The sequence below is a fragment of the Rhizophagus irregularis genome, chromosome 30 (genome assembly GCF_026210795.1).
Source record: "Rhizophagus irregularis chromosome 30, complete sequence".
Classification (NCBI taxonomy): Eukaryota; Fungi; Glomeromycota; class Glomeromycetes; order Glomerales; family Glomeraceae; genus Rhizophagus; species Rhizophagus irregularis.
The window spans coordinates 595,885-726,905 of NC_089458.1; the positions used below are offsets into that span (position 1 = coordinate 595,885).

Consider the following 131,021-nt stretch of genomic DNA (forward strand, 5'->3'; position numbering starts at 1 on the left):
AACCTTACTCATTAAGGACTGATGCTGCAGGGATAAATAAATACTTTCTTGCAATTTGAGTCAAAATTGGTAAAGTAATTTTATTAACTGACTACCACTTCAATGGATTATTCTTCAATCTGATTTGTTTTTATTTCAAATAAAACATCACTTTATTATTATCTTTCACATTTCTTTCTTTATCTTTTAACGCTTTGAAAATATTGTCATCATCATCTGAAGAGCTAATAATACTATTAATACTATTTCTAGACAGGATATCTTTTTTTGTATCATTATATAATTCTTGAACTAAATTTTTAGCTTCATCTTTACCATTACCATTACACCAATCAAAGTTTTTAAAACGAGAGTTCAAAAATGTTGCAATAAGCATAATGTTAAATGGTATTAGCCAGAGCTCATCTAAAGATAAGAAAATAGCTGCACGAATTTTTTGTAATAAATCTTCTATATTCACAGATTGCAGGTATTTTATAGTATTTACAGTATATTATCCAAATTTGGTTCAACAGGACGAGATACAGATATTCCAACCCTTCTACAACCTTAACCCCAACCCTGAATCCTATTTCGTGTATTTTTACGTTTTTGATATTGAAATTGATGATGGGAATACTGCCAATATTGTCTTGTTCTACCTGATGGAATATATTCATCATCACTAGCAATATCAGAATTCTCTTCATCATTAGAGCTATAAATTAAACTAAGATAGGTGTCCAAAGTTTTAGGTGCAAAATGATTTTTGAGTATATACATACACTACCCTCCAAAAAGTATCCGGTCAAGCTCTTTTTGATTTTCTCAAAATTGAATATATAAATTATCATTTTTTTAAAAAAAAACCAATGTTCCTAATTCTGAAGATTAAAATGGATGTATTTTATTGTGTTATGATATATGTACCAGATTTGGCGATTAAAACAAATAATAATGCCTCAATTTTGCCAATGACAATCTTTGCTTTTTTTGTTCACTACGCCACTTGGCTATTTTAAAATGGGAAAAACTCATGGGTTGAGTGAGTTTGAACATGGACAAATTATTGGCTTCTGGAAAGGAGGAAGAACTCATGAAACTATCAGTCATGTCCTAAAAATTCCAAAAAGTACTATTACAGACACAATTTTCTGATACAAAAATTTAATACTGGATTAACAACTAAAAGAACTGGAAGACCATGTTCCATGAATAATAATGATCATCGTAAACTTTTGAAAATTATTAAAAAGAATAATAAACTTTCTTTGGGTGAAATTCAGCAGAAATTTCATAGTTCACAGGAAAAACAGATTTCAGCTAACACTATTCGTAAAAACTTTCATCAAATGCAAATTTATTCCCAGGTTACTGCACTGAAATCACTTCTTACAAAATCTTAACATGAAAAACGGTTGTCATGGTGCATAGAACGGTAAAGTTGGTCTGTACAATAATGGAAAACTATCATCTGGAGTGACAAATCCAGATTTACATTTTTTCAAAATGATGGTCCTAGTCGTGTTTGGCGAAAAAATAGAACCTGATACGATATTGAAAATTTGACTCCTACAGTTAAATACAGTGGTGGTGGTGTTATGATGTGGGATGCTTTTCAGGAAAAGGACTGGAACCATTGATAAAAGTAGATGGTAAAATAAATAGGTTAGATTATGTTGATATTTTAGAAAAAAATTTACTGCCATTCATTCGATCAAAACATTACAGACAACGTTACACAGTTCAGGATGACAATGCTCCAGTTCATACCACAAGAGATGTTAAAAATTGGATTGTACAGAAAAAGACTAAGATTCTTTCAGATTGGCCTTCCTAATTCCCAGATCTTAATCCTATTAAACATTTGTGACATGAACTTGAATGAAGACTTCGAAAATGATCTGCATATCCAAAAAATTTTTGTAAACTTGAAGAAGCATTGCAAGATGAGTGGGAATGAGAGCATGCCACATTGAATTGAAGCATGCATTAAAAACAATGGATGGCCAACTAAATACTAATTATTATTAATAAAATATAATCTTTATTATTTGACCGGATACTTTTGGGAGGGTAGTGTATATGGAAAAATAAGACTTAATGTTGAATATTTTGCACCACTAAATTTGTGTGTTATAGTCTCAAATGGTTCTAAAGTAACAATCATTTGCTGAAGAAATCTATTAGTAAAACATAGAAGTTAATAAAAAATAAAATTTTTATAAAAAAAAAAATAAATAAAATTTACATTTTTTCATCTAGGCTTAAGCATAATCGCTCTAATTTTTCTCCTTTTCTTTGTGATACTTGATCAGATTTTGAGAGTAAATCTGTAGATACATTCCTCATATAATTATGCAACTTAAGAACTCTTTTTCAGGCTATAAATATCAAATTCCATTTAGTTTTGACATCAGTCAAAACTTCTAGTGGATTCACATATTCATTTTCAGATGAATTTGTTTGGAAATTCTGTTGTGCTGCATAAAGTCTTTCAGCCTGTTTAGGTAAGTGAAAAAAGGTCTGTAAACTTTTTACATAACGATAAAATGCTTTACATTGCTTTAAACCTTTCATTACTGAAAGTTGCAAAGTATGAGCAACACAAGATTGGTGTTGAACTTGGTCAAAATAGTTTTCTTGTAATAAACGAACTGCTTTTACCATATTCATGCCATTATCAGTCGTTACTGTAAAAGCTGTTGAAGTTAAGTTCCAGTCTTTTAATATTTGAAACAATTCATCACAAATAACCTCGCCAGTGTGAGGATAAGAAAGGTGGTTGTATGATAATAAAACTTCTTGAAATTCAAAATCTAAAGTTAATCATATTGCAGTTATACCAAGATAGCCATATCTAGATTTGAAGGTTCAAAGGTTAGTTGTCAAATGTATTGTTTCTGTTGTGCTTCTTAACAAGGACTGAAGTTGCTCTTTACCCATATGTATGCTGAATAAAGTACACTTTTAATTGACTTTTTACAAGGAATTTTATAACCTGGTTCACATGTTAGTAAAAGATCTTGAAATACTAGGTTTTGTAAAATAAATAAAGGTTGAACATTTTTGATAATAAAAGAAGTCACTTTTCTGGTAATTAATTCTTGTTATTTGGGGAAATATGATGAAGAATTTGGATTTGTGAGTTCAACATGTGACTATTAAATAATTAATATAATCCATGAGATTTTTTGTACGATATGGTTACATGATTTAATAATATAAAAATACCTCTTCATATTCATTTAAATATTCTGAATAATTATTCTTAGTGATATTTTGTTTATCTCTTAGGTATATTAAAAGATTGGATGTATTCCCACCTAACCATAAGCTTTTTTATTTGTATTTGTAAAATTTAATTCACAAATTTTACAATAGGCCAAATCTCCTTCTACATGAAAAAAATATGACATATGACTGTGGTTTTTTTGAGCTGAAACAGTTTGGTGTATAATTGTATTATCCTCACTTATTGTAGAATTAGTGTCATCAATTGTTTCAGAATCAGAAAATGTAGATGGTAAGCTTGTCATTTTAACTATTAATAGCAAAAAAGAAAATGCTTAATTTTTTAGTTTAAAAAAAACACTGTGAGAATTATTTTTAATGAATTATTTTCACGAATTATTTTATGAATTCATATAAGGACTATTTTGATTATGATGTAGTTTGTTGTGAAATAATTAACCCAAATCTAGATGTTCAGATGTAGATCATAGTAGAATTCATTAGTAATTAAATATAATTAGAAAGCCAGAAGTATGACCTTATTTGCGACTGACTTTATATTTATTTATTATGTAAATTGATTATCAATAAATATAAACTGGGTGCACAATTTGGTTTTAACCAGTTTTGTAAAAATCAGTTTGAAATGAGTCAAACTGGTTGCATCTGTTTTAAATTCAGTTTTCAAAAATGCAACCGGTTCCAAATTCTATTCATATGAATGCATTTATATAATATTATAAATAATTTTAGCAAAGTTTTTTGTATAAAGAAATAGGTTATAGTTGATCTAGTGCACTGGCATGGTGCACTTCTCCTATAATTATCTATGATAGAAATAAAGAATACAGATCAGCCAATAGATGCTTTATGAATTATACTGTATGGGCCTATTACACTGACTTTAGTTTAGGGCTCCGATCGGTTTTGGTAATTACCGAACTGAACTGATCGGTTTTGGTATCGGAACAGTTTTGGTATTCTGATTTACTGAACTGAACCTTTCAGTAAATTTACCGATCAGTTTCAGTAACTTCAGTTTCAGTATCAGTTTTGCAATTTACTAAACTGATTTACCGAACTGATATTTTTGATATCAGTTTCGGTAAATTTTACTGATCATTTCGGTAAATTTACTGAACTGATTTGCCGAACATTTCGTGATGTTGATAAAAAATGTCGCAAAACGTTTTTTTTGATAATTTAATAAAAATATTGCAAAACGTTTTTATTAGTTAATTTATTTTAAAAAAAACGGTTTGCAACGTTTTTTTTCATAACTCAATAGAAAATGTTGCGAAACGTTTTTTATTAGTTAATTAATTAAAAAAATGTTTCGCAACATTTTTTTTTGATAATTTAATAAAAACGTTGTGAAACGTTTTTATTTGTTAATTTATTTTAAAAAAAACGTTTTGCAACATTTTTTTTTGATAATTTAATAAAAATGTTGCGAAACGTTTTTATTTGTTAATTTATTTAAAAAAAAACATTTTGCAACATTTTTTTCAATAACTTAATAGAAAATGTTACGAAACATTTTTTATTAGTTAATTAATTAAAAAAAACGTTTCGCACCATTTTTTTTAATAACTTAATAGAAAACATTGCGAAACGTTTTTTATTAGTTAATTAATTTAAAAAAAACGTTTCGCAACATTTTTTTTGATAATTTAATAAAAACGTTGCGAAATATTTTTATTTGTTAATTTGATTAAAAAATGTTTTGCAACGTTTTTTTTGATGATTTAATAAAAACGTTGCAAAACGTTTTTATTTGTTAATTTATTTTAAAAAAAACGTTTCACAACATTTTTTTTCAATAACTTAATAGAAAATATTGTGAAAGCGTTTTTTATTAGTTAATTAATTAAAAAAAAAGCGCAGTAAGCGTTTTTTTTGATAATTTAATAAAAAGCGTTGCAAAACATTTTTATTTGTTAATTTGATTAAAAAAAATGTTTTGCAATATTTTTTTTCAATAACTTAATAGAAAACGTTGCAAAACGTTTTTTATTAGTTAATTTAATTAAAAAAAACATTTCGCAACGTTTTTTTTCAATAATTTAATAAAAACGTTGCAAAACGTTTTTATTAGTTAATTTAATTAAAAAAAACGTTTTTGCACGTTTTTTTAATAAAAAATGTTGCAAAAATGTTAAAAACTGAACTGATAATGAATCGGTAAATTGGTTCAATTTTCGGTATTTACCGGTCAGTTTCAGTATTGATGATTACCAAAACCGATCAGTTTTGGTAATTAATAATACCGATACCGATCAATTTGGTTCGGTTTCGGTTTTGGCAAAAACCGTACTGAACCGAACCGATCAGAGCCCTACTTTAGTTACAACTGTATTATCAACCAATAGTAGACTATCATCAAAGGCAATTTTATTCTGAGCTACCAATATATTATTATAGATTAGTTTTCTAGTGCATTTTATTTTTTTATTTCTTTACCCTTTACTTTAATGTATAGTGAGCAGGACATGCTTAGGTTCATTTCTTCACAGGTTTGTTTTTTGATACCAGGATGGTACTGTCATAATGATAGTTTAGCTTATGATTTAGTTTAGAATTAACAAATAGTTTATCCTTATAATTTGTATTGTGATTTTGTTTATATGAAATCTAAAAATAAAAATAAATTTTTATATAAAGAAATTCAAATTTGAAAGAATGATATACAGATTTTAGCTAAGATTTTAGATTAGTATTTCAAACTTTCAGTTTCAGCCATACCTTTAAAAGGTTTCAGTTACAAGTATAAGAAAAATTAAAAAGTTTTGGCAAATTGACAAAATGCTAAAATAGTAAAACTTTGCAAAAGTTGGCAAAACTTTAAAGAAAAGTAAATCTAATAAAATTTATTATAAATACTAAAACTGTTAAAACAAATTTTAAAAAAAACTAATTATAGGATTTTAAAATTTATAGCTAAAATAAACTAAGATAATTTTTAATAAACCAATAGTTATTATTAAATAAATATTTGTAATTAATAAGACTAAATTTTGACAACTTTTTATAAATTGTTTTAAAAATTAATTTATTAATAATAATAAATAATTAATTAATATAAAATTTAATATAATATATGGCTAAATTATAATAAAATGTAAATAATAGATAAATCCTTTATTTTATATAAATACTTATTTTTTATTAAATTATAAAAAATATCATTAGTAAAATTGCTTAATAATATTCCAATTTAAGTTTTTTTTTTAAAATTTTAAAGTTTATTAATTTTGATATTTGGAACCATACAATATAAATGTTATACATCATGAAAATACAGAAAATAAGTCAACCATTCCCAAATATTCCAATTTAAGTAAAAATTAATATACTATAATTTTAAAGTAAAATTAAACTATTATTAAAATTTTAGTATAAATTAATATGTAAATTTGCAAAAAATTACTGTTAACAGTATTTTTCTATTTGCCCTATTATACTATATAATAATAAAATATATTTATAAATCATATATTTATAATTAACTGTAATGCCCTATTATATATCTTATTTGTAACATCTTGAAATGGTGCATATTTATTGGTCAATTTGTGTCACGTGATATTAAGGAAATTTTGCTCCCTGTTATACAAGGCTACACGGTTTTACAAAAAAGGAAATTTTTTTGCCAATCACTTGATAAAAAAATGGTTTTTGTCAAATAAATAAAATATGACATTCAAAACCACCTTTGCTATCTTAAATTTGCAGGGAAGACAAAAATTACGTTATTTTTTAATATTATATGTATTATTGTCATTTGTTTTAAAGGGTGTTACAAATAAGACATGTAACAGGATGTTACATATACATTTATTCTTATAATTAAAACTATTAAAAAAGAGAATTTAAATTAATTCTGGAATAGAAATGACGACTTAAAGGTGACACTGATGTCTGATGGCGAAGAAACATATTGGTAAATTGTAATAAAATTATTTATTTATAATAATAAATACATAAAAAAAAATAATAAATGACGTAATCTAGTTCGACTTCCACAAAAGTTGATTTCAATAAAATCATCAACTATTAATAGATAACATACAAATATTTTTACTTCTAATGTAGTAATGAAACCAAAACTAAACTACCACACGCTATAAAAATGGGAATTAGGAAGCTAAAAAAATATAATTCAGACAAATTGATACGTGAAACAAATACGTAATTATGGGTCTGAAGATTTATAAAGATACAAGCAAATGAATCGAATAAATCATTCGTAAACTATCATCCCTTATTTCCCTTTTTTTGATTGTTTGGTTTACCACACCAAGAAATAATAAAAAACTTTTTTCATGACATGCCCTTATTTTAAGAGAACTAAGGCAAAGAGTGCGAATAATCTTGGTTGGATAGAAGTTTCAAAGCATAATGTTCCATTTTGAAACGATGTATACCGCATGTGGGATGAACCGATAAATTGATTCTTGGGGTAGCGCCTCCTTTTTTTGTGTTATGAAATGGTAATCAACTATGGAATAAAATTCCCATTAGTTATTTTTCAGCAAAATATTAAGAATTTCACCGTCGTCTAAAGCGATAAAGAACGAAACGTCAAAAAGACAATTATATGAAGCGACTTAAAATGAAATGAGATAGAATATTATAAATACCTATCGTTGGAGTAGGCCATACCTCCACCTCCACCGTGATGGTGAAGCATTTTACGACCTTTCTGACCACGACGATTACTTTGATATGTTACTTTCATTCCACTACTAATTAAAGACTGTTCAAGAGCAATTCGTTGATTTTGCTCTTCTCTTTCCTCATAATTTAATACCAACTTCTTGAGCTGTTGTTGCTCTTCACGTTCAGCTTCCTGTTTAGAGCGCGTATTAACTGCTAAAGCACTGTCTGATGGAACTTCCATCGTTTTCCTTCCTTTCTTTGTTAATAAAGTAAACGCAACATTACCATCTAAAAAGTCTGAAACTTTATCAGAACCCTTTAGATACATAGGAATTGCCACATCTAACATGGCGGGTTTACGTTCATATTTACGAGACTCCATACTCTCAGTCATCATTCTGCTGAACTCTCTTTCAAATTCTTCGTCTTCTTCAGTAGGAACTTTCTCCTGTCTATTTGTATGAACAATAAGTTCATCATCTCCTTCGTCGTCGTTGACTTCATCAGTTTCGGGCTATAATAAAAACCATCATATTACCCAATATACAATAAATGAGTTATTGTCTTAGTAAAAACTTACTTCTTCTTCAGCTCCTTCTGCGTCATCACGTTCTCTATCTATTTCTTCATCTTGACCTTCATCATCGTCGTCATCATCTGAAGATGACATTTCGCTTTCTTCCACGCCATCCTCCTGACTTTTTGATGTCCCCTGGGCATCTTGTAAAGCCATATGATTTTCCATAAGCATCTTGTCTACTTCTCCTGCAGCTTCTTCGTATGTTTTATATATGGTTATTCCTGGTCTTAGCATCTAGTAAACACATACGAATTAAGCAACTGGAGAAATCATGCTTATTTAATATAAATTACTTCTTTTTATACCTCAAACAAATCAGCAACCATAAATTCGATGTCCATAGGAAGTCTTTGTTTTGTAAGGATATACATCTGCAAAAAAAAAAAAAAAAAAATGGTTGAAAAAATGTACATAAAAACCACTATTCATATAGTTGGCTCAAGAAGATAAAGTATACCTGAAAGAAAACTAGAAAATCATCCAAACGCTTCATAGAACTACCTCGATCGAAGCACATACCGCATGTGTCGAGCAAGGTACAACACAAACGGATGCGAAAGAAATCAACTGGAGCGTCTAAGTGATTAATACGGTTTGGGGCGGGACGACCAAACTCTAAAAAAAAAAATAAACATTAAATATAGAAAAACCAAAAACTCAAACCCAGAAAGCGTATTACAATAAAAAAAAGAATGGTATATTAAATGTACCGTGACCCAAAGTAGTAATGGAATAAAGAGTTTCAAAAATAACGGCCGATTCTACCATTCGGTAATTATAAAGTTCACCAAGATATTTAACAGTTGCAATACGGCGTTGATTGTGCTTAAAAATGTTTTGCTAGTAAAATGTCAATTTATCATAATTTAGTTTTGCGCACATTATATGTATATAATTCACATACTTACCTCTAAACCGATCCTGATATCCTCAATAACTCTATCAACTAAGGCTACACCAAAATCAGAATGATAACGATGCAAGCCTGAAGCAAGAATAGCCATTAAATGTATGTTACTATATTTAATTTTCCACACCTTGGAGAAACATTTTTCTAAAACCCTGTACACCTATTGTTAAATTTTGTAAATTTTGTAAACAGAATTTACCAAATTATCCAAATTATTTATTTTCATTACAATATCCAAGTAGTAAATTCCTTACTTCTTTATCTTCCCAGTTTAATTTACGAAGCAATTTGAGAATTTTCTCAACAGTTTTCTTGTTAAGGTCAGAATAAACTAGCTTACGAATGTATTGTTCCATAACCGATCGCTCCTTCTTAGCGATCGCGGTTCGGTCAGGTGGATTACACTAGATTTAATGAAAAATAAATATGTAATAAGTTTTAACAAATTATAGGAAAATTCTTGTCTATTTAAAAGTCTTATACCTGGTAATATGCGTTTTCAACCATCAAGAGCTGTCGACTATCAAGATGTTGGACGCTTTTCTTTCTCATCATTATTTCCAACTAAAAAGTGTTGATAAAAGAAAATTAATAATAAAGCATTTACTATGTGCATCAATCTTGTTCAAAAAACTACTTGCCATATTACTCATTCTGGTACTTGTCTCAGGACTTTTAAATAGAAACCTTCCACATGTTTCCAGCAAATTGCAAGCAACATCAATGTTTTGATTCGAAAAATCATCGAGTAATACTTTAAGGCAATGGAAAATTATATGTTGTGGTGTAATTCTGAATTTTGTTAATTCAGAGATATATCGAATATTCTTGAAAATTGTTTTAAAAAAAAACTTTAATAAGTATTCTTACCAAAAAACGCTCTTAATGAGATAAATGAATACAACCTTAATTTTTATTTCGAGAAAATCATTCGTTTTCCTTTTTTGCATGGATTTGAATTCACTTTCCAGCTAATAACATAAATTTTAATAAATGTATTTGCATACATTACTAAACAAAAATGACTTATAGAATTAAAAATGTAACTCACATAATGCAAAACTGCTTCAGTGATGTCTGGATAATGCGGATTAAGCGTTGCAATTAAGCGCGAGTAATAAGGAAGAAGGTCAAGTCTTGTTCGAGGTACTCCTGTTGTTAAAGTCTATATATTTATTATTATAAATTTGAATTATATTCAAAAGTGATAAACAAATAAAGATTATTTATAATAAATTATTACTTTTATCAATTTATTTCTAGATGCCTTGGAATTTAAATAACAAAAATCAACTGCTGCTTGATCAATAAGGTCACGGTTAATCATATTAGGAAGACGTGACAACAAAGAATCAAGTTGGGCCAATGTGCCACTTTTGTTAGTCAATTCGTTATCCGTTTTTGTAGATGGTGAAGCCTGAACATCTTGATCTTTTTCTTTAGCCTCTTCCTCTAAATTTTTCCCATCAACCTCTTGATCCTCATTCGCAATTTTCATATCACCCTTATCATCTTCGCCATTTCTTCTTTTTTCGTCATCAGACTGATTATTTTCAACTTTTTCCTCGTCTTCCTTGTCTTCCTTTTCGAGTATATTAATGGATTCATCTTTCTCAATATCCGCATCATCTTTCTTGCTACTGGACTTGACCTCAAGAAGGACGCCAGGTACCAATGTTTTAAGGTCTATGAGATTCTCGTAAAAACTACGTGCATCTTCATCTTCCCAGATACTGCTGGTAACAATATCCTTAATTAAATAATGAAAATAATTATCAATATTAAGCCGCGTAATTTCCATTGTTAAAACATATAAAATAAAAACCTCTTTCTCGTTGGTAAAAGATCCATCACGTATAATTGTACCACTTATTTTTGTTGTACCCTCATCTTCAGGCAAATCGGGCATCTCAAGATCCAAAGAATCCGCCAAACTATAAAATAAATTTCATATAATACATATTTCAATAACTAAGCAAATGATTTAATTTAAAATGAATAACATATAATTAATTACACTTGAACATTTTGCAAAAACTTATCAAAAGCTTTCACGACTTTTTCGTAATTCTGCTTTGTTTCTTCTGGAATTTCTCCTCGAGTAATATAATATTCGTGGTTGCTACGATCTAATGCCTTGATTTTCTGTTATTCCGTATGAAACCAAATATTAATGCATGCAATACTTTAAAAAAAATACGTTTAAAAATAAATGGTACCTGATGGTCTTCAGTTAAATGTTTTTCCACGCCATTGAAATAACTGACCAATAAAGATTTGAAAAGAGCTCGTTGAGATTCATTCACAATTTGGTTTTCGCTGGCGTTTATGATATCTTTTTCACCATTAACCGATGAGTTGTGACCGTTCACGACTGGGAGTATATCTTCACCGTTTTCATTGGATGCGATAGATGTTTCATCGCGATGACTTTTACGACCGACCGTACCGAGCATTTCCGTGCCAAAGTATTTGATGAAGGATACTGCCAACGGTAAGTTGACATGTTTGTAGTCATGAGAAAGCTGTTCATATTCAAGAAACAGACACTTGTTCAACAATGCCTGGCTCAAATTGGTTATCGACAGTGGAAATCATTTATACAAAGGGAGTATACGACAAACCAAATCTTTCAACACAGTATACATGAAACCTTCCCCGGAAGTCTTTGTCTCTTTGGTCTCTTTCTCTTTGATCGGACCGCTGACGAACCCGGCAACATTTTCTTTGACACCATTCACGCTTCCGGCTCCTACTGCCGCGCTTCCACTATTTGGCGCTGCAATTCCGTCCTCAACATTTCTAAGGACGCCTATCAACCATAATTCACCTGCGATTCTTAACAAAATCCGTTGTTTCGCAATTCGTGCAGACTCCTCTTTTTCACGTTGTTCATGACTAAGAGCTGCAAGCTGTTGTTTACTTTGAGGAGCAAGAGAACGAGCTAACATATGCGTCAAAAATGGGGTAAATGTATCCGGAAATCGCTGATGCAAAGCGGAAATCACCTAAAGGTAGTTGGTTTCAAAAAATTTACATTTCAGATTACATTTCACTAAAATAATTTTAAATAAATCGAAACTTACTTCAACAGTAGCCCAAACATCTGCTGCTGACTTACATTTTTGTAATCCTTCAACCACAGCAACAACCACTTCGGAAATATATTTTTCAAGGGTCAATGTTTTAATATCTTTTAATAGTTGTTGTTGGTGTTCTGCTGATAATTGAGATTTACACTTTTTAATGAACGTGTTGTTCTTTTTTATATTTGAGTCGAGATTTTTGAATGCAGAAGAATCTAATAGCAATTAAAATAATATATACATATGCACATATGACATAATGTAAATAAGGTATAAATCACTTAATAAACCAAGATAACGATTTTTATACACACCAGGTTTCCCTTGTCTCCAGGCTAATAGATTTACATTTCTTAATTCTTGACGTCTTTCGTTTTTTGCTACTGCTTCTGCCTCGGTTTCCATTCCTGTTAGAATTTTTTGTTCCTAAATATTTAACTATGAATAAAATTTGTAAGCAGCTTGGTACGAGTTATTTATTACCGTTTAAGCCTCTATAAAATCAAGAGTGCCTTTTATAATTCTTACCTCTATTGTATTTTGATCCTTTTGAACTTGTTGTTTTGTTTGTTGTTTATCGAAAGTACTTCGGACATTTCAGCGAAAAAGAGAATAAAACTAGGAAATGCGCCGCTAGTACTTAAATACCGAATAAAACGCAGTTTTTTTAAATCGTATATAAAAAGTTATTAAGGCGCAGTTTCACTCCTTGAAAAGTCACATGTAAACTCGTATATTTTTTATAGCTCTGGACAAAAATCATAATCAGATACTGTATTTCTAGACATTAAAAATAAGAAGAATGTCGTATTTTCTTCCTCATTTGACTAATGGTATGTGGTATATTATGTTTAACTCAACTTTATCGGTTATTTAAACATTTGTTTTAATTCTTTCAGGTTGGCAAGTAGATCAAGCTATTCTATCTGAGGAAGATCGTGTAGTTGTTATTAGATTTGGACACGATTGGGTATCCGTTATATTCAGAAATTATGTTGAGACATTAATTTTTATTTCTAATGCCCTTAATATTTAATAATTAGGATCCTACTTGTATGAAAATGGATGAGACTTTATACGGCATTGCAGAAAAAGTAAAAAACTTCGCTGTTATTTACTTGGTAATTATTTTACTTGGATGTTTGTACTATTATTACTTGAGAGAGAAAGATTATTTATATTCTAATTCTTTTAGGTTGATATTACAGAAGTCCCCGATTTCAATAAGGTTTATTTACTTATTTATTTATTTATTTTAATTTCTTGTTCTAACCCATTTTTTCTTTTTTAGATGTATGAACTTTATGATCCTTGCACTGTTATGTTCTTTTTTCGCAATAAACACATCATGATTGATTTGGGAACTGGTAATAATAATAAAATCAATTGGGTTAGTTCTTTTCTATAAATTTGTTTTTTTCCTACAAGGAAAAATGACATGAAATTACGCATATAATATTCTATATTTATCTTCATTTATAATTAGGCTTTGGAAGATAAGCAAGAACTTATAGATATAATAGAGACCGTATACCGTGGTGCAAGAAAAGGAAGAGGGTTGGTTGTTTCACCTAAAGATTATTCAACGAAATATAAATATTAATTAAATTGATAAATATATATTGAGTATATAAGTATATAATTAAATGGATATGTTATTCTAGTACTGAGTATTTAATACAAATAATGGACTTTGGAATTTTCAATTAATTAATTAGATAATCCAATATATATTAAAGAAAAAAATATTGGTATAATGATTGTAATTTTGCCAGGATCATTCAGCATTATAATTATATAAAAACATAAGGAATTGCTGTATTTAGCATCTTAAAGACTAAACCTTTCAATTTTAAATTAAATTATTTAATCTACATATAAATACATTTTGATGATTATTAACTAAATTTTTTATTGCTTATAATTGTGAATTAAATAATTATTAATTAAAATTGTAATAAAATCTTTCATTTATCAAAACCTATCTAATACTAATAAAAGATCTTTTATTCAAGAAATGTGGAATTAATTATATTAAGCTTAATTAAAAGCTGTAAAATAAAATATATAATATACAAATTTTATATATAAAGTCTGTACAAAAATTTTGGTTATATGTGAAATTTTTTTTTTTTTTTTTTGCAAGGTAGTGCAATTCATGAGTTTATTAGTTATATGGAATTACAGATTTTTCTGCTATAAGCATAACTAATCTATTAAAACTTTGAACCAGTTTCCCATCCTATAGATTGCTCCCGTACCCTACCATCACAATATGAAATTCACCTATATCTCTATAGTAGCTATCAGATTATATAGGATCATTATTATCCTATGACTTCAGTATGTGCTTTCACTACCCTCTAAATAAAAAGGAGAATTATATATATATTTATACATCTTGATATTATTATATACCTTCCAAATTATCCTGTATAAACTGATTTATATACTGTCTTATTTTTTCAAGAGAAATTGACCATTGTTCATTATGTTTGAGAATTTTCCTTCCTTTAAAATTATACGTATCACCTTCTATTTGCTGAGTTAAAGTTCGTTCATATGCAATATGTTGATGTGCTGGTATTTTCTTCTTTGGGTCTTTTTTCTTGATTCCTCTTGTGCATTCCCATTCTGTTACTTGGTTGCAACATGGTTGCCAAATGATTCTATAAAATTCATTAATAAAAATTTCTAAAAACAGAGTAGTAATTGTTAGTGTAGCTTTACAATGGATTTGAGTTTTCTATATTTTTCTTTTGGAAAGAAGTTCCTTAATATCAAATGTATAAAAGGAATAGGTAATTCCTGATTTGAACCTATAATATAAACAAAAAAATTCCTGTTCCATGACATTGATTGTTGTATATCCTCTTGATTTAATTGAAGATAATTCTCTTGTGAAAGCAAATCTTTGAGTATTTGTTTACATTCGTATCTAGTGTTGTTAGCCACCGTCAGCCACTTGTCTTTGAGTTGTTGACAATAGATTATATGATCATCATCTTCATTTTTTTCAAGATACATCCTGCACTTTACATCTCCATATAAATCATATTTCCTTTCTTTCATAATCTTTAAAGTTGGTAGTAAATTGTTTATGAGTTTCAAGTGTTTGATGAATCTGTTGTTATTATATGTGAAATTTTAAATACATTGAATTTCTAATTCTAAATATAATTATATAAATTAATTATTATATATCTTTTAAAATAAATTAAAAAATGTAAAATTATAAAGATTTTAATAATAAAAATAAAACTTTAAAATATTATTATAAATTAATATTACTGTATAATGTAAGTCATAATACTTTTTATATATAGTATTCCCTTTTTTTTTGAAAAAATATCTATTTTCTTTTAATTTTATTATTTAAGAGTAGGATATATATTAATTATTTTAATTAGTAATTTGCTATTTAAAAGGTAACATAATTTTTAAACCAATTTCAAATATACAGTATTATAAAAAATTTTTTGCATTCTTTTTTAAAGATTTTTAGTTTTATTTATTACAAGATATTTTTATGTTATTTAATTATTTTATGTTTAAAATCATAGAAATAAAACTCTATAATTTTCAAATGAACTGAGTTTTTTTAAATGAAAAAAATAATATTTATAAAAAATGGGAAGAAATATATAATTTGTATAAAAATACTTTAATTTGTTAACAAATCTACAAATAAATATTATTCAATGCATATTTTATTATATTTTATGCTTTTAATTATCAAATATAATGCCTTTTAATATTTCTTGATATATTAATAAATTATTTTTATAATGTTTTATATGATAATAAAAAAGAAATAGCAATGAATAATTGGATACAAATAATAGTTGCAATATTTGCATTTAAAATGAAAATAAACTTAAATAATATATAAATGGTAATTCATATGAAATATCAATAAATATAAGTATATATATAATTATATATATATTTGATAAACTAATATTTTTTTACTTTTTAATAATATTTTAATATTATTTACACTTTTATAGCTGATCTTATTTAAGAAGTAAAATGTGTGAAATATAATAAATAAAAATACAGTAATTTATTTTATTTTTTATAGTAAAAAGAATATTTGTATAAATTACTCTATAATAACAAAGTATTGAGGTAAATATTTTTTATATATACCGTATTTTATGATAAGTAAACATCCTTTAAAAATAAATACTCATAGCCAGAATTATGGTGATTTTAGCCAGAATTATAAGGATATTGACTGGCATCAAGTGCAAAAAAAGGGTGCTTATATATCGCAAAATATGATATTTATTAATAATAAAATAAATATATATTAAAAAATAACTAATTTATTTAATTGAAATACTGTATAAATAGTACATCTATTATTGCAAATATTGAGTAAAAATTAATTAATAAACTTAAATATGCTACTAGAAAAATTTTTGAAGTTTTCTATTATTATAACTTATAGTATAAATAATTAAATATCATTAACAACTAATTTAGCAATATTAAGTATAGCTAAATGAATAAAAGCTACTTACATATAATAATTGTATTAATCAAATTGCTAATAAGCTAAAATTATTTAATAGTAAAAAAGAAATAATAAATAATAAAATATCTTATATAAATAGATAAACAAATTAGTTCAAATGATAATACAGTATGTTAAATATATTTAGAGATAATAAAACTGCAAAAATAAAACAAAAAAACTGGAATACTTTACCTGTATATTTAACTAAAAAAAAAAGGTATTGAAATTTAAAGATTTAATTGCCGATCTGCATGTGATCGATAGAATTTCCATAGTAAAATGTGGCACAATTTTCATATATAACGATGTCGATCATCAATTTGTATTACAATAAAACAATGATTATATGTTATACAATTGCGTAATTTACAACAATTATTGTGCGACAGGGATCTTAAAAATTCAAATTCGCTAAAAAAAAAAGTTATTATATCACAGCTCATGAAGTTTTATATAGGAAAAAAGAAGATTTCATAATAGTTTATTGGTATAGCCTGCTAATTTCTGTTTTGACAAAATACCTAATAAAGGGTTTTTAACCTTTTTTTTGCGTTTATTAGGCCATATTTGAATAGTACTGCCTTGACAGCTGTTACGCTTTGGCTATTTTCCATGTTTTCTACCAGCGCTTTTTCTGACGCTTCTTCTTAAAATTAGCACTATACCTTCCTATCCACCCCTTGATAGTTTTCACTGTTGGTATTTCTTCCAAGGTTAATTCTCCTTCTTCAGCCAATTCTTTTAAGCAGGTATGCATATTTTCAGGTGAATAATGATCTGCTGCTTTTAGATTTCTGGCTAAAAAAAATCCTTGTAAATACTGAACAACTTTTTTTGATATACGTTTTCCTCCACCCTTATTACCAAGTTTTAGGTTTTCTTTTAAGGCCCATCCTTTGCTGAGAGGAAATTCTTGATCAAGACTATGAATTTTGTTATTTAGTATTTTAGCGTTCCTAGAATAAAAACAAATATATTCGTAATGATATTTACCCTACAGTTTCGCATAATATATATAGTATTAGTATAATTGGTATGTTGTAACTATTTTTTTTAGTATATTTACTACCTGATTTATTGTTTTCTGCTGTGATTTCCTTTGTTATTTCATTATCTTCATTAATTTCATTTATCCTCCTATCTGAATAGATAATTATTTGTTTATCATGATTTTAAGATTGTTAGCAATGAAATATGAGTTTATATAACCTGTTTTTTTGGGAATTGGCATTATCCAAGGGGTGCTTGATTTAGTTGGATCTGAGGCGGTTGGAGATAGTCAGACTGTACTATAGAGATTATCAATTTGCGCAGGAGAGAAATCATTCCATTTGCCAATATGGGGAAGAGAGCGCGCACGAATATATCCAGCAAATTGACCTGTTATTGGCCAGTTCCACTCGAACCATTTTGAGATGCCAGGTATAGTTTTAGGTTTTTTTCATTAGTGTTTTTTGATTTTTGGTTATTCCTATTATGGTCAAGAATATGTATATTGAAATTTTTTTTTTATGATTTTTTCAGGACTTATTAACGTCCTATATTTTTCATTTTACATTTTTTCAACTATATCAGATACTTTTTAGATAGTTTTGACTAAGTAGTTCGTCCTATTATTTTTTTTAACTTTTGTGTAATATTTTTTATTTATGATTACCGATAACCTCATTGTTTTTTTTACTAAACATTGTTATATTTTTTTATTTATGATTACCGATAACCTTATTTTTTTCTTCATGTTGTTATATTTTTTTATTGATGATTACTGATAAACATTTTTTTTTACAAAAAAATTTCAAAATAAAATTTACAGCATTGATCGCAAGCATGATTACAAACACAAGCGTGTAACTAATTATAAATATATATTGTTCTATAATCTATTGTTCTATAATCAATTATTATACTATAAATCTATTGTTCTATAATCAATTATTATTCTATAAATCTATTGTTCTATAACTCTATAAATTTTATTGTTTTAATGAAAATACACTTACCCCGAATTTTCTTGATCTACTAATATCTCTATATTTCAGTTTGGTTCTATATGTGATACCGATGTTCCACTTAGATCTTGAAGTGCAGTCTCAATATTTTCCCTTTCGGTAAGATCACATCCAACTCTAATATACCTTTTTATAGCATGTTCTATCTGTAATAATTTGACTTAAAATCAGAAAAAATATAAAAAAACAATAATCAAATATATACTTACTGTTGCATGATGGGAGTCAACAGTTGTCTTCGCCTCCCCTGGTTCAAGAAAAATCTATCCACGGACTTCTATATTATACCAGTCATACCAGTGACTAATAATTGTCATTAATTCAGAGTTGTGATAATGTTCTCCATTATCTGAAATAATCTTAATCCAAAGTGGTTTAGGATCCATTGTTGTGAATACTGATTCAAAACAAGACGCTGTAAACCAAGCATCTTGCTTGGTATCGGCACTCCAATGATCATAAGCTTGGACATCTAATTCTTCATAATTATTTTTGTTTTTTTGAAACACCAGAGTGGTATGGAGTGTCCACCCACGCTTCCCAAAGAATTCACTTTTAGTTTCTCGAGATGTTGCAGGCAAAATCCGCATTTTGTAATCAACTACTATAATAGCACCATAATTATCTAATTCACGTAAGGTAGAATTAAATTGAGCATTTAGATATGCTTTACGGGTTTGATGTGCTAAATAACACACTAGTTGTTCTTGATATTCTAAGAGTTTAGGATGGTGGATGGGATCAAGACGATTAGTAAGATCCTTAAATAAAGTGAAAATCTCGTCACATTCTTGGCATCGTGAAACATGTTGATGCATGCATTCTCTGAATGCAAATAATAAACAATGATTAATACAATCTACATGATCTGCTGTACCATCTTCATTTACAAATAACTCCCTTTCATAATTTCTCTTTAAATGATGATGTAAACATTCTAATTTATGAATTAACTGATCCTACAATGAAATTATATGTAAGTATGATTAGATTAACAAAAATATTAAAATTAAACTAATACTAACCCTTTGAATTTTATTAGAAAAATTTATGGTTACCAATTCAATCAAATTTTCAAAAGGTTGATAGCCATAATCATTACATGTAATACATAACCCTCCTAAATCTTCTCTATATTTGAAACGGCTGTTTTGTAAGCAAGACATAAAAGAAATACGTTTTATTCCATTAGGATAAATGGCAGAAAATTTTTCCCAAAGAGCACTTTTTTGGTCTTTCAGGTAAAGTACCGGCATTTGTGTTTTTGCATCCATTTTATAGGAACTCATATTTACGTTTGCTTTATCTGCAAAAAACAGTTGGAATTCTTTTTCTTTAACTTCAGACATTTTTGAACGAACAATAATTGGTTTTTCTAACGCGGGGCATCCAGCAGGTCCATTAATTCTGGAATGTTTTCGTGCCATGCTAACTGAATTAGGTGAAACCTATAATAATAGTGAGAGGTAAGTTATTATACGCATATTTTTTATACTTCATCAGAATTTTGCATTTTACATTACTTCTAATTGCTCAATTATTTCTTTATATGTAAAATTTTCAGCAATTATTAATAATATACGTATTTTTCCATCTATTCCTTTAGAATTTGCATTATAGCTATTACGAAAACAGTTCCATAATGTATTAGCCTGTGAATTTACATTCAAAAGACCTTCTTCATATAGTTTAGCAATTGTTTTACGATCTTTTTCAGGATTAGGCGCATTTGTCCAAAACTCATTCTATAAATATGCATAATATTAATTATACAATTTTTTAATATCAATATAATTACATCAAATATGTATTTATACTTACACAAGAAACATCTTTATTATACAGAGTGATATTTATACATCCTATATAAGGTTGCTTGCCGAAACCTAGGGGTTTAGTCAAGATGGCGTTTTACCGAAAAGCAAAATTCTGCCAAAACTATATTAAAGTTATATTAAAAAACTGGCAAAACTTTGGAGAAAGGCGAAACTGCCGAAACTTATTATAAATGCCGAAACTGCTGAAACTCTGCCGAAACTATAATAAATCTATAGTAAAATTTTGATGAAACTAATCGTAGGATTTTGAAGAGGTTTAGACAAGCAACCTTAAATTCCTGTAGTACGAAGCATCATACGCCATGCATGTAATTCTCTTTCTTGAAATTTATAATCCAAATCATATATTTCACAAAAATGAGTATATAATTTAATAATATGACTCTTTTGTTGCATCCAATTTTGAAACACTTGACGCCATTCAACTGATCTTCTAATATTTCTTTTTAAATACAACTCATATAAATGTTTCATTATTATCTCATTATTCCAATCTGTAAGCATACATTGATTAGGTAATTGGCATGAACCAAGTTCTTGACGTGCTTGGTTTATTTTATCTAAAGTTATAGAATGATTTATAACGAATAAAGTATCACCTAAAATAGACGTTAAAACCCCAGTTTTATTTCAAACAGCATTAGGTGAAATGTCTTTGTATTCAGCAACAATTTGACTGTTTTGGTAAATTGTAATTACAAAAAAATTTTTATCAATATGCTGATAAAAAACTGATTGTATCTTTCTTATATTTATTTTGGAATAATGATGCGCATAGGGTGTCAGGATGGGTTAATCGCAATTTTATCATGATTTTGGCAATTTTTTTGCGATTTTATCACGGTCACGATTTTTAACAAAAATTTGCGATTTTCACGACTTTTTAATTTGATTGGATAATCTTTATTGATTTCAATTGGACGATCAATAAAATCTTTTTTTTTAGCCGAAAAAATTTCTAATCCTAACCATTTTTGTTCTAATTTTTTTTCTATAAAAATGGTTGCTCCACATGTACGTTTGTCACAAAGTGCAAAGTATCGAGAGAATTATATTGTACAAGGCAATGTGCTGTGGTGTCGATTTTGCAATACAGGAGTTGAACATAAAAGAAAAGATACTGTAGATAAACATCTTCATACAGTAAAACACCTTAAGAATAAAACTACCGATATTAATTCACCAATTCAAAGAACTATACTATCATTTGAAAATACAATAAGTGAAAGAGAAAGAGTTAATACTGATGTAGTGGCTGCTTTCACATCTGCAGATATTCCTTTAGAGAAGATTGAAAAATTAAAACCATTTTTACTAAAATATTGTAAAAACGGTATGAATTTTATATTTTAAATTAAACTAACTTTACTTTATTACAATAATTTACTTATATAATTATTTCCATTTGCATTTTTATTTTTATAGGAGGCTTAATTACTGGAGCAAATCAGCTTCGTGAAAAATATCTTCCATTATCGTATGAAATAGAATTTCAAAAATTGAAGACAGTTATAGTTAACAAAAGTATTTGCTTAACAATTGATGAGACTACTGACCATTGTGGTCGTCACGCTGTTAATATTTTATTTAGTTTTGATAACCAAACTAAATTAGCTAGAACAAATTTTATACCTAATGTTAATGCCTCAATGATTTCTCAATTTGTTATAGATATAATTCATCTATATAATATTCCCTATCAAAACGTTATTTTTTTTATATCTGACAATGCTTCATATATGAAATTGGCATATTCCCATTTATCTCCTTTTTTACCAAAAATGAAACACAATTGTTGCCTGACACACATCCTTAATCTAATTTGTGAAACTTGGATTGATTTTCAAAAATTTGAATTAGTTGACAGATTGGTTTCTAATTTCAAAGCAATTTTTGTTTATAATTCACAAAGAAAAATTCGTTGGAAGGAGCATTTACTGCGAAATAATGTTGAATCTCCTACTTTAGCTCCATTACCTGTGAAAACGCGGTGGAACTCCTGGTTTTCATTTTTATATTGGATCAAACCTATATATCCTCATGTAATTACATTTATTAATACAGAATATTCTATCAATCATGATTCAAAAGCTATCCGGTATCCTCAGACTTTTTGTGAACATCATGATCATGTTTCATATGTTGAAATTTTTATATTTTTTATTACATACAATTGTGGCAGGTAAGAAAATAAATTATTAGCTATAACTTCATTAATTTTATTATACTTATCATTTATTAAATTTTATTCAGATTGTTTAATGATTTGGAATTCTTTAAAATACGAAACAAAGCTATAGCTCTTTTTGTTTATTCACGAATAATAAATCTTCAAGCTTTTCTTTCATCAGGAAGAAGGAATCCTCCAGTTTCAAATGAAATAGAACAAATTTTTAATGAAAGAAATTATGATAGAGAACCATTTATCTCATTATTTTCTTTTAAGGCTTTGTGTTGGCTTTATGAAAAGTGTGAAAAACATATATCTAATCATCCAGCTTTACCATTATTTAGAGCGATACAATGCTTTGATCCAAGATTTATTCAGTCCAATACGGCACATCATAATATGGGAGACTATAGAATTATTGAAGAATTTCAATTTCCTATGGATATTTTAATACAAGAATGGGGTATTTACTGTGGATTAAATGAATCTGTTGAAGAATTTGAAAATTTAGATGTATATTGGCGAGGTAAATCACATTTATTACCAGAACTTAGTTCATTAGCTTTGAGATATATATGGTTACCAGTATCTGGTGTGGATATTGAACGTAGTTTTTCTAGTTACAAAAGTATATTATCGGATAGAAGAGTGGCACTTAAAGAAGAAAGCATTAAAATGCTTAATTTTCTTTATTTTAATCTGAATGGTAATATTGATATTAATTTGCTAGTTAGGGAATAGTTTATAGATGAAATTTTTGTAAAGACGAAAAATTGTAAATAAAATAATAAAAATAAAAATTGTAAGTTTTTTAATGTTAATTCTGGTCGAAATTATGTTAATTTCGGCCAAAATTATAATCGCGATTTTCGCGATAAAATCGTGAAAATCACACGCGATTTTTAGACTATCACGACAACCCATCCTGGACACCCTAATGCCGCATAATTATGTCCAACTTTATTTGTATTTGATATTGTAATTTTACCAAGACAACTAACAAAAACTGTTATATTTTCTAATTCAATAATAAAAGGACGAAATGTAATTCCTTTTAATAATTTTTGAGCTGTTTCAGGTTGGTCTAAACCTAAATAAGAAAGTCCTGCATATTTCATTTTACTGCCAAAGATAGATTGATAAACAGAAGTAATAGCTGCGAAGACTTCGTACTTAATACCACTACTTTGTCCTCTTCCTTCACATATATAACCAGGCTGTAAAAAACTATGGACATTATGAAGTTCTGGCACAATACTGCCAGTTGCAACAAGTTTTCCTGGAGTAATATGAGATTTTGACATTTATTTATTATGGGAAAAAAGAGATTTCTAGACGAGTTTTTTTTTATTATTAAACATAACGCCAAAATTTACTATATTTATTCTATCGATCACATGCAGATCGGCAATTAATTCATTTTGTTTTAACTAATTTAGTTATTCATGGTTTAATTAAAAAGATATTATATTTGCAAAAACTAATTAAAAGTAGTAAAGTTTTATATAGCAATATTATTATAAAGGGTATAATATTAGATATACAAGTCAATGTTAACATGTAAACTTAATTTTATTTTATTAAATAAAATAAAATTATATATAATATAGTATTCTGTACTAGAGTTTGGAACTGAATGCACCATCCAGTTTTTAAACCGATTTCATCTATTTTTTTATGATTCAGTTCAATTCAGATTCATTCTAAAAAAACTGGTTTGCGTTTAAAGTAAGTGCAACCGGGTGCTCAACCTGGTGTGATATCAAAACTTTATAGTGCTAGCCCAAATTACGAAATTATAAATCATGTGATACCAGGTAAATAGTTTAGCCATTGGGATTTTTATCAGTTATAGAAAATTATGCTACACAAATTCTGGAATTGTGTTACATAAGTTTTGTAATTCTGGCCAAAATTATAAACTCGACCAATTATATGCTGATCACATTTAATTCTGGTCAAAATTATAGTGTACCATTAAGGTTACTGGAGAAACTAGGGGTTTTGGCAAGTTGGCGAAATGCCAAAATAGCGAAACTTTGCCAAAACTATATGAAAGTCTTATTAAAAAGTTGGCAAAACTCTAGAGAAAAGCGAAACCTGACGAAACTTATAATAAATACTGAAACTGCCAAAATCTTGCCGAAACTATAATAAAACTATAGTAAAATCTTGGAGAAACTAATCGTAAAATTTTGGAGAGGTTTAGGCAGGTAACCTTATGTACTGTACACTTGATAAATTCATGCGGGTTGTCGGCAAATAGAATTTTGTAATTTGTCACGTATTCCATACATTTTGAAATTAGTGTAAGCTGGATGCAAAAATGGAAACTCTAATCCAAGATGTAAATCATAGTAGAATTCCATAAGTTAGTTCAACAAATATCTGTTCAATCCGTTCAATCCGTTTAATTCTTTTTTCTTAAAAACATAATTTAAATTTATTGTTTATAGTTTATTATTTAGTAATGTAAAATTTATTTATTTATTTATTTATTTTTTAATGATTTATATATACTTTATTGATATGTAGTTTATATACCATACAAACAAATTATCATAAGCTATATCCACCCAGTAGAATGTAATCATCAAAATATGGATAAGAATAAATATAAAATAAAAATAATTAGTATTATGTCTATTAATTATAGAATAAAAATAATTAATATTATATCTATTGAATATACTATTATAGAAATTGTTATTATTATTATATTATTTTAAAATTTATTTATTAATTTGAACCAAATAAAATTATTATATTACTTAAAATAAACCCAACCCTAAGGTTGCTTGCCGAAACCTAGGGGTTTATTAGGCAAGATGGCGTTTTGCCGAAAAGCGAAATTTTGCCGAAACTATATTAAAATTATATTAAAAAACTGGTGAAACTTTGGAGAAAGGCGAAACTACCGAAACTTATTATAAATGCTGAAACTGCCGAAACTCTGCCGAAACTATAATAAATCTATAGTAAAATTTTGATGAAACTAATCGTAGGATTTTGAAGAGGTTTAGACAAATAACCTTACCCAACCCACATACTTACCAGGACCCCGAACAATACTGATATAACTCACAAATGGATTTGCGTAGAGTTTATATGAGATTAATTTTTAAACCAATAAATTGAGTTTGCGTAAATCAGTCTAATTTTGGATTAACTCATAAATTATATTTGCGTAGAATTAACTAAAATAAAAACTAAGAGTTTAGAGATGCGTAGTATCGATCATTTTTTAATAATATTTAAATCAGTCATAATTTTTTATTTTTATTTTTTATTTATTCCTAAACTATTACAATTGTTCCTGATAGTTTCTAAAAGTAATATACAATATGTATTTACTATTTAGATAAAATCATATTTGTTCTGATTATATTGAAATTACATTGAATTCGTTATTCCCACCCCCTTTTAAATACGTCAATACATGATTGTGGGTTTTTATTGTTTACATTAAAGGTAAATTTTCATATTATATGATATTATGAGAGAATTCATGCATGTCAATTACTTAATTCCTGTAGTTTCCCATGCATCTTACATTTCTCATATAAGTCGTTTGCATGTGATAATTTAATAATGTTTGATTTCCCATTACAAGTGAATCATATCAGTCTATACAGATACATTTTTTTATCTAAAACACAGTTAAACACTATTAAAATCGTATTTTAATTATAACAGGCTGGAAATATTCAAAAGAACGTTTGAAGAAGCATCCATTTGTTGCTAAAGTTTTACGTGCTAAAAAAGTTATTTGTATATGTGATGCGGCGATTAAACTTTCAAGAAAATGGAATGAAGATTATATTAATTGTCATACTAGAAGTAAAGGTTGTAAACGAGTTGAAGGTCAAAAAATAATATATGATTATTTTAACGTTACTAATAAAAAATATGATGATGATGATTCTGATGAAGAGTAGGAAGATTAGGATAGTGAAGTTGAGGACCAAGGACGCAATAGATGATGATGATATTATTGGCGTTGATAAGCATAGTAAAGATGACAATTCAAATTTTAATATTGATCTTGATTTTAACGAAAATATTATTGATTTGGCTTCAAATAAAAGAAGAACTTGTAGTGGACTTTATTCTGCTAAAATTTCAGCATATATTGATCGTACTCCTGCAAATTTTGGTGGTTCTCGTTGTGTAGAAGTAATTGCAAAGGAAATGTGGGCAAATAGATTTAAAAAAGGATTTTCTAGAAAGAAACTTAATTATAAAGAAAAAAGAATTCTCAATCGTCAGATTTATGCTGAAAGTCAATGGTTTATTGATCGGCAAAGTAATTATAAATAAAATTTTAATGTTTTTAACTTTTTGTATCATTTACTTACATTTATAACTTATTTATTTTATATTATTATATCATATTTTAGGCGATTCTGTACGTGCTAAAGAATGTAACAGATATGTTGATAAAAATTGTCATGATAAAATCTGTTATACGGCATATTTATTATTATGTTCGAATACTCTATTAGCAAATCGGATTATTGTACCAACACCAAAACTTTAAAATATAAAACACACTCCTTTATTTTGGTTTGAGAGTGATCTGATGAAAAAATATTTGCAAAATGCTAATTTGCTTCAGGTTTGGCATATTATCAAAGAAAATAGTTTACCTAATGATTCGAATATATGGCTTACTCTAGCTGATAAAGCAATGAGAGGTGTTTTTAATGATAAACCTGTATTCACTGGACTACACACGTCAAATGACCAAAAACAGGCAAAAAAAATGGCTAGAATTGCATAAACTATTCGCAAATTTATATAAACTATTTACAAATAGTATAGGTTAATTCGCAAATAGCCAAAAACAGCCAAAAATAGCCAAAAATAACCAAAAATAGTCACTGCTTTTCGCGCCATTTTTTTGCCGATTTTTAGCATTTCGACCTGTGCTATGTCATGTAATAGTTCAAGTATGTTTACGAAAAGAAAATAGCTTGGGTATGCAAAACCTAAAATATTCAGAAGAGTTTACAAATTTTCTCGTAATCTTAACTAGTTTTAGCAACTGGGCTTTAGAACTTTTTCAGCAAAATTTGGAGGAACGAACTATTTAAAACATTAGGTATTTTGTAAATTCTTTTAATTTTGATTAACAAATTTATAATAAATTTTTATTAATATACTTTATTTAATAAAGATAATTAAGAAAGAATGAAATTGATTATCTTACCGACCCAGATCTTTGTTATAAAAATATTGACAGATTTAAGCGATTAATTGATACTTTGCATTATGAAGGTCTTATCTCTGCAATGACCGATAATACGAAGTTAAAACCTGGTCTTCATTATTCATTACAATTTGGCTGTATTATTGGATTGATATTAGATAATAGCGAAACAAAAATTACTGATTATGATCAAATTCCTTAAATAGTTAATAAAACAAAAAATGAAAATGCTATTGCTAATAATGGTTGAACATATATTTTACAAGTAAGTTATATTATTAATTTTCTATTTATATATTAATATTACTAAGAATTAATTTGATATGTTGAATTTAGGTTCCACTGCCTAAATTTCTGCCAGTAGTTATTGCATTGATTCTGAATAATGGTTCTGATAGAGCAGTTGCAATTGCTGATCTTCACCGAAAACTTTTAATGGATATTGCACCTCAATTAAACTTACATATTTTAAGTATCAGTTCTGATGGTGCATTAGTTGAATTTCAAGTACAAATAATGATTCAAAGTATGGCAACAAATGAGAGGTTACAACTGATTGATACAAGATTTGATATAATTTTTAGTTGTCTGATTTTACCATCAGTTGGACCTGTTGTAAGAATTCAAGATCCGAAGCACAGTAAAAAAACTTGTCAAAATGTAATAATGTCAGGTGCACGAGTTCTATCACTTGGAAGATCAATGGCATATTTTGAACATTTTTTAATGAATGTCTGGACTCTATAATGTATAAACAAGATGTTGTGAAACTTGGATGGTGCCGCGTATAGGGCTTTTTGTTCATCAAATTTAAGAATTATATATTCGCAACATTTAGAAAATCCCAATGATGAAGAAATGTGTGGATTTTTCATTTTATTATTTGTTTTTGGTAAGTTTATCTTATCATTAATTTTTAATCATAAATACTCTAACTAAAATTTTATATATTATTAAGATGAATTGATTGATTGTTATCTTAATAGACAAATTAATCCATTAGAGCATATTAAAATGGCGATGACATCCTTTTTTTTCCTTCGTTTTTGGCGTAAACATATATTAAATTTATCAGAAATTTATCCTGATTTCATTAGTTTGAAAAAGAATTTTTTAGCTGATCAAAGTTATTCTATTCTTATATCACTAGCGGAATCGATAGTTCTTTTAGTTAAAGCTCATCGCGAATTTTATTCATCAGTTCCCTTACTTTCATGGATGCATGGTTCTGAAGCTGTTGAGCACTTTTTCGGTGTAGCTCGTCAGATAAATTCTGATTTTACCTATGCCGACCTAATTTATCTTATTCCAAAAATTGCTCAACATTCTAAAGCGTTAAGAAATAATATTATTATATATGAAAAAGAGAAATCAGTTCGTGAAGGTATAATATATCATATTATAAAATTACTTTTACCTTCAATTTAAAATCATTATTAATATAAAAACTTTAATTATCTAGGGTATCACTTTGATTATAATAATATGGATTTAAATATTGAACAGCTTAATATTTTACGTAATTGGCCAACAGATTCTGCTATACGTAGTTGTTTTAAAGATTCTTTTAGTATTGCAGAAGAATTATGTGAACCATTAGGCATAAACGTTCTATCAAAAAATAATTTGGATTTACCTTATGTAGAACCAGTAATTTTAATTTAAAATTGGGTAGACAATGATATTTCAACGAATAGTAGAATGATTGATAAATTAGATGAAAATCTACTTTCAAACGAAAATGATATTTTTATGGCTATTAATATAGCTTCAAAACAAGTTGAATCTCTTTCTTTATTAGATGATGATAACATACTTGAGTTGGATACAACTGACCTTACTAAACAAGTGGACTTGATACAAAATATACAACCTTGTTCATCTTTAATTTCAGTAAATAATGGTATATTAATATATCAAATTTATTTTATTTTATATAAACATTATTTGGATTATCTAACAAAAAATTACATATTTTAATTTAAATATTATTAACTTAGATATTCATTATACTCTTTCGGATGGACAAATAAATTTTATTAAGATGCTAGAAATTTGTACTAAACATGAAGCCTATTTCTCAAGAATATTGGAATGCAAATGTCGTGTTGAACAAATTGCAAAAAATAGTGATTTAATAATAAATCCAAATAAAGCAAGTCATATGGTCGCACATCTCATTAACAATGAAAATCCTGAAACAAGATTTATTACACAACGTGAAAAACGTTGGAAAACAAATAGAAAAACTATGGCGGCAAAACTAGCTCAACAACATAAGGAAGAATTAGCAAGAAATAAAGAATCTAAAAATAAGAAAAAACGAAATGTTAATTCTGTTATTTGCGAAAGTAAGTTTACACATTAATTTATATATTATTATATTATGTTTTATATTAATAACAATTTAATTTTTACAATTCTGAATATTGACTGTGCTAATATCAATACTGACAATCCTTTACTAAAAAATCAATTCGTTATTGCAATTTTTGGTTCAACATTTTGTGTTGAACGTATTGTAGCAATGTATTATTATGAGGTATATAATTACCATGCTTATCATGAAGGAGAGGTAACAGATCTTGACAATTTATCGTATATTACACTTCATGTGTTTTTGCCAATTCATCATAATATCTTTTCCGGTTTAACTATTGAAAAATCAAAAATTTTTACACACCGCCATCCTGATAATATAGTATATTATTTAGCAAATATGGATGTTGTTGTAACTGAAAATTCTTTAAGTTTGAAAGGTTTTGGAAAAATCATATATAATTATTTTAATTGTGAGGAAATAAAGGCGGCAATAGTAGTTTAATAATAGCAATATTCATAGATACTATTAAAATTTAAGGTGTAGAAAACATGTAATAAAAAGCCAAAATAAATGAGATTTTTGCAACTAAGATTTTAAATTTGCGTATTTTACATTATTTTTTAAACTAAGATTTAAGTTTGCGTAGTGTTACTATGAAAAAAAAATGTGTAGAGTTAATAGTAAACACATGCCGATCATTTGTGAGTTATATTAGTATTATTCGGAGCCCTATAATATTAGTATAGTTATTTAATTCTTTACTTAAGTATATTATTAACATTATTCTAATAAATTTGTAAATGTACTGTGGTTATTAAAAAAAAATAATAATAATAATAATCCAAATTAGCTAAAATTCAGTTAGCCAATTTTAAGTTAATTTGTGATCTAATACTAATAATTAAACTTTAATCAATTTTTAACTTAGCAGTTTACTACTATTTACTTAAAATTCAGCTTAAATTTTAACTAAAATTTATTTTGTAAATTATGAAACTAATACTATTATAATATAGAAGTATTACACCAAATTATATGTACTATTATTATTAATATTTATTTTGATAATATTAAGGTAATTATAAAAATTAATTCATTTTTTTTTTTATTTATTAAAAATGATAAAGGAAATTTTAGTTTAATAAATAAAGAAAAAATACTATTTGCAAAATTTATTTAATCATTATTTCATATTTTTATAACTAATGGGAATTTTGGTATTAGAATTGCAAATTTAATAAATATTAATATAAAATTAGAATCTAATGAATTCAAATTTATATTTAAAGTTTATGTATTTTTTATTAAATCTGTTATAATAATATAAATATTAAATTAATAGCTATCTCTTTTTTTGTTTACCAATCAATAATACTTTATTTAGAAGTGAATTTTTTTGTAATATTATTTTTATAGAGATTGGTAGTATGTGCATTTTGATATTTAATAAAATAAAGGATAAAAATATATTAAAATTTATAAAAGTATTATTTTAAACTTTAGGTTTATTATATATTTATAATATATTTTTTATAATCTTAATTATATGTCTAATGATCATTTTTTTATATTCTTAATTTTATATTTAATATGAAAAAATTGGATAATAAATATATTAATATGTTAATAAAGATATAAAAACTTTTAATAATTATTTTAAAAAGGATTTTTTAATAACTTTACATAATAGTTAACAAAATATAAGGTTATTATAACATTTATTATATAATATCCATTTATTAAAAGCCTATATTCTTACTTCTATATAATATATAAAAATCTTACTTATATGTTATATAATCTTCAAATATCTTACCTTTAAAATATTATGCATTATTCCAATAGCATTTGGGATTTTCTACTAGGTTTGAAAATATCCAATTCTATTAATTAGCCAGCTTTTTAAAATAAAATACAATTTTTAATTACTTTTAAAAATAAAATAATTTAAAAAATTTTATTTATTACTTTAACTATATTTTTTCAGATAGTAAACATAATATAAGTTGAACATATAAATAATTATTTTTTTAGTTAAAATTAATTTTCTTTATTTTTTCAGATTATAGATATGAGAATCTGAATATTAAATCAATTTATTTATTAATAAGTTTAATTATATCCTTATTAATTACAAATATAAATATTATATATCATTTATCTGTAATAAAATCAACTAATAATATTTTAATTTATTAATATAATAATAATAATCTTTCTATACTGCATTAATCTGTTCCAAGAAGTTCACTATATTTATTATATAATTTTGATAAAAAGACAATAAATATAAAAGTTTTAAAAAGTATATTTAATTCATCAAACTTAAATTATTATATTGTTATTAAAGATAATATAGTTAGGGATTGGAAGTCAAATAGTCCATTATTAGATATTAAAAAAATTGTTGAAAATTTAATATATATAAATATATCTTAATATCTGGATAAAATACATTAGTCTTTATTAATACCAATTACAATTTCTTTTAGTAAATATATATCCAAAATAAATTTATAAGTAAATTTTTTTTTTTAAAAAAAAAATTATAATTAATTAAATTAATTTTATTCAATTTAATGCATGTTTTATTATATTTAGAGGAATTAATTGAAAAATTTTCTTTAACAAAAAAAAGAATAAAATTTTTTGAGAAATTTTTATTAGATGAACAGAAAGTATTTTTATTACAATTAAAAATTGACTTAACAGAATCAATACTCATTAATATTAATAAATTAGATTATATAAAATGTTATTAATATGATAATAGCCAATGACCTCTAAAAATTCTTTTATCATTTTCTATTAAATCAATAACAAATCCACATAAAAGAAATATTAATTATATTATAAAAAATTTAGATGTTTTGATTAAAAATAAAGAAGTAATTTCAATTTCATAGTTTGGTATAACAAATCATTTTTGAATTCCAGAGATATAGTAAATATAATTATTATTTTTATAAAAAAACTTTTTATTATTTAAATTTTAATGCTTTCTTTTATTATTTAAAAAATTTATTAAATTCCATTTAAAGATAAGTAGGCAATCAATATAAATAAGAATAATCACTATGGTAAATAATATAGGTACATATATAATTTAAATAAGTTTAATAAGTTTTCAAAAATTAAACATTTTTTTTTTCAATTTTTTATTACGTAGTTTTATGATATATATAATATATCACATCTATTTTTAATTCAAAAAAAAAGGAATCTTAAATTGACAATATCATGATTAAAAAAAAACAAAATTTTGAATTGTTATTTCAATTAAAGTTTAATGTTACAATATCATTACTTTGTTAAAATTTTGTAACGAATCATATTGTTTGCCCAACATAATACTTTACCTTTAACGTATTTCGACCTTAATTTTTCACCAACACACCAAGCACCCTTGATCTTAACCTAATAACGTTCCTTCCGCATCACATGATTAAGAGAATGTTATTGATTCGATTATGTAAAATACACAACCACATTTGAAGAATAACGAAAATATGTTATCCTCTAATTATTTTTATTAAATGAAATTTGTGATTACAAAAAACACTTAGAATAAATGAAAGGTTTTTTTTTTAAAAAAAAGGTTGTATTTAAAAATGATAAAAAATGTTCCCAACACTAAGTACATGCAGTCAAAAATATTTTGATTTCCAGTCTTTCAAATTGAAAAAAAAATGTCGATTTATTTTATTAGCGAATTAAAGTATTTTACTTACATAATGTGTTATCAAGCTGCAACTCAACTGCAGCTACGAAAAGAAACTATTTAATCCTACCAATAATAAACAAAAAGGTTATCATTTATAGTGATATATAAAATTACCATACCTGGAAACAATTCTTTATACTATTGCGATTTTTTTTTCTCGTGTAATTTAAATCACATAATAAGTTTTAAAATAAAGATTCCATAAAATAAAATAAAAACTTTTCTATTATCAAAACATTGGATCGGTCACTTGTATACCCTGATTATACAAGTTATTATACAATCTAAAACTTGGAGCTGCAATTAAAAAATTACCTATCGATTTTTCGCCAGCAGTGTTACGATAGGGGTTTCTTTTAAAAAAAAAGAGTATATTATAACGAAATAATTAAAATTACAATATATTATTAATAATTTAGTATTAACTTAAATTATATTATTTCGAATTTGGCATTATTGTGATTACATAAGTCTTAGTAGTAATTGGCTATATAATCAGTCAATCATCTGACAATATACTGTATATAAAACCTCTTTTTCTTTTTTTTTTGAATCAAAAAAAAATGCAAGTAGCTCATGATATTACAGATTTTCAGGACGGCGAAGAACGCATTTTAGTTTTAAAAGACTCAAGCATTCTTGAAAATGAAGGTATGTGTGTTTGTTATTTAAATTCTGTTATACCCTTTTATTTAACCATTTTATTTGTAGAGGAAGGTGATCAGCTAGTTTCAGTACAACTTGAAGAACAACAAAAGCTTAAGAAGAATTTAGAAAATAAAAAGAAAAAACCAATTTATACTGGTTATGATGACGAAGAATTTAATTTTGGAGGAGGAGGAATACCTAAAAAGAATTTCTTATCACATTATGATGAGGAAATTGAAGGAAATAAGAGAATGGTAAATTTATTTAATGATTTAATAATGGATTATATTATCTCTATTATTAATGTTGATCTCTATTTATAATTGTTCTAGGGTTTTAAATTAGGAAACGATGGTACTGTTCAATTAGATGAAGATGAACGAAGGAATAAAGTAGCAGAGAACTTAAAGTCAAGATCAATTTCTTTGTCTTATGATAGTAATATCATTTTATTAGCTATTTTGGAAAAATTATATAATATTAGATTACAATTAATAAACAAAGTTTGTTCATTTTGTATATAGAGATGATTGAAATTAAAGATTATTATACTAAAGAAGAATCTGAAATAACTTTCAAGAAACCAAAGGTATGTGGTTTTTTTTGTTTATTTTTAAATCAACAAAATTAGATTTAAAAGATTGGTTACTATTTTTTTTAAATTGTAAATTTCATTAACCAAAATTAACATCAGTTTATGCATAATAGACTAAAAAGAAGAAGAAAGTAAGGAAGAAGGTTGTTGATGACGAAGACGAACAAACAGTAAATGATCCTAATACAATGGAAATTGATAATTCACCTTCTGTAGTAACATCAAACCAAGCTAGAAGACAAAATTTTGATGATGTTAGTTTTGTTGATGATGATGATCTCCAACAGGCTTTAGCTAGAGCAAGAAAAATGGCAACAAGAAAAGTAACAAAAACAAATGTTGAAGAGATTGCTAGAATTTGTATGTTTACTATTTCCATTTACATAAATTTTCAAGCTTGTTAAACTAATATGATTTGTTTTATTAGTGACAGAAACTAGAGATGAAACAAATGAAGATAATGAGACACCTGGAGAAGGATTAGTAATCTCTGATACATCAGAATTTGTTAGATCTCTTACTGTTGCTCCAACAATAACTAAACCTGTTGAAGCTGAACTTGATATACAAGATCAACAATCTAATTCTGAACCTGTGGATCAAGAAAAAGAAGAAGTTGAAACATATGATGTTGTAATGGATGAAGTTACAGAAGAGAAAAAAGGTGGTTGGAAAGAGGCAGGAAATATAGAGGATAGTGATATGGCTCATATTCAAGATGAACCAAAATTAGTAAGTCAGTTTATTAGAATAGTAATTATAATCTAGTTATCAAATTATTTATTTATTATTTATTTAGACTGGCGTAGTTGAAGAAGAACCTTTGGTTAGTAGTGGTATGGCCGCAACATTAGCCCTTTTACAACAGAAAGGTAATGTTTAATAACAAACTATTTAAATGGTTTGCAATATAATAATATTCCATTAAAATGTAATTAATTTTTATATAGGTTTTTCAATTAAACCCAATGAAGAGCAGCTTGAAAAAGAACGAATCCAAAGAGAGCGACAAAAATGGCTTGCTGAACAACGTAAAAAAGATCAAGAAAGACAAAATGAAAGGGAAAAGGAAAAACAAAAAGCAAAAGAAAAAGGATATCGTGGCGGTGGTCGAGATAGTGAAAGTAGTTATAGAGATCGTGAGCATCTGCGAGAAATGGAAGCAAGGTTCAAAGATTATAAACCAGATATTAATTTGGAATATGTTGATGAATTTGGTAATCAACTTACACCAAAAGAAGCATTTCGACAATTATCACATAAATTTCATGGAAAATCTTCTGGAAAAGCTAAAACAGAAAAACGTCTCAAGAAGCTTGAAGAAGAACGTAAGCTTAAAGCTATGAGTAGTATTGATACGCCATTGAATATGGCTACGGCTTTGCAAGAGAGGCAAAAGGCTAGTGGAAGTGCACATGTTGTATTGTCTGTTGGTAATAGAGCGTACGTAATATTTATTTTAATTAAGCTAAAATGAATTGAAAATTTTACTTATTATATATTTTTATATTTTTAGTGTAGTTCCTCCAAGCATGACATTAGGTAATAATGGAAAACACTCGGGATCTTCCAAGGCATCTGGAACTGCCTCAATAAGTAGTTCCAGTATTATTACAGTAAATGGTGGATTAACAGGTCAAAGTATGAATGCACCTGAAAGAGAAAAGGTATATAATTTTTTTTTTGCCTGGTTTGTAATAATAATTTTAATTTGTATTTTATCTTTTTTTTTTTACATTTAGGTAACATTTGGATTGAAACGAAAAGCTGAACAAGAAATGGAAAAGCCATCCAAGAAATCTAAGGATCAATAATTTTTCTGAATTTATAGATTTTTATAATAATGTTATTTACAACTGCTAGTATGAACAATAGAAGAAATAATGACAAATTTCTCTCTGTATAATAACTTAAATTGGCAATAAATCATTAAAAACCAGCAATTATTTACTATATAAATTATTATTTAGGTAATTTATTACTACAAAAGTTTTATTATTTTGTATATTTTAAAAACATTAACGAATATATTTATTTTGTTAATATGTATATTAATAATTTTTAAATATAATTATATAAATATATAGAGTATATTTTAATTTCTATTGTTTAATAATCTATTAATATATATATTAAATAATTATTTTTTTTTAATTTTGAAAATAATAAATTAAACTAAACTTATTTTACTGTTTAATAAACTTTTTCTAAATGATGCTATAAAAAAGATCCAAAATCAGTATGAATTCCCAATACTTTTTTGGAACTGTTGATGAAATTGAAAATATTTTATTGTTTTAATTAATACATAATATGTAATATGATGGTAAAGTGGTGTTTGATTGGCATAAATGTAACCGGACTATGTATTTTATGCAGAATCTTAATAGATATAACAGGTATTATTATACCTTGGAATTTTGACTAGCAATAATATATGACTTACTTTGATTAACGGTAAAAGAAACAAAAAATTTTTCAACTGATAATATTTAAAATACTTTATTGGGTGAATTAACTGATGCAGTTCTAAAATTTTTTTTAAACGATTCATTATAGATGTTTATAATGTATAGTTACCACTCAAATTCGAGTTTTAAAATTATTACAATACCAACAATTAGTATACTGACATTTAAATCTGAATTTGCTATATTAATATCGCCTTTAACGTTTTGCTTCTCTATCGTTTCGGACGAAAGTGAAATAAAAAAAAGGATGCTAACCCAAAAATCAATTTATTTGTTTATGATTGAATAGAACATTGTGCTTTATCTAACTAACATTATTCACATTTTCACGTTAATTTCTTAAAATAAACGATGTAAAAAAAAAAAATTTTTATTATTCCTTGATACAGTAAATCCAAACATAGATAAAGGATGATAAAGATTTATTCTTCAGCCCTATTAAGAATTTTTGTGGAAGTATTTTATTTTATCTATTTTTATCTGTTTTTATTTATTTTTAGTTATGTTATTTTTAGTTAATTTTTAGTTCGGACTACCATTTTACGCGCCAAAATATTATTTCGAACTACTTGTTCAAAGATTTATTATAACTATCATATAATTAATATGATTAATCAAAAAATTAATCAATGTAATCGATGTTTCTTCCAGACAAAGCGAGCTATTCCATTATCAGTTTCGTCTTCAATTGGATCGTCATCATGGTCACATACTAGAGATTCCGCAGTAATATACTGCGTATTATAATCATCTTCCCAAGATTGTTTGTTATTCTGAACCTCCGGTACTTGTGTTAATTCTTTATTAATTAAATTTGATGATTTATTATTTGTAGGCCATAGAAACTGATTTTGAATCAATGATGGTGTTTGTGGTATTAAGTTTTGTTCAATATGAGACTGAATCCAATGTTGATTTTCATAAGGTAAATTCTTATCTAACGTCGAATAAAGATTAGAACCTTGAAAATTTTGATTATCAACCGCAAATTCTTGAGCAAAAAATTCATCATCTATACCTCCGTATGTTAGATCATTACTACTTTCGTAATGACTTTTATAGAGAGATTGATTATTGTCTTGAAAACCATTCAAGTCACTAAATATAATTTGGTTACAATCTTCGTGACACATGTTGAAACGATTATTTACATTACTGATGACTTCTTGACAATTACTTTGAATTGCATTTTCGGAATTGAAGAAATTAACATTCATATGTTCCAAATTAGTATTCTCTACGAATATTTCTTGTCGAATCTTTTCATCGTTTTTTACAATTTCATTTCCAAATTCGGTATTAGTATTGTTGATGCTGCCACAGTCTTCTTTCGCAAGCTTACATGATTGTCCAATCTTTGCACCTTCAGCAATAACTGCATGTGAAAGTCGATGACTTTGATATGTTGTAATTTTGTTATCTGAAGTAGATATTTTTTGATTTTTTTGATTTTGTTGATTTTGCAACTGTGACGAAAGTAATGATTTTCGTTTAATCCAAGTTGGATCAAAATGTATGTCCATTCTCTCATTACAAAGATTGTTATCATTTTCTTCTGAAGGTATTGCACGATTATTTGGAAAATTTTTTATACTTTCATCAACTGGCAGTCGTTTTGAATCATTATCCAATTCCATATTATCATTTGTCATCTTTTCTTGTACAGATAATGATTCATATTCATGTTTAGGCGCAGTTTCCTCAACTTTAGAATCCTTTTGATAAATACCTTGTTTATTTGTGTCAACAACCGGCGAACAGGGCTTTGGTGAAGATTCGACACTTTGATTTAGAAAGGGATTATCTTCTCGTTCAGTCTGATTATATTTTATGTTATTACTAGCAAAGTAAGATGATGTAACTAGCTTGTCTTTTCGAGAGCGCCGTTTTTGAAATGATTCAGGACTATTTGTACATCCATTATTATTGGACAAAGAATGTATATCGCTGTGTGAAGAAGTATATTTAGATGACTCTTTTTTTTGTTCATCAATAAAATGTGAAGATATAATATTTTGTTCGTCTTGCAGTTCGGACATTTTATCAACATGATTGTATTCCGGTGAACAACCAGTTTTCTTATTAGCTAGACTATATGACGCGTTGCTACAATTATTTGAAGATATGCTCTTTTCGTCCAATAAATCGTGAAATGATTCTGACAAAGAAGCTACCTTTGACTCTACGCGAATTATTCGTGGCTGGTTTGATTTGTTTGGCTTATTATAATGTTTATTGTTTGATATTTTTTTCCGTTTTTCCGGTAAATTCTTCATTGAATGCGGGTTCTCTTTTTTCTTTATAGGATAAATTAGTAATGAAATACTTTAATACTTTTAAATAAATAAAATACCTTTTTTTTCGCGGAAGTACTGTAATCCTTGCAACAGGCGGAATCGTGCACAGATGAAGTTTCATCCGTATCTCGAGTCTTGTCTTGTAGATCACTTTTGCGACGAGAACCATTTTTTTGGCCTGAATTATCCTCATTTTGATTTCTTCGTTTACGGGACGGGTTCGAATTAAGAAAATCGATTTCAGAGAATACCAAATCAGGAACTATAAGCGAATTAACAAAAGATACCGCTTTATTTGTTTTCATTAAAAGGAAAGAATAATTATTCTAAATTACCTCCTTTGGTCTTTATTTTTTCCGATGCCTTTCCTTTATTAAATATCCCAAGTCCAGCTTTATTATCTGAGCGGAGCTGAAAAGTTGTATATAATAAGATGTCAAATGAAAAGAAATTTTTATATAGCGAATTTAGAAAAGTCATTATTAATGTAATTACAGTTACGCGATTTGTTCCAAGTTTATCCGAAGACCAATTCTGCTGGTTCAATAAAATATATAATAATATGTAAAATCGTAGTATTTTTATAAATAAATCATTTATTTCATGTATTCGAACCTGCATTATTTGTGAGCTAGCAAGCAAAGAATCAACTCTTTTACAACTTTTACGACGATCCGCCTTTGAGATATTCTTTTCCTTTTTAGAGGACTTACGGTTTTTTTGATTGCAATGATCGATATTGAGAGACTTATCCTTCAAAGGTTTATCCCGGAGTTTTTCAAATAATAACGTACTCCCAATTCGGTCCTTTTTAGAGAATATCTTTTTACTATTCTGTGGTTCGGATTCTTTGATTTCAGATAGCTTTGATTTTCGCAATTGATTTCTCGATATAAGGAGCGAACCATTTATTGATGGTAGATCATGTTCAATGGAATATCGGGAATGACCTGATGATGAAATTTTGCTTTTTTCCGAATCTGAAGACAGCGAATGTTCTATTTAAATACAATTTAAATCGATTAAGTGGAATAATAATGTGTATAAATAATAAAAATAGAAAGTACTTTTTTCTGATTTTTGCGATTTTTCATTATTTATTATTTGCTGTTCCAAAACATAGTCTAAAATAAATTGTTCTTGGAGGGCAATCCTATCCACGAAGGACTTTGTATGTTCTTTTAAATTACTTTCTGTCAAATGAGCGTATTGTAACGGTTGAGGTGGCATTATTTTAACAAATTGCAAGCAAAAAAAAAAAAGAGAGAGAAAATTTTAGATGGGAACGCCAAGAAATAGCTTAATTAATCTGAGCTTATATTATTATGTCCGTTATTTGTTGCAATCATGACTAGTAATATATAACATTATATTTTACACCTCTCTTTAATGACAAATTTATCTCAATCTAAAACTTAATTAACCATGCATGTCTAAATTAATTTCAGTCATTAATAATTCTTTAAATTCGCATGAATATGATATTTATGAAGAAATTTCTCATTCGTAACTTGTAGAGATCAAGTGATCACAACGACTGGCCGCAGTATGCTAAATTTAGACGAAGAATAGATTTGCAACGAAAATTAGTTCTATAATGAACAACTTTTTTTTATAGAAATGAAATCTCTTTAAATTATTTAAAATGCGATCAAAATTCTTAATAGAGCGAGAAAAATTCAAATTATGTTCTCAGAAAAAGTCGTGACTATTCAATATTCACTTCATAATGAAAAGAATTTTTTTTTTTTGTTTCATAAATTTATTATTATAAGAAATCGGGAATCATAAACAATATTTGTTAATGATACCGATTATTATAAACTTAGTAAGTTTTTCTTTTATTTCAAAGACTATATATATTACATGTAAAAAGAGGTAAAATTTACCGGGTAATAAGGGAGAAATGCTATATTATTATTATACTATACTTTTTCTGACAATTTTTAATTATTGCTATATAAGTAATTTAATTTTTTTTTTAAAAAAAAAAGTCTTTAAATGCTATATTTATATTAGGTTTGTTTACAATTTTTTGTCTATATTTGTATTTCTTTATGTATTTTTTTATAAAATTGTCAGTTCTTGGTTGCTTGTAAGCTAATCCATATAGATAATTAATAATCATAAAATGCAACGTTGCAAATTTTGCTGATAATATTAAATTCATCATATTTCTTTCTCACTTAGACAAATTCCAAACTTTCTTTCAATTCCAAATATCATGTAATTGCTTAATTCTGAAATTTTCAACCGTGAAAAATATTAAAATAAATAAATACATCTCCTAAAGTCCTTTCATATTGAATACATTACAATTCATCAGTTACGTCCTAACAAGCGGTTACCCGCTCGTCCACTCAGTGCAGTTGATAGAATTGCAGTTGTTAACGCTGTAGTGGTGCTTGCACTCCAGCCCAATTGCATGCTTACTTGCTGTGTAACTAATTTCAAGAATTCATTCATTAAGCCACCGCGGAATAAAACCACCATTACTAGATAATATAAAAATCCTGATACTCTGCTTCGTGCAATAAATTTTCTCAATAATCTTGTAAAATATAATTTTAATCTCGATCCGCGTGCAACTGGATGATGATGTAATGGTTGTCCAATAAGTTGATTATGGCGATTATAATGGTAAAGGTTATCATGATGATCATTGTTGTCTTTATTTTCAGTGGATATGTTATTTATAGGTGTCATAGATTTATGCGACGTTAATGCGGGCTCTTCCTGATGGAAAGCAAGATTAGGAGATGCCATCGGAGAAGCTGAGATAGACATTGGTTTTAAAGGATTTGGAGATATAATAACATTATTGTTTTTATTAATATTATTGTCGATAGGGGTTATATGGAAAGGATTATGGCGTGAACGTGGAGTCATTTTTAACCAATTCGGAACCACGTGATCCGCTGCGGGCGATGCAGGTCGGCTCGGGTACGGGGTAGAGGGCCGGCTGGAAATTGGAGTTGCTGGTCTGCTAAAAAATGGAGTAGACGGCCGACTGTGGAATGGGGTATTGTGGGCAGAGTAGAATATATCGTGTATTGAACTCAAGGAATCATACGATGTTGCTCTGCTTAGGGGTTTCGGTAGTTTCAAAATAGGTGACGGACTTCCATAAATTTGGTATGCCTCACAAGTATCAGCATCATATTCATAAGTATCCTTCCCTCCTTGTTCTAAAGAAAGAAAAAAAAAATTTATTTGGTGTTAAATTTCTATAAGATAAACAATCGTCCGAAACGCGGTATAATAAACATAATAGTAACATACCTGTAAGTACATTTTCTTCATCAAAATAGTTCCAAAGTTCTTGTTCTGAAGGAAAAAAGATTCGGTTTAAGGATTCTTCGGGAAGAATACGTTTTAAAATTTGCCAAATGCCAGAGTACATCCATCCATAATTCAAGACGAATACTATTAAATATGGAAGATCGCCAATATTATAAATAAATATCCGAGTATCCAAATTGATAAAAATTCGGTAAAATACATACTTGCACCCGCGGAACCAGGAAAATGGTGCCTCATAATGTCGATCGTAAATGGGACCAATTCCACATCCTAAATATTAAAAAAAAATAAGTATGTCGATCAAAAATTTCATTGAGGAAATATTGAGGAATTTACCAGAGTGGAAACACCAGCTCCTTTCAAATCCAACAGGATGACGTATTGCAGAACCGGTCCATCTCTTGAATTCATAGTTTTGTCTAATAACAATCTTCTGGCTACTTCAGCATTATAAATAATAAATTTTTTCACTTCATCAATAGTAGGCGCTCCATCCTCACGTTTGTATTCACGCAGATTGACTACCGCGCAAGGACGACCAAATTTATCAGTTTTATGGAAAAAAAATAGTCCTTTTTCAATAAATAATGGATGAACGTCAGCGAGGGTGATGGAATCAACATTATGTTCTATACGCCATCTTAAATCAGAGATGAGGGCTTTCAAGGCAACATCAAAATCGAATCCAGCTCGTCTGAGGAAACGAAAAAGAGTTCCTAAATTGTAAGGAATAAATAATTTTAATTATACGATCGATAAATATATCAATAAAAAAAAATCAATGTATATACCTCTGTCATCAAGATATTGCCTGATACGTTCAACTTGAACAAAATCTAAGCCAAATTCTTGTTGAAGTTCCGGAATTAAATCAGCAAGAGCGGTTTGTAAGTCATCAATTACAGTTTCAGATTCCTTAAATAATACATTGAATTGGATAATTTTTTCTTGAAGCAAATGACTCATTATCATAAAAAGAAGTTAATATGTGTATATATATATATATATTTATTTATTTACTTATATATATATATGTATTATAATAAATGATGTAATGTAAGATATAAAGGAAATGATAATAAAGAGTAGGAAATTTAGATCTTATGGTCACAAACAAAGACAGAGAGAAAAAAATGGAGACGGAAAGGATGTATTTTATATAAATAAAGAGAAAGGATAAGAAACCAGTGAAATTCTTTTCTTTTTTTTTCTCTTTTTTTTTTGTGCAGTGGATGACAACAGAAACAAGATTTTTTAAAGCTATGTTTTTAATTATGTTAAAAAAAAATTTTAAAATAAAAATAATTGAAAAATACGGAATTTACAATTTTTTTGTATTTAAATGAAAATTTTTTTTATATATAAAATCTATAAAATCCTACTATTTAAATGAAAAAATGAAATAATGAAATTTAGTCTATAATTAGTACAAGTGTCAATGCATCATACATCATACATTGAAATTAAGTTTACTCGATTTTTATTAGTTATATTAGTTACTATGATGCGGTGACACATTATGTACAAGGTTAATGCGTCATTGTCACACCAACTTTTTAAACGTCACAAGTAATTTTCCGTAACTTAGAATTTACTTTATTATCACATCAACTTTTGATTATCTGTTGATAAATAAATCCAAAATTCTACTTTCCCTAAACTAGATTTGCTAATGATTACGAAAAAAACCCTTAGATAAGATGAAATTTAGATATTAATCAATCTGCGCGCTAAAGAATCCATTGTAAGAAAGTATTTCAAATTTATTTCATTATTAAACTGCATATTTCATAATTATTTATTATTTCATATCTGTTAATAATCATTATAAATTCGAGAATTTAAAAGAAAAAACGAGAACGACTTATTTTTATTTAGTGATTTACTTTATGTGATCACAAAGAGGGTAGCGAAGAAATACAACGCCTTTTTGTCCACCTGACGTGTTAATTGTAATACTACATATTTGCTATATGTAAATTTCAGCTGAAAATCGGATTTGGAACAAAATGTCACACGAATACTCCACAACCTACTTAACCTTTCAAGGAGTACATAAAAAAAAAAACTTTTTAATTATTTGTTTGTAAAACTTCAAATGTCAATGACACTTTTACGGCTAAGTGCGCCGAAGCCTTGTCGCTCAAAGTCAGCCGACCAAACAAGACCCTTTACACAAGCTTAGGATTATTGCCTGTTATGATACATGTCAATTTTTTTTTTTTTTTCAAGAAATTGGTAATTATTGATGAAATCTTTTTATGTAATTTAATTATCTAATTTAGATAGATGGCGGATATTTGTTATATGCTTTAGGATTATCCGCAGCAAGAGGTTTAATGTCCGATACATAGGTACGTCTTCGATGGCAAATAATAAAAATTGAGACATAAACGCCATCGGGTCTCTTTAGTGCGTCATATATGTCATACAAGCAGCTTTTTTTAGACCAACTAGGAAAAAGCCGACAATTTAGTTAATTTCTGACAATCTAGTTATATTATATTATTATGCACCATTGGATTCCAATTATATCTAATATATTTGATAATTCTAGTCAGCTCATTTAATTCTTGGTCAGCATATCAACAATGTGGTTAAAAAACAATTAGTCTCGATGTATATGTATAAAATACTGTTGATCCCATTTTATATGCATTAACACGTGACGCATATTAACTATTGGAAATTGTTTAAATACAAAAAAAGAAATTAAATTTAGTAAAGTGGCTTTATTTCTAACTAAGAAAATTAATAAAGTTACATAAAAAGTAAGAATTCATTTGTCACGTGTATTTTGTACGTAAATCCTTTAGCAAAATAAGAATTTAATGGAACCTTTCAAAATCGCTTAGGTTATCATGATAAGATAAGAATTAGATGATCACGATATTGTGTTTTTCTTCATACATTTCATACATTTGATGTCATCACGCATAACTATTTGATCTTTAAAACAATCCCCGCGTCTATATAAAATATCACATGTTGCTTTTTTTTTGTGATTTCTCGAAGAGTACTTTTATAGTAATAACGGTAATAATTGTCGCGGCGAAAGGTCAATTATCCCGTGATTTGATATTATCTTCTTTTAAAAAAAAAATGAATTGAATTATTCTATATTTCTATAGTTCTGTTCATTTTGATCGTACAGTACTTAATTTTAAGTGGCGACAGCCATGTTACATATTTCCTTTTTTGGGAAATTAGTAAATTTTAATGCCTACCAGAATTATGCTTATAATTTTATATTTCCTAAAAGGCTGAAAAATTACCGTAAATGACGTATTTTTAGATTTGTACCATATATCGTATATCATATGATACCCCCTTTTTAATTATAGTCTTCCAGCATCCTGATTCAAAATTCTCTCTACTTTTCAAAATGTCAGCACCTTCAGCTTACCCAATTAAGGGGATATTTTTCTTTCTTTCAAATTGGATTTTGATCCGAAAAATCATTTTTGTCTTATTTTTAACATTAGTTGTAGCTTTACTTGCTATATTTTTAACTTTTGGTTTTTTATTATCACTTCAAGCTAATGCACTTATTGTTGCTGGTTGCCCAGTATGGCTTGCTTGGACGGTGTCTGTTATATTTTGTATATTAGAAGCAGGAGTTATTACTATAATATTTTATTTAATAATAACACCAATATGGCAAGATGCTTTATTTGATGAAGTTTTAAAATTAAAGGGTTTAGGTTATGTACTTGAAAAACAAAAAAATACTTCAGAAGGCTGTTGTCGTGGCTTTTGTTCAGGAATTTCCGCAATGTATACTATTGTTGTTGTTCAGGTAAATAAAAATAATTTTATTTATTATTGTTTTTTAAAGAAATTTCTTATATTTTTATTATTATTATAATTATTATTATTATTATTAGATTATTGCGCTTATAATTACCATGCCTTTACACGCAATTCCTCTATTCGGTACACTAATTTATTGCTATATTAATGGATGGGTAATGGCATGGGGACATCAGATACATTATCACGTAGAGATTAAAGAATGGTCAGCCAAACAATCTCTTAAATTTGCCTGGAAGAATCGTGGTGATTATTCAATGTTTGGATTCGTTGCTGTAGCTCTTGAATTGATACCAATTGCAAATCTCGTATTCCTTTGGACAAATGTTGTGGGCGCCGCATTATGGACTGCTGATGTAAAGTTATATTTAAATTTGGATTTATGTTTATTGTATTACATAAGTAAAATTAACTTTTTTCTTTATAGATTATTCTTGATGAACAAAAGTTATTATCAAGGGAAGATCTTACCGATGGTAGGGCTGAATCTTCATCTTATCAAGCTGCACAAAGGATGGATGGTTCCAATAAGTATGGATCAACAGACAATTAATATTTTAAATTTTAAGTGAAAAGAATAAGAATAAACTTATTGGCTTTTATTTTCAGAACATAAATATCAACAAAAAATATAAAATCTAAAAAAAAAATAATTTTTTATTTATATGTATATTTATTTATTATTTTATTTATATTATTGCAAAGTATTTTAAAGGATTTTTTAAAAATAAAAAAAAAAAATTAGTTTGGATCGTAACTATAAATTATTATAAGAATTTTTAATATTTGAGTATAGAACTTTCTCATATAATAACAAATAATATTATAATGACTTGCATATCATAAATCCGTAAAATACCCAATAATGACATTCGTTTTTTTGCTTCCGAATTGAATCCGGTTTAATATCTGTGTATCACTAATATGTTGCCCCTTGCCCCTATTCTCATATAATCTATAATTAATTTGAATTATGGATTTTGTATTACATTATTGTTTAAGAAAGGATTTAATAGTAAAATCCAATCCAAATCGAATTTTTAATTGTGAATATGGGTCGGAATTTGGGAGTGCTCCCACATATATTTGGATTTCTAATTGAATAAAATTCCGCAAAAGAAATTTCTTTTTTTTTGCAGAATCGCAAATGCACTCTCCAGCAAATCCAATCTAATCCAATCCGATTGAATTTGTGAATCCACCCTATGTTGTTTCCAAAAAAAACTTACACTACCCTCCAAAAAGTATCCGGTCAAGCTCTTTTCGATTTTCTCAAAATTGAATATATAAATTATCATTTTTTTTTAAAAAAACCAATTCCCCTAATTCTCAAGATTAAAATGGATGTATTTTTATTGTGTTACGATGCATGTACCAGATTTGGCGATTAAAACAAATAATAACGCCTCAATTTTGCCAATGACGATCTTTACTTTTTTTGTTCACTACGCCACTTGGCTATTTTAAAATGGGAAAAACTCGTGAGTTGAGTGAGTTTTGAGCAAATTATTGGCCTTTAGAAAGAACATGAAGCTATCAGAATTAAAATTCTTGTATCGAACAATCGTGTCTGTAATGGTACTTTTTGGAAATTTTAGGACACGACTGGATTAACAGCTAAAAGAAGAGTGGGAAAGAATTCCATCCGAAACTTATATTAATTTAATTGAGAGCATGCTACGTCGAATTGAAGCATGCATTAAAAACAATGGATGGCCAACTAAATACTAATTATTATTAATAAAAATATAATCTTTATTATTTGACCGGATACTTTTGGGAGGGTAGTGTATATTACACTACTTTTAATATTACTTTATAAAATTTAATTATTTAGCTTTAAAGTGATGAAATTTTTGCTATAAACAATATAAAGTTCTAAAAATTCTCATGATTTATTATTATTCGCATACTTACGTCCAACCTTATTGACTTATCTTCTCCCTTACAATATAATTTCTATTTTCGCTCGCATTTAAACATGCAATCCTTTAATTTTTGAGAAGTCCACTTTTCGATCATTACTATATTAAAGATCAATTCTATTAATTGTTTAATTGCTTTAGCATTGTTGTAATTTTTTTTTTTATAACAATTAATCCAATATGAAATGTAAACAATTATGCTCAGTTTTTTTTTGTTGATAAATATCTATCGCGTTATTTCCTTTACCAACATCATTTGCCGATCAAATTCTCGAAACATCCAAGACTTTGATTAATGATCTTAATAGGTGTGTTTCTACTTTCTTGATAGACATATACTGCATTATTTTTATTGCTGAACAATCACCTGACTTATCAAGATCGATCTGAATACCTTGGGTGTATGATTTTACATTATGAATGTTTACTTTTTAATACATTAGCACCTTTTAAATTTCCTCTTTAAGTTAATCGGCACGTCTCTTTTTAAAAAATTTTTATATATAATGACGATTTCTTTCCAAACCTTACTGTAATGAGTGTAATCTATTCTAATGGATACGAAAATTCTTAATATTTACAATTTACCTAGACCTTTAATCAATGTTATAATAAAACATATAGGAATAAATCAAGATTGGATAGTTATTAAAATAATTCCATTTAAAATTCATGTATTTCATAAAGAGACTCTCAAAGAAATTTGGAAATTTCCTTTTGACCCAATTGATATATGTCAAGATTTTTTGTATAACTCTCCTGCAAAATCAAGTGTTAACATATCCTTTTTGGTTTTAACAAAAGATGGATCCATATGGAGAATCCAATCTAATGTTCAAAGAAATAAGAGGTTCGTTTGGCATAACATTTTTGTAATCTTTTTAAAATAAAAGAATAATTTAAAAACTTTTGTATCAGGGATTTTGATTCTCATCAAAATAACAAAGAAGCGTTGCCAACACAATTAAGACAAATCAGGAAAATTAATGAAGTTGGCAGTACATCATCAAAATTTTCTTCACAAAATATTTATCAGCCAAATAAGAACAGTTATTGTTTGTTTGTCCCGCCTCCTGTATTTACTGTCGGAAGTGAATATTTAATTTTCTCAAAAGAAGGACTTTGTTCATTATTCCCTTGTAATTTATTTAATGATGATGGAATTTTACTTAGAACAAAAGATGGAGAAATTGGATTTCTATCATTAATTGATAGAATAATATCAGAAAATAGTTTATTTATTCCATTCAATGATATTGAAGATACAAAAAATGCTACATGTTTTTTGAATGATATCCTTTATAATATATTTGTTCTTTGAATATATGTTTATTATTAATTATCCTTAACATAATTTATGAAATCACTTCGTATTCATGATTCAACAAAAGAATCAGTCAAAAGGCCATCAAATATTACACTTATTTCAAAAGAATTGGCCGAGGCTATATTTAGATCCACACAGTAATTTTGATTTATCTTATTTTTGTATTTTCAATTTTTAACTTTCATTTATTCAAAAAAAAAAAAAATATTTAGTTATGAAACAGATCTCTTAATAACTGGCCATTCAAGTGGCATCGTATCATTTCATTATTTTTGTAAAGGTGAGGTTGAATCAGACACAGTTACTTCGCTAAAAGTAAGTAGGTAAAAAAGGAAAGAAATTGCATCATCTTCATTCATATTTGTTCACTAAAAATTTTTATTAAAATTTATAGCAACCTATTCAAGCCATTTATACATTATATTTAAAACATGAAGACCCTGAAAGAACCAAATTTGAATCTACTTTGCTTCGACCTAAACCTAATTTGAGTAATATTCACAATGCTCTGCTTTTAATTGGGTATGTATACAACTATTCAAATTAATAATAAAACCTTAGCTAATTTCTCCTTTATCTTAAAGTGCGAAAGGAACGATATCATTATCAAGTGCTAGATATGATAGTAATTCATCTCTGACTTTGTGTTATAAAGAATACTATGTCCCCAATCCAGTTCATTCGTCCTTTGTCTATAAGGTGTTACTTCAAAAGAAATTAAAAATAATTTGAACAAAGATCTAATTATTTTCGTTATTCGTAGAATCGGTTGGTAGTAACAGCTGGAGAAGGTCGAATAATTGTCATAAATTTTGATAGAAATATGTTTTCAGATGGTATAAGAACTTTATAAAAAGGATGAATTATTACGAACATGAATATTTATTTATTAAAAAATTAAAAATTATTTTATTATAGGAAAGCTTGTTTCTTTACACACAATTCCCGTAATTTTTCCAAAAGGAACCGTTAGGTTGTGCCATTATATTACTTCAGAACAAAATTCATCTGATGGAATATTTTATGCTTTGACAGTCAATGGAAGATTAATTCGCTCTCAATTTTCGCTTACAAGGTCCATACAAAAGCAATTTTTGTAAAATTGCAAAATTAGAAGATATTTACATATCTTTTTTTATTTTAGCGATCAAACTCCAAAGCATATGATGAGTGTTGAACAACTGAAGAATGAAATTCAAAAACAAACGACTATTATCAAAGAATTGACATCTAAACAAGCAATATTGGACAAAATTAATGAGGTACGAATTCGGAAGAAAACGTAATTGTTTGATATTTTGGTTTGTAATTTGCTTCATTCATATCAGGAATTGAATCCTGCGATTATCGCTCGTAATGAAGTCGTTCAGGAATTACAACGTGTTTATAAAAAACGCGAAGCCGGACAATTGGATAAAAATAATTCTCCATTAAATGTTGAATGTTTTCCGATAACTCTGCCATGTTCTATGAATGGAAGCATTACGCAAAGGATATTTTTAAGAATTCGCTTAACAAGTAGGATTGGAATTGATTGGTCAAAATGGTGGTCATGTATCCTTAAATAAATAAGAACATATTTTAAAGTCTAAGTAATAATATGAATGTCCTTAATTTTAAGATTCTTTGTAGTACTTGTTACTATGACAAATAATAGATCTTTTCATTCTTCAAATAATGAAAAAACTAAGCGAGAGAATTTATGTTATTCTGTGTCATTATTGGATATGACTACTACGTGGTAAAAACAAATATTCTCTTCATTTTTATTGCGATATTTATTAGAATTTTAATTTGTTTTTTCTGTAGGGAACGAGATATTGAAATAAATTTACGATTTTTACATTTTCCAATTTTCATTAAACTTGCATTGTGTTTTGCACCTCCATCACCAATAGATCATACAAACGACTCTCAATATAAACGTAAATATAGTATAAAAAATCATAGAATTCGAATAAATAACAACTCTTCTAATAATTTTTTTTTTTTAAAAAAAATTAGCGCAAGCGACATATTTTCCCTTGATGAATTTGCAATATGACATATTGGATTTTATAAAACCATGTTCTCAACACGTGTTACAAAGATTACAAGAAGAGCGTCATTTTACAGTATATCCTTCTTTGCCTGATTTTATCACACCATTTGATAGTGATTTTTTTGCCACAAAAAATGATTTTAGGAGATCTATTGAAAATTTAATAAATAAATTAAATAAAGGATCTGAGGTAAAGGATTTTTTTTGTTGTTGCTTCTATTGTTGTAATTCTGATCGTTTAATTTTTTCTCATTTATATATATATACATAGAAAACTAAACCTTATTCGGATTTTATTTCCTCATTAAACATTAATTCATCATTTATAAAATTTTTATTGAGATCAAGTGATATTGTAGAAACAATCGATTTAGAAGATAATAATAATATTTTAATTAATGATGACGAAGCTTGGAAACGATTTTTAGCAATGTTATTAGGAGAAAACGTTGAAACGTAAATTATATTTTATTACTTTCATTTTTGAGATATCATCAGTAAATAATCGACTTACAATTTATATTCCAACTTAGAGATGAGTTAAAAGAGATAATTAAATCTGTTGATTATGCAATATTTACAACATCAATAAGCCTAGAACCTGTAATATTGAATTTGAAAAAATGTAAGCTGGAGAAAATTTTTTTTTTATGAAAATCTTGAAATTATTTTACCTTAAATTCTCTTATATAGTAAATCCGATAGAATGCGAGAATAAAATTCCGATTAATTCGATTCCCGTCCAAATAAAAATTACATGTCGTACACCCGAAGTATTGTTACTTGTTGAAGAAGCGTTATTATCAAGATTACAAGATTTTTGTATTGAAGTTCAAAAGGATGATTCCGTTGACTCAGTTGAATTAGTCTCCAGGATAACTAATAATCATTCCGGTAAGTTATTCGTAAATTAAATTTAATTCCTTTTTATTTAAAATATCAAACTTACACAACTATGATTCTTAAAACTATTAAGAAAAACCTATAATATCAGTTGATTTAACCAATCAATTAAATCTTATAAAAGAAGATTATGATATATTAACTAAAATGCTTGATGAAAAACCAAATGATATTAATTCTAAAGCTAACCAAGAAGGTATGAATATGCATGAAGAGAAAAATGAGATGTCATTTGATAATGCTTTTGGCGATTGGAATGAATTAGGAATGCTGGCTAAAAGATTAGAGGATAGATTTGTCGAAATTGTTAAAATCGTTAGAAAAGAATTGGAAAATAATTGGGTAAATGGAGTTGTTGAAATCTAGACATTTTTTTTTTTTATTTCCTTTTACTATATAAAAGGAAGTTTTTTGATCGAGAAATATTCGATTTAACAATTAAAATATCGTTTTCCATTTTTTTTTATATTAAAAATAATGAATTTATTCAAAAATTTTATCAAAATTGATATGAAATCTAATTTACAATGTAAATTAATAATAAGTTACCATAACTAAATCAAACGTTATGTCTCTCCTGTTTTTTAATAACCTGAAAAACTTCAAATTCTTCAATAGAAAATTGTTCAGTACTTGTACGTAATGGTTTTTCATAACTAGTTTGTTTGCATCCACAAGGCTGACCAATTTCAAAATGACCTTTAGGGAATAAATCACCTTTGCCAAATACGGGAGAACAATAAACATTACAATAAATAGAATCTTTCGGATCAATTACTCTACTTAAAACATCTTCTTCACCAGGATCCTTTTTTAAACTAAAAATATAACTATCTTTGAGAGGAGAATTATCTTGTTGATCTTTATTTGAAGAAATGGATTTTTTACTCCAAGTTAAAGGATTATAACCACCAAGTATTTCATCTGAGTTAGCAGGTTTGATTAATACAATAGCTTGATTACTTGTTAAAGTAGTTTGACGAAATTCTTGATCACGACTTCCGCGTACAACAAGTTTGAAATAATATGGTATATTTGACGGCGTGTAAAATGAATTCTGATCATTTGAATCTAATCTATCAATCCAACTTGCAATTTTGGCTGCATGAGAAGGCTTAATAAGAACTGATTGAATTCTTGCATGATAATGAGTATATTCTTTTGTTATTACATACATTGGCTTAGTATTAGGAGTATACATTTTTTGAGGTAAAATCCTTTTATAAGCATGAACTTGTCTTTCAAAATCAACAGGAGACATATTACTCCATCTAATATAAGGAATTAATGGACGTAAAACTATTTCTAATCCAACACAATCTTCATCAGGCCATCTTGCAACGTCAGGTATCATTATGGTTGTTTTTAGTTGTCCTATGCCCCATTGTACAATACGCTTCCAAAGTTCTAACTCGCCCATACCAAGATCATCTCTTTGTAAAAGCCATATAACAGTATCTTCTTCTAATGCTGTAAAATCTTCAGATTTTAATAATAACTCTGGTTCCTGATAAAGTGCTTCTTCCATTGTTTCAGCAAGTGTTGTACATGTTGGATATTTTTGTCCTGCATTATAAATTAATACAGATTGTTTACCCATCCATAAATATTTTCTTTCTAATAATTCTCCTTGTAAGACCTCAACTAAAATGTTAAGACATAATTCATCTGCTGCTCCTAAAGCACTTACAATTTGAACTTCATTAAGTTTTTCTACATCAATTGTTGATGCATAAATATACCTATAATTTAGTTTATATTTAAGGTGCCATTTTTTTTTTAAAAAAAAAAAAGTTGCATTTAATGACGAAAAAAAATCCATTTTTAATTTACCTTAGAATGGTATCGAATGTTTCTGGAGTGATATTAGGTTTCTTAAAAATATATTTTCCATCTTCTTTAATTGCCCATCTACTTGATAATGCTTGACGAAAATACGGTGATCTCATTCTTAAAATATAATAATGAGCTTTAAATTTTCGTGTATTTTCTCCCTCACCTGCTTCAATAATAACATCATGTTCATCATCATTTTCAAGTAAATTTATTAAATCATTTGTCAATTCTTGAAATAATCTTGAATTAACTTTTGAAGTCATCTTTATTTATTTATTAACTTAATTTTTTATTTTTTTAAAAATAGGGAAGAAATTGTTTAAAAATTCCAGCAATTGCACCCTTTTTTATATCGGATTGTCATTGACAAAATCGGATATTCTAAAAAAGTGATACTTCATACCAAAAGTGATATTTCGCTTTACGAAGTGATATTATAAAAATAAATATCACGTAAATTGAAGTCTCGTTTCTCTTAATGTAAAAATTAAAATTTCGCATGAGAAGCTCATACTTATGTCTGATATGATAAGAATAATTTGGTAATCGATAGGAATAGAAAGGGGAATGAATTAGATTGAATTTTGAATTGCTGGAGCTTGAGTTGTAATTCCGGTCAAATTTTGCTGGCTAAACTGATGGTTTTGCTCAAAAATTACTTTTTGGTGATACTGTGATGACGTTATCTTTTTCATTATTCGATAAAAAAGAATAGATTAAAAAAAAAGGATTTTCATTTTAGATTTCAAAAGAATGAAATATATTGTTATGGTTCTGTTACACTAATTTTCTTGCCTATTTGAGTATTAATTTAAATAGATATATTTTCTCGAATTTTTTTTCTCTGAAAAATTCACACAAGTTAAAACAGTAAATATGACAACTTCAACAGTCGTTAACGGTGTCTCTGCTGCTAATAACATTAATAATATATCTAATACATCAAATTCATTTAATGATATAGCAAAAAAAGTTTTAAGAGCAAATTATCCATCAGATTCGAAAGCATCACCGCCAAGTTTAGACCAAATTGTAGAAATATTACTATCAACAAATTTTAATACAAATAATACTTTTACTGAAGACTTATTAGAACTTTTAATTGCTGGTTGTCGTACAGTTAATCCTTCTGAAGAAATTTTAGCTACAAGATTCAGTAGAATTATTTTTAATTTCTGTAATAAACACTTGGTATAAGAAATTTATTTATAATGAATTGTTTTTTTTTTCATTTATCTTTAAGTTATTTATTTCTTAATTTATTTTAATTAGGTTCAACTTAATAGTACAACTTCAGAACAACCACCCTTGGAAATTGTACTTTTATTTTTGATCCAATCTTTTAATAATACTACCCAAACAGTTTATGCGGTTGATATATTGAGAGCAATAAGTCAAGTTTTATATGAAAATGGACAGAATTGTCAAAAGGTAACTCATATTTTTTAATTTTATTATTACTATTATTTTATCTCACTCTAACTAACAAAATTGTACATTATAGTTACATAAACAACTTTTAAATATTCTTTTACCACTTGCCAGAGAAGTTAATAGAAACTTAGAAACTAGACGAATGTCAATAAATTGTTTAGGCAATTTATGCTATCGTACAGGAAATAAGTTTCAAGGAAAATATAAAGATGTTTATGAATTACTCTTGACAAATCTAAACTCACCAAATCCTTCTGATGATGAAGCAGCTTATCTCAAAGTATTTATAAATATTGACTTTAAAATGATATTCTTTATACACATAAAAGACATTTTTGATTTTAACCTAAATATTTTTTTCAGATTATAAGTAGCACATTTAGAGCTTTACAATTTGTTGTAATAGAAGATAAAAATGTGTTGGCTGAACCTTTTGGATCAACTATAGAAATAATTAGGAAATATGTTTTTTATAATATTGATGATATTAAAAAACTTCAGGTATCCATAGGTAATAATATCAAAATCAAATCAAATTATATATATTTGTTTTACTGATAACGAATATTAAAGAAAGACTAAATCATTAATTTATTAAAATTTTTTTTTTATTAATATAGACCGGTCTCGAATAGAAGCAGGTAAAAGTGTACGTAACTCTGGACCGTCAAATCAGAAACACTCAAGAAAGCACAGTCGAATGAGATCTATTGGACGTTCATGGTTAAGCTCCGATTCAGAAATATCTGATGGAGAATATTCGCAGTCCCTTCGCAAAAGGTAAAAAACAATAATCGACTTAATAGAAAATTGTAGGGATATTATTTCACAGGATATTTTTTTTTTTTAGAAACGAAGATTCTCGAATTCGAGCAAATGCTTTGGGATGCTTGCAGAGCATTGCGAGGGTAAGATTTTTTAATCTTATCACTTGACGACAAATTATTTGTCTTGTTAATATATATGTATTCTTTTTCGTAGGCTTCACCAAAGAAGTTATATCAATATTGGAGTCATTTTTTTCCCTATACAGAACCTACTGAGACATCTTCTCCGTCATTATTTACTATAATTGCATGTGAACCTATACATACAGTTCGTATACTTGCTTGTTCCATAATCAGTACAATGATTGATGGCTCAAAGCAGTATTTAGCCGCTGCAGATGATCGGTTGAGTATTGGTTTATGTTAGAATAACTTATTTTCTTTAGATACGAATTAATTTTTTCATTACTTTAGAGAGGTTAAAACTTCTTTCACTTCATTATCTGCGAAATTGGGAACAATTGTACGAGAACTTCATGCTGGACTATGTCAAGTTATTTTGAGAGAGGATCATATTACTGTTTTAGCTCAGTTATTAAAAGTATGTAATATAGAAATAGTGTTATTAATTCATTTTCTATTATTAATTTAATTTTTCAATATAAGTGTTGCAACGTTTTAGTGAATAATGCAGCGTATGATAGGTTATCTTCAAACTATCTATCTCGCACTTATCACACAACTGCAAATTTCTTGGTACATAATGGTATGTGACGAATTACAAACGCAACTTATTTAAACTATGAAATTAATTTAAATGAAATTTACAGATAATGCCGTTAGACTTGCCACTATGGTTTTGGTATCAACAATTATGGATTGCAAAGCATGTATCAAAGAAGTAGATAAATTGTTATTAGATAAAGTTATTAATAGAACATCTGCCGATTTTACAAAATTACCATTTTTCCAAAATCATGAAGAAATGAATCTTCTTTCATATTTAGTGTTGGTAATTGGAAGTAAGGAACAATCACCTGTTGTAAGAATTGAATCGTGGGGAATTTTATGCGCTTGTGCAAGAACTCATTTTAGTATAGTCAGGTAGTTAATATGTTTATTTAAAAAAATTATTTCAAAAAGATATTTATCGATTTATTCATTTATTTTCGTAGTCTGAAATGGGAACATATAAATCCTCTGATTATTGCTGATCTTGCAAGTGAAGATGAAAAAATTAGAACGGCTGCAATGACATTTTTGGTAGAATATGCCAAAGAACAAGCAGCATTTGGTGGGGGTAATCGAAATACTGGAGGGGATGATGAGAGAATTATGGTAAATATTTTATTTTAATCAATCTTAGGAACTATTGACGTTTTCACTTATCATTCTATTTAGGTTCAAGAGGTTCAGAAAGAAATTATTCCGGAAGTATTTCTATGGTGGGATTCTGTAATTACTCAACATATCCAAGGTTCTTCAATTGATGATTGTCATGCTGTTAGAGCTTTAGCATGTGATTTTATGTCACATATTCCATCTAACGTATTTTCAGCATTATCCGTAAGTATACTTTTTATTATCATTTAATAATGGTATAACCTTCTCTGATATTTATAATTTTATATAGGTAGAAAAAAGGAATTTTTGTACTAAAACATTGTTGGGATTTTCTAAATTTGAAAATCCAGGTGTTAGAGCAGCAGCATGCAGAGGTCTTGGTGTTTATATATTATTTCCTATTTTACAACAGGTATATTATTTAATTATTTATGAATTCTTTAGGAAAAATATCTTCATATTATACATTTATATATAATAGGACACATTTGCTTCTGATATGGCACTTTCGGTTATTCAACAAATGGCAGATCCAAACATTTTGGTTAGAGTCAGAAGTAGTTGGGCATTAGGAAATTTATGTGATACAATGGTATTATTAAGGTACGTAGCTTCAAAGTATGATAAAATATTTTATAGTAGTACTTATCTACAATGACTTGTAATATTATGTTAGTAACCCTGCCAATAATCAAGGAATGTCAAATACAAATACTGAATTCTTGATCAAGGTTATGTGGACTAGAATAGTAAAGGCGGCATTATCAGCATCAAATGATAATGAGAAAGTAAGACCTAATGGAGTTAGAGCATTAGGTAGTATAATTCATGTGAGCCCAACAAATTTCTTAGAACGAGAGGAAAGATCATTGATAAAAGACGTAGTTTTATCTTTAATTAAGAATTTTGAATCTGGAACCTTAAAGGTATACGTTTTATCCAACTAAATTTAAAAAATGTTGTCTTGTTAAAATCTCTTTTTTTTTATAAATATGTATAAAAAGGTTCGATGGAATGCATGCTATGCAGCAGCAAATATGTTACGTAATCCAAATTTTCCTATAGGATCAAAATCAAATAGTTGGTCGGTACAATTATATGAAGCATTAATAAGAGTAGTGCAAACATCAAAGAATTTTAAAGTTCGTATCAATGCATGTTTAGCATTATCGACACCAACAACTAGAGCTAAGTATGGTGATACTGTTATGTTATGTAAAATATTACAAGTTATTGTTACTTCATTGGAAAATGTTGATAATTTAACTGGTACCGGATTCAGCGAAGTTAAATACCAAGAACAATTAAGAAATCAGGTAAGATATTTATAGTTTTAGTAAAATGGGTAACAATATGTATTTTACTAATTATCATTTTTTTTAAAAAAAAATAATTGTATTATAGTTGTTAAATACTTATCATCATTTAATTGATATTTCGGTTATAAATGATAAAAGATTTATTGAACCTTTTATCCAAAGAGTTAATGAATGGAAGGCAACCAGACAAGAATATTTAGATGGACAAAATATTCAAAATTAATTATAATATCCCTATAAAATGTATTAAATTATTCTTTTTTTGTTGGTAATATCCCTATTAGTAAATATTAATTTTTTTTGAAATAGAAACTTTGTAAATTTCTTCTTGGTTTTGTAAATTAGAATTTATAAATAAAGGTTTACTCGGAATTCAATTTATTTTTGGCCAGCATTACAATTGTAATCATATGATTTAGACGTCCCATCTTTTTATAAATAAAAAGAAGGTATGAGCCACCCTGAAATTGAATTTAACATGAATGAACAGAGTTAGTCATATTGTATCCTATATAGGGTTCAAGTTCCAAAGTCAGGCCAAAACCTGACCCTCTGTTAACAATTTAAGTAAGATGTTTCTTGCCTGGTTTACATTCTGATCTATCTCCATGCACAAATTGCACAAAAAAGTCTTAGAACCATCCAGTTTGCCATTGATTTATTTGCAATACCCACATGTCTTAAAAGTGTACTTCTCAATGCACTTAATAACCTTGCAATACTTATACTCTCTTAACCTTAACTCGTGCAAAAGAAATATTTGAGATCAGGTTAATAATATTGCATGAGCTGTTTTTGATTGAATCTTTCTTTTATTCTTAAGCATTATATATAATGTTTTAAATTTAGATAGCAAAATAATTTCATATATAATTCTGATATAACCATATCAGCTGATAATAGCATTCATTTATCAAATTATGAATTTATTATATAATTTATAGCATCTTTTTTTCCAATTAAAATCTATTTCTCTTATTTATTCTTTCCAAAGCAAGATTCTTGTTATTCTGTAATTTGTCATATTTCTTGGATAATTTAAATACTTTATCAATTCAATATTACTAATTTACTATTACTTACTCAATTAATTAACCATTAGGATTATAACCTATTATAAATATACAAATACCTGGATCTTACAAAATTACTTTTTGTAAATTAAACATTATCTTGATTATTAATAATATCTAAAAGGATGGAAACATATTAGTAAAAATATTTCAGATGATTTATAGTTATGCTAACCATATTATTAATCTTTATTGATTATTTTAAGATAACAATACTCTTTAAAAATACATGTTTTTTTTTTAATTTCTAATAAAAATTAAGATAATTTGTGTTTGATTCTTCTTTAATAAGTACTTTATCAAAAAATTATTTCTATACAACTTATTTATTTTGTATATACTTATCAGATCATATACAAATATATCTTTTTAAAAGTTTTTTTTACCTATAAAAATTCTTCAGTAAAACACTTTATATTATCATTTAGAATTTATTATATGTTTATTTTACAATTCCTATTCACTTTTTTAGCTTTTCTCTTTCTTTAAACATTGAATAAATCTGTATTTTTCATATTTTCAATTTTTCTTTATTATTTGATTTTCAGTTAATTTGGATTTATTATATCTTACTAAAAATAATAATAATTAACAATAAGTTCTTGGTAAACTTACTGGATTTATTATTATTAACATTAGTATTTGAACTAAATATTATGACCTTTATAACATGTTTAATAAAAATCCATTTAACAAATTTAAAAGCCAATTCTTATAAGTAACTACAATTTCCTTAATATTTTTTTAGTATAATTATTCTAAAATAAATGTAAAACTTTTGCATTTCTAATTGAATAATAACCCAATAATCTTGATGAATTTGTAGTTACATCAGGAAATTTTTTTAGGCGTAATTTAGTGTAATATTTTGAAGGTGGTGTAAAATTTCGAAATATTACACTAAAAACGTAATATTACAAAAGTTTACGCTCTTAAATTTAAATAATTATAGTAATTTAAGAATATCTCACTATCTACTGATCCAATCAAGACGATCTATAGCTCATTGGAATCAGCTCATCAAGACGAATCGAATGGTGGTAAAATCGCATCTTTATGTTCGATAGATGGCTTTCTATTAATTTAAAACTTTATTGTACAGTCAACTCTCTATAAATGCACCCTATATAAGTGCACACCCTGTTTAAATGCACTGCTCAGCTTGGTCCCGAGTTGGGGAATTAGTGCTAAATGCACCCTTTTTTCTATACACCGTGCAATGATTTTCTGATCCCGATTATATAGAAATTTCCACTTAAATGCACTCACGTGACTTTGTGCAATTATAGTTTTGGCCGAGCCCAATGAAATTACCTAAATAAATAAAATGTAGGTTCGTGTAAATCCTTTTAAGGCTAATTATAGTGTACGAAATCCATATTATTAAGTAATTTATCTAAATAAAGTTATTGTACTTATCTCTACCCCTAAGTAATATTTTATATATAAATACTATAACGCGCTGCGGTACGTAGTGCTGCGTTTTCTTTTTACGTCGTTTCGAAATATGCCACCTAAAAAAAAAATTACTCTAACTGATAACCAAAAGTATGAACTCTGTCTTTATGCTAATAGTACTAAAGAGAATCGAGCTCACTATGTAAATTGGGTTGAACAAAAATGGGGAGTTGAAGTTGACAAAACTACAATAACACGAATTTTACAAACAAGAGAAAAATGACTTTCAACCGAAATTATTCAACCAAATCAAAAGCGGCATAAACCTGTCACCTATCCAGAACTTGAGGTTGCTCTAAAGGAGTTTGTGCTGAATTATCAGCACCGAGCAATTTTAAGTGATGCAATTTTAATTGAAAAAGCTAAACTAATAGCAGAAGGGTTAGGAATTTCTGAAAATAAATTGCAATTTTCTAATGGTTGGCTTCAAGGATTTAAGAGGCGTAATGGAATTTGTCAGCAAAAGCTTCAAGGAGAAGCGGCATCTGCTGATCAAACTGCAATTCTTGAAGCTTTACCAATATTGCGTGAAAAATGTGCTAATTATTCACCTGAGAGGATTTATAATATGGATGAAACAGGGCTTTTCTATCGGTATATTATCAAATTATTATTATAATTTATTAATATCTTTACTGAAAAATACTCTTGCAGATTAGAACCAGATCGAACATTAGCTACAAGACGCATTTCTGGACGTAAAAAAAATAAGGAACGTCTATCTATAGCTTTATGTGCAAATGCTGATGGATCACATAAATTACCTCCCCTAATAATTGGAAAATATGCAAATCCACGGTGTTTTAAAAACATTAATATTCGCAACCTGTCAATGACATACCGAAATAATAATAAGGCATGGATGCTTACAACTCTTTTTCAAGATTGGCTTCGTGATTTTGATCGACAGGTTGGCCAAAAGCTATGAGTCAACGCGTTCTGCTATTGCTTGATAACTGTTCAAGCCACAAGATAGAGGGTTTGAATCTTTTAAATGTTGATGTTCACTTTCTACCACCAAACACAACTTCAAAGATCCAGCCAATGGATTCTGGGATAATTATGTCTTTCAAAAAACATTATCGTTATTATCATATTCAGTATGTAATGATTGTTGATAATATTTAATTATTAATTTTTTTTTATTAATTATTTTTTAAATTATTTCTTTTATTTAGTTGGATATTAGAACAGATTGAAGCCGGTCAATACATACAAGATTTAAAGATGAGCGTCTTACAAGTAATTCAGTATATCATCCAAGCATGGAATGAAGTTACAACGAAACGATCAGTAATGTTGGAATCACACTAAGATTCTTTCTAATACATTGATTTGTTACGATATCAAAGCGATAATATTGGAGCTGAGAATCATATTGAAACTGATGATACCGAAGCTGATGACCTTGTACTTAATGAAATCTCCAGGATGCTTGAAATTATAAATCTTCCTAATTCAATGGGAACGAAAGAATTCCTAAATATTCCTGAAGAAAATATTGTATATGAAGTTCCTGAGGATATTACGGAATTTATAGAAATTTTTAAAAAACAATCTGAAGAAAATACTAATGATTTGAATGATTTGGACGAAATTGATGATAGTACTAAGATAGTAACTGTTGGTACTAATGTGGCATTGAAAAGTTTGAATACTGTGCACACATATTTACTTCAACAAGAGAATTCAAATGAGCAAATAAAATTAGTTAATACGATTGAAAAATTTGTTAGGAAAAAACAAACACAAACCACTATACATCAATACTTTATTTGATACTTGTTTTCATTATTAAAACTAATACATAATTACATAATACATAATAAAGAATTATTAATTCATAACATAATAAATTGTTTTTGCATATTTGTAATGTAAAATTTAAATTTTTATATAATTACACACCCTTTGTAAGTGCACGTCTATGTCCGGTCCCAAGGGGCGTGCATTTATAGAGAGTTGACTGTATACTATAGAGCGTTCTATCAACTGTAGAAATGCGATTTTACTACCATTTGATTCGTCTTGATGAGCTGATTCCAATAAGTTATAGATCGTCTTGATTGGATCAGTAGATAGCGAGATATTCTTAAATTACTATAATTATTTAAATTTAAAAGCGTAAACTTTGTAATATTACGTTTTTAGTGTAATATTTCGAAATTTTACACCACCTTCAAAATATTACACTAAATTATGTCTAAACAAATTTCCTGATGTAACGCCTATCCAGATGCAAGTTGAAATTCTGCATTAACACTATAATATAAGCAGAAGTTAATTTAGTTATTTTATATATAACTCAGTTTAAAAACAAGTAATATAAAATAAAGTTAGTTTTCTTACTTGAAATTATTTTCTATATCTACAATTCTATTGTTAATTTACACTAAATTTTCATTAGGTGTATTTATTCGTAGACGCTTAGAAGAGGTATTTAAAAATTGAATAATTTAGCAATTATTGGGTTTATAGAGTAATAAATTAGAAAAAAATCACCAGAATTCGGCACTGGTATAGTCCACAAAGATTTTGGCACAGAAGGTGTAGAAATTATTAAATTTGGTTTCATTATTTCAATTTTTGATAAATTTCGTGTTTGTATAGAAGAATAATTGGTAAAACTACCTATATTTGGCAAGGTACGTGCTTATATAGACCCTGCAAATGGTCCATTGATTGGCCATTTCCATTTATTCATATTAGATATCCCAACCAATGATTTTATCTTTTTATCAGTTTTTTCACGATTAGGATTTATTTCCCCTACTGATATACTATATAAATCTTTGATTGAATTTTCTATATCACTGCCTTCTCTAATTTCAAACCCAATTCTAACATATCTTTTAATGGCATGCATAATCTATGTGAACCATTTTTAGTACTCAAAAAAATAATAATTGTTATATATTTATTAGATCTGACCTGTATGTAGTGAGAATCTATAGCCATTTTTGCCTTTCTAGCCTCCAAAAAAATTCAACTCTTTACTTCAATATCGTACCAATCCTTCCAATGTGCCATTATAATCATCATTTCACTGTTGTGGTAATAAGGTCCGTTATCTGAAATTAATGTAACCCATTTTGGCTTATTGTCTATAACTTCAAATACTGCGTGAAGTAAAGAAGCAGTAAACTATGTGTCCTGTCTTGTATCTGCTAACTAGTAGTCAAATGCGGCCACATTTAGTTTTTCATTTTTCGATTTGGTATACATCAATATAGAATGTAAAGTCCAACCCTTTTTTCCAAAAAATTCAGACTTGGATTCTCGTGCTAATTTTGGTATACGCATCTTATAGTCAACAATAAGTATAGCCCCATCATTATTTAATTCTAATAAATTTGCTTGAACTTGTGTATTAAGATATACTTTTCATGTTCGATGTGCCAAATAATGAAGTAATTTTTCTTTTTTATCGTCTATAAGTTGTATTTCTTCAGCTGGGAGAATTGATTCCAATTTATCAAAAAATGAATAAAGTTTTGGACAATGCGAACACCTTATACTATGCATCTTATTACATTCACCAAATGCATAAGGTAAGCAGTGACCAATATATTCATCATGTTCAGTATGACCATTACTTTCAATACTAATTTCACATACATATTCTCTTTTCATATAACGTATAATTAGTTCTACATCTTGTAATAATTTATTCTATATTTTTTTTTTAAAAAAAAAAATGTAAAAAATAATACATGCAATCTTATAATTTTAGCTAAATCATCAAATACTTCATATCCATATTCTGCACAAATTGAACACAACCCTTCCAAATCTTCACAATACCTATATGGACCATCTTCAATCTGTCCTATAAATGCCATTCTTTTCATACTATTAAGATAAATTTCTGAAAATCTTTTCTATAATGATTCTTTTTGATCAAGCAGGTAAAGAATCAGATGATTAGTTTTTAGATCAACCTTATACAAACTTATACTAACATTTGCTTTGTCTGAAAAAAAAGCTTCAAATTAGTCTTCTATTTCTTTAGTAAAAAGTAGGCTACGTATAATTATAAGTTTTTTTATTTGTCAGCATCCTGAACTATTAAGTGTAGCATATTTTCTTGCCACATTAATAGTTGTAGGTGAAACCTAAATTAATATCATCAAATTTATTTAGAATATTTCACAAAGATAATACAAGAATATAGTTCATATTATATTTACTTCAAGTTATACATGCTGTCCAAATTATTTTGGGATGCCATAATTATAATTTGGGATGCCATAATTCATTCGGTTTATATATAATTTACTATGTAAAGTGCCAAAATAATTTGGGATGTCATAATTGAATTTGGGATTTTACTTATAATTACGGCAGTCCAAAATAATTTGGGTGGCATGTATACTCCAAGTCTATTTTGTAATTCCTGATAAGGGGAACTCTTTCTGATGATCATATGGACCATTTTTTCCCAAGAAAATTTCAGCAACTTTTTCGTTAAAAATGGCTTATAACAATAACAACTGACCTCTAGATAACTATTTAAAGGTCAAACAACATATTAACAACCTCGGAGACAGTTCTTTTTTTGCTTTTTTGAAGATTAGTCTAGGAGAATATACTGCAGATAACATAAATGAAAAACACATAGTTGATACTGTTAAACTTACTGCTGGCGAGGACCTAGCACCTTATGAAGCTTTATTATCTGAATATCGAGAAGTTTTCAGTACTTTTGGCATGAAAAACCTTAACAAGCTTTACCACTTCCTCTTTATTGTACTTATGTACTCTCAACATTTTCAACTTTTGCTTGGTCAGGGGTTGAAAACATCTGGAAGCAAAGTTTGATGACGTTATCACAACAAACCAATTACGCGTCCAGTTCTATAGAAAACGCCTTGACAGATATGGAAATTTATGCATATCCTGAATCCAATCACAATTACAGCAGCTTGTAGCATAAATTGAATCAGAAGTAGGTCAAATGGAGGAAGAACCCTCTATTCCTATATCATCCAAAACTCTTAAAGCAGATGCCGTACCCTGTACCAAGATGCTTAGCCAACATAGAAAAATTTTATGATGTAAGAATTTTATAATGCTTAATTTTGAGAAAATTTTATACTATGTAAGATAATTAAATTGCATATTTTTGGTATTATTTTAAAATACTAAGAGTTTTTAGTTGCTTATTTTTCATATTTATAGAACTTTTTAAAATATTATATATTGAATTTATAATTAATTTTTATTTTATTTTCACTAATGGTGAGTGTTAATTTTGTACTACATTTCACAATTTTATATAAATACACAAACAAAAATTTTTTTTTGATGAGATTTCGGTTTTTTTTTCAATGTTTTATTAATTATCTTTCAATAGTATCTTTTTAATTTTTATTAAACTCAGTGTATTATTTTTAATATAAAATTACTATATTATACATGTTTATTTTGTTAAATAAAATTACTGTAAATATGGTTTACTTTAAAATATAATTTCACTACTCACCATTTTGGTTATATCAAATTATCTTTAATGCTTAAGTAAGTTTGTTCAGCAAGTTAAATCTACTTGTATTTTAATTTTCATAAGGCTAAGTATGATATTTATATAGAAAAGCATATTTTTTATAACGGTAATAACTTTTAAATTTTTCACTTTTTCGTTTACAACTTCAGAGCGTAATTACACCACTTCGGTCAAATGAAATCAACTTTCTAAATTAATTGAAAGTTGTTCAGCAAGGTCGAAACTACTTATATATTAATTTTCATGAGTGTGGGTATAATACTTATGGAGAAAAGTGCATTTTTCATAACGGTACTAACTTCCGAATTTTTCATTTCTCCGTTTACAACTTCAGAGCGTAATTACACCCCTTTGGTCAAATGAAATCGACTTTCTAAATTAATTGAAAATTGTTCAGCAAGGTCGAAACTATCTACATATTAATTTTTATGGGTGTAAGTATAATACTTATGGAGAAATTTACATTTTTTGTAATAGTATTAATTTCGAATTTTTCTTTTACTGTTTATTAACTTTATTAATTGAATATTGTTAATCTACTTGTATATTATGTTTAGTTTAGCTTCACAACATATTTAAAATTGGATTTAATAAAATATATTAATTAATAAATATATTTTATAAATTATATGTGTTATAATAAAAATTTAATTAGGTTAGAAAAATTTTTGGGACCTTACCTATATAAGTATTTTCCAGGGTTCTGTTTGAGGAGCTTACTAAAATGAATAAAATGTTTGAATGTCACTTCGAACTTGTTAACAGAGAGATCTTAGTTACGAATAAAGAGGCTGTCACCACAAACAAGCTAATTAAGGATAAAATAGGTCTCCTTGAAAGTAAACTCAGTTTCATTAAAAAAGAGATTGAGTTTAAATGCAAATTTGTCAACAAAGAGATCTTAGTTATGAATAAAGAGGTTGTTGCCATGAACAAGCTAATTGAGGGTAAAATAGGTTGTCTGCCTAAACCTCCCCAAAATTCTACAATTAGTTTCTCTAAGATTTTACTATAGTTTTATTATAGTTTCAGCAAGGTTTTGGCAGTTTCAGCATTTATAATAAGTTTCATTAGGTTTCGCTTTTCTCCAGAGTTTCACCAACTTTTTAATAAGACTTTCATATAGTTTTGGCAAAGTTTCACTATTTTGGCATTTTGCCAACTTGCCAAAACCCCCTAGTTTCTCCAGCAACTTTAGTCTTGTTAACAAAGAGATTGAGTTTAAACATGAATCTGTGATGGAAAGAGGTATTGATTCAGAGGTAAGAATTTGTGAGCTGAATTGAATAATTTTGTTGTTTGATTAATTTAAATTATGTTAATTACAGAATTGGAGTTATATTTTTATTGCAATGATTATAATTCTCATTGCACTCGTTGTTCTTTGTGGAAGATAAACAAAAAATTCATAAAAAAAAAAAATTAAAAAATCTAGTGAAAACTTTAATATTTTCAATAGATATGATAGGTCAAAAGCTATATATTTTTTAGTCTTCTATAATTTACAGTATAAACTCAATAATTTTCTTAAAAATGGGTAACATTTTGCAAACTTTATTAATAATTGCAAATTAGAATTAGATGGGATATCACTTGTAAAATAAAATGCACATACATTTAAAAAATTTAAAGTAAAATCTTTATTATATTTTTGTAAAGCCGGCTGGCTAAGAAAAATGAATGTAAAAAATGGTAGAGAGCGGGATGTTTTACTCAACATTATTATCTCTAATTAACTTTACTGTACTATATTTCGAATCACTATATCCATAATAAAAACTTTTTATAGTAGCCCTTTTCCCGTAAGTTGATAGTTAACAGAATAATAGTTTTTTGTTGATCATTTTTCAAGGAAAAAGTTTTTGTAATACTTTTGATTTTATTATTTTTTAGAGAAATTTTTGTAACAAGCGATAAATTGGAAGGGACAGTTGATTCATGTTGAATTATCTTCTCCAAATTGCATTGCCTTATTTCATTACTAACACTTTTCTTATGTGTATCATCCAAAAAAACTTCCATTTTCCTATCCTCCAATTAGTGATACCTGGCTAAACTCTTTTTACCAAAAATTTCAGTTTTGTCACCAACCAGTTTCGGTTTCGTCATTGACTAAACTATATAGTAATAATTTTTAAGTTTAAATTTTAATTATATAAAATTATAATTTTATTATAAAAATATATGAAATTATATTATATATATAATAGTTTTATATATTTCTTTAAAAAATATTATATTTTAATATAAATTTATTATTATTTTTTTTTATAAGTAATTATTAATAATTAAAAATCCATGGAAATCTATAAAAAATCCATGGAAATACTATAGAATATTGAATTTCGGCATTTCGTCTTTTAATTTTAAATGTCTAAACTATTTCGGTTTAGTCAAATGACTAAATATTTCGGTTTCGCCCAGGATCTCTACCTCCAATAATTTCTGATCTCTCAAACAAGATGGCAGAAAAGTGGTCTTATTATACTGATCTGTAATGCATTAACAACTACTTCACAAATGACTCTGGTTGGCTATTTGCTTTCTTCATCACCATTCCTTAGTTCAGCTTTTAGTTCAGCAACTTCTTCATCATGCCTAACATTCTCGGCTGAAGAATCTGCTTTGTTTTTCTCTAACTCCTCGATTCTGGCCTTAAGTTTAGCATCACGCCTCTCTCATTAGTTCTTAAAGTCTTTGCATTCCTACGCTTAAGTTCAGCTATCTTAGCATCAAACAGTGAGAACCTGTTTTAAGATCAAGGATCACAGTATTCTCCTTTCTTAGTTCTACATTCTCAGCCTCAAGTTTTGTAATACGCTATCTCAGGTCAGTTGGGTTAACTTCATTAACTGACATGTTTGATAAATTTTTTTATGATAAAGAAATGTTTCAATGTTATGTGTGATGAATGCAAAGTCTCGCTTTATTAATACAAAGACAAAAAATAAATACAATGATCAGGACGTAACTCTGCTGATACATGAAGACTATACTAATAATGATTGTGTAATACATACAGCTACTTCTTAATAAATTTTTTTGTCCTTGCTTTCCTACTATCTGGTGAGTCATTAACTTTGACCCTATCCTTCAACAAACTTACGATTACCTCTATAACCTTTTTAACACCTTAGCGAAATTTTGCATCATTTTCCATTATTTTTTTGGTAAGTACTATGTGATAGTCATTTTTTGAGCAATAAATCCTTTCCGGTGTATATATAATAAAGCTCCAAACTGTTCAGGCTAAACTGGGAAACTGATCCAAAATTGGCTTAAAATTTGGTTCAGTTCAGTTCAGGTATTAGAACTGAAAAACTGGCAGTTCAGTTCAGTTTAATCTGATTTTTTATAAAAATGCGAAAAATCAAATAGCTATCTATCTAGCAATCGTATAAAGTCAAGCCATATATCATTGGATTCGTCTCGATAAGACACGTCGAATGGTGGTAAAATCATATTTCTAGCATTGATATACCACACATTAACCTACCCTAAAATGATTTATAAATAATTGAATTAAAGCGACGAAACCATCTATTAAATAAGTGGGGGAGATATGATCTTAAAGACCTATTCACGGTCCTCATAGACAAATCCAATGAATATAAATTCGTCTGTATACAATCACTGTATGGCAAATAATGTCAAGTTTCGCATTTTTTAAAATTTCCGAGCGTTAAAAATTAAAAATTCTGATACATAAATTTATTCGTTGTCCAATGATCGTACAAATATGAATTAGGACTCATTGGATTCGTCTCGATGAGATGAGTCGAATGGTGGTAAGATCACGTCTCTAGCATCAATAGATAGCTTGCTAATGCCAATTTTTTATAAATCATTTAGCATAACTGAAATTAACATATGATCTATTGATGCTAAAGACATGATCTCACCACCATTCGACTCATCTTATCGAGACGAATCCAATGAGTCCTAATTTATATTTGTACGATCATTGGACAACGAATAAATTTATGTATTGGAATTTTTAATTTTTAATGCTTGAAAATTTTAAAAAAATGCAAAACTTGACATTATTTGCCATACAGCGATCATATACAGACAAATTTATATTTATTGATTTGCTCATCCGACATCAGTTGAATGGTGCAAGATCACGTCTCTAGCACGATAGATGGTTTACTAATTCCAATTATTAATAAATTATTTAGCGTAGATTAACTTGTGATCTATCAATGCTAGAGACATGATCTTACCACTATTCGACGCGTCTCGTCGAAACAAATCCAATAATATATGGCACAACTTTGTACGATCACTAGATGGACGGCTATTCAATTTTTCACATTTTTATAAAAATTAGATTAAACCGAACTGGACCGCCAGTTTTTCGGTTCAGTTCTTATGGATTTTGGCTCTAATCCAAACCGTCTATAATCCAGACCAAACTGACCTGTTTGGAGCCTTAGTACATGAGAAAGTACCAATTTGAGGCTAAATGAAGAAAGACACAAGTTAAGCAGATAATTTTATAGGAATTTGGAAAACAGCTATTTATTATTATTATGGAGTCAGTATAATATGACAGATAATAATGATAGTGAATATCCAAAAATCCTATCCTAGTATATCATATTAATTGTCTTCACTGGCCTAGATCAGGAAATGGAAAATGTGCACATTGTAATAGTATTATTACATATAAAACATGGTGTCAGTCATGTAATTCTAATATTCTTATTCAATTATAAATGTTACTGAACTTGTAAGGTAAAAATATATGTAATTTAAAAATGTAACTGGAAAGGTGGTAAAATTACTTAGTAGAAGAAAAATTTGGAGTAAGGTGAATTTACATATAAATCTTAAAAATTTTACGGTGACCTCTATTAGAAGTAAACGGCATCCTTTTATATCCCTTTTATTTAATGAGTCTTTTATATCTTACATTCTTACTTCATATATTTCAGTTTTCATTGATTCTATTATACATTTATCCTAGTATTTTGCATGAATCAAATTAGACTGAATTAGGATAAATTTGGAATTTAATTCAATTGAATCAAATCTAAAAATTTGAATTCAGATCTGAGACAAATCAATTTAAATCTGATTCGAGATTTAATTCAAATTTAATTTGATTTGATTTAGATTTGATCTGATTTAAGTCCAAATCAAATCAAATCAAATTTCAAATTATTAAAACAGATTTGTAATTTGATTTGATTTGATTTGGATTTAATTTGATTTGAATTAATTTAATTCAATTTAAAAATTTGATTCAAATTTGAATTTAATTTGAAATTCGATTTGATTTAGTTTAAAAATTTGATTTGAATTTGAATTTGATTTAAAATTTAATTTGATTTAATTTGAAAATTTGATTCAAATTTATTCAAATTTAATAATTTAATTTATTATTTATATTACAATTTACAAGGATTTTTAGTTAGCAATACTTATTAAAAAATATTTGCAATATTAATATTTAATATTGTTATTGATATTATATTATATTAATTATTAAAAAAAACTAATTATTTGAATTTCAAATAAATCACAACAGCAAATTCTAATAATTGTTAAAATTAAAAATTAAAAATTAGTTAGTTAAAATTTTTACAATGATCCTAATATTATTAAAATTAAAATTAATTATTCAAATAAATCACTTAATGAACTCGAAACATTAATTTTAAGCACATGCAAAATCTTATAATTTTTCCTGCCAATTTGTTATGCTTATTAGTAATTAAATTTTTACTAATTGAAAAACATTCTTTTGAAGGAATACTGGTAAAAGGTATAGCCAAATAATTCCTCGCCATTTTAACAAGTCTGGGAAACTGGATTTAATTTACTTTTTACCATTGAAGTGGATCAACACTTTCATCACAAACTGGTGATAAAGGGTATATTTGAAATTTATCAATCTCTTGAATACATTTTTATTTAAATACTTTTGATGTAATTAAATTTTTATATTCATTATTCAAAGAATTGCTTAAAGTTGAATTTGAATTTGAATTAAAATAAGTAAAATTATAAATATTTAAAAATCTAAAAATTAATATTTAAATATTGTTAGTATATATATTAATAATATTATAAATTATAATTAAAATAAATTTTAAAATATTAAAAATATTAACTTTTTGTGAATTTCCTTTCTCTGATTATCATTTCATATTTTGTAATATAATTTAAAAATTAAATTTAATTACTTAAAGTTAATAAACTATCTGTTATCTCCAATTCAGATATAACCTTTTTATTAATGTGAAATTTCTTTATTTAAAGTCTACCAGACAAAGTGATTTGAAATGAAGAAATATATGCTAGATTTAAATTTTTAAATAAATCTAAAACAAAGGGATTTTTGACAACTTTAAAAGGAATTCCTACCATTACCCATATCTTTAATAAAGAACAATCAATATGGTTATTTATTTCAGAAGGAAGTAGCTCATTTGAACTAAAATAGTTTACAATTTTGGTTTGTTTATACTAAAGCTTTGGAATTTGAATTTGATCTTATGAAAAATGCATCTTTCAGATATAATTTACTGTATTTTTAGTAAGTTTATCATATTAATATTTGCTAATATCTTTGAGATATGCCAAATATTTATTTGCTAAGTGGTTTTTAAAGCTACTGACCTTTCCCTTGACTACTTCTTTTTGCAATAATAATATATAACTTTATAATGACTTGAATTTAATTCTTTTTCTTGAGTAAGATATTGCTATACTTCATTAAATTTTGGGTCTTCTTTATTAGTTTTCTTTCGTAAAAGAGGAATTTCAAATAAAGTGTTATTACTATGCTTTTGTAAATCAGTTTTAACTGTTTCTATTATAATGAATTATAGGTCATAACACGAAAAGAAGTAAATTTTATGTTTATCAAATTTATTATAATTTATTATAAAAATGGGATCAGCAAATATATTGTACTTCACAAGTATATATTTAAAAATTTTTTTAATAAAAAAGTATTTTTTGCAGAGATAAGATACAATTTATTATTAAGTTACGTCAAATACAATATATTATACATTACACTTTGCATCAAATATCATTAATTATAGTATTGGCTAGCATTATGTTAAACATCACAAGTTGTAACATACATTATTCAGACATTACGCATTATTATAATCCATGAGAAAAGATAAGACTGCACTTCTATTCATTATATATATAATATAGTAAAAGAAAAGAAGAGCAACAAATAGTTAATTTTGATTAACTATTTAAGTAATATTACCTTATTTACCTATGGTTATACTTAGTTAATTTCTTTTTTTTTAAGATATATGTAATTTTATTAATTATAAAATTGTATATTTTACAAATATTATCTAATAAATTGAATTTATTTCTATTTTTTAAACTTTACTAAAGGTTTTTAAAAATACTAAATTAATTGAATTTTTTTTTTATTTTATATTTACTAAAAGTAATAATTTTATTAATATTTATTTACTTATAATATAAAATTTTTTAAAATAAATAGAAAAGAAAAATAAAAAAGAAAAGTAAAATGAAATGAAAGAAAATTTTTTGTTTACTTTAAAAAAAATTAATATTAATAGTAAAAACACAATATTACCTAAATAAATCTTTAGAGTAAAGTATTATTAATAGATTTTTTTAAAAAAAAACTACATCTAATAAAGACAAAATTTTTTTTAGTTATATAGTAATGGAAATCAGTTGTTTAAAAGATAATAAAAAAGAAATTTTAATAAAATACAAAAGTAATTATAAATTACTATATAAGTATTTTACTATTTTTAATAAATATACAAATTGTTTTTATTGCAATAAATAAGCAATATGTTTTTTCTTTTTTTGCTAAATTTAAATCAAATAAAAGTAAACTTTTCAGAATAAATTTTTTAGTTTAAATATACAATTTTATTATGTAATTTATTTTTTTTGAAATTTTGAAGAGATATTAATACTAAAAAAATTTATAGTTTAAAATTAAAATTAGTTCAATTATTTTTTATTTTTCTAGTTTTTTTATTGATTCATTATCACCCAATTCATGATTTTTATGTAATTGTATTTCTACATAAATAATTATTATTAATTAATAAATAATTAAAATATTTAAAAACAGAATTTAATAACTTACTGAATCTGTATTCTAAAGGATCTTTTTCTATTATAACTTGAGCAATATTTTTTTGTAAAATTGATGCTACTTCATTAGCTTGATTTATATACTATATAAATTCATAATTTAAATGCAATGAAATAGAATTATAAATTAAAAAAGTAATAAACTTTCGTATCTAACCTCCTGTATTTTGTTTATGTCAATTTCATCTTTGTTATTTAGAAATTTTTCATATGTTTCACGTTTTGCCTCTAAACAGAAATAAAAAATCTATATATTCATATTGTAAATGAAGGGATAAGATTTAAAAATAAAAATACCTCTTATTGCAAATGTATCACCTTTTAAATAAAAAATCGTTTATAAAATATATAATTTTTTTAATTATCAAAGAAATCTTTTTATCATACCTTTGAACGTTTCTTTTTGAATTCTCAGTAATTGTTTATAAGCACGAAATACAGCATATCGAGTATTAAGTGTTGTCATGATTTCTTAGTGTGTGGAAAAAATTTTTTTTTTCCGTCAAATTTGATCGTCACCGATATATTTACACATATGGTTTAATTAATTAATTAAATTGCAGATTAATTAAAAGATTGCCTACCACACGAGGGGTCGACTACTATAAGTTTCTTTTTTAGGATACTAATAAACTCTTATTATTTTCTTATACTTGTTTAGAATCAAGATAATTTCCGGAGATATTCGGAAATCATTTGAAATCATTTTCAGCCGACCACGTATATTTATGTCAATCCTTATTTTTATGATCTTTACGTGTCAAAACGTTAACATATTATTCCTAACGTACCCCGGTTACTATTGCAGCAAATTATAAATAAATGAAATTCTTATTTTTACTTCTTTTTTTTTAAAGTTATCTTTTTGCATTTAAAGTGTGGGAAAGTTTCTTACATAACATACATAACTCTTCCTTGTGGCGTATTTATAAAAAAATTTTGTTGCCATTTGTATCCGTATATATTTATTTCAATAAAAACCGTATTTGTATTTACCTAATTAAGTTAGTTCGATTATTTACTTAAAAGAAAGGTTTTTCCCGACAAAAAAAAGCTATTTTTAATTTTAAAGAAAAGCAGGGAACAAGTTTATAAATTGTATTTGAAATAGAATAATGTATTGGAATGGATTCTTATCGACTTTAAATTTTATAATAATGTCAATTGGTCCATTCTTTGCTCCCACTCATACAATAGAACCTATATCGATAGTAAATCATATTGGAGAATCACCGGCTGTAAATCCTCTAAACAAAATAATTTGGACAAGTTCACATTGCCAAGATTTTTTGGCTGGTGAAACGAAAAGTTTTAACGAACCAACAATATCTTCAGCTGTAAATACTGCTGCAGTGAATGTTCAAAGAATACACAATAATGGAAGAAAACAAAACTTAAATAAGAATAGATCAAAAAAGAATCGAACAGAAAATTCATCTCGTACAATGAACAATATATCCACTAATATATCAATCAATGAAAACTTTAATCCTGTAGACAAGAATAATAATGAGAATCATGATTCTCCAGATCAAAAAAGACCAAAAAAACGAATCAGTAAAACACCAGAGAACTCACAAACCATAGAATCTTTAGATGAGGAGGGCGACATTGGTGCCGTATTCGAGAATGTTGATTCTTCTCATGGGTTGATTTCAGAATATGATACTTCGGATTTATCAAAATTAAAAGAACGTTTTAATTATGCTTCAATCGATTGTGGCGCTAATGTATTAAAAGCAAACAAGGAAGCGAAGGGTACTTCTGCTATTTTATCTGAAAGCAAAGACTCTTATTTACTCAATGATTGTTCTGTAGAGAATTATATCGTTGTAGAATTATGTTATCCAATTCTTGTGGATACCATTGTATTAGCGAATTTCGAATTTTTTGCTTCTACTTTCAAAGACATTCGAATGTCTATAAGTAAATGGTATCCACCAAAAGAGGATTGGAAAGTTATTGGTGAATATCGTGCAAAGAACTCTAGAGAATTACAGGTTTACTATAATTTTGATCTCGTTTATAATTGATTTCATTCTGCATATTGGTAACTAATGATTTTTTTCTCTTTAGATTTTTAATATAAAAGCTCCTATAATGTTTGCAAAATATATTCGTATTGATTTTAAGACACATTATGGACGCCATCATTATTGTCCAGTTAGTTTACTTCGTGTTCATGGAAATAGTGAGACAGATATGTGGAATAAAGAACAGGAACAAGCTTCATCAACATCACAAGAAGGAAGTCAATTGAATGATGAACCCGATGATGATCAAATCTTATCAGCTTCTATTGAATCAACTGAAGAAGGTTTAAACGAATTATCAAAAGAAATTCGAAAAAATTCGGAATATCTTGACAATTTGAAAGATGAACTTCCAGCTCACATGAATCAAGGAAATGGAATTACAAAGTTAAATAATCAAAACATGGGTGTTAAAGCATATCTAGACAAGATTAAGAGAATTTTTGAATACGGAGTTTGTCCTAAGAATGATCTTTTAAATATTAAGATCTTTCAGGATGATTCACTTATAATAAATCCTGGAATATGTTATATTGATCAATGCCCTATTGTTGTTACAGAATCTGATATTCTGTCCGATAATTATAATGTTCAAGAACCTGACAGGCGAAGAAGAGAATCAACAAAAGAAAAACCAACTCGTAAGCATTATAAAAATGATAACAATGGTAAAATTAATTTACCAATCGGCGGACCAAATCAGAGTACATATATGTTTTTATATAGAGGTATTCTTACACTTGAATCGACCACCAAGCGATACATTGAAGAGCAAAGTAAAATATTCAAGGAAATTTTTGAAAAAGTCAACTCTCATTCAAAGAAATTAGATTTAACTATGGATCATTTCACTAACACAGTTGGGAATCTGGTGTGTATAATTGAAAGGTTATTTTTAAATGTTTATTAAATTTTATTGATGTTACGATAATAATAACTTTTTTGGCTTTAGAAAAAACATTACGAGCAATTGCTTCAAACCACCTTTTCGGAATTTCATACTAATCAAAGTAGACTAGAGGAAGATTTAAAAAATCTTACTTCAAATGTTCATTTACTAGCTGCAGAGGTATTTACATTTTCCTAAGAAAATTTTTTTTTAACTCTATTAATATTTTTATTATTTTATTTTTCAAAATAGGTCGTCTTCTTGAAGAGACTTCTATTATTTGTTTTTCTTTCATTTCTGATCTTTATAGGTGTAACTCGCGACTGGGTAAATATACGAATATCTTTACAGGACCTTCATGCTGCAATGAACGCGCGAGCGTTGGCACTTAAACTCAAAGCAATTCCAAAAAATAAGCTACGAAAAAATAAAGATGAATGTGAGTTTCTTAAACTTATTATTTTAAAATTAAACAATTCGCTTTTTATTTATTTTATTTTATTTTTTTCAATAGTTTACGATGATGATAATGTTCACGATATTTATAGCGAATGATGATGTTATAAATTGTTGTTCCGATTTAATCGACTTAATTATTGTAATAATAATGTACGCGAGGAGAAAACATAATTATGTAACTTATTCTAACCTCTGGGATAAATCAAAAATCTAAAAACATTTAACATAAAAATAGAGATGAACAATTTATTTTAGTTTAACATTTCTTTTAACTTTATTGTTTAATAATGTTAGAAGTATGTAGGGAGGGATTTTTTTTTTCTTTGTAAATTATTTTATTACCAAAAGTAGTTTTTATACCATCCTTTTTTCGGACATTTCATATTGTATTATTTTAAATTTTTATGAATTTGTATAAAGCTTTATTGTTTTTCCTATTAAAAAAAAATAGATAATATATGATTTGTTCCAGCAGGTTATATCTTACATCTTACATTTTATTATCTAATTAATTTTTTTTAATTATACAAGTTAAAAAATTATTATTTTTACTAACGAAAAAAAATCATAAGTATAAAAGTATTTTTTAATACAAAAAACTTCAATTAATAAAAAAAAACATTAATGCTGAATATTAATTTTAGCTATACATACAAAGATACATAATAATAATAAATTAAATTAATTTAAGTGTAGCACCTCTTTTAAGTTTTAGAGTGGATGATCTTTTTACTTCTGATATATCATCCATTCCTTCGGGTTTTTGTAAAGGATGGTTTACCTACATAATTTATGAATAGATTATTTATAAGGTTCGGTAATATTAAAAAAATATATAGAGTGTATAGTAAATGTTACATACGTCTTCTGATTGTTTTTCTTCACTTTCTTCTTCACTTTCTTCTTCCTCTTCTTCTTTATCTATTTTCTCATACCTCTTTATACTATCAGGATTTGCGAAATAATAAATTAACGAAGGAAAATAATCTTTTCTTCTTCTTTGTGCTGGTGTAAATGTATACATTTCAAGTTCTGCAATAATCTGTTAGTTTATAGATAAACTCAATTAATATTTTCACACTTATAAACACACGTACCGAATAATAATAATAATTAAATACCTCAGCTTTTTGCTTAAGCCATGCTTGTTTACCACTAAGTTTAGTTTCAGTTACCACATCAGACATAAGAGCAATTAACACGTTCAATAATACTATGGCACTAACAAAAGTGAAAACTACTATCATTACAATTATTGTAACCCTCTCTTTTAAATGATCAACCGGCCCAAATTCTCCAACCTAATTAATAAGAAATAAAAATTTAATTAAATCAAATCAAATCAAATCAAATTAAAAAAAAAAGACTCACCAAAAATAGATAAACGGATATGAGAGAAGTATTATATTTATCAAAATCCGATCCTGGATCACCTCCATCTCTTAATAAAATATGTAATATATGCGCAAAAGCAAATACCATTCCACCTATAATTACTATTACCCAAAAAACTTTTCTAAATATTTGAAATATTATGAAAATCGGTACTCCAATATTTCTAAACATTCTTAATTGTAATATCTAAAATAAACAAATTAAACAAATTAAACAAATTAAACAGATTAGAGAATAATAAACCAATTCAAACCAAAATACATCATCTACTTACAAAGTTTAAGTAAACAAACATCATAGCAGTACCACGTAACCCTTCAGATGGCTTTTCATCTCTTATATATTGTTCAGCAACAACCATAGGAAATACACTACGAGCCAAATCTAACAAATTATAAGGGTTAAACCAATAACTTCCTAATTGTCCAAACATTTGCATTAATTCCAATCCAAAATATGCAGATCCAATAAATAGTACAATTATCATAGCAATTTTTCTTATTATATTATCCTCTTTAATCGATACTCCAATCAAAAATGCAGTCGCATAAAATAAATAAGCGGATAACAAAAAAAATGCTCTTATTCTAGCAAATTTTCTCCATTTAAAATTAATTATAGCTTCTATAGCAGGTTCACCAAACATTTCATATCTACCCGATAAAGCTTCTTCAACAAAAGGCGATTTATGTTTACGATATAACATATAATTCCATATTCTACGCATGAATGGAAACTTACTCGTTTCAACAGGTTCTTGCATACTTTTTGGTGTAGGTTTATATACAGTAAAGTCTGGAAGAGGTACAACACATTCTCTAGCTGGATGTGTTTTATGTGGTATTCTAACCAATTCAGTTGCACTTTCTATCTGTCTATCAATTTCTTTCTCACTTTTTGACCACCACGTCATTAATCTTTGCCATAAATTTTCTTCGGCTTCACGTTCTAATTCTTCAAGTTTCGCGTAAGCATAATTTTCTTCTTGATCTGTTCTAATAATATCATCTCTAACAGGTAAATAGCTAATTCTTCTCATAAATTCTAATGCAAAATCTGGATAAACTGTTCTCAATGATGCAAATGCTGGTACTACAGTTATTGTCCATGATATAGGATTTTCTTCACATCTTCTACAGTAGTAATCTAATAATAAATGTACAACTTCTGTCTTTCCAAGGTTAATTGCTCTAGATAATGCTGATTTTGTTCTATCAGGGTCATGAAATCTTGGTATATGCTTATCAGTTTTCAAATGTTCTTTGATCAACTTATCAGCATATGAACAATCCACTTTAATTAATATCTCTAATGGTGATTGACCATCAACTATATGATTGAACACATGTGAATGATTGTGTATCGCATCACAAATTACCGTTTGACATTGTGTAAGTAATTTCCTAAAATGATCGCGTATACTTTTAGAACTAATTTGAATCCAATTTAATCTTTCAATATAAGCCAAATAACCTAATGATCTTGCAGCATTTGACACAATATCAAAAGTACCAGATTCATTCTCATCTGGCAATAAAAGATCAAATCTGAATATATTTTCGGATTCTACGACAACTGTCATTAACCTTATAGGAGGTTTACTAAGTTCTGGTGGTTGGTGAATGTTTACCCTATAATAAATAAAATTATTTAATTAATAAATTATATTTAAAATTAAATGATTAAGAGAATTAATTATTTACTTTGAGGGACTTCTATGATCTTGCTCATTAACTTGGCATCGAAGTGCTACCACGTACCGACCATCATCAGATCTCCGAAGAGTGGCATCATCGATGGTGGCGTATATCATTCTTGAAGTTTGGCCCTTTTTATTCTAAAAAATCAATAAATCAATAATAAATTCTCAATATAATTTGGATAAAAATTCGATATACTTATATATATAACTATACTCACCTTTACTGGACGACACCAGATAAATTGTAAACGTGGAGGTTCGCCGTTTTTAAATATCCAAATTTGTACAGTATAATGACCAATAAATAAAACTCTTTCCCTATTAGGATCTAAACAAAATCCAGATTTAATAGGAGCATAAATAAGCCAAGGTTCAATACGTAATTCTACAATAGGATGATCGTCATGAAGCATTGATTCATTTTTAGAACCAGAAGGATATTCATATAATAATTCTTTACTATTATACTCATAAATTTTATTAAAGCCACTTTCCAAAAAATGATGTTTGCCAATAATTTTTTGTTTTGAATTTTGAATTTGATAAGATTTTGGAGTTTCAATTTCGTGTAACTTAGGTAAATCATCCTTAAAGGTTACATAAATATTTTTTCCATTTGGTTCAAATAAACAAGTACTTTTAATATTATTAAATTTTTTAACAATTTCACAAGTATAAATATCCCAAATCTGAACACAATTCTCTGCTGAATCTGTTCCAGTCGAGCAAGTTGTTATTATATGTTCATCATCTTCTAACCAATGAATTTCTAATTTATTTAAGTTAGTTAACGACACGTCAATTTTGTTTGTATTATGTAATGATGAAGCGAACACAAGTCCTCCTTCGCACAGAAATATCGTTAAAACTCCTTTTGAAGTCCATGCTGCTAACATTTGTTGATTATGTGATAACGCAAATAAAGTTGGTGAGGCATCCGCGTCAAGAAATGAATCATTTTGCACACATTTAAAACGTGAGACCAATTGTCCTGTCGATAATGACCACAACAATGCTGTATCCCACTTTAATTCGAAAAAAAAGGAAAAAGAAAAAAATTATACATATATATTTTTATTTATAGAAATTATTAAAAAATTTGACCAATCTTTTTTTTTTTACTTTGATTCTTACCTGTTCAACAAAAATAAAATGTCCAGGTAAAAGAGAATTTTTAACAGTATTAATTTGAGACCAAGGATGAGGTATAACTTGCAAAGTATCAGTAAAATTATTAATCACAAGTTTATGCCGAATTTTCCAACTATCAGTTGAAATGACATATATAAAATTAATTTCATCAGTTTGTGAAGTAAAATTATTATTATTTTCAACATTTTCAACATTACATATAACAAATGATTCGGAGTCCTCAGTAAATTTAATGGTTCCAGTTAATCTCATTAAATATCTACGAAAAACTGGCCTATCACGTGGTCTTTTCACAATGTATGTATAAAATTTTGTAGCTTTATTTGGTGGAGGATGAACCAATTCGAATGCTGTAAGATCTTCTTCGTCTTGTGGTAATTTTATTAAACTTAAAGCTACATATTTTCCATCATTAGATAGTGCAAAATCTATATTTGTCATTCGTAATTTTTGTGTGAATGATGATACAAAACTTTTTCTATACTCCCAATAATCCCGAGGTTTCAAATCTGTTGACATTGGATTTGAATGCCATATTGGCTCAATTTTACTTATTGCTCTTTCTTCATATAATCCTCTATTTTTTATTTGCCATATAACTAATTTTCCTTCCTTTGAAGCATAAGTTGCTATATGTTCTCCATTTGGAGAAAATGTTACTACATCTATTACTTGTCTAAATGGTAATGATGAATAATCTAAAGACGTCATTTCTACATTTGTATCCATGTTAATATAATCATCATCTGAATTAAATGATGGTGTTGTTTGAATTAATGAATATTTCTTTTCTTGATTTTCTTCCATTATAAATTAAATTTTTTCTTAAAAAAAAACCAAAAACAAAAACAAAAAAGAAAAAAGAAAAAAGAAAAAAGAAAAAGAAAAAGAAAAAGAAAAAGAAAAGGAAGTAAATAAAATAATTTTTTTTTTGCTCCTTAAATTTACTGTATATATCCACAATAAATAGTATAGAACAATTAAATGGAAAATTGGAAAATTTTTTACTTTTTTTGATATAAATTTTTGTGAAAGGGTGTACCAAGCGTAAATGTGTTGATAACCGCCCGCCATAACGCCAATCTTAACCAAACTTCAAATATAACATCAAATGAAATTACTTCCCGCTAAAAAAATTTGCGAGAAGGAAAATTTTTGAATTTTAGATAATATACAGTTTAATGTTATGTACATTGTGTACTTGCTTGTTAGATAATTTTGTTGATGGCTAAGCTGCAAATGATCATTTGTGGCTGAGCGGTAATAATCCGATCAATAACATTTCTTGTATTTTTAGGCAGTAGTTGAATGCGCCTAAATTCCACCGCAGCAATAAAGCACTGACCGTGTAACACTCTAATTATGTAATCAGAAACAAATAAGGCGAGTCTTAGCCTTGTGGAAATTAGATTAAACAAAAATTCTTTTAAGGAACTTCTGCTCAAATAAGGTAAAGAGTAGTTACTCAAAGACTTTTCAGGTTAATCCTTGCGCTAAGCAAAGCATCATTTACACATGTTCATAATTTCCATTATGCAGCATTATAAAATTCTGACAACCATATAATATAAATCATCCCTTATAAGACGAAATCAGGAATAACTTTTTGCAATTAGTAGACACTGTAATATTTCTACATATAACCATAGAAAAGCATTGTGAGATTTTACACTTGATATGAATGATACAATAAATATGTGACCGCTCCTAGGTTTTCCAACCATGCAAAGAAATAATTTTGAGTTTATACGGCAAAATGAATAAATAACAAAATCATGATTGCGAATTTTGATCATATGTGAAGAAATAGTGTACCCCATAAATATGAATTAATTCGATCAGATTATTTCTGAAGAGATAGAATTTTAAATGATACAAAAGTTATTTATTTATTTATTTATTTTATGGATAGTAAGGAGGAAGACAATGAAAATCACAAAACTATTCTACCGAATATGACTGGAAAACATTATAGAACCTCGCCCACAACAGCGAACGTATTTTCTAAACATCTATTTATTTATTTATTTATTTATTTTATGGATAGTCAGGAGGATTACATTGATTATTTAAAAGCTATTCAAAAGAAAGGAACCAAATATAAAAAAACACAATATAGAAACTTCGCTCATAACCAGGGAAATCCCTTGAAACAAGCCAAGCCCTAACTAGAAATATATATATATAAAAACTGACTAAAGACCCAACCGAATTTAGACAGTGAGTATTTTCTACTACACTGATAATTTGTGGACAGATAATTTAAGATGAAAACCCGAATCATGTGACTTTTCGTCGACTACAATTTTGCTAAAAAAAGTTAAATTAATATAATGTTATTTTCACAAATTTATACAATTATCAAACTATTTCTATTAAGGTATAACTTCTAATAAAGGTTACAAAATTTTTAATTATAGTTGCTAATTCAGTACTAATTATTTTTGCAGCAGTTAATATAGGAACTTTTTATTGTCAAAGATGTTATTTTATGCCTTTTTACTAACCAAATCATTAGAACTTTAGGAAAATTCATTTAGGAAAAATCTAGAGTAAGACTAATATTATTAGTATTTTATAAATATTTGGCTAAACTTGCAAATGTAAAAAAATTAATAAATGAATAAAATGGCCAATATTAATACTATCAATATAATATTCAGCATTCAAATAAACTATAAATTATTAGATTTGATTACTGGATATCAAAAATACTTTTATTATTAACTATTTCAGCTTTTAAAAGATAAAGTCAAATTAATTTTAATTATTTTAACCATTTTAAAAGTTGAAATTAACCTAATTTTGATTTCATATATAATCATAATATAAATATTATTATTATATATATACTGTAGAATAAATTTCTTTTAAATTATTAAAAACTATTGTTTAAATAGGTTTATTAGAATCCAAAAATATATATATAGGAATTAAATAATAAAAAATTTTTTTACTTTAAGTTATACACAAAGACTTTTTATATAAGTAATATATATAATAAGTGATATTTAATATTAAAAATCCTACAAAAACATGCAAATAAAATTTAAATATTAAATTTATATTAATTATATAAACTCAAATACTAATATAAAAAAATAAAATTTAATTTTTAAAAATTTTCTTTAATTAATACTAAATATTACAATATAATTAGCTAAATAATAAAACACAGGTTGAAAAGTAAAAAATCGGACATCAATCAGTCACCAATCGGTCACCAATCAGGTAGCTGGTTGGTGACCGATTGGTGACTGATTGGCATTTTTGCCAAATATCATCACCAATCAGGCAGTTTGCTAACTTTTGATCCAGTGATCAGAAAAAGATGAAATATAGCTCATTGGAATTGTTTCAACAAGACGAATCTAATGGTAGTAAAATTGCATTTTTAGAATTAATAGTTAATAAAAAATAAAATATATATGAAATATTTTTATTTTTATATTTTACTTAATTTCTCATTAGGTATTAATCCTAAAAATGCGATTTTACTACCATTAGATTCATCTTATCGGAGACATTCCAATGAGCCTATATTTCATTCTTTTTTGATCACTGGATTAAAGTTAGCAAACTGCCCTGATTGATGACGGTATTTGGCAAAATGCCAATCAGTCACCAACGGCGACGATTGATGCCTGATTTTTCACTTTTCGACCTGCGGTAAAAGCGTTTTATTTCGATAATAAAATATTTATTAAATCCATGATTTTTAATTTTTTATGTAGTTTGTCTATATTAACATTGCAAAAATTACATGTATAAATTTAATTTTAACAGCATAAAAAGAATATTTGACGTATATTACATACTGTAATCAAATAATAAATAAATATTTTTCAAATTTAAAAATCTTTTATATATTAAATAAGATGTAAAAGTCATCTTTAATAAAAATTTTTCAATATATATCCAATTAGTATCCAATTTTAATAAAAATTGACTCACAAAGACTTTAAAATATTTTGAATTTATGTGCAAAATTTCAGTATATATTATTATGTGGGATGGAGTAAAAATGTACTATTACTAAGGTTGCTTGGTTAAACTTATTTTAACTTTTAACAAAAGTCTAAACTTTAATTAGTAATAGTTTAAACTATGACAAAAGGTTTCAACAATAGCTAAATGTCTAAACTATGTCTAAACTTTCCAATTAATAAAATTTAAAATAAATAATTATTAATATATTATTATTATATATATTTAAATAAATTTTTTACAAATAAATATTATATAATTATTAATAAATATAGTTAGACTTCCATATAGTAACATTTTATATAATTACATCATATAAAATTTCTCCTTATAATCACATCTTTGGAAAAATCCAATTTATATACTTATTATATACAAAAACCTTTATATAATTACATTATAGTAAAAGTCTCTATATAGTTACCAATTTTTATAAAATCGATTAGATAACTATATAGAGATCTGACTGTACTAATAATATATAAAAAGTAAAATTATAAAACTGGTTATTAATTAAACTTACTATATATTTTAATATACACTGGTAAAAAAATGATTTATCCTACACATATCTTACACATATTGGGTACTTAAAATGTAGAAAATCATACACAAATAATACACATATCATACATATATCGGGTACTAATATATATATCATACATATATCAGGTACCTGATAGGTATACTATATATATAAGTACCCGATATGTGTATGATATGTGTATTATTTGTGTATGATTTTCTACATTTTGAGTACCCGATATATGTAAGATATGTGTAGGATATGTGTAGGATAGACCATTTTTTTACCAGTGATATATAATGATTTAAATAATTAATATAATATATATTAAATTTTATAATTGCAAAACTGGTTAAATTTATATTAAATTATATAATTTATTATAATAGGCAATTTCTATTTGTACACAGGGTGTTTAAACACAGGTCATATTAGTATATTAAAAACGGCATTCAAAACCTTCTTTAATGCCTTAAGTAAACTTGCAAAGAAGGTGAAAATACATATATTTATCTATAATATAATAAGAATAAAAAGTAAAAGAGTATAATATCAGTAGCATTCAATTTCAAATTAAAAAACAAAAAATTAGTCTATTAAAAATTATATTTATATGACCCGTGTACAAATATCCCGTGTAAACTTAGAAATTTTCATTATAATAAATGGTAAACTTTATTAATTACTATGTAAAAATATGTCTAAACCTTTTACAGTTTTACCAGTTTTGTCAGTTTCACAGTTTCGCGAATTTTTAATTTTTTAATAAAATGTTTCAACTAGTTTCGATTTAAACAATTGTCTAAACTACTTACTTTGCTGAAACTTGGAGTTTACAATTGATATTGATTAGATATCGCAATGATATCATTACGATATCATTACGATATTTTGATAAAAAATAGATTCGACGTCGTTAAGTTAGTCGTAACTGTATTTAATCGACATTGATTAGTTCGATATCTCTGCGATATCACTGCGATCATTATGCGATGTAAATATTATCACGTAACCACATCGTAGTGATGTCGTATTAACATTGAATTAATATTACAAAAATATTTGACATTTATTTGATATCGTAACCATGTCGTAGTGATATTGTATTAACATTGACAAAATATTTGACATTTTATTTGATATCGTAACCACATCGTAGTGATATCATATTAACATCGAATTAATATTGCAAAAATATTTGACATTTTATTTGATATCGTAACCACATCGTAGTGATGTCGTATTAACATTGAATTAATATTACAAAATATTTGACATTTTATTTGATATCGTAACCAAATCGTAGTGATATCATATTAACATCGAATTAATATTGCAAAATATTTGACATTTTATTTGATATCATAACCACATCGTAGCCATATCGTAGTGATATCATATTAACATCGAATTAATATTGCAAAAATATTAAAAATATTTTACATCTATTTGATATCGTAGCCACATCGTAGTGATGTCGTATTAACATTGAATTAATATTACAATTTTATTTGATATCGTAACTACATCATAATAATATCATATTGATATCGAATTAATATTACAAAAAATGTTTTACATTTATTTAATATCGTAACCACATCGTAATGATATTATATTAACACCGAATTAACATCACAAAAATATTTTTATTGTAATATATGTTTATTATTTATTATACATTAATAATAATAATTTTTTATTGGTGGATTATTATGGGTGAGTGGAGTACGTTTCTTTTCTTCCTTTTTTTTTTATTCTTTTCTTCTCTTTTTTATTCTTTTCTTCTCGTATGTGAGTGGATGGATATGTCATTTTCAATTTTAAAATATATATATATATATATATAAAAAATAAAAAAAACAATCATGATTAATAAAATGTACTCTTTTTAAAATATATTTAAAATTTAATACATAACCTTGGGATAATAGTTAGAGCAGGTAATTCCGGGATTTTGTAAAGAATAATAAAAATGATAATATTTTTAAGTTAGTTCTTTCTTTAAATTTTTTTGAAAGTGTTTTGTTTCTTAAAATCATAATATTGTAAAAAAATGCTGGTTGCTACGACTGACGGACAACGACAAATTGTCAGGCTACCCCCGGACAAAGTAATTGGAAGGCGGAAAATGCCATAAATATCCAGCCCTATTTTACAACATTTTCTTCCAGGCTAAAGCAAATATTACAAAAGAAATTGCAAATATATTTAACAAGCAATAGATACATGGCCGTTGAAAAATATATTCACACTTCATATTGTAATACCACAGTCTAACAAAGAAATTGCAAATATATTTAACAAGCAATAGATACATGGCCGTTGAAAAATATATTTACATTTATACCACAGTCTAACAAAAAAATACTCAAACCACAACATATTGTAAAAAAAATATGAAAAATACGCGTATATCCTATTTTCATACCTTGCTTAACAGCTCCACTATTTATTTAAAAAACGGCTTTTTTCTTTTTTGTATGTGGGTAGGTGGGTACATTTTTCCTTTCTTTTATTCTTTTCTTTCGTATGTGAGTGGCGGGTACATTTTCTTTTCTTTATTCTTGCTTTTATTCTTGCTTTTCGTATGTGGGTGTCTTACTATGTTGAATATATAAACTAAAGTATCCCAAAGTATTGTTAATATTGTAAAAAGATAATTAAAGTATACTTTAAAAAGAAAAAAGAAGAGACGAACTAAAATACCATAAAGTATTAATATAAAAGACAAAAGAAAAGCGTATTTTTGAAAATAAACAAAAAAATCTCATTAATAAATGCGAATTTTAGCTATTTTTAGATATCACATGCATGATATCACATGCATGTAATTAAAGTGATTTTAATTGGTTAATTTTAATTTATTATTACATCATGCATATGATTTTATTGGTTAAAATTTTATACGATACAAATTAAAATAATTATTTTATTATATTTATATAATTAATATAATTATATGGCTGTAAAATAAAAATTATTTTTTATCCAAATTCTATTTGTAGTATCGTGATTTGGTAGTTGGCACCTTTCTGAATTACAATTATGAATAAAATGTACTTTTTGAACATTATCTATTACAGTAATTGGAAAAATACGTCTCCATTTATCTCCTGTGCTTGGAGACGGTAAAGTGGACATTTTAATACTGAATGTTCAACCATAAGTATCTTCAAACCAATCTACAACAATAAATGCATAATATTTGTTATTGTTACCCTTATGTTGAAAGATACCTTTCGATTATTGCATAAGATTCTTCATGATCTTCTTCATAAATTACGATAAAATCATCGAGATGTAGGTGAACTTTTGAAAGGATACCATTTTCTTCTTCAATCATATATGATGCAAATTTGTACCAACTAATTGAAGAGTTTATAAGTGCGCCTCCAATTCATATTCACATAAGATAAAAACAATTCAGTTTTAAAATTATGTAAAGTTAAAAGAAGTTTATCGCGTTATACTTTGACATTCTTTTTTTAATGAAATATTGGAAATAAAGTTTACTGGAGATATAACTAAATTAAAAGATTAGTAAATATAAATATCAAACACGTACTATTATATGCAATAAAATACTTACTTTTTGTATCATCATCATCGTCTTGAACTTGTTCAGTTGCTTCAGTTGAATATTTATCTTCTCGTAACATACCAATTTAAAAATAATTGTCCAAAATTTGAATTTGTAAATCCAGTACAAGATCTATTAAATCTTGGATCAATACCACCATCTGCTAAATGTCGAATTGCAAATAAAGTATTGTAACGCTTTAATAAATCTAAATCTATATTTTTGCAATTAGTTTTTGGTACCATCCCCTTAAAAATACGATGGACCATTTCTTTTATACCAACTTGGGTATTAATAAATGTTCCAAAGGGTTTTAACATGCATCAAAAGATGCATATTAACGTGTATGTTTGGTAAATTAACAAAATTTACAAAAACCTATAAAAAGTAAAATATTGTTAATTATTTGAAATTATTCCACATTTCAATATCAAATTTGTAACTATACCTTTGAAGGATTGAAAACTCTTCTTCAAGACATTGTTGCAATTCCTCATAGCTATCTGATGTAAATTTCTTGTTAAAAACCGCTTTCATAGTTTTTGCAATACGTATCCAACAAGATATAATAATTTTTGAACTGAACTAACTCGAAATGCATCAATTCTTTTGTTCAATCATGGCTGTTTCATTACGTTTGATACTTGATTCTTTTAAAAACTGGTTTAACAAAAATGGCATAATCATAGCTAATCTAAGTAAATCCGACATCATAAAACTATTGTAGTGAGTAATCGGATTTGGTAAGCGAGACCATCTTTTTGGGATTTCAAAATTTTTCCAAATTTCGATAAAATTATCTTCCTCCTGAAAATAATTCACAAGTTAATTTTAGTAGCCGCCCAATCTTTCCTGCAGTCGCATGATAAACATCCTACGGCGTCTGTAAAGTGTCTTTCTTTTTAATTTATCTAAAATACTAGGTAATAATCGTAAACCATATTCCGTACAAAGTTGATCTCTTAACGACATTATAGTCTCATAGAAATTTTTAAGATTTCTTCGTCTGTAATATGATGATAACGTAATGTTGTTACGATATCCTGATTGTGAGCACTCAATGATTCTTTAGTAGTTTTACAAGTACGACAACCCTTATTTGCATTATGTCTAAATTTATTTTTTAAAAAATTTTAATAGTTGTCATAAAATTATATTATTATATTATTAACTAAGTTGAAAAAATACCTTAAGATTCTGTCATATCGTTACCTTGAGGTAAATCTGCCGTAACAACGCCTAAACCAGCAATTATCCATGCATCTTGTCCTTGGACAGTCATCACCTTTCCTTTCTCTAATTCCTTCATTTCTGAAATGAATGGTATCATAAATTCGTCAAATTTTCCTCCAAATGGGATAAACCCAATAACAAAATGGTTCTTTATTAGCTTTCTTTGATGTGCTGGCATATTTCCAAACTGTACATAAACACCACCTAGAGAATGGTATACATTTCTAAATGTACCAAAATCATCATAATAAAGATCTAAAAACAGCTTATAGATTGGCATAGATGATGATGGTGGATTTCTAATAGAAATGTAATCAGATGGATGTAGGTATGAAAGCTTTACATTACGAAGGTGCCAACGGTCATTACATTTATAAATTATTTCACTAATCCGCAATGAACCATCAGGAATATTTTGATGTTGAAACATCATCAATATAGTTACTTTTTCTAAAATTTGAGAAGTCATTATAATTAAAAATCGTTCGTCTTGTAACCATACTTCACCGGTAATAGAACAACGTTGTCTTGGTAACCCTTTTAAATTTCTGGGTAAATCACTATATTCCAAAATTTTTTGAATTCGTAACTGATAATATCCATCATGATTTTTTAAAATTGATCTTAATCTTCCAAGTTTTTTTTGACCATTATCATCATGATAGTAAACAAAATCACCAGATCGGTACAATACTATTTATTAAAAATAAATAACTTTAATAAATATTATCAATGATAATAAATTATAATTGTATCAAAGTGTATTAATTTATAACCTTCTGATATTAATATTTCGTGTTGTCCAAAAAGTGGGGATTCCCCCCATAAATTTCCATGCCAAAATTCTGATTTTTCTTCAGAATTAATGCCGGGTCCAAAATACATATGCTTCATTAGCATCGGATTATTAAGAACACGCCATATAATTTCACTAATTGAGAGTTGATACGAAAGTTTTGATCCTCGTGAGGTTGATGGAGTTTTTTTGGTGAAATTTTAATAGACTTTGTTATTATTGGTAGGAGAGGAAGACGTTTTCTCCATGATTGGAATAGGACCCCGAACAATATATATATAGGTCAGATAAAAAATTCAAAATTTACTAAGGTCAATAAGCAAATATTTTTCATGTCTGCTAAGCAAACTTTTATCTAACCCATAAATTTTTTACACTGCTAAGCAATTTATTTTATGACATATATATATTTATATATAATTTTTTTTATAAAATATGTATATAAAAAAAACTAAAAAAACAAAAATTTTTGAAATAAAGTATTGATAAAGCTATTATTATTTTTTTGTAATATTACAACTTATAAATGTTTCTTATTAATATTTCGTATATCTGTTCTGTGACTTCAGGGCGTAATTTAGGCACTTTAGTCAAAGGAAACATCCAAAACCTTCTTAAGTAAAGTTGTTCAGCAGGTTTGAATCTACTTACATATAAATTTTTATCACGATTGAATAGATATTTATGGATTTATTCATGTTTTTTGTAACGCCACCAATACGCGGAATTTTTATTTTTAAAATTTACTGTAAAATTTGTCAAAAAAAATATTTTTAAAAAATTTTCTAAGTAAAAATGAAATAACTTTTACTGATTATTACAAAAATTATAGTGTAAAATTATAAAAAAACAGAAAAACACTTATTTTTCCCTTCCTACCCACCCGTTGCTCTCATTTTTAATATATATTTTTTTACTGTTACACGGACGCGTATATGATTTATAATTTTAATGTTACGCGGACGCGTATTTGTTTTATCAAAAACACGTTACACAATCACGTCTAAAAATGATTCCTGTATTACGTATACAATTAACTTATTCTTTGTATTAAAAATAGTAAATTTTTTTTACACAAACATGTTTATGACTTTGTTTACATATTTTATTAAATTTTTTTAATGTGAAAAATGTAAATATATATTATATTATATATATATATTAAAAAAATCTATCCTGCTACGCAAATATATATCTGACTATTAATAATTTAATACTCTGCTACGCATAATTATATCTGACTATTTAAAAATTATGGTATCAAATAAGCAATAATAAATCTCACATAGGAAAAATTTTTATATGTTGGTTAAGCAAACTCAAAACCTACCTTTATATATATTGTTCGGGGTCCTATTGGAATCTTCGGATATTTTTTACCACATGGGTAGGTTCAAATTGAGAATTGTGAATGATATCGACAAGATCTTCATATGCTTTTGTAGAAACATTATGTTTCTGAAGCCAGCAAAATAATGCCGTAGTTGTATAATTATCAAAGTACGGTGCAAATTGACCATTGCAGAACGGTATCTTGTCTTCATCTAACGCTTCAACGATTTGATGTATTTCTTCCTCTTCGTTATTACGTTCCTCTTCATCGTTATTACGTTCCTCTTCATCGTTATTACGTTCCTCTTCATCGTAATTACGTTCCTCTTCATCGTTATTACGTTCCTCTTCCACTTGATTATTATTATCATCATTATTACCTTCATCCTCCTCCTCTTCGTCATTGTTTTCATTATTATCTTCCTCCTCTTCCTCCTCTTCATAATTGTATTCGTTATCACTTTCTTCTTCCTCTTCAGTATCAGATGAATTGACATTATCTTGCGAAAATATCATCTCATCATTGTAGTCTTGAGGATTAATTGATCCATATGCATTATCGTCATCATTAATGTCTTGAAAACTTAAATCATCTTTATGATCATACTGAAAGTCCATGTCATCGTTATCATTATCAGGTGAACGTACAGGCGAACGAATTGCCACTCTCTCGTCAGAATCTGTTGTCTCATTAGGTTTGCTGTAAGAAAACTGATTTCGAATTCGAATTGGCTCTATTGGCTTGTTGTGACTATATCGTCTTCTCATCTTTATAACAATTTAAAATAATTCAAATTTAATTAGAATTTTATAAATTCAATTAGAACTAAATTTATTAAATACTATTAGTGTGTCGGCAAAAAAAAAAATGCAATTAAGTAATCAATTCGGTTAAATTACTGCCGATTTGGCTACACAAAATTTAGGGTCAATTATACCGGCTGTATATGGTTAATGACAATTGGTATGACAAATAATATTATCGAAAATAGTCATTTATTGAATGAAAATAAAATAAAATATATAATAATATAAAACATAATAATAAAATAAAATAAAACATATAATAATATAAACATAATAATAATTAAATAAAATAAAACATATAATAAAATAAAACATATAATAATAAAATAAAATAAAACATAATATTAAAATAAAATAAAACATAATAATAAAATAAAATAAAATATATTAAAATAATAAAATAAAAAATAAAAAATCAATGACGTCGGTGAGAGCGCCTGCGCTCTCGGTGGTAGTAGGGGATCGGGAGCGAGAGCGCCTGCGCTCTCTATACTTGTATATCTTACGATCCATCCTATTTCTCTGGGCGGCCTGGACTAATGCTTAAAACAAAGCAAGTATTAATATAAATGCAATGAATTAATGAAAAAATCAGTTAAATAATAAATACTTACGCTCCACTCTCCAAAACTCGTCAGAGAGTTCCTGGTGGAATCTCTCGTCATGCAAAGTCAGGGTACGAGTGGGATATCCTTCAGGATTTCTGTTTATTAATCTCTCTAAATTCTCGTACCCCGACTTTAGCGCATTCCATTTCTCTCTACATTGTTTTCTAGTTGGCCTGAATATGTGGTTGTTTCGTATATCACGAGCAATTCTACGCCATAATTGGTTTTGGTCATATAACCTCGTTGTGGTGAATAAGGGCTGAGCAGGGCCCGGACGAACCGCTGAAGGAATGGGGTCAAAGCAGCGTCAATCGGGCCATTGAATGTATACTGGAAGATTTGCGTTTAAGTTTAATGCTGCCATTATTAAATATTATTAGTTTGATGGGGAAAATGTCAAGAAAAGGCTCTATATTTATAATAAATTTATTATGATTTCTTTAAGTTTATTTTTACGATCTTGTCTAAATTTTTTAGTTCTAATGCAATCATCCTTAATTAATTTATTTAACATTGAATACACACATAATTTTTTTTTGATTTCTTTGAGTTTATTTTTACGATCTTGTCTAAATTTTTTAGTTCTAATGCAATCATCCTTAATTAATTTATTTAACAATGAATACGCACATAATTTTTTTTTGATTTCTTTGAGTTTATTTTTACGATCTTGTCTAGTTCTAATGCAATCATCTTTAATTAATTTATTTAACATTGAATACACACATATTTTTTTTTGATTTCTTTGAGTTTATTTTTACGATCTTGCCTAAATTTTTTAGTTCTAATGCAATCATCTTTAATTAATTTATTTAACATTGAATACACTCAATTTTTTGATTTATCAATTTATTTTAAAAATATAATTATAGTAATACTGCATTAATTAATATATATAAATAAAAATAAATAAACAAATTCTATTAATAAAAAATGAGTTAAAATGTTATCTTTATACTTTATAATTATAAAATATAATATTTTAAATCACGCATGTCCTTCCTTGATTATATTTCATATTACACTGCGATGATATATTACAATTATACTGAATTTTAAGCTAACCTTAATTTACACCGTAAGGAACTTAATTTGATCTTAATTTACTCCGTTTTAGGAATATTATCGAACAATTAAACAAATGATTAGTTGCACATGACTTGTATTATTTGAATAGTTGATACTTTATATACCGATATTTGATTACACCAATATGTATTAAAACTCTTTCCTATCAGTAATTTCACAATTTCAATCAATATATCGGTATTTTTCAAATATCGTTGTAAGTCGACTACTGTAGATCCCATCTATTTTTTATGTAATCAATCCAGAGGCTTACACTAAATAGATATGGCTTAGTTAGATAGGATCATCACATGGTTCATTGGCTCAGTTATTTTTCCGTCAAGAGTTTATAAATTTTTTTTTCTTGCATGTCATCGTATCACACATAAAAATGGAAATTCAAAACGTAATATTCCATTAATTTCTTCTCACTCCTTTTCTTCTACCGATCATTTTTCTTCTCACTCCTTTTCTTCTACCGATCATTTTTCTTCTCACCTTTCCATTATTTTTCTTCTCATTCCACGTATAGCCTGAAAAATATAATAAATTTGAAACCGTAAAATCGATTTGGGTAATCTTCCATGTAAAAAAAAATTTCACTGAATGAAATTTGATATTGTAATAATTTATTTATATTAATTAAATTTAATTTTTGATCTTCTAGAAATCATAATTTTTAGTTTTCCCATCTCCTGATATTTTTAACTGATCCTGCATTTTACACGATACACAATGATATTAAGATCATGTATATTTTCCAATTAAATACTACAATCATAATTACAATAGCTAAAATCTCAAAATTATATCATGATAACCTCGCCCTTTTTTTTGTTCATTCAATATTTATCATCTACTTTTTTGAGCAAGAAAGTTGCTCTACATTTTTTATTCATTCATATTTTCTCGATAAATATCACCTACTTTTAAACAAAAAGGTTGTTCCACTTTTTTTTTCGCTCATATTTTTTTTTTATATTATGACGACTAAACGTAAATTACCTAATAAATCGTCTGATGATAATCAAGAAATGGAAGTTGAAGGAGGTATGTAGATATAACTCTTTTGTAAATTTATAGTAAGTTTTGCTTATATAGTTATATGTAAGAAGAATAATTAATAAATACCAAAAATATGTATAATAGGATCAAAAAGAAAACAAATTACGAAAAAAAGAAGAGATATTGACATTGAGAAAGCCAATCAGTTGATGAAAAAAAGTAAAAATAGTAATAAAGAAGCTGCCGAATCTGCTGATAAAGAAGTTATAGTAGTAAATGAAAAAAGAAGTAATGATGATGATGATGATGATGATGATGAGAGTAAGACGGAAGATCATAAAAAACCCGAAGTATTTCAATCAAAGTCAAATTTAGAAATAGTTGCTTGGCTCGTCGACCATCCGGAAATTTTAAGATTGGCACTAGAAATGAACAATACGGATGTTGCTATCTCATCATCCAGTAAAATTACGGACGTAAGTATTAAATTAACATGATTTTATTATGTCTAAATCTTTTAAATAATGTATTTTTAATATTTTAGGATAAAATTCGTCTATGGGACGAAAGTGTCAAGTGTCTTTTTTTACGTGCAAGAAGTCCGCGTGGTGAAGTTTTTGATGAGTTGATAACAAAAATTTTCAAAATAAAAATACATTTGAACGAAGCTAAAAGCTACCTCGAAAAAACCCGAAAATTTTTTATCGATTTCAGAAATAAGTTTAACCAAATTATTTTAACTTCTGTAGAAGAATTTAAAGAAATAAGAAAAAACAGGTATTTATTTAATTGTTTCGTAGCTAACCAAATAGTGCTGTTTGTATTAATTATTAATTTAATTATAGAGCATCTACTGGAAGTTTATCTCAAAAGGAACTTATAGATTACGTTGATGAAGAATTTGTCCAAAAGATTTTAAGCCGACAGCTTGTAGCTGTTAATATTTCAGAATTAACAAGAAATGGAGGATTCAATACCTTGGTTGATTTCGTAGTTAGAAACCTTTAAGGTTTCGTGGAACGGAAAAAATTTGTCCGCCGTTAAAGAATTAGATAATATGACCAAAAAATTAATGATCCCTTCTAGGAGCGGAAATAAGATCGTTGATTCTTTATCGGTAAGTTATTTTATTTATACTGTACTGATACTTCATATCCTTTAATCATAGTTATTAATAATAATATTAAATTATACATAGTTATAAATCTTAGCAAACGCTCTAATTTTTTTATAAAATTATGCATTTTATAACGATATTACATTGAATAAATTTAGTAAATTTTACAAGCAAACGATAATATGAAACATCATTATTCTAAACATTATACCATAATGTCGAGTGATAATAATATAAAATAAAATGGATGTATAAAACTATAAAATGTTTGTCTAAGATATAACATTTTCAAGTTTAAAAAGTAATTGTTGTTTTGTTAAAAATGGAATGGTTATTATATGACGTTTCTTCTTTAGTATATACGGCCTAAATATCTCTATATATTTGACGTTCTTATACAGATCAAAAAGAATACATTCGTGTAACATTTGCGTAAAGTAAGAACTTTAAAGTTTAAGCCAATTCTGACTGGTAATTTACAAAATAACAAACACATTTCTTAAAAAAAATTCTGAATCAGAATACTTTTCCGGTTTCCATCTTCGATTCTGCAAAAAATTGAAAAGTTCAGGTGATAATTTAAGAAATATCCACCTATAAAGAGACTAAACAATTATCAGGTTGGTCAAGTTCGTGTAATACCAAATTTAATAAATTGTCTGATTAAATGATCGCGTATATTAAATGATCGCGTATATTATAAGGCTATAAGGCCTATTAATTCCTAAAAAGTCAATTTAACCACTATTTTATTTAACCGCTATTTATTTGTACGTTTTTTTTTTTTGAAAAAAAAAAACTTTTTTCTGAAAGTAGAGTCTTCCTCCTATACCGTTTGCCGTCATGCATAGTGTGTTATAGTAAAAGGCGGACTTGAATTATATAGGTGTAAGCTTATGTTATATAGGCGTAAAGCTTATATAATTAACGCAACGAAAATCCTTTAATCAAAGGTTAAAATAGGCATGATGGGATATTCTCATATATCATGAGCTCTGTCTGTTCAAAGTGTCATTTTATATATAATTAAGTAGGCTTAAGTCGTAAGTAATTTTTTTATAACATTGATTATTGGAGAATTAAGTGGCAAAAATAATTTTTAGTTTGTAAGACTTTTAACTCCATACCAACTTGTGTGTGTTTGGCGTGTAATTAATTTCCTAACCCTTAGACCCACTCGTGGGTTAGGTAGGTTGCTTTGCACTTCTTGCAGCCTACCTTATAATGGGTTTTAGGTCCACGTTTGCCCATTTAAAATTTATTAAACAGGATGTCATTCGTCCAAACACATTGCAACGTTTGTTGATGAAGCTATAGTTGTCTAATAAAAGTTCGCTTTGCCAGGCAATTTATGGTGAATTCAATGGATCAAATTACAAACAACAATAATGCAGTCATATGAGAATTCCAGGCCAAAGAATAAGGGTGAATTGTCAAAGTTGAGAATATATTTGTATTTTTTTTTTAAAGCCGTCATTCTCATGAACTTTTTCATTGTATCACCAAATTCAATGATTTTGGTAATGATGAAACTGCAGTTGTTTATAGGGGTTTCCCGCCAAACTTCTGAGGTGAATTTATGTCTGGTGTTTTCGAATATACTTATCCTTTTTGCAATAGAGTCGTAGCGAGTCTTCTTAAAGCGTACCTGTGACACCCCATCCAACTTGGGCAGTGTCGCTGAATCTAAAGCAAGGTACCCAGTTAATCCTCAACTTTGGGTTGATGAGTTATGATTCTGGAGTATTAAGGCATAATGTTTTGACTTACATCACCAATTTAACTCATAATTCTAATTTATTGAATTAGTTTATTATAGATTTATTGATATTTTTTTTATCTGTTATATAATATTTAAACTAATGTATACTTTATCTGTAATTAAAATTGTTATTGTAATAAATAACCGGTAACTTAATCTATTGAAATCAACTTTTAAATTAGATTACAAATTATTAAAATATTATAAAACGATATTTGATTGATTTGATATTTTTAAAGGTAAATTCAATATTTATAGATAATATCATTTTGATATTATTATTTTGATACTGAATTAATATTATATCGATATTGCATTTATTAAAAAAAATCATTATTGTTATAACAATATCAAAATGATATCGTTTCATTATTTGTCAATATCGATTAGATAATTATAAAGTGATATCTTTATGATATTATATTGACATTGACATAATATCAAAATGATATCATATTAATATCGTATTTACTTTCTATTTTTCATTATTGTTATAACAATATCGAAATGATATCAATTTGATGTTTCGTCAATATCGTTATGATGTCGATTAGATAATTATAAAGTGATATCTTTACGATATCATATTGATATTGAATTAATGTTAGAACGATATCATATTAATATCGTATTTACTTTCTATTTTTCATTATTGTTATAACAATTAACAATATCGAAATAATATCAATTTGATGTTTCGTTAATATCGTTATAATGTCGATTAGATAATTATAAAGTGATATCTTTACGATATCATATTGATATTGAATTAATGTTAGAACGATATCATATTAATATCGTATTTACTTCCCATTTTTCAAAAAATTCATTGTTGTTATAACAATATTGAAATGATATCGATCTGATATTTTTTCAAACAAATATCTTTACGATATCATTTTGATATATTGAATTAATATTGAAATGATATCATTGCGATATCATAATGATATCATTTGCAAATCGATATCGCCACGATATTTATTTAACATCATTATTATATCAATTCGGTATTGTTTAAAAATTCAAGGTTTCTGTAAAGTACTTAAAATATTTTTACATTAAAAGTTGAAAATTGCTAAAGCTCACCAGCGGTGATTATCACCATACCAGCATTAAGATGCACTTTTGGCCTGAATTAAAATTTAATAAAATACTGACCAGTATTATATCATAAATTCATTACTGGTGACCATCACTACTGGTGATATTTAGCAATACCCTTAACACTGGTAAAAAAATGGTCTATCCTACATATATCCTACACATATCTTACATATATCAGGTACTCAAAATGTAGAAAATCATACACAAATAATACACATATCATACACATATCGGGTACTTATATATATATAGTATACCTATTAGGTACCTGATATATGTATGATATATATATTAGTACCTGATATGTGTATGATATGTGTATTATTTGTGTATGATTTTCTACATTTTGAGTATCCAATATGTGTAAGATATGTGTAGGATAAATCATTTTTTTACCAGTGTAAAAGTTTATAACAATTTATTAATTTTTAATTTATTAATTAAATAAAACAAATCCATACTATTTAAAATACTAAATATTTTTTTTTTTTGCAAGGTAGTGCAATTCATGAGTTTATTAGTTATATGAAATTACAGGATTGTCTGCTAAGTGTATAACTAATCTATTAAAACTCTGAACCAGTTCCCCATCCTATAGATTGCTTCTGTGCCCTACCATCACCAATATAAAATTCACCTATATCCTCCTATAGTAGCTATCAGATTATATAGGATCATTATTATCATATGGCTTCAGTAAGACCTGAAAAACTTCTAATAGGGGTTACCGCCAAACATGATTCGAGGCTATAATTAATTTTCAAAAAGGTCACCGCCAAATTAATTAGTAAAAGTCACGTGTTGGTTCGCAACAATAAGAATTTTTTTGTGAAAATCTTTCCTTTCTTGGCCCTATTACTATATTTGAAATAGAAACATGTGAGTAAACAGCAAAACAACCAATCATATTATGGTTCGCACTCCTTATACGCTGATCGGCTCATCTCACTAAATAAGTTTATGTGATGTTGACGAGTTGTACCACCCAAGATCGTGAGTTGTACCACTGGTGTACCACCCAAAAATGTGTGATAAAAAAAACTCCCACCAAAAAAGTACCAAAAACGCGTGAAAAAAAAAGAAATCCAATAACCGCACAGGACATAACCTTTTCGCTATTGAAATCGCAAGTTCAGATCAGTTTTAGATCAGTTTCATTTTGAAATTAACAAAATTAAGAAATATTATAAAAAGTAGTCTTATACAAACCTTTATAAATAGTTGCACTTAAAACGAAGTTTAGTCACATTTTATAAAAGAATTGCACCATGGTGAGTTAGCAATAATATAATTATTGTTAGATTTTTGCTAAATTTCTTATAATTTATATAGGTCGCCAGAGTTTTTTGTCATGATTATCCTAATAATCCTTACATAGATGCCTTATACTCTATCGGAAATGTTCATTCAAGCGTATAGTAATAGCACTGATACTATCCACAAAATATTAAATACACGCAAAAAAGTAGTAGGAGCATCGTTCAATATCAAATTCCAGATGGATACATCATAGAAACGGAAGCTGCAAACAAAGCAATACGTTGTGAAACGAACTACATCCCGGTAAATAAAGTGAGTGATGATCTTAAACTAATAAGCGTAATTTGTTATCTGTTATATAACAAAATCATTTATTAATGTGAACAAGGTTTTATACACTATAACATGGAAAGAAAGACGGGCAGAATATTCAATATCTAGTGAACGATCAGCAAGTGGGGCAATAAATGCTTTTTTAAAGGTAAATTTTTAGAAATTAGAAATTATTTAATGTATTAATTATTATGTCTAACTATAATTTCTAAAAATATTAAAAATGTAACATCTATTTTTATAGAGAATTAGCCGAGAAAATTCTAGACTTTCTGGGATACATGTTTTTGGATTAGATATTGAAATATTACATCAAGCACGAACTGAAGAATTAACTATAGCAAAAACTACTAATATTGACAAAAGAAAGCGACCCCTTAGTGAAGTATCAGTATCATAACAAAATAAACGATATGCATCATTTGGGAGAGATGCTCACAAGAAAATCAAACAGCTTATTTTACAACATCGGATGGTTTCAGAGTCCGGGGAGCCAATTCACTTACGTAATATGGAATTGGAATATGAAGATCATATTATTAATATAAAATACAATCTATTATTAGATCATATAAAATTAGATGCCTATGTGCGTGCCTGTGATGAAGCTTTATTAGGACGTGATGGTTACCGAAGGCTTGCTGCTGTAGAAGCACGATTGACACGTGAATATCAAGTTGCACAAAGAAGAATAGAAATTACAAAATTAATCAATGAACAAATACCAATCGGAACAATTAATCTTAATAAAGAGGTTAATCAACTTGATGACGATGATGAACATCAAAGCAATCCTGATGGAATCATGGTTGATGAACAAGAAATTGGTAATGGTGTTTATCGATCTATTAGAAATCTTCTTCAAATATTTATTCCTATTTGGAATGAATCAAATCCTCCAATTCTTCAACCAGGAGATACAATTAATTTGAAACTTGGTGGAAACGGTAGAAATGTGGGCCGCAAACAGAATCATGTGATGTTAACTATTTGTTTATTAAATGAAAAAGATGAAGTATTAAAACTAGATCATCAGTATAGGTAGTATTAATTTTGTAATTTTTTAGAACATTTATTAAATAATGAGAAATTAGTATTTGCCTTTTTATAGGTAAAGAAAAATATGAAACATTAGCTAAAGTTGGAAATCTATTTAAGTATCAGCTCCAAGATCTTCAAGAAAATGGAATATCTGTTGATGGTGTGCATTGGCCAATTGAATTATATTTTTCTGGTGACTGGAAATTTACTATGTATAATATAATGGGATTAAATACACCAAATGCAAGATATTTTTGCCTATATTGTGATTGTGAAGCAAGTAATCATTGGAATGTAGATTTATGTTGTTCAATTAATAAAAATACAAAGTGTAAGTGTAAACTTATTAAAATAATTTATGTTAAATTAATTATAAACATTATTTTAAATTAACAGGTCAAAAAAAACCACCTTTATTTCCTGCTATTAAGCAAGAAAATTACATTCCAGACGAATTACATCTATTATTACGTATTTCAGATGTGTTAATGGAATGTTTTTTTAATGATTTATTCAAAAAAAGGGAATTTGAACGAGAAATTAAAAATCAAATAGAACAAACCATGAAGTCAATTAAAGTTCATTTTGAATTTTTTAAATCAAGATCAAATAGTGGCAAGTGGGACTGGACCTCATTAATGGGACCTGACAAGAAAAAGGTTTTGCAACATTTCCCTATTGTTAATTTTATTTCAGGAAAACGGGGTGTGACGGAAACATGTACTGTATGGATTCCTATGTATGTATGTATGGTGGTCAATGTATGGTATACGGTGTACTTTTCATACATACATACTTTTTTATTAAATTATATAATTAGAGAAAACGTATGTATGTATGAAAATAAAATTTCACGTGACTATACATTGAATTCGGAAATTTTTATAAAAAAAAATCCCTACTGACTACTTCACGTTTTTTATTTTTTTTTTAAAAAAAATTTTTTTTCATGTATTAGAACTGTAAACGCAATTTATATTTTCTTTATTATGATTTATAAACGTATTATTATAAATTTAACAAAAAAATCTAAATATATTTTTTTTTAACGTTTTTGTTGATTTTCTATTTCTAATGCTTCGGCTTTAGCTTCCATCATTCGTGCTTCAGCCTCAGCTACTCGTGCTTTAATTTCACGCTTCCTTAATATAATTTCCTTCTCTTTAAGTTCTAACTCGAGATTTTTTTTATGAATCTCTTTAGAAAATGTTTCTTCTTCATTGTCTGATAAAATATTTTCAGCTCTTTCATGATTTTCCTTTGATCTAATAGGTGTTCTACTATTAGAAGGTGATAATTTTCTTTTTTTTGATGACTTGGGTAATTTATCATTAAGAGATACTTTATTCTTTTGAATACGAGATGCTATATATTATAAAAAAATTTTAAAAATTTTTATAAATAAATAAATTAATTGATAAATAATGTTTTTACTTACTTTTGCGTACAATTGAATTTTGTAATCTCTTAACATCACTTTTGTCTCTATGAGTGTAAGGTACTCCATTTTTGTCATGAACTTCAATCGTTGTATAACACCTTGCATCGTACCTTTTTCCTCTTTAAATTATTTATAATTAATACATAATATTCATAATATTAAATGTAATTTGGTAATTAAAAAAACTTAAACTAACTTTAAAATGGCTGATAATAACTTCAATTGCTTTCCTTCTCTGTTAGCCATGGAATGGGCCGCTTCAGCATTATTAGTATCTGATCCACTTTTATTCCAAATCTCATGATCAACATTTGAAACGTATTTATTTAAGGAAGATAAAACATATGATTGTCGATAATAATTCAACCATTCTATAAGAAAAAACATTTTTAAAAATTTATATTAATTCTTTTAAACTTCTAAAATAAATAAATAATATACCTTTTATTCCTTCATCATTTGTATCTTCTATTTGTTGCAGAAGATCATGAACTTGTTCTTTACTAGTTGCATTAGGAATTTGTCGTATTAAATTTTTCGTGCTTATAGTAAATGTTTTATGAAATAAATTTCTAAAAAAAAAAATAAATTAATTAAATTAAAAGTAAAAGAGATAACTATTCAATAAATTTATAAATACCTTTCAAAGTGTACAAGGCATGTTTTCAAAATAAATGTCAAGTGTGTTTCCCAACTTTTTTCGTGATCCAAATCATGTAATGCTAATCCTAACTCCTTAGCCTGTGCAGCGTCCAGATCAGCCAGAATACATCCAATACCACTTCCATGAATATGTCGAAATTGAATAGATTGACCACTTACTTCACGAATTATTTGGAATAAAGATGAGAATAACCTATGATACCCTTCAGCAGTAAAAACATTAGTAAATATACGACAAAATGACAATACTTAAAAAAAAAAACCATGGTTAGTAACATCATTAATGTATATCATTTATAATACATGATGGGATTAATTTAAATAAAAATTTCACTTACTCAGGTGATGTTTGGAATCATACGTGTTAATTTCAAATTCATTTATCTCTCCTTTTACTCGTTTAAAGCTGACATCAATTTGAAAATAATCAAGTGTAATTAATTTTTTAGCTTGATTATCAAGCATACAAGTAATAATTACTTGGCCATTATTTGAATAAAGATCTAAAAATAATAGTTATTATTAATGAGTAATTTAAATAAAATGCATAATAAAATTTTAAAAAATTTACCAATTTTGCGAACATAATTTATTAAATCTGATTTGGGATTTAATATATCATGATAAATTCCTATAACTCCTTGTCCAAAAGGATGCAAGGTCTTGTATGCTTTTCCTACTAAGTATCGTAATTTGTCTATATTATTGAGAGAGACGTGAACTTCTGCCAATGTTTCTTTATTAAAATAAGCACTGAGTAGATTTCCTATTAGTTTAATATATCAAAACTAAATTAATTATTAATTGATGATGATAAATAATAATCTTATTAATATTTTATACCTGACAATATTGATCTTGAAGTAACATTATCATCTTGTTGAATAGCTTGGGTAATTAAAGATTCTAAGTTATTCTTAATTCCAGAAGGAATCCTCTCAGGTGCTGGGGGTGGATGATTATGTGTTCCTACACATACAAGTGCTACAAAAGGACATTTGACAATATCATAAGGAATAAATTTGATAAAGCGCACTTGACAAGGTTTGTCAATTATTTCTCCACGGACAATAGTTCCATTATGTGTATGTGGCGTATCTTAAAATAAAAGAGATTTAGTTATGATTTAAAATAAATTTAATAGTATAATTAAATTTAAATAATTACCACATTTTTTACGTTTACAACTTTTAGAAAGTATCATACTACACTTTACTGTATCTTGTACCTAAATAATTGAATAATTTTTAAATTTTAAAAATAGAAAGATATAAAATAAATGGCTATCTGCAATTGCTTATAATTTCCAATTTGACAAAAAAAATAATAATGAGAAATAAATAATACTTACAGATGCAGAACCTGTGAATAGACTTTGAAGTAATGAAATATCAACTTCATCTTGTTTTATTTTGATATATCGATGCCACTTATCACCTTGTTTGTATTTGTTGCAACCGATAAAATATGATACAATATTTGTTTGATAATTAGTTATTCTTCCAATATGAGGTCCTCCATTGCATGGGATATTGTCTTTTTTGAAATTACAAGGAGTATCTTTTGCTGCCAAAAATAAACTAGTAAAAATTTGGATTAGTAATTAAAATAAGTTTTATACATTTGAAATTAACAATAATTAGTAAACTTACGTATATGTCTTAGCTTCTTTAGTATTATTATTATTTTGTTGTGTATAATGTTGAAAAATTTCAGAATCAAAATCAACACTACAGTGTTCTTGATTAACAAGTTCAGGATCAGTGAACTGACAAAACTTTATTCCTTGGCATTTTCTTTGATTTTTTTTAACGGGTATTCCTCCAAAAAAGGGCATTCTTGAATATTTGTGGTACCGCCTGAACCATTTGTTGAATATTGAATCTACATTGTAATAAAAAGTATTTATAGTTAAAGATCTATAGCTTGTTGTTAAATTAAAGGTAAATAATATATACTTACATCTGAAAACGCGTCTGTATGATTTTTCCATCCAGTTACATTGTAAACGGTTGCAACTCCTTCTGAAGATGTATCTGGATATTCTATAGGAACAGTTGTATATATAACTTTGGGAACTCGCAGTTGAGAAGTAAAGAAAGCTAATGTTTCTTCGCTTTCTAATTCGTTTTCGCTATCACTATTATTCTCTCTCTATTTTTGTTTATTAGCTTTTAATAATTTTCTCTTTAATAAAATAATATAATTTGAATAACATTTACTTACCATTTTAATTAAGTCTTTCTCATTATAATCATCTATATCCGAAAGTTCAATAATCGAAGACATTATGAAGCTTGCGATTAATCGAAGATTGATTATGTTTTAAAAAGTGTATTCTGAAAAAAACGCGTTACAAAATTTTTTAAAAAAATGAATGTTACGTGTTGTATGTACTAGTTCTATGAATTTAACTTAAAAAGCTAAATCATGGTTTAAAAAGATAAAAAAGGAATAAAAATTAGTTTTATTAATCGTTTTAACGTGAAAAAAATCCAATTATAGTTAAATAAAAAAATTCTCAATTAAAAAAATATACCATCAAAGTGCCTAATTACTATTTGAGATTCTGAAGATTCAATTAACTCCCATCCCTAACAGATTGGACCACCCATTTGCAGGAAATTTTCATTTAAATTGTTAACTTGCGGGAAATTTTTCAATTATCTACATAAATTACTATTTGATTAGATAGTTAATAAATCAGCAAACAAATACTTTCACACCCCCAAAAATATTTTTTCCTGAAACAGACATTTTCCGTAAGTAAATTATTTACTAACCTTTTTCCCAGATCAAATTAAGTGCGAAAAATGTCAAAAATATTGGAAATTCATTTATTTATATTAGATCGATACAATAAAATCTGATCTCGTAACACATCAATGACGTCTTATCAATTAATGTAACTAAATTTAATATATTACTATATATATACAAGAATATATCGAAAAAAAAATTTTATTTAATACGCCAACAATCTAATACAATAAAGGTAAATGAAATATTAATAATATTAATGACATCACTAAAAGAAATGATAACTTCTACATGTGCCTTCGAAATCTCTTATAAAAAGAATCTTTTCTCTTCAATTACCATTAAAGAGGAATACATGCAATTCCTTAAAAATCCATAATGTTGCTGGAAGAAAAAACAACTTCTTACACTAAAAGTTACCCGAAAATTCTTTAAAACATTTGTTTCAAATTCCCAACAAATGACTTAAAATCGGAAAAACAGGAAAAAAGGCATTAATGTTTTTTCATAATGCCGTTAACCACTTTATACCAACCCAAAGATGCTTACCTTAATAGTTCCGTTCCAAAGGAAACTCTGAACCCTAAAAAAATAAGGTGCTAGTCTTTTCAAAATGTCATTAACATCGTGTCATTACAACTACACATTTATTAAGAAGAAATAAAAAAAACGGGTTAATATCGTTTTTAAAAGTAAATTTAAATAAAACTCTTACCACTTACCAGAAATCTGTTAAAAAAATAAAAAAATAAACATAGTTTCGTTTCAAAAAAATTTGAGAAAAAAAAGAGCCAAGTCACAATCATGTGAAAAAAATGTTGTTTATACAATCATACGGTCATACTTTATTTTCTGGTTCGAGATAAATATACATGTACGAAATCATTACCATACATAGCATACATGTAACAGTTTGTAACACCATACATACATACATCGGTTTCCATACAATACTTGTTTTTTATATAATCAGGAAAACGTGGTGAAGAAATTCAAAAACTATGGCGTGATTTTTATGATTTATACTTAGTTTTGAGAAGTCCTAATCTAACATATTCAGAAATTGATAATTTCGAAAATAAAGCAAAGCAATGGATTAAATTGTTTTGTCGGCCAAGTCAGGGGCAAATGAACTCAGCATCACAAATACCGGGTTTATATAGAAAAGAGGATGTTACCCCTTATATGCATGTTTTTTCCCAGCACATTCCAGAATTTTTGCGAAATCTAAAGGAAAAAAATATGGGATTGCGGGTTTTTTCTACTTCAAGCATTGAAAAAAAAAACCATAATCAGGTATATCACTTTTATTTTTTTTTTTTAAATCATTTTGTTTGACTAATTACGTTATCTCTATTTTTATCTATAAATTTTAGGTTAGACTATTTTTTTGTGGAACAACTATGGGTGGTGGAACCAGAGGAAACCTGTAGTATATGATATTATGGAGTTTGAAAATCGTCAGTTATATTATTTAATAAATAATACGCCGCAAGAAATTCTGATGCGACATATTGATGCAGGGGACAAAGAAAACAAAGACTAAAAGTGGAATTTACTTACTCTGATTCATATCTTGAAGTGGCCGAGGTAAAATGTAACGGAATTTCTTCTTAACAGGCTGTTTTAAATTGTTGGATAAAGATGATGTATCTTCTTGAAATATTGAAAATTGTGAATTTGGTGTAGGTGTTTGGTTTATGTTACTATAATAAAAAAATTATGAATAAATGTAAATTTTAAAAAAAAAATAATAATAAACTCATTACTTTTCTTGAAATTCTCCAGAGTCTGTAATAAAATTACATGTCATTCTTCCTAATGTGAACTTTCTATTATTCTCTAATAATACCGTCTGGCTCCATATAAATTTAACTTGATACGTATTTTCATAATCTTCAAGTAAGACATAACCTTTAGTATTAGTTAGAGGATTTTGTCGGAAACTCCACTGATCATAGTGAAGTATTTGCTTAAGTCTGTTTTCTCCTGTTAACCCCCAAAATAACATTGATATTTATGTTTAGCAGGACTGTATTTGAACTTTTCTTCATCTTTAAATAGATATACAAATATGTTTTCTGGAAATGTTTCGATTGAAAAGCGTTTTTTCCCAATGGCATGTCGAGAAAAACCTAGTTTTTTTTTTAATAAGAATTATAAAGGAGTTTATGTATTGAGACATTTGTTCCGAAGTAGGACGAGGAAGAGAATAGAAATGGGGTATTGTTTTATTGTGCGAATGTTTATTTCTTTCATGAACGAATAATTTTTGATAAGTTGTAAAAGCTTTAAAACAAAGCTTACAGCAAATAGACAACGGGTTTTCCATCAGGACGCGAAAAACTACTGTACAACGATTACTGAATAAATATCGTATAGTACATGCAATAATCACATTGTTGATCTGTGTGACAAAATTGAGGAGGAGTCAAATTGGCCCATATGTATTTTTTTTTGATTTTTTGGCGGTAACCTTTATATATAGTTTTCCAGGTCCTGCTTCAGTATGTGCTTTCACTACCCTCTAAACAAAAAGAAGAATTATATTTGTATTTGTACATTTTGATATTATTATATACCTTCCAAATTACCCTATTTCCTTCTCTGATAAATTGATCTATATATTGTCTAGTTTTTCCAAGAGCAATTGACCATTGTTCACTATGTTTAAGAATTTTCCTTCCCTTTAAGTCATATGTAGCACCATCTATTTGTTGAGTTGGGGTTCGTTCATATGTAATATGTTGATGTGCTGGTATTTTCTTCCTTAAGTCTTGCTTCTTAATTCCTTTTATGCGTTCCCATTCTGTTATTAAGTTGCATCGTGGTTGCCAAATAATTCTATAAAATTCATTAACAAATATTTCTAAAAGGAGGGTAGTAATTGTTAGTGTAGCTTTTTCTGACTTAACAATAAGCTTGATTTCTCTATATTTTTCTTTTAGAAAGAAATTCTTTATCATTAATTGTGCATGGGGAATAGGTAACTCTTGATTTGAATCTGTTGTATGAACAAAAAATTTTCTATTCCACAAAAGTAATTGTTGTGTGTCCTCTTGAAAATACTAAATATTTTTGAGTTATAATGATAAAATAAAAAGAATATATAAATGAAAAAAAATGAAATAAAAAAAATGAAGGGATTAAAAATAGAATAAAATGGAGTAAAAGAGAAGTGAAAAAAATAAAAAAAAATAAAAAAATAAAAAGAAGTAAAGAAAAAATAAAAAAATAAAAGAAATAAAGAGTAGTTAACTAGTTGTACAATTATTTTAAAAGCCATTATATCTAAATTGAATAAAACTTAAAGTGATTAACTTATGTGATTTAACTTATTAATAAATTTTATATAATTATATAATTTTATTCAAATTTTTTTTTAAAAAATATAAATTATAAATACAATAAAAAATGAAATACATTAGTTGTCAAAAATATAAAAAAATTTATTATTATGCTCTAGATTTATATAAAGTGAAATGAATAAGGGAGCTTACAGATATTATGTAATTATTAAAGGGGGGAGGGAAATAACCAAAATCTTACATTACACTTAATAAAATATATAATTTATAAATATTATAATTTGATTGGTTATTAAATCTGACAAGGAGGAGGGGAAGTAAGTTTATATTAAACTGAATATTACGTAATATATGTAACTCCCCTAATAATACAATTAATTTTTTTTTTTAAAAAAAAAATATTGATGTAAAATATAAATTTTAGGAAGTAATATAACCTAAATTATTTAACCTAAAAAGCAAGTTAGTAAAACTTATCTAGGTTTATAATAATATTTCAAAAATTAGTTAAATCACCTTAGAGAACTTACATATATTACGTAATTATTAAAGGGGAAGGAAGTAACTAAAATCTTACATTACACTTAATAAAATTATATGATTTATAAATATTATAATTTGATTGGTTATTAAATCTGACAAGGAGTAAGTTTATATTAAACTAAATATTATGTAATATATGTAACTCCTCTTAAATAAAAAATTATTAAATTATTCTAAATGAAAATTAGTTATAATCTTTTAATATAAATACATTTGAAAATTTATTTATAAATAAAATATAGGGTTTAAAATTTAAACGCATCTGCATTTAAACGCACCCTCATGATATAAGTCAAAAATAAAGTTTTAAACTCCTTTTGTCATAGTAAGTAAAGTTGTAGAGGAGGCAAAAATATGCATATAACATAAGTTTATTTATAGGTGTATAAGGTATAAATTGCATTTATTTAAAAAAATCAGAAATTCGCCAGTATCACATGATAAAATGATCAACATTTTTATTATATAAAAATTTCCAAAAAAGGGGGTGCATTCAAAATGCAGGTGCGTTCAAATTTTAATTTCTAAAATATATTTATTTTATGAAAAATCTTTATACTTAATATATACTTAAAAATTTATTATTATTATAGAAAAATCTAATATAATATGATGAAAAATTTAATATATTGCAGTATATTGTATTATAATATAACATAATTTCATATCATATGAAAATTATATATAAATTTAAACCAATTCCTTTTTTATATCAATTAAATTTGTTTAATTTATAAATTTTTATAAAATAGTAATAGTATATCATTATAATATAAAATTCATTATAATATGAATTATTTTATATATGCTATTTATATATTTTACTTTGTTAAATAATATGCAAGTTAAGGATGGTCAGTCAGTCTTTCGGTCCTGAACGGTCCTGCCCGGTCTTTGGAAAAGTTATAAGGAATGCACCCTTGAATTTTTAAGGCGCAGCAAGTATGGCTAAAGACCAATAAATGTCAAAATTTGGCCTTTATACTTCTTTTTTTAAGACCAGCAGAGGCGAAATTGGAAAAAGACCGAAAAAAGCAAAAAATACTGATTTTGGCAAAATAAAAACCTGCCTAGCTCTAAATTGGGTGATTAGATCTAGACCAAAATTTACCACTTTTTGGTCTTTAATCAGTTCTGTTGTGCTACAAAAAATTGGAAGCACAGCCTTATTACTTTTCCAAAAATTTCCTAAAGACCGATCAGGACCAATCAAAGACCACAGGACTGACTGACTATCTCTAATGCAAGTATTTAAAATTTGATACAGTAAGATTTTTTTTATATGTTAAAATCTATTATATTAAAATTTGTTATCCTTTAAACCATAAGCAATTGCAAGCAAATTTACTTGCAATTTTACTAAAAATTCAGCTTTTATCTTATTTTATGAAAAATAAAGCAATTTTAATAAAATTTTTTTTCAAAATAATTTAAATTATATATTATGCAGTAATTATTATCATGTATTAATTATATATTAAAAAATTGAAAACTACCCATTAGTTAAAAGTTGTATTTTAAAATAATTATATATAAAATTTTAAATAACTTTACCTTTAATTTTGATAATTTTATTAATAATTAATTGTATCTATATAAAAACTTAATAGAATATATAAAATTTGATATAAGAAATAACTTTTATTAATATAATTTTTAATGTTAAATTAACTTTATATAGAACTTTAATAAAAATTTTATTATGTATTCGAATTAAATATATATTCATAAAAATTAATTTTTTTATTCTTAATTTATTTAGGGAGCTTACAGATATTACGTAATTATCAAAGGGAGGGAAGGGGGTAACCAAAATCGTACGTTATACTTAATAAAATATATAATTTATAAATATTATAATTTGATTGGTTATTAAATCTGATAAAGGAAGGGAGGAGAGTAAGTTTATATTAAACTGAATATTACGTAATATATGTAACTTCCCTTATTATAATGCAAAATTTTTATAATGAAAATAAAAAATTATAATAAATATTCAAAATAAAGAAAAAATATGATAAAAAAAGTTTGTATAAAAATTTTAATATTATTTTTATAGTGATCAGTTACATATCTAACTCATATAATTTATGACCAGAATGTAGATCAATTTGATTGCAAGATTATATGATGATCCAGTCAAAATTAAAGAATTTTTTATAGTATTATTTATTCTATACCTGCAATATGGTTTAAAAATTACAAACCAACTGTAAATGTATAATATATATTTTAATAAAATTTTAAGTATATTTTAAATATAAATATTTTTTATAAAATTAATTATAAAAAATAATTTATTTATTACATATGCAATATTATTACAATTATATGATATTATAATTTAATAAAATATTGTACATTATTTAATATATCATTTATTATATATATTACAAAAGTTTAAATAAAAAATTTTCAAAAAGATACAATTCTTTTTTATTTTTTATTATAAAACAACTTATTATCAAAATAAAAAAAAGTTTTTAATAAAGAAATACTAAAACTCTTTTTTATAAAATTTTTTTTAATTAAATATAAATATACTAGTTAAATCTATTTATTTGCTAAATAAAGATAACTTTGAAATTTATATAATATGTATTTTTATTTAGTAAAATAACAAGAAATAAAAGTTAATTTAATATTTAATATATAGAATAAATAGAACTTAATAAAGAAAATAAAATTGAGATGAAGTTGAAAAGTCTTGACTTAACTAATCTTTAGAATCGTTAGTTAATGCATATTTTAATTTTTGAAAAATTAGGTATATTTATATGGGATTAGAATTAGATTAGATTTAAAATATAAATTTAGAATTAGGATTAAGATATGAGATTAAAGTTAAGATAATGTTAAAATTAAAATATGAAATTAAAGTTAGTTTAGATATAGAATTAAAAATATTTAAATAATTATATTGATTTAATTAATTTTATATTTAATTTAATTACAATAAATTAGATTTATACTAAATAAATAACATTCTATCTACCTATAAATATATCTCATAAGTAACAAATTATAATTATAAGAATTTTAATAATAATAAATAAATAAAATAATATATATATTTTATATATAACATTATTATTTATTATTTTACATTTGCCATTAGTTCATTATAGATTATTAACATTTTATATTTTTTATATTTTTTAGAATCATAATATAACTGATAATATAATATAATATTAACAATTAAAAAGAAGAAAAACTTAAAAATGTTAAAAATAAATATTGATTTAAATAATACTATAAGAAAATTTCTAAGTTTACACGGGGTGTTTGTACACAGGTCATATAAATATAATTTTTAATAGACTAATTTTTTGTTTTTTAATTTGAAATTGAATGCTACCGACATTATACTCTTTTACTTTTTATTCTTATTATATTACAGATAAATATATGTATTTTCACCTGCTCTGCAAGTTTACTTAAGGCATTAAAGGAGGTTTTGAATGCCGTTTTTAATCTACTAATATGACCCGTGTTTAAACACCTTGTGTACAAATAGAAATTGCCTACTATAAAATAATTAAATGAACATGTATATTAATAATATTAAAAATTCATTAGTACTATTTATAGTAAAAAGTGGTTTTCTAATAAACAATTAAAAACTTTTAATGAAAAAATAAAGTGGATATTAAAAGAATAAAAACATATTAATATTAATTATAAAAAAAAATGAAATATTGAAGTAAATAGTAAATACTAAAAAATATAAATGTAATATATATTATAAACTAGAATATTATGTTTCTAAATATTTTAATAAGAAAAATGCAAAGTATAATTAATTGTTTGATTAATAAATAATATATAATATATATAATATATAGATAATAATAGTATAAATAATATATATTTTTTATTTAAATAATCCTATATAGAATTCAATAATAAAATATTATTGTAAAATCAAATGATTTTATTAAAGCAATATATAATAATAATATTTATCATTTTAGATAATAAATAAATTTTTTTTATAATTATAAAATCAAAAAATTTTTTATTATTAGTTATTTAATAATAAAAAATAAAAAACAAAATTTTTATTAATAAAATTTATATTTTAAATTATATATATAATTTTATTTTATAAGAGTAATATATAAATAATTTAGATTTTTTAATAGTATTTATGAACAGAATTCTAATTTAATAAATAAAAAAATAACAATTTAATTTAAAAAATTTCAGTAATTAATAAAATATATAAATATATCAATAAAATAATAATAATAGAAATAATAAAATAAAAAATTGCTAAAAATTTAAATCATATTTTTTTTTTAATTAATTTAATTTAAATCATATTTTTTTAATTTTAATTTGATTTTTAAATTCCATTTAATTTGCTAAATAATATTTTAAATATTTTTATATAATATAAAATAAATTCAAATTTACTAATCTTTTTTTTTCTAAAATAAGTATATATCTGAATTAATTTATTAATAATCTATAAAATTAAAAAATTGTTTTTTTATTTAAAATAAATTTATATACACCAGATGACTATATAAAAACAAATAAAAAAATATATAGTTATATATAAAAAAAATAAAAATAAAAATAAAAATAAAATTAAAAATATAAAATGGGTTGATTTTTAAATAATTAATTAAAAATCAATACCTATAGAAATACAGTAAATAAAAATATTTCCAAAAAAATTAAATATTTAATAAAATACTGTGAAAAGATTTAAGATCCAGTCCATCTTCCACCTGCTGAAGATGCAGATGGTGGTTTACTAATTCTATTTGATCTGGTAGTATAAGTTTTAGCATGAATTCTTAGTTGTGAAGGATCATGATTTTTTACAATTCTTTTCTTTTTTCTTTCAGCATTATTTTGTTTCTTTGTGATTTTTCTTCTAGAATTCTTATTAGATAATTGAATAGGTTTTTTAATATTATTATCTTTAGATTTATTATTGCTGGATAATGAAACTGGTTTTTTAATATTATCATCTTTGGATTTATCATCTTTGGATTTATCATCTTTGAATTTATCATCTTTAAATTTATCATCCTTGAATTTATCATTGCTGGGTAATGAGATTAGTTTTTTAGTAACATCATCTTTGGATTTATCATTGCTGATTAATGAGATTGGTCTTTTAATATCATCATCCTTGGATTTATCATTGCTGGATAATGAGATTGGTTTTTTAATATCTTCAATAATTTTACCATTATTGAATAAATGGAATGGATTTTTAATATCTTGATTCTTGCTAGCCACAGAATTTGGTTCCAATAATTGTATTTTTTCTTTATCATATTTAAATTCTACTGCCAGACTCCTAACCCTGAAATCTTGCTTATTAGAATTGAAATTTAAGTCAGAGATAGATGAATTTTTAGATAAAGTTGAGAAACCTAAAAAATGAACAATAAAATTATTATAATATCAAAACAAATCACACATTAATTTTTTAAACAAAAAATTCTTTTTTAAAAAGAAATTTTATCAAAGTGTAAAATAAATTTACCAGTATTTAAGCAATCATCATTTGAACTTTTGATTTGTGAGTTTGTTTTAATATTTGTATTATGACCTGACTTAATTGGTTTAATCTTTTTTTGTTCAAGTTTCATAGTTTCATTATTGTCAGTTAAGTTTGTTGAATAGTTTGAAGTTGCTGATTTTCCAAACATTTCTCGATTATAATCAGAACAATTCGTAGAACATTTAGTATAATGAGAAGGTATTTCATGCTGAGTCAATTTATTTGAGTTATTAGTATTTTCAGAAATAAAAGCGGCATCGGCAAGTAGGTGTAAAGGATTTTGTGTCGTAGAGGTTAAAGAAAAAATTTCAATATCATAAAAATAATTTGTGTCTGCCATTTTTGGGAAAAAAGCTTATCGATTGAAAAAAAAGGTATTTGATTAATAATTCCGAGTCCCCTTTTATAAAATCTACCCTATAAAAATGAGGTTTAAATAGATTTAAAGTAATAATAGTTTTTTTACCCCAAAATTTGATTTATTGTATTTGATAAATAGTAACGTATATAGAAGTTGGTTGTACAAATTTTTTTGAATCGGCCAATCATTTACCTTTATTGAACTTGGTTAAAAATAATAATCAAATTTTTTTAAAAAGGACCTCAGAAATCATTATATTCACTTTGTTAAAAAATGCGAAACAAATTTATGCAACATTTCATCTTTATACGTAAATTTTATATTCGTATAACCTTTCAAATTTTATTAAAAAAGAAAAAAAACCTTGTTCAATGAAGCAATCAATATATTTTTATCAATTAAATGATTTTTTACTACAAACACAATGAGTTATAACTTGCATTGTTAATCAAAACTTTTATGTCTTAGTGTCATTTCTTTATGAATGAAATGGCTAAAAAATATCATATGAAAATTTTCAAACGTAACATAATTGGGCGCAGTAGAAGTCAAAGGAGATACCGAATGTTCAGGATCGGCGACCTGTTTGTTTACAAAGTGCAGGATGTTGTTACCTTTCTAACACAAATAATGTATTTGTTTATTTATTAATCAAAGTTTAAAACTTATAAAAAAGTTCTCTCATCATAAATTAACAAGATCGATTTATGGCCTTTTCATCCCTCTTTTTCAATTGATGAACCTTATTCAAGATTATTTCCTCAATTCGTGAGTTTCATATATCAAATCAAATCCATCAAACTTTTTTTTTTTTTAAATAAAGATATGTATATGCTTTAATTTCATCATATAAAAGAAATCTCTTTGTCATTTAATACAAAGTATATGCTGTACAAGGGAAAATTGATGATTAGATATTTCATCCCAAAGATAGATGAGCTCATTCTTTTCAGCCATTAATTTATCTCACGTTTTACGATATTACTGTGGGCGCAAGTTGATAAATATAATTTATCTTTGATCACGCATTTAAAGAAAGGGTTGGAACTTGGAATTCCTTCTTTGCACTTGTCTTTAGAATGAGTTGAATTTTGTTAAATTTTAAAAAATTTTCTTAATATAGTTAATTTTTAATAAAAAGAAATATTTTTAGTATAATCAAGTATATTAAAGAAACGTGGTAAAAAAGTCCTCCAAAATGGTTTGTTTCACAAAGATTTATATGACATTTATGGTAAATAAAGAAATAGGATTCCCTAAATTCTAAATAATTATTTGGGGTATTCCTACCAAGTACCAAAATTTCACCCTTAAAAAAGTGTGACACTGATGATGTGACCCAAATCCCAAGTTAAGAATTTACGCTTGGTCCAACGTAATTTGCGTAATAAATTGCAAATCTTCATGTGTAAATGGGGGCTCAGATCATATGTTATTTTCATTTTATAAATCTTGTATGATTTAAAATTATTATAATTATTATTTATTATCTTTATTATAATTTTCAGAATAAAAAATAAATAATATAGTAATTGATATTTCAATCACACTTTATTCACTGGTGATTTTCTTCATTCTTGTTCCATGAGGAGGGGAACTTTTCCCTTTTTTTTATATATACCCTTTTTCCCAAATGCATATATCATTTCCTGAAGTCAATTTTGTCTGAATGCCCATTTAACTGGATCATTTCCTGAAACTTCAATTTTTAAAATGCCAATTTCCAGAATGAATTCCTGAAGTCCAATTTCTTGAATATTTTTTTTTTTTTAATTTATAATTAACGAAAAAACCGGATTTTTATCAATTTTTTACATCATGGAAACACTAGGTCGTAATAAAAAATAGATAGTAAACCTTTATTTTGAAATTACATATACGATTGATTTGTCCATAAATTTATGTAAGAGGTAAAAAGGTTATATAAATAGAAACCATAAATTAATTACGAGAGAAGCCAACTTAGTATTGATCTTGGTGGGTCAAGAGATTATTCTTGATATTATTAATAATATATGTTATCAAAGAAGCATAATACGACTTTATTAAGATCGATACTCTTTCAAGAGAGATAGATCAAGTAAAAAAACTCTGCCAATTAATCAATGATTTTGTCTTATTTTTTTTTCAAAAAAAAGGAGATATTGTAATAATTAGATTCTGTCTACCCTTTAAGTTATTAAATACATGACCGTAAAGGAACTATTTGATTCATGGGAATGATTTTGTTGAAGAATTGCGTATTGATAATTGATAATTGATAGGATATTAAATTATTATAACTTGATGCATTCTTCTCATTTGGAACATTTTAGCCTAACTGTACTGTGTTCACAATAAATTAGAGCGTATATATGCGTATATATAACTTTTACTATTTTATTTTAAGATTTAAACACCAATTACTGTACTGTGTGTGTATATATGCGTATATATTAACTTTTACTATTTTTATTTTTTATTTTAAGATTTATATAATAAGACAACACCACCAATTTACACTGATAATTATTAAACTACTGTTACATAACCATTAACAATATTATGGAATGATTTAACCTGAACTTTATTGCGAATTATTATTATCTCTCCTTAAGATTCTTTGGCCATCATTATTCATGATATAAGGTGATCCTAATGATTTTTCATATTCAATCCTATATATAAAAATTCGGGCAAGTCAATATCTAATTGTATTCGCCTACCGTTTATCGAGGATTATAAACTTATAGTACTTCGGATATGAGGAAGCGGCTTTGATAGGTAAAATATTTGGGTTAATGAGAGTTAATTCCCGGGTAATTTGGATATGGTAGAGAACGGAGTTCAACATTCACCGCGTCCCAGAGATTAGGACGGTAAGACATACTATACAAAGAAAAAAAAAAGAAACGTCAGGTTTCATTGATTCATTTCATTCTTGCAACGAAAACAGTATCAGATCATACCATACAAATACAAGAAACAGATTATTCAAAGGAAATATAAGATTTACACATGACGAACGCTAAGAATTGCCGTATTGCACTGCTTAAAATACCTGAGTCCAAAAGCAAATGCTTAGTTTAAAACCAATATATATAATACACCGAGTACAACTTCCACCCTGAAAGTACCAGAAGGATTGAAGATATGAAATTTAAATTTTGATTTATAATAGTCATTAAATATGCTGATTTTAAGGATCTATAGTTGATATATTGATACGGGTATCTTAAGTGGGGGAACTGGTACTCTCAAAGAGGGTATTTCAAGCAGTGCGATACGGTACACGAATCACTCGAATTACTACACACACTACACGTTATTGAGCTTATGATGTGCTGTTATTTTTTAATATATAAGAGGGACGGTCTAGTTAACCATAAATGCTTTCTCCCCTTTACCTTTATCTATTATTCTCCCCACCTTATTGAAAAAACCTTACACAAAAAGAAATTAATTTAAAATCTATAGAATCTATTTTGACTCGGGTATTTCACTTTTACACAACACCAACAGAAAGAAGATTAATTATTTACGCGTTTTATTAATAATAAACTTTTATTGGATAGTGATCATTATTGTTATGTTATAAATTCCCTTAAGAATCTAATAAAGATGATATTGTAAATACTATTTATATATTAAAATCAACAATATTATTATTACAGATAATGAAAATTCTTCACAAATAATCCGAATTTTGTGATCTTGGAAACTTTCTTTGAAAGGAGAACAAGAAATTTCGGTGATTTTTAATCATTCTTTGTGTTATCAAGTCACATCAAGTAATCAAGTAATCCAAATTATATAATGAGTTTTTTTATTTGTTATTTATTATAATTAATAATTCAGGTATTCAGGTTTATTCCAGTAAGTAAAAGAAGTTATATCTAAATGTAGTATATAATTATTATTGTGAATTTATGATAATTGTTATATTAATAATTGTTATTTATTAACAATTGTTATTTTATTAATTCAGTCGGTTATTGATTATATAATTTCCGGTGAATTTAATCTTTAGTGAAATTATATGGTCAGTTTATTTTAATAATAAAAGTTATTTTTAGAAAATTATAATGAAAAGGTTTCGTTGATAATATTGGCATTTGTGTTAACACTTATTTAGAACATTTTTTAGATGTTTTGTCGAATTCTAAATCATCCAATAATATGTATTGTAATTATTGATTATAATTGGTTTAAAATCAAAAAACATGATTAAAAATAATAATTATAATTATTGATTATTTAATTTAAACTAAACTTAAAAAAGAATAAAAAAAAAACCAAAAAAAATTCTTTGTTATTATTAATTTATCGTTCTTAAACTATTTAGAATTAGTGTTGATTATTATTTTGATTATAAAATAACGAAAAATAAAATAAAAACTCTCCTTATATGATAGAACAAACGTAAGACATTATTACGAAAATCGTTTATTTTTGATACACGTTGATCGACGAAAAAAAAGTGTTTTTTTTTTGATACGTAAATCATTTTCAAATCAAACACATTTTTGGCGCTGCGCCATTTTTTCAAATACGTACATATTTACATATATATACGTATTTTGCACTACACGGATAACACGGGCACTCCCAAGCCAAAAATACTTTTATAGAATAATTTTGTCATCTTAAATCACAGGATTTGATGAAATCAACAATATTAAAATAATAAATTTATTGTCTTTCATTATATTTATCATATGATTTTTCAAATCGGGGGGAGGCGTATTATAATAATAATTTAACAATTATAAGACCAAATATGTGATATGCATAGAAATTTCTAGATAATTGACTTTTTAAAAGGTGGATTTTTTGGTTATGAAATGATTATGAAATACTTCTTATTAAGATAATTAATCCCTATTTTTCACTTTAGGAATGAAAATTATCTCATATAATTTTTAGAAATCGATGATATTGAATTCATTCTGCGATGATGTGATAATAACGAAAAAAATTTTTTTTTTTTAAAAAAGAAAATATATATATCGATTTTTTTTTATTATTATCGTATTATTTATTAATATTTAATTTTCTTCCGATAAATTATATACAATATCATATATATATATACAAGATATAAAAATAAATTATTTTGTTTCTTTTTTTTAAAAAAAAAGTAAATAATAAGAGATTTTATTATAATATCTAATAGAAATTAGAGAGTATTTTGACTAATTTCAAAAATTCAAATTAGTTATAGTTTTTTTTTATTACTCTTAACATATAAAGGAATTTTTAAATCGAATGTTCTTCCGTTCCCTCTTTTAGCTTTTTCGACCAATCAAATCGTCGGGTTGTTTCACGCTCTTCCGGAATAACTTTCAACTGGGTAAATCACATGACATTTAGTAACACGAACATCTTCAAGTTTTTCCGGATTTTTTCTACCACAATAACGATAATTCAAGTAACTGCAATCTGCAACCTTACACGGATAAATGATATTGCAGATATTTAACATTTGATAAGATATAAAAATTTTTGAAACCACTAATATTGAATTTTCTATATCTAGAAGTTAGGCTTTTTTTAATTCAAGATCGTGAAAAATGAATAAACAATCGAAAGATTTTTTCGATTTGTTTTAACCATCTTCTCTTAATATTTATTTAGCAACCATGCATGTTTTATATAAAGATCGTGGATTTAATATTTTCTCCATTAGTCTTACAAGGAATGTGAATATTATAACCGCGATCTCCGAGTGACATTAACGAAAATCACTAACGCCCAAAGTGATAATTAAATGATATAAATAAAGAAATTCCTTTCTTTATTTTACCCTCTCTACATATACTTTAGACATATGTATGCATGTATGTTGGGACTTGGGAGTTCTGATTGAATATTTATTAATACATTATATATAGTATATACATTATTTTTTTTCTCTTCGAAAGTAATGTGTTGATCACGTGAGATTTCTTCACGTTCACGATGCCATATCCATTTATTCTATTAATTTAAATGTAATTTATAGATCACCTTTTCCAATAACAATACTTTTTCTTTTCAACATTTATTACTGATCTAGTAGTATATAAATGGGATATCATCTGAAGGATGATGACCCATTTATTTATAGACTGATCATTGTAAATTACATCTTGGATGTATTAATTTTATGTTATATCATCCCGGAAGTTACTAATTGGTCTGTCAGTCTATGTTTTATCATCCCGGAAGTTACTAATTGGTCCGCCAGTTTATGTTTTATCATCCTGGATGTTACAACTACCAATTAGTAACTAGGTGATAATATACATGTTATACTTCAAAACTCTTAATTATACACCTCTTGAGAAACCAGTTTACTTATAATTTCATGTAACACTCTTGTTTTCATCTAATAAATCGAACATTGAAAAAAGTCACTAAGTTAATAAATTATTAAATGAGTTGGACTACTTGCTCAATTAATTGAATATATACCTCTACAATTGAATATATGTCCAATTAGACATTTTATATGTCCAAATTAATTAGACATTGTCCAAATTCAATATTGGATCATATAATTAAAAGGTCGTAGCTACATATGCGACCGATGTTCAACGTAAAAAAAATGAGTTATATTTCAATTTGTTTATAATTGAAACGTTCATCTATAACATCAAGAATAGTCAGAAAACATTCGAAACACAAAAGAAAAATTCCTATAAAAAATTTATTCCGTGTTTTTTATTTTCCGTAAATGTATCCATATTCATGGAGTTTTTAAAGAAATTACGGATAAAATTCAGGGAAAATAAATTCAATGAGAAAATCTCGTAAAAGGAATCCTTACCTTTTTCATTTTTCATTTCATCTTTATATTCTTTTTCTTGCATGAGAATCGTGTAAAACCAATGTAAAACCAAAATTTTTGACACTACCTAATACCTACCCTTCCCAGCACATATGACAAATGAATCGCGTAAACCAAAAACTTATGACATATATATAATTCGAAAGTTTGAAATTCAAAATCGTAGATTTTCTGAAAAGTTTAGTAAAAATTTTTGTATAGAGTTTTTAGAACCTGCTGAATTTTTCAAAAATCAGCATTGTATTTCCTTTAAAAGAAGAATTGCCGAATTGAAATTACGGAATCACAAAATATGGATTTTACCATTTAAATATTTAACAAATCATCGAGACCAGAATTATAAATTTACGGATTACAAATTATCTACGGCATAACCAGAAAAAAAATATTTACTTACTTTGTGTAATTTTTGTATTTTTGACATTAAATAATTACGACATTACGGCAAGTATAATTAAGGGAGTATCCCATATTTATTTAAACTGCACATAATTTGTACCCGTAAATTTTAATACACGATCCAATTATATATTAGTTCATATCAATTATATGCTAATTTATATCAATTAATATATTATTTATATTATTTTCTATCAATTATACAGTATATTATTATCAATTATACAGTATATTATTTTATATCAATTGTATCAATTCCCTGTAAAAAAAGTCTATCCCGTAAAAGGCTACGGAATTAATAACCTTATATCACGGAATTTGTCGAATTGTTTACATTTATTTACATTTTCCTTGAATGGATCTGTGAAAGACTCATATTAGCCCATATTTACGGAGTTTGGATTAAATTTTCAATTATTCAATTGTATATTATAATAATTATATCAATTATACAGTATATTACATCAATTATTAATTTTTATCCTGAGTAAAATTCTTTGAGACAATAGTTAATTATTTTCGTATTGAGATAAAAAAAAAAATCTTTACATCAAAAAAAAATAATAAATACTATGTACAATATACTTTTTAATAAAGGTTTGTTCTTTTTTATTTTTTCAAAAACAAAAAAAGAAACAAAAGAAACAAAAAAAAAACAAAAAAATTATTTATGGTAATATGACAAAGAATTTATTTTTTGTTATTTATGACAACTGATATTGTTTTTAAAAATCTTGTTCAAAAAAAAAAAACCAAGAAAATGATTTAATAAAGAAATATTTTTTTTTTTTGAACAATCAAATTTATGACAATAATAAAAATCATTTATCCTTTTCTTATTGGCGATGCAAACTACGCAAAAAAAAAAAAAAAAAAAAGATCATGCATACTACTTTTAAAGTAATTTTCCGGTTTTTTTCTGATTTTTTTTTTAAGGATCAAAAATTCGTAACGGGAATTACGTAATCGATCACAACCAAAATCATTCAAAATCATCTCACCCCTTTTTTACTTACTAAATTTGCTAACAATTACGGGAATTAATAATTAGTTACTTACGTTATGTTACGTCATAAATAAAAATGGCTTGGTGATTTAAAAGAGATTAAAGAGATTAAAGGATTCGACAACAATCAAAATCTGATAACATTTTTATACGCGTTCTTTCATTATGTATAAATTGAAATATATGTTTTATAATTATACATCATTTTAGTTATACAATTATACAATTTTTTTTAATTATTCAACTTTTAAATTATATATCATTTTAATTATATATCATTTTATTATACAACTTTTAATTATATATCTTTTTAATTATAAATTTTTTTAATTATTCAACATTTTAATTATTCAACATTTTATTATTCAACTTTTTAATTATTCAACTTTTTTATTATTCAACTTTTTTTATTATTCAACTTTTTAATTATTTAACTTTTTAATTATTCAACTTTTTATTATTCAACTTTTTAATTCTTCAACTTTTTAATTATACAACATTTAATTATAAACTTTTTTTGGAAAACAATTATCATAATTCCTGTAAATAAAATATTGTAAAATGTCAACGAAATGTCAAAAAGTGTTAAAAGGCGTTTGAGTGCAGTGTAACACAATGGTGTGAAAAAAAAAGGTGGGGTAAACGGTTTGCCGATTAACCGATTTTAATCATTGGGGAATTATGTAAATTATTTGCCAAAGTTAACATATTTATTCATTGTTCACCTACAAATTTTTTATAATTTTTTATGGGGAGCTCAAAAATCATAAATGTTTCGGTCCGTTGATTATCAAAGAATATGTGTACATCCCATATTATTTTAAAACTTCAATGAACTTTAAATTATAACCAATCAAAATTAAATACATACGACATAACTTACGGTAATATCTTAATATGTTACGGTTAGATTAATTGTGTTTCGTTTTTTTTTTCCCATCAAATCATCACTACAGTTTGTTGAAGATGATTGTTGTTACAATTGATTGTCCTTTTTGTTTTTGAGTGAGTTTGCGCTGAGTGAGTTTGCGCTTTAATTTAGTGATAAATTTCGATGATCATGAACGATAAAATTGTTTCAGACTTTTTAACGACCAAAATTAATTGTTAATTTCGACGATCGTATCGATAAAATTGAACCTGATCTATGGAACTTTCTTTAACGAGATATATAAACAATCAATGAAATGCCCATAATTGCAAATATTCCATATTTGATAATTTTTCTTGTTTATCAATAATCATAATAACAATTATTATTAATTATTATTTATTTTTATTTTTTTCAAACAACAAAGAAAAAATTTATTATTGTATAATTGTTGATTCGGCTTTTTTCCAATACGTCTCAAAATGTCCATTCATAAAAATTTCAAAAGAAAAAAAAAATGATATCATTCTAAAGATCAAAAATGAAGATATAATAATTAGTTTGTTTTCTTTTTTTAAAAAAAAGAAATACATTAAAAAAAAATACGTAAGAATTTTTTAAAATAGGAAATTAATAAATTACTGTTTTTTTTTTATTTGTATTGTTTTGTTTTTTTTTTTCAAATAAAAATCAAGAAAAGAAAGAAATTGTTAAACTGAAAACTGAAAATACCTCATATACTTATAGATATATATTGTAAGTATGTATATATATGTTGTATGTATATATATATATATATATATATATATTTTCATTCATTTATTTATTTTATTTTATTTATTTATTTATTTATTTATCTTTTTTTTTTAAAAAAAAAATGATTTTGATTTAAAAATTCAACATTTATTGTTATTTATTTGTTTCACAATAAATATTACAAAAATATTAAAAAATATTGTTAAATGAGAAAAAAAAAAATAATAATTTTTTTTTTAGGGGATTATTTGGTTTAAAATTCATGAAAGTCACAACATATATATATTATAATCATTTGATGTTGGATATGCAGATTATAATTTAATTATTACACGTAAACATCACTTTACACCACCCCCTCATTTATCCTATATATTATGAAACATGAATTTCAAGTGTAAATAAATAAATAATAAAAATAGAATAAAGAAAGAATAAAAAAAAAAATAACTAAACTTGAATCTTGAATTAATTTGAATTGTAGTACATTAAAAATATTTTAATATAAGGCGATTTTTTGTTTTTAAATACCCAATTTTTTTTAAACACCCATTTTTTTTTTAAAAAAAAAATGATAGTATATTTCATATATTCAGTGTATTGATATTTTTCTGGTATATATCGTATTATATTAAGTTGATCTTTTACTAGTAATTATTTATTCATTCATTAGAATTTTTAATCATTAAACATATATTAAGTTACATTCATATCCTGATCAAAAATATATACATATTTATATATATTATATTATAATAATAATAATATTATTATTATTGTATTATAAAAAAAAAATTTTTTTTTTTTCCCTTAATATCCTTCCATTTTAAGTATGTCGGGTATGAATCTTTTTATGTACTTAAAATACTCACAAAGAAATATAAAAGCAAATTCCAGATTGACATAATTTTTCCTTAAACAATATATATATACTTCACTTG

At 26.2% G+C, this 131,021-nt stretch overlaps 23 protein-coding genes across 24 annotated transcripts; 8 read left to right on the top strand and 15 right to left on the bottom strand.

Moving 5' to 3' along the window:
- Positions 1 to 7,155: 7,155 nt before the first annotated feature.
- On the bottom strand, positions 7,156 to 13,065 carry OCT59_021547 (uncharacterized protein). The gene is made up of 20 exons (XM_066146596.1): positions 12,980 to 13,065; positions 12,766 to 12,889; positions 12,452 to 12,666; positions 11,990 to 12,373; positions 11,585 to 11,890; positions 11,383 to 11,510; positions 11,191 to 11,299; positions 10,609 to 11,115; positions 10,417 to 10,530; positions 10,271 to 10,336; positions 10,007 to 10,192; positions 9,849 to 9,929; positions 9,620 to 9,769; positions 9,364 to 9,525; positions 9,166 to 9,295; positions 8,913 to 9,070; positions 8,761 to 8,826; positions 8,456 to 8,689; positions 7,857 to 8,389; positions 7,156 to 7,774 (listed from the first exon to the last, which is right to left on the bottom strand). Exons 2-20 carry the CDS (start codon positions 12,854 to 12,856, stop codon positions 7,765 to 7,767), a joined length of 3,630 nt encoding a protein of 1,209 aa, XP_066005717.1. The 5' UTR covers positions 12,857 to 12,889; positions 12,980 to 13,065; the 3' UTR covers positions 7,156 to 7,764.
- Positions 13,066 to 13,161: 96 nt separating this feature from the next.
- Positions 13,162 to 14,290, top strand: OCT59_021548 (Thioredoxin-like 4A). Its single transcript, XM_025331092.2, has 6 exons — positions 13,162 to 13,284; positions 13,351 to 13,421; positions 13,495 to 13,572; positions 13,647 to 13,679; positions 13,743 to 13,841; positions 13,938 to 14,290. The coding sequence occupies exons 1-6, from the start codon at positions 13,254 to 13,256 to the stop codon at positions 14,052 to 14,054; spliced, it is 429 nt and encodes a 142-aa protein (XP_025182065.1). The 5' UTR covers positions 13,162 to 13,253; the 3' UTR covers positions 14,055 to 14,290.
- A 571-nt stretch (positions 14,291 to 14,861) lies between these two features.
- OCT59_021549 (uncharacterized protein) lies at positions 14,862 to 15,523 on the bottom strand (the record flags this gene model as incomplete). Its single annotated transcript, XM_066146597.1, has 2 exons — positions 14,862 to 15,120; positions 15,306 to 15,523. 2 exons carry the CDS (start codon positions 15,521 to 15,523, stop codon positions 14,862 to 14,864), a joined length of 477 nt encoding a protein of 158 aa, XP_066005718.1.
- A 2,072-nt stretch (positions 15,524 to 17,595) lies between these two features.
- Positions 17,596 to 18,207, bottom strand: OCT59_021550 (uncharacterized protein; the record flags this gene model as incomplete). The annotated part of the gene is made up of 3 exons (XM_066146599.1): positions 17,596 to 17,899; positions 17,970 to 18,117; positions 18,186 to 18,207. The coding sequence occupies 3 exons, from the start codon at positions 18,205 to 18,207 to the stop codon at positions 17,596 to 17,598; spliced, it is 474 nt and encodes a 157-aa protein (XP_066005719.1).
- An 804-nt stretch (positions 18,208 to 19,011) lies between these two features.
- Positions 19,012 to 21,297, bottom strand: OCT59_021551 (uncharacterized protein; the record flags this gene model as incomplete). The annotated part of the gene is made up of 6 exons (XM_066146600.1): positions 19,012 to 19,131; positions 19,261 to 19,944; positions 20,011 to 20,433; positions 20,509 to 20,730; positions 20,807 to 20,817; positions 21,123 to 21,297. The coding sequence occupies 6 exons, from the start codon at positions 21,295 to 21,297 to the stop codon at positions 19,012 to 19,014; spliced, it is 1,635 nt and encodes a 544-aa protein (XP_066005720.1).
- A 2,598-nt stretch (positions 21,298 to 23,895) lies between these two features.
- OCT59_021552 (uncharacterized protein) lies at positions 23,896 to 24,297 on the bottom strand (the record flags this gene model as incomplete). The annotated part of the gene is made up of 1 exon (XM_066146601.1): positions 23,896 to 24,297. The coding sequence occupies one exon, from the start codon at positions 24,295 to 24,297 to the stop codon at positions 23,896 to 23,898; it is 402 nt and encodes a 133-aa protein (XP_066005721.1).
- Positions 24,298 to 29,690: 5,393 nt separating this feature from the next.
- OCT59_021553 (uncharacterized protein) lies at positions 29,691 to 31,115 on the top strand (the record flags this gene model as incomplete). Its single annotated transcript, XM_066146602.1, has 4 exons — positions 29,691 to 29,793; positions 29,881 to 30,108; positions 30,206 to 30,556; positions 30,731 to 31,115. 4 exons carry the CDS (start codon positions 29,691 to 29,693, stop codon positions 31,027 to 31,029), a joined length of 981 nt encoding a protein of 326 aa, XP_066005722.1. The 3' UTR covers positions 31,030 to 31,115.
- Positions 31,116 to 34,802: 3,687 nt separating this feature from the next.
- On the top strand, positions 34,803 to 37,362 carry OCT59_021554 (uncharacterized protein). Its single transcript, XM_025322652.2, has 10 exons — positions 34,803 to 34,903; positions 34,964 to 35,154; positions 35,233 to 35,338; positions 35,425 to 35,489; positions 35,609 to 35,855; positions 35,923 to 36,227; positions 36,295 to 36,367; positions 36,446 to 36,938; positions 37,012 to 37,162; positions 37,238 to 37,362. Exons 1-10 carry the CDS (start codon positions 34,816 to 34,818, stop codon positions 37,307 to 37,309), a joined length of 1,791 nt encoding a protein of 596 aa, XP_025165779.1. The 5' UTR covers positions 34,803 to 34,815; the 3' UTR covers positions 37,310 to 37,362.
- Positions 37,363 to 38,592: 1,230 nt separating this feature from the next.
- Positions 38,593 to 41,493, bottom strand: OCT59_021555 (uncharacterized protein; the record flags this gene model as incomplete). The annotated part of the gene is made up of 6 exons (XM_066146603.1): positions 38,593 to 40,263; positions 40,320 to 40,525; positions 40,599 to 40,674; positions 40,759 to 40,797; positions 40,879 to 41,261; positions 41,331 to 41,493. The coding sequence occupies 6 exons, from the start codon at positions 41,491 to 41,493 to the stop codon at positions 38,593 to 38,595; spliced, it is 2,538 nt and encodes an 845-aa protein (XP_066005723.1).
- A 518-nt stretch (positions 41,494 to 42,011) lies between these two features.
- Positions 42,012 to 44,686, bottom strand: OCT59_021556 (uncharacterized protein). Its single transcript, XM_025322656.2, has 5 exons — positions 44,358 to 44,686; positions 43,903 to 44,282; positions 43,770 to 43,836; positions 43,546 to 43,689; positions 42,012 to 43,451 (listed from the first exon to the last, which is right to left on the bottom strand). The coding sequence occupies exons 1-5, from the start codon at positions 44,536 to 44,538 to the stop codon at positions 42,586 to 42,588; spliced, it is 1,638 nt and encodes a 545-aa protein (XP_025165783.1). The 5' UTR covers positions 44,539 to 44,686; the 3' UTR covers positions 42,012 to 42,585.
- A 2,228-nt stretch (positions 44,687 to 46,914) lies between these two features.
- On the top strand, positions 46,915 to 48,142 carry OCT59_021557 (uncharacterized protein). Of its 2 annotated transcripts, XM_025322657.2 has the most exons (3): positions 46,915 to 47,365; positions 47,454 to 47,735; positions 47,807 to 48,142. In XM_025322657.2, exons 1-3 carry the CDS (start codon positions 46,952 to 46,954, stop codon positions 47,930 to 47,932), a joined length of 822 nt encoding a protein of 273 aa, XP_025165784.1. In that variant the 5' UTR covers positions 46,915 to 46,951; the 3' UTR covers positions 47,933 to 48,142. The 2 variants fall into 2 exon arrangements, with proteins under 2 accessions (XP_025165784.1, XP_066005724.1); XM_066146604.1 differs by having other exon boundaries at positions 47,454 to 48,142.
- A 736-nt stretch (positions 48,143 to 48,878) lies between these two features.
- OCT59_021558 (uncharacterized protein) lies at positions 48,879 to 53,941 on the top strand (the record flags this gene model as incomplete). Its single annotated transcript, XM_066146605.1, has 17 exons — positions 48,879 to 50,154; positions 50,223 to 50,596; positions 50,672 to 50,768; positions 50,844 to 50,946; positions 51,026 to 51,153; positions 51,216 to 51,330; positions 51,395 to 51,467; positions 51,550 to 51,706; positions 51,776 to 51,893; positions 51,960 to 52,185; positions 52,264 to 52,372; positions 52,441 to 52,556; positions 52,636 to 52,862; positions 52,944 to 53,128; positions 53,206 to 53,297; positions 53,366 to 53,566; positions 53,649 to 53,941. The coding sequence occupies exons 1-17, from the start codon at positions 49,859 to 49,861 to the stop codon at positions 53,939 to 53,941; spliced, it is 2,910 nt and encodes a 969-aa protein (XP_066005725.1). The 5' UTR covers positions 48,879 to 49,858.
- Positions 53,942 to 54,040: 99 nt separating this feature from the next.
- OCT59_021559 (uncharacterized protein) lies at positions 54,041 to 55,740 on the bottom strand. Its single transcript, XM_025322659.2, has 2 exons — positions 55,409 to 55,740; positions 54,041 to 55,317 (listed from the first exon to the last, which is right to left on the bottom strand). Exons 1-2 carry the CDS (start codon positions 55,672 to 55,674, stop codon positions 54,135 to 54,137), a joined length of 1,449 nt encoding a protein of 482 aa, XP_025165788.1. The 5' UTR covers positions 55,675 to 55,740; the 3' UTR covers positions 54,041 to 54,134.
- Positions 55,741 to 56,287: 547 nt separating this feature from the next.
- Positions 56,288 to 60,498, top strand: OCT59_021560 (uncharacterized protein; the record flags this gene model as incomplete). The annotated part of the gene is made up of 17 exons (XM_066146607.1): positions 56,288 to 56,602; positions 56,684 to 56,842; positions 56,916 to 57,125; positions 57,209 to 57,356; positions 57,466 to 57,625; positions 57,696 to 57,753; positions 57,827 to 58,017; positions 58,087 to 58,213; positions 58,279 to 58,378; positions 58,443 to 58,716; positions 58,788 to 58,950; positions 59,014 to 59,178; positions 59,246 to 59,368; positions 59,438 to 59,559; positions 59,633 to 59,882; positions 59,961 to 60,272; positions 60,361 to 60,498. The coding sequence occupies 17 exons, from the start codon at positions 56,288 to 56,290 to the stop codon at positions 60,496 to 60,498; spliced, it is 3,015 nt and encodes a 1,004-aa protein (XP_066005726.1).
- A 5,692-nt stretch (positions 60,499 to 66,190) lies between these two features.
- On the bottom strand, positions 66,191 to 66,657 carry OCT59_021561 (uncharacterized protein; the record flags this gene model as incomplete). Its single annotated transcript, XM_066146608.1, has 2 exons — positions 66,191 to 66,478; positions 66,556 to 66,657. The coding sequence occupies 2 exons, from the start codon at positions 66,655 to 66,657 to the stop codon at positions 66,191 to 66,193; spliced, it is 390 nt and encodes a 129-aa protein (XP_066005727.1).
- A 9,606-nt stretch (positions 66,658 to 76,263) lies between these two features.
- Positions 76,264 to 76,902, bottom strand: OCT59_021562 (uncharacterized protein; the record flags this gene model as incomplete). Its single annotated transcript, XM_025322661.2, has 5 exons — positions 76,264 to 76,361; positions 76,429 to 76,519; positions 76,594 to 76,664; positions 76,734 to 76,754; positions 76,824 to 76,902. 5 exons carry the CDS (start codon positions 76,900 to 76,902, stop codon positions 76,297 to 76,299), a joined length of 327 nt encoding a protein of 108 aa, XP_025165790.1. The 3' UTR covers positions 76,264 to 76,296.
- Positions 76,903 to 77,593: 691 nt separating this feature from the next.
- OCT59_021563 (uncharacterized protein) lies at positions 77,594 to 79,913 on the top strand (the record flags this gene model as incomplete). The annotated part of the gene is made up of 5 exons (XM_025322662.2): positions 77,594 to 78,436; positions 78,513 to 79,340; positions 79,422 to 79,538; positions 79,611 to 79,797; positions 79,873 to 79,913. 5 exons carry the CDS (start codon positions 77,594 to 77,596, stop codon positions 79,911 to 79,913), a joined length of 2,016 nt encoding a protein of 671 aa, XP_025165791.2.
- A 580-nt stretch (positions 79,914 to 80,493) lies between these two features.
- On the bottom strand, positions 80,494 to 84,873 carry OCT59_021564 (uncharacterized protein; the record flags this gene model as incomplete). The annotated part of the gene is made up of 8 exons (XM_066146609.1): positions 80,494 to 80,598; positions 80,680 to 80,859; positions 80,939 to 81,118; positions 81,189 to 81,398; positions 81,487 to 82,843; positions 82,916 to 83,049; positions 83,133 to 83,939; positions 84,049 to 84,873. The coding sequence occupies 8 exons, from the start codon at positions 84,871 to 84,873 to the stop codon at positions 80,494 to 80,496; spliced, it is 3,798 nt and encodes a 1,265-aa protein (XP_066005728.1).
- A 10,671-nt stretch (positions 84,874 to 95,544) lies between these two features.
- Positions 95,545 to 96,291, bottom strand: OCT59_021565 (uncharacterized protein; the record flags this gene model as incomplete). The annotated part of the gene is made up of 1 exon (XM_066146610.1): positions 95,545 to 96,291. One exon carries the CDS (start codon positions 96,289 to 96,291, stop codon positions 95,545 to 95,547), a length of 747 nt encoding a protein of 248 aa, XP_066005729.1.
- Positions 96,292 to 98,989: 2,698 nt separating this feature from the next.
- OCT59_021566 (uncharacterized protein) lies at positions 98,990 to 100,019 on the top strand (the record flags this gene model as incomplete). The annotated part of the gene is made up of 4 exons (XM_066146611.1): positions 98,990 to 99,056; positions 99,156 to 99,487; positions 99,556 to 99,788; positions 99,857 to 100,019. The coding sequence occupies 4 exons, from the start codon at positions 98,990 to 98,992 to the stop codon at positions 100,017 to 100,019; spliced, it is 795 nt and encodes a 264-aa protein (XP_066005730.1).
- Positions 100,020 to 106,676: 6,657 nt separating this feature from the next.
- OCT59_021567 (uncharacterized protein) lies at positions 106,677 to 110,024 on the bottom strand (the record flags this gene model as incomplete). Its single annotated transcript, XM_066146612.1, has 14 exons — positions 106,677 to 106,996; positions 107,070 to 107,191; positions 107,269 to 107,443; positions 107,514 to 107,644; positions 107,713 to 107,983; positions 108,074 to 108,238; positions 108,307 to 108,501; positions 108,579 to 108,833; positions 108,903 to 108,963; positions 109,087 to 109,315; positions 109,388 to 109,520; positions 109,592 to 109,619; positions 109,698 to 109,889; positions 109,962 to 110,024. The coding sequence occupies 14 exons, from the start codon at positions 110,022 to 110,024 to the stop codon at positions 106,677 to 106,679; spliced, it is 2,340 nt and encodes a 779-aa protein (XP_066005731.1).
- Positions 110,025 to 112,926: 2,902 nt separating this feature from the next.
- On the bottom strand, positions 112,927 to 113,461 carry OCT59_021568 (uncharacterized protein; the record flags this gene model as incomplete). The annotated part of the gene is made up of 2 exons (XM_066146613.1): positions 112,927 to 113,022; positions 113,090 to 113,461. 2 exons carry the CDS (start codon positions 113,459 to 113,461, stop codon positions 112,927 to 112,929), a joined length of 468 nt encoding a protein of 155 aa, XP_066005732.1.
- Positions 113,462 to 118,814: 5,353 nt separating this feature from the next.
- OCT59_021569 (uncharacterized protein) lies at positions 118,815 to 120,242 on the bottom strand. The gene is made up of 2 exons (XM_025320765.2): positions 119,859 to 120,242; positions 118,815 to 119,745 (listed from the first exon to the last, which is right to left on the bottom strand). The coding sequence occupies exons 1-2, from the start codon at positions 120,214 to 120,216 to the stop codon at positions 119,066 to 119,068; spliced, it is 1,038 nt and encodes a 345-aa protein (XP_025170549.1). The 5' UTR covers positions 120,217 to 120,242; the 3' UTR covers positions 118,815 to 119,065.
- Between the last annotated feature and the right edge of the window lie 10,779 nt (positions 120,243 to 131,021).

Bases quoted from the DNA above. Each gene is read 5' to 3' on its own strand.
- OCT59_021569 (XM_025320765.2), bottom strand. From the start codon at position 120,216: ATGGCAGACACAAATTATTTTTATGATATTGAAATTTTTTCTTTAACC. The intron at 119,746-119,858 runs GTAAATTTATTT...TTCATTTTTTAG, and splicing joins TGATGATTGCTTAAATACTG to GTTTCTCAACTTTATCTAAA.
- OCT59_021556 (XM_025322656.2), bottom strand. From the start codon at position 44,538: ATGATAATGAGTCATTTGCTTCAAGAAAAAATTATCCAATTCAATGTA. The intron at 43,837-43,902 runs GTAAATTCCTCA...TTTAATATTTAG, and splicing joins GAGCTGGTGTTTCCACTCTG to GATGTGGAATTGGTCCCATT. The intron at 43,690-43,769 runs GTATGTATTTTA...CATATTTAATAG, and splicing joins TCCTGGTTCCGCGGGTGCAA to TATTCGTCTTGAATTATGGA.
- OCT59_021554 (XM_025322652.2), top strand. From the start codon at position 34,816: ATGCAAGTAGCTCATGATATTACAGATTTTCAGGACGGCGAAGAACGC. The intron at 35,155-35,232 runs GTAAATTTATTT...TAATTGTTCTAG, and splicing joins TTGAAGGAAATAAGAGAATG to GGTTTTAAATTAGGAAACGA. The intron at 36,228-36,294 runs GTAAGTCAGTTT...TTATTTATTTAG, and splicing joins TTCAAGATGAACCAAAATTA to ACTGGCGTAGTTGAAGAAGA.
- OCT59_021559 (XM_025322659.2), bottom strand. From the start codon at position 55,674: ATGACTTCAAAAGTTAATTCAAGATTATTTCAAGAATTGACAAATGAT. The intron at 55,318-55,408 runs GTAAATTAAAAA...ACTAAATTATAG, and splicing joins ACATTCGATACCATTCTAAG to GTATATTTATGCATCAACAA.
- OCT59_021547 (XM_066146596.1), bottom strand. From the start codon at position 12,856: ATGGAAACCGAGGCAGAAGCAGTAGCAAAAAACGAAAGACGTCAAGAA. The intron at 11,511-11,584 runs GTACCATTTATT...ACGGAATAACAG, and splicing joins ATTTAACTGAAGACCATCAG to AAAATCAAGGCATTAGATCG. The intron at 11,300-11,382 runs GTAATTAATTAT...TTTATTTTATAG, and splicing joins TTTTTGCAAAATGTTCAAGT to TTTGGCGGATTCTTTGGATC.
- OCT59_021557 (XM_066146604.1), top strand. From the start codon at position 46,952: ATGTCAGCACCTTCAGCTTACCCAATTAAGGGGATATTTTTCTTTCTT. The intron at 47,366-47,453 runs GTAAATAAAAAT...TATTATTATTAG, and splicing joins ATACTATTGTTGTTGTTCAG to ATTATTGCGCTTATAATTAC.
- OCT59_021548 (XM_025331092.2), top strand. From the start codon at position 13,254: ATGTCGTATTTTCTTCCTCATTTGACTAATG. The intron at 13,422-13,494 runs GTATCCGTTATA...TTTAATAATTAG, and splicing joins TTAGATTTGGACACGATTGG to GATCCTACTTGTATGAAAAT. The intron at 13,573-13,646 runs GTAATTATTTTA...TAATTCTTTTAG, and splicing joins ACTTCGCTGTTATTTACTTG to GTTGATATTACAGAAGTCCC.